General features: G+C 42.6%; 1 protein-coding gene across 4 annotated transcripts; it reads left to right on the forward strand.

Moving 5' to 3' along the window:
- The first annotated feature begins 4508 nt into the window (after window positions 1-4508).
- On the forward strand, window positions 4509-116826 carry SLC16A2 (solute carrier family 16 member 2). 4 transcript variants are annotated; one of them, XM_021080454.2, is made up of 6 exons: window positions 4509-5061; window positions 102769-102913; window positions 106308-106773; window positions 107721-107864; window positions 112454-112682; window positions 114246-116826. In XM_021080454.2, the coding sequence occupies exons 1-6, from the start codon at window positions 4632-4634 to the stop codon at window positions 114464-114466; spliced, it is 1635 nt and encodes a 544-aa protein (XP_020936113.1). In that variant the 5' UTR covers window positions 4509-4631; the 3' UTR covers window positions 114467-116826. The 4 variants fall into 4 exon arrangements, with proteins under 4 accessions (XP_020936113.1, XP_020936114.1, XP_020936112.1 ...); XM_021080455.2 differs by having other exon boundaries at window positions 106308-106758; XM_021080453.2 differs by having other exon boundaries at window positions 106590-106773.
- Window positions 116827-132707: the final 15881 nt, after the last annotated feature.

Consider the following 132707-nt stretch of genomic DNA (forward strand, 5'->3'; position numbering starts at 1 on the left):
ACTTAACAGTCAAATGGAGAATCACTGAAAAATTTTAAAGCAGAGAGGTGTCATGATTAAAACTTCATTTTAAAGCTGTAATTGACAGGGTTGTTTGGAAGGAGACAAAAAGCCACAGGTACCTTCATATTTGGCTCTTAATTTCCAGTCTTCACTAACACTACTACCATTCTTTTCTTTACTCAAGCAAGAAAAGTGAGCATCATCTTTTTCTTTTTCCCTCACTACCCAAATCTGTTCTATCAACTTTACCATAACAGTAGTTCAGTGAGCCATCCCTTTGTCTTCATCTCCAGTCAGTGACTTATTTTAGAGCATCAACTTTTTTTTTTTTACCTGGTTCACTGCTTGATTTCCTTACCTCTTTCTTACTTTTCCAAGCCACAGTATCTTTTTACACTGTCACCACAAGTTTTCTTCTTAAAATACAGATCTGATGTTATTTACTTACTCAAAAGTCTTCAGTGGCTCTCTTGATACTCAAAATAAAACCCACACTTCTTAGTATGCTATTTAATAACTCTGAAGTAGGTATTGATCCTATTTTACAGATAAAGAAACAAGTTCAGATAGGGAAAACAACTTGCTTAGGATCACACAGGTATGCAATGTTAAAACCATGATTAGAATCTAGGTCACCTGATGTCAGGGCTCTAGCCATTATAAAGTACCTTTTTAAAAGGGAGTAAATAAAACTCTTAGAGGAAAACATAGGCCAAACACTCTCTGACATAAATGACAGCAACATCTTCTCAGATCCACCTCTTAGAGTGATGACAGTAAAAACAAAAATAAACAAATGGGACCTAATCAAACTTAGTTTCTGCACAGCAAAGGAAACCCTAAACAAAATGAAAAGACAACCCACAGAATGGGAGAAAATCTTTGCAAGTGAATCGACTGACATGGGATTCATCTCCAAAATTTACAAACACCTTCTGCAGCTCCATACCAAAAAAAACAAACAACCCCATCCAAAAATGGGCAGAAGATCTAAACAGATAGTTCTCCAAAGAAGACATACAGAAGGCCAAAAACACATGAAAAGATGTTCAACGTCACTCATTATTAGAGAAATGCAAATCAAAACCACAATGAGGTACCACCTTACACCAGCCAGAATGGCCATCATCCAAAAGTCTACAAACAATAAGTGCTGGAGAGGGTGTGGAGAAAAAGGAACCCTCGTACACTGTTGGTGGGATTGTAAATTGGTGCAACCACTGTGGAAAGCAGTATGGAGATGCCTCAGAAGACTAAACATAGAACTCCCATTTGATCTAGCAATCCCACTCCTGGGCATCTATCCAGAGAAAACCATGACTCACAAAGACACATGTACTCCACTGTTCATTGCAGCACTATTTGCAATAGCCAAGACCTGGAAACAACCTAAATGTCCATTGACAGAGGAGTGGATCCAGAAGAAGTGGTACATATACACAATGGAATATTACTCAGCCATTAAAAAGAACGAAATACCAGCATTTTTTGCAACATGGATGGACCTAGAAATTATCATGCAAAGTGAAGTCAGCCATACAATGAGACACTAATATCAAATGCTTTCACTGACATGTGGAATCTGAAAAAAAGACAGACTGAACTTCTTTGCTGAACAGATACTGCCTCACAGACATTGAAAATCTTATGGTCTCTGGAGGAGACAGTTTGGGGGGTGGGGGGAATGTGCTGGGGTTGTGGGATGAAAATTCTATAAAATTGGATTATGATGATCATTGTACAACTACAAATGTAATAAATCCATTGAGTAATAAAAAAATTAAAATGGAATAAACGGTAGGTATTGCATATGTTTCTAAAATGGTGGGATAGTGGTTACATAATCCTGTCTCCTAGATGGGACAAATACTTTGAAGCTCACACAAATAAGCAAAGATTTCTGTTCTTCCTCTTGATGGCTTTGTAGACTTAAACTGCTGATTTAACCTCGCAGAGAGTGTTTCTTCACTTGTAAGATAGGGACAAATAACCGCAATCTTATAGGATTGTCATAAAAGCTTATATGAGATCCTACATGTAAAGGGCTAGCACAGTGCTAGGTTCACAAGACATTCTCAGTGAGTGTCATCTCTCTCTCTCACACACACACACACACCCATTGATCTAAAAACCATTGATCTCCAGTGATCTAAAAATACCATAGAAAAATGAGAATAGAATTTAGACAGTTAGGAGTCTGATATGGGCTGCAAGACTCTAAGGTCTATTCCCAGTTCTGGGGGTGGAATTAACCCTTTTCAGGGTCTTAATCAGGTTCCCTGCAAATGGAAGCCAAGGCTAGTGCTCTGCTAGGGCAACAGTTTGTCCTGTGTATGGTGAGACTGCTGACTAAAAAGCAAATCTGAGGCCCCAGTGTCCATAATGTCCATGATTTGTCAGTCCTCATGACTGAAGCATTGTGGCTTTTTATTAAAATGCAAATGTTTCCTGGGAGAGGCAGCATACATATTAACTTTTTGGCCTGATTAGCTTTCACTTACCTTTTTATACTGGTGGAGTCCTTCCCTCTTGGCTCTGTCCCTTTTCGGTAGGAACACCCAAACTCCACCCCTAGTCTGTTAAAATCCTTCTCAACATTCAAGGCCCATCTAGGCCACTACCTCCTCCGGAAGCCTACTATGATAACTCAGCCACATCCTGCCTTCCTTCCTCTGTCCCTCTCCCAGGGAGCACCAAGCTCCAGATGCCCGTGGTGACGCTCAGAGAGCCCAAAGCTCTGCTGTATAAAGACCTGCCTTGAATTCCATCTTGTACTTGACTAGTCCCATGACCTTAAGCTAATAAACGCCTTGACTTCGGTGAGCCTCTGGCTTCCTGCTGGGAGAAAGCGGGTGAAAAAATACTCACCTCGGAGCAATGAGGGACATGCTCTATTCCTAGAGCAATTCCTGCTTTGCCAACCACATGACCCCGGTGATTTGTGAACTTGGCTGATTCCTCTCACAGCAGGGCAAGCTACTTGGGACACTATCCTGCTTAACTCACTCCGCCCTCAGGTGGTTAATGACTATGTTCCTGAAATTCTGGCGCAGCCCAGAGCTGCATTTTCACCTGCCATGCAGTCTTTTCAGCCAATAAAAAGGTTAATGAGATGCTGGGTAGAAAGGGCTTGGCACTTGCCCGCCTGCTGGTGGGGAGCGAAGTAGCTTGGTAACCACACCACGAACTTATGATTAGTGCATTAGTCGCGTGGGCCCTTAGGGGAGGCAGAGCTTCCCTGGATCGCGGGGGCCGGCCCCGAGGGCTGAGACTGGAAACAGCCTTGCACTCCGGCAGGGAGCCCAGCTCCCTCCTCCTGGGACCCGCGCACTCTCTAGGGAGCAAACTCTCCTTCATCCTCCCAGGGTTAGGGCCTCAGTCTGGGAAGTTCGGCGGGATCTGATGTCTTTACGCTGGAGGTGGGCGGAAGGGGACGGTGTGTGCGGGAAGACATCCCTTCGCTAGGGGCACAGCGGAGTTCCCGAGCGCCCGAAAAGCCGCAGAGGAGGCCCGAGGGATCAGCCCAACGGGGATGTTGAGGGCCTGGAGGCCCTTCCTCAAACTGGCGGCTGGACCTGGCCCCGACTCTTAGTTCCCCAATATGGGACGAAGATCCGGGAGGAGCCTGAGCTGGCTCCGGCTCCCGCCCCGCCCCGCCCCGCCCCGGCCCGGCCCCCTCCGGGGCCACTGCCCCTCCCTCCCTTCCTGGCCCAGCCCCCGGCCCAGACTCGGCCCTCTACGGCTCCTCTGGGCTCCAGGTTGGCGCAAACAAAGCCCTGATTGACTGCCCGGAGGGGCGGGCCTCGTTGCCGGGCCGCCTCCTCCCATCCGCGCCCCGCCAGGGATTTGCCGGGAAGGGCGGGGGCGGAGGGGGAGAGGCTGGGGTGGGGGTGGGGGGCTGTTGCGCAGGACTATGGGGGGCTGAGCCCCCGGGCTCAAGAAGACTTTACCCACCTTCTGTCCGAAGCTTAGGCTGTTCCCTTCAAGTCCCCCTCAAGCCCAAGGTGGTCACAGGCACTACTGAGGGCGGGGGGGCTCTCTCACAGGCCATCTCTTGTCCTGGGGTCCCTGGGGCCACCCAGTTCCAGGCTGCTGGTGAGGAAGGAGAGAGTGGGAGAAAAGGACTAGCGGAGGTCTTCCCTGGGGATTCTGGGTTGATCAATGCCGGTTTGAAGCCTGCAGGGAGGAGAGGTCAGGGGATTGGGATGGTTTGCTCTCGTTTTCTACTGTAACTATCCTTCTCCTGGGCTTCTGGACAAGGAGGACGGGATTCAGTAGTTTGGAAAGGGAGTTGAAGGAGGCAGCGGCGAATAGAGTAGGTAGGCGAGTATGAGGAGGAGGAAGGGCTGGGGAGAAGAGCGAGGCTGCAGCCGCTGCCAGTTGAGGGAGGAAGAGGGGGGGGAGGAGGGGGAGGAGAGAGATGACATGGGAGAGGAGGAGGGGGGTTGAACGGGGGAGGAGGAGGAGAGGGCTCGAGGGACCGTCTGTCGCGGGACAGGCTGGCCATCTGGGGCGCGGAGCCGGGAGGAGGCGGCAGCAGCACTTGGAGCAGCAGCAGCAGCAGCAGAAACAAGTACCAGCCACACAGCGGCTCCTCCAGCCCGAGCAACCACAGTCCCCCGGCCGCGATGGCGCTGCAAAGCCTGGCGAGCGAGGAAGCTAAGGGGCCCTGGCGGGAGGCAGACCAGGAACAACAGGAGCGGGTGGGTAGCCCCGAGCCGGAGCCTGAGCCGGAGCCGGAGCCCGTGCCTGTGCCCCCACCCGAGCCTCAGCCAGAGCCCCAGCCGGAGCCCCAGCCCCTACCCGACCCTGCACCAATGCCGGAGCTGGAGTTTGAGCCGGAGCCGGTGCACGAACCCGAGTCCACGCCCACAGTGGAGACCCGCGGCACCGCTCGAGGCTTCCAGCCCCCAGAAGGTGGCTTCGGTTGGATGGTGGTCTTCGCTGCCACCTGGTGCAACGGCTCCATCTTCGGCATCCAGAACTCCTTCGGGATTCTGTACTCCATGCTGCTGCAGGAGGAAAGAGAGAAAAATCGACAAGTGGAGTTCCAAGCAGGTGAGCGGCCCCGCGGGCCCCACCTGGCATTCTAGGCAAGGGTGTCAGTTCTCGCTGCAGCGGATCCCATACCTTCTTGTCCGAGGCGCCCCTGTAGCGCGCCGCTCGGACTCCTCCCCCTTGCCCCTTGCCCATGGAGCTCCTAGGGCGCGGGTTGCCGGGCTCTGGGCAGCCTCGGCTGCGGAGACTAGGCGCAAGACGTCCCGGGGGTGGGACCTGGCACATTCGTTGATCACACGCAAGGATTGAACTTTTTTGCTCTGGGACATAACCAGACGCACCTTTCGGGTTTGTTTAAAGTACTCTGAGTGTGTGCACTGGGGAAAATATTCGCAGAATTTTTTTTGGGGGGGGGGGTAGTGCGAAGCCCCGTAGAGAGGTGAGAATTGGGAGGTTGGGAGGGCTGAGAGAAACAACGTACCGCAGATCTCCGCAACAGCCCCTGTTCCTGTACAGGGAGCGGAGGTGTTTTCTATCAAAAACACTTTAGGAACCCTGGTGACTCTGAGCGAAGAGTCAAGCACATGGGAGGCGTGTGAGTCTGCAGGAGAGAGAGGAAGGGAGGGAGTGCGAGTGGGGGTGTGTGCGAGTCTCTTTGCCCACCGTGGTTACAGCGCAACCCGGCCGGGCCATCCTTTGCCACTCTGAAGGAGTGAGCAGGTCTCCATGCCCCCTGCGCTGAACCCCAAAGCAGGCAGGGAGGCAGTCTCCGTGGTCTCCTGCCAGAGAGGCGTGAGGCAGCTGACAGGCTGGGCCCTGAGGCTCACTTCGCACGGCCCCCAACCTCAGCCATGCCCTCCCAAGCGCCCCGCGCCTCTCCGCTATTTGCGAGATGCCTCGTTCATCCTTAGCTGGAGTGCCAGCCTCCTCCACTCCCGCCTTCGTGCGATGCCGACTTGATCTTCCCTAAGACCAGCAGGGCTGGGGGCATAGCTCTTGCTCTTCAGGCCCGCAGCCGCAAGGAGCGCAGGCTTGTGCGCTTCTCCCATTGAGCCTGCCTGTGAGCTCAGAGAAGTCAGAATAGCCATCCCGCTTTCTCAGCAAGCTGCTGGCAAAGCCCTTCAGCGGTTCTGATGAGGAGTCTCCGGAGAGAGCCGAGGGGCTTGGGATGCCATTTCCTCAAGGCTCACTCCCTCTTGTGGCTCCTCAGGATAGCCCCACTTGAGACCCACCTCAAGTTCGCAAGAATAAGTGGCTTTTTAAAATGAAGCTGAGAATAAGTGTTGCCCTGGGGTTGAACGTTTTCCTCCTCTCACCACCTCCAAATAGGTATTTCTGCTGCTGTCTGAGGGGTCCTAGGGATTATTTAGTGAATAGAATCCTTGAATTCTGGAGTGTCCACCTGTGGATTCCCTAGGTCCTTGAAGAGCCTCTCTTAACGCTCTCAACCTAGGATTCATTTTGTCCCCAGTTTGCAGCTTCCCTGGGCTGCCCTTAAAGAGATTTGGGGGCTCTTAATGCCTCTGACCTTGTGACCTATTGTATGGGGCCCACTTGAAAGGTTGAATGCGCATTGATGGCTGTCAAGGGCAAGTCTCAGAACTGCCCAGGCTGTGTTGACGCCTGACTGGAGGAGGTCCCTGACTGTGTGGAACAACTTCTGAGGGGAAGGTCATTGCCACATTCACCCCCTGGGACTACATTTTCCCTGCTTTGATGCAGGTCAGGGGCTCTTGGGAAGATGGCCAGGGAAGGGCCTCTGGATGTTGCCTAGGTTACTTTGGAAGACACCTGCTGAGCATTGCCCTGTTGGTTAAAGGCAGGCTCTTGGCCTTTGGGGTCAGTGGCAAAGTCTGGATAAAATCTCATGGGAGGTAGTGGGGAATGGGCGGAAGCTAGGTCCTGGCATTCATGTGATGTGAGCAAGGCCTAGAGCTGGGGCCTTAGGAGTGTATAATAAAACTTGGAAAAACCACTATTTTACCAGGAAGAGGTTCACTGCTGGGGAACGAACTTCAAAGTGGGTGATCATAGGGGACTCAGGGGGAGGGCTGGCTGGGACTTTCCGGTCAAGACCTCCCAGTGCAGCTGGGAAGGGGTGGGGGTGGCAGTGAGCTGTACAGAGGTGTGGCTGGTGTGTACTCTGAAACAGACTAGGTCCATTGAGAGGCTAGGGTTACTGGTTTAAATTATGGCGAGTATAGGTTAGGAAAGGACAGAAAGGAATTTGCTGTGTCCCCAGGGTCTCAGAATACTTTGGCTTGGGTCCTTGCTGTGTGTGTCTTTAAGTCATGAAAGTTATTTTTGGTACTGGAAGCTCTGGGGAACACCTCAGTTTTTATTTCTAAAACGTCAGGAACCCCCCCCCCCCGCATATTTCTGAGTTCCTAGAAAATCTCATCCTCACCACTACCTTTTTTGAACCCCTCAGCTTTCCCAAGCAACCATTCAGGTCCTGAAGTTCCAAATGTGTCTCTGCCTCCACGCACTTTCTGCAGTTTACTCAAAACTTCTCAGTTACTTGTGCCACAGTCCTGGTATCTCAAAGGGATAAAAGCCAGTAGAAGCTTACTAAAATCTTAGTCAGTGTTTGCCCAATAGCTATTCTGGGGAACACAGAATATACAACCTAATGGTCAAGGAGGTCGGTGCATTATCCATTTTTATTGATGTTTTATATGCCTTACATCTCTAAAAATCTATGAATTTAATATTTTGAGGCACCCCACAGCCCATATTCTCTTTGGCTAGGCCTGATATCTTCACAGCCCCAAAGCTGTGCTGATTGGCTTAATGTGTCTAAGATTCTATAGATGATTGGGACTATTGTGAGGGAGTGCCTGAGAAAGGTTTTTTTGATGTTTGGGGGCTAACTCCACATAAGAGGGATCTCTGGGCATGGGAAAAAGCCACAGAGAGTTGAAGGGAAGAGAAATTCAGACCATTCTAGAGCATGCAGTGTCCAGTCTTTGAAAACTCTGTGGTGCATACGGTTCTGTGATGGCAATGTATCTTGTCCCTTCTTTTCACTCATTTTGAAAAGGAAGCCAACTTTCCCTGGGTCCTAGACCTGGGAGGACTGCCAGGCAAAAGGTTCTTGAGATGGAGGCAAGTGATGAAGGTCTGACTTAGGGAGAAAAAGGGGAAAAGATCAAGAGAGAAAAGAGCCTATACTTTTTGTAGAAATTATGGGAAATTTGGGAATTCCCCAATTGAGACCAAGCAGCAGACAGGACATGGGAACCAGTCAATTTGGTGGAAAGCATATTATCATGACCTCCTTGCATGGAAAGGGAGCCTTTTAGAGGAAATAAAGAGCAAGGTGGCATTGAATGCACGCCTCAGATCATTATTGGTTCCCTAAATGAATTGAAGCTGGAGCAGGGTTAAGGTTGGGGATCCAGCAGACAAGGCAGGACAAGTCGGAGTTGTTAACATTGGGTCAAAGCTTAGGTCTTTTTTTTTTTTTTTTTTTTTTTTGTCTTTTTGCCTTTTTTCTAGGGCTGCTCCTGCGGCACATGGAGGTTCCCAGGCTAGGGGTCTAATCGGAGCTGTAGCTGCCAGCCTATGTCAGAGCCACAGCAACGGGGGATCCGAGCCATGTCTGCGACCTACACCACAGCTCACGGCAATGCAGGATCCTTAACCCACTGAGCAAAGTCAGGGATCAAACCCACAACCTCATGGTTCCTAGTCAGATTTGTTAACCACCAAGCCACGACGGGAACTCCAGGTCTTTTTTGAATGTACTTCAGAGTAAACCCATTATCCTGCATTTTCCACCTCTATTGCCACTCTAGCACTGAGCCATAAAATATGATGAGAGGCATCTTTTCCTGGGAAGTCTGTAAGAATGACCCTTGTAGGCTCCCAGGTGGGGGGATGGGGCTAGGTTTTTCACCACCTGGGGAAAGGGGTAATGGTCAGGAGAGTTCATTACTGGGCACAAGATATTTCAAACTTATGGGCCACTCTGTTGGAGACAGAATTTTCTAGGCATGGGATAAATGATACAATCTGCCTTTGGGCAAAGAGTCCCAAAGATAGGTAGGATGGGGGGCAGTTTAGGCTATCTTTCTCTTTCCCATTTTATTTTATTTATTTATTTTATTTTTGCCACATGCACAGCATGCAAAAGTTCCCAAGCCAGGGATTGAACTGCATTGCAGCAGTGGCCTGAGCCACAGCAGTGACAATGCCAGATCTTTAACCTGCTGAGCCACCAGGGAACTCTCTCTCTTCCCTATTTTAGGGGCTTTCATTGCTTAGTTCAATGTCTTAGTGGGCTGACAATTAAATTTCTGACTTTGGAAATCAGGTATCTTTTGAGAAAATCTGCCAATGTCTTGCCTTTGGCTGAAAGCTTTTGCCTACTGTCCAGAGAAGGTTGGCTTAGAGCCTGCTATGGAACTTTGGGCCACAAGGCCATTGGCCAGGCATCTTTCAAGTCACTCCTCTGACTCCACTCCAACCAAACTGGGTCCCAAACTGAGACCTTGACTCATAGTGGAGGGGATGAAGAGGGGAAGTTGGGCTATTTGGAAGCCAACCCGGGTACTGCTGGTTTGAGCTGGGTAGCTGATTGAGATTGGATCTCTGGCTCATTGTCCAGTGGCCTCAAATGCTCATTCTAAGTCTAAATCTAGATCCCCAAAGGGCTGGTGGTCTCAGTAATATCAGCTAGGCAATGACTAGGAGCTAGACAACTTGTGCCCTGACTTGCTCTGTGACTTTGAGCAGGCACTTTACCTTTCTGTTCCTCAGTTTATCTATCTGTAAAGTGAAAGCATATGAGTAGATGAACTTCTTAGCTCTACTGTTCTATCCTTCTAGAATTATATGATATATTATTCTCCACTATTCACTTGGCATAAATTTTGACTCATTCAGAGAAATGGAAATATGTTAATCTGCCTTAATGAGGGTGTGGTTGGGTTGCAAGGAAATTAGGAAAGCAATGAAAAGCCATATAGATGTCCTTTCCCCCACATTGTGTGTATTAAAAGACTATGGGGCTACTCATATGTACCAATGTGGTTGAAAAGACCCACTTTTTTTTTTTTTTTTTGGCCATTGCGGTGACATGTAGAAGTTCCCAGGCCAGGGATTGAACCCATGCCACAGCAGCAACCTGAGATACAGCAGTGACGCCATATCCTTAACCTTCTGAGCCACCAGGGTACTCCCAAGACCAATTTTTTTTTTCTTTTTCAGCAACCCCCATAGCATACGGAAGTTCTGCGGCTAGGGATAGAATGAGAGCAGAGGTGCGACCTATGCCACAGCTACAGCAACGCCACTGCACCTAGCCGGGGGTCAAACCAGTGACTCCACAGAAATAAGCCAGATCATTAATCCACTGCGCCACAGCAGGAACTCCAAGACCCACTATTTTTACCCAGTAGGTAAAGGCAACTCTGGACCTACAACTGCTTCTCCCAGGATATCCTTCTCAGCATAGAACTGGGCCTCCAAGAGAATTCCCTCAACTTGGCCTGCTGTAGGCTAGCAGAGAGGTTCTGTATGCTGCTGTTTCCCAGCATTTGAGCCTGTTCATAAAAGGCATTAAACTGCAAGAATTCCTTTAAGCCTCAGTTTGGACCCCTCTCCTGAAACTTAATTTTCCACAGCTCATTCTCATTTCTCAGAAATGCATGGTTAGTATGACCTTGGGTTGCTGTTACTTCAGAATAGAAGAGTAAATCAAGATTCCTAAATGCCATATAGTGGTTTCCTTCAGGGGGGTTTAGACAGGGCATCTTTATAGCTGACTCAGGGTTGCTGCCAGGTGATGGGTGTGAGAGGGCTGTTGCTTTCCAGCCCAGGGAAGGCCATATTGAGTATCGCAGTTTCTGGTCAACTTCAGCTTCCCTCAGGGCTTAGCTGAGAATGTGACTTAGCTGAGAGTATGGCTGCTGAAGCAGCAGGCACAGAGCTCTCTCTCTTTTTATCCTAATTTATCCTTGCTTTGGAAATATTTCCTGCTATGCCATGAAGAGTAAATAAGCAGCTAGCCTGTCAACATTTGCAGAAATATATAAAATATGTCATCTGGACCTTTTGAGCAGCCCAGTTTCCCAGGAGGGTGTGACACTTTTCCCCATCAGCATCTTTTTTTGTTTTGTTGCATTTTGAAAAGCAAGAATCATTTACTCTTTTTAGATTGTGTGAAAGATGGAGTAGGATTTCCTGTTTTAAAAGGAACTATCTCACCTGGGATTGAATGAGTAAACCTTAAAGAAGATATACAACACACACACACACACACACACACACACACACACACACACACACACTATACCTCAAGCCATGGATTATGAATACTCTATCTGAAAAAAAGTCTTTTCTCATATGTTTATTGAATCAAGTTTACTATAACAAAAGCTTCTGTAAGGGTTGTGGGGGACTAGTGCAAAGGGTCCAGAATGGGAAACTTGTTAGGTAAGAGTGATGAAGAGAATATAGCCATCCTGCATTGTACCTCTTGGCACAGACCTCATTGAAATTCCCCAGCAGTGGGACTTGGAAACATTTACTGTAAGTTTCTTTCTGCTTCCATCCTCTCCTTATCCTGTATCCCTCTCAGTATTCAAAGGTTATTGGGAAGAGGGTTTAGGATACTCCAGCCCTCTTCCACTTTAGGAGTGACAGAGGACTAAGCCTTAGGGATGTTTAATCACTTGCATCGAAGTCAAGGTACTGTGATTACTAATGTGAAATCACTTGGCACCTATTTGTGGGTGGGAAATTTGGCCTGCTTGGGTGGCTTGAGGAAGTACATGTTTCTTCACCCTAGTAGTTTTGCCCTCCTCTATTCTCTTCTTTGCTTATCTCTGGGGTTGGTAGAAGAAGGGATAAAACTGGCTGTATAACCTACATATTTTCTTGGCTCCTCCTATTTTCACTGTGCATTTATGATACCTCTACTCCACATGTCACCTCTTTGCTCCCAGTATTGTTCTCTCTTCTCCTTCTTTCCCTAACTTAATTAGAGGAACAACTGGGATTTTGAATGTTGTACACACCTGACTCCAGACTAGATATCTCTTTCTTTTTCCCCTTTCTCCTCTCTCTTATGTTCCACTTTCTGAGGGAAGGATGACTTCCTATGGAGCACTTAAGAGTATAGAAGCCATCACCTCGGGATTTTTGCAGTAAAATAGAAGCTATGAAACCTTTTTTTTTGTCATTTGCATCACTTCCATTTTTCATAGCCCCAGGACTCCAGTCAAAGAGATAGTATCATAGCAAATCTTAATAATATTCAATGAATGTCCTGGTTAGTTGTACTCGTTCTCTTCAAATGCTCACTATTATTGTCTCTCAGCTCCTGAGCAAACTGAACTTCCGGGGACTTCAGGCTGGTTTTCAGTAGCTTTGGGGGTTCTGGATGGTATAGAAATCTTCATTCTATTTTGAGGCCCTGTCATCTCTCTTCTTGACAAAGAATACTACAGAATTTATTGTAGAGGAGTCAGAGGAGGAAGGAGACAGACACCCAAGTCCTAACTAGAGTTAAAAATGGCTGCAAATGGAGAGGGAGGAAGTGAAACACCCAGGTTAGTTGCTTCCCTGCTTTTATGCGGCTAAAGGGAAAAAGGGAAAGGAAATGTCACTAAACAAGCAGTTCCTACACAGTCTCTTTGTCTAACTTATCCTGTGGATCTGTCCACCCACCCTCTTACCCAGCTGGAAGGGTATGTGCATGCACCCATGTGTTCAGACCTGTGTATACGTGTGTATAGCTGAGTGTATGATGTCTGTCTGGGCCAGTTAGCACAGTTGCTTAGAACACAGTACCTATGAGACTGAGGTCACAAGTTCAGCCACTTGCTTAGGTCACTGAGCTTCTCACAAATAAAAGAGACTCTTCTGTTCACCATCCATGCAACTCATGTGGGGTTGCCACTGATTCCAAGAAGACTGGGTAGAGAAGTATGGAGATGACGCCCTATAAGCCTTCCCCATTATGGGGAGGAAATACACAGCCTAGCAATGACTACTCTTCCATGGTGTGATTTCTTTGACATTTAGCTTCTTAATTCCATAAGCACCCTAATAATAATAGTAGTAGTAATAATAATTAACAATTTATTTAGCATTTAGCAATTAATTCCGTGCTAGGCATTATATTAAGCATTTCACATGTACCAACTCATTTCAATTCTGAGCAACTCTATGAGGTAGGTACTATTATTTGCTCCATTTCACAGATAAAGAGACATACACATAGAAGTTAAGAAGCTTAATTTAGTTCATATAGCAAATAATGGCAGAGCCAAGATTTGAACTCAGAGAGTATGAGTCTAGAATTCTGACTTTTAGACATCACCTAGTACATGGTTAGGATGGGGGGCAGCTTCCAAGGAGGACTTCTGCAGAGTTTTCCATTCCTGTAGCCTCAGGGCATCCTTATGACTAAGGGATAAAAAGAGATGACCAAGTAAACAAAAGTCTGACAGTCTATGACACACTCCTCTAACTACACATCTTATTCTACCCAGAGTTATGATCCTTGGGTCTAAAAAAGGCCAGAGAAACTGTCTTTTCTTGGTTGGCTAGCCTGAACAAGTCCCATAACCTTTCAAGGCTTCAGTGTTCTCATCTTCAGGGTGAGATCGAGAATATTTACTTTTATAGGACTATGAAGGGTCACATGAGAAAGATCTTTGTAAATTGTGAAGGGGTTGGTATTATTGTTATTATTATTATTATCCAGTAGCCTTTGCCAGCTCCTAGAAATGCTATGCCTTTTTTTTCTAAATATTTCTGAAAGAGGAATTAATCCCTCCTCCCCACCTTCCACCTCCCCACTCCATTTCTTCCCATCTCCCCTCTGTATTCTTCGGCAGTTTGATCCGGGTGTCCTGTAGCTAAGGACTGGCTGTGTTTTTGTTGCTGTTGTTGTTGTTCCTCAGTTCTCTAGCAGCTCAGGGAGAGGAGCGGCTGGATCCCAGGTCATATACATTCAAGGAAACAAGGCATGTTGAAATATTTACAGCTCTTGGCAGGAGCTCACAAACCTCCCTTAGAGTCAAGGACTGAGTTTTTTCATATGAATTGCTAGGCACTGGGGGCAGAGTTAGGGTGTCACTTCCTCCCGAGGGTCTCTCACAGAGCCTCTGTTCTCCTGCAGGTAGTGAGGAAGAAGGAAAGGGATATTTAGGGTCAGAAGATCTGGGCCAGGGGACATTAAGCAAAGAAGGGGACTTGCTCCTTTGTATTCAGTTTTGGAGTGGGCCAATTTCCTTATGTTCTAAACAGGATAGCCCCAGAGAACAGAGGCCACTGAAGGCAATAGCAGTTTTGAGCAGCATTTCAGTGACCACCGAAGGCGCCTCCATTAAGACCTTTTTGTAGGCAAGTGTTTCTACCATTTCACAGTGAAACTATGTCTCTTTTCTGTGGCAAACAGCAAAAGAAAATCCTCAAACTCTTGAGATTAAGATTTCAACTATACTGGCACTTACTATCTTGATTTTCAATTATTTAAATGTCTGAGCTGGAAAGCATTTTAGAGACTACCTATTCTTATCCTGTCTGGTTCCCATTTTATAGGTAGAGAACTGAGATCTGGAAAGACATGACCTCAGTCAGCATTATGAGCAGATAATTGTAGTGAAGTTTGGTTTATAAGAGAGGATGGGGAATGGGTGCAAGGGGTGGGGCTTCTGGCACCTTGGGAGTTCCCCAGTTGAATCACTGGTGTACTGCCCCCATCAACTCTCCCTGAACTTTTCTAAAGTCAATCCCCAGGCACCACTTTGTTGAAAGAGATTGTCTTGTGTGGTAACAAATGTTATTTTATTTATTTAATATGAGGCAAAATTCAAGAGGTATGACAGTAAAGTCTTTCTCCTACACTCTCTTGCAGCTACCGTGTTACCCTTACTAGAGGCCACTAGTGTTACCTGAAGTGTCCTTCCAGAGACATTTTGTATATGTACAAGCATGTGTGTGTGTGTGTACACCCTATTTTAAAAACACAATGGTAGCCTAGAATTCACATTGTCCTCTACTTTGCCTTTTATACTTCAAAATATTTATTGGATATTATTACACATTAAGTCGATAAAGTCCTCACTCTTTTTTTAAAATAATTGCACAGTATTCCATTATATGAGTATATCATAATTTATTTATTCAGCACTTTGCTAATAGGCTTTCAAGCTCTAACTAATCTTTGAATATGGGCTCTGGAATCAAACAGCACTAGATTCAAAGACTGAATTTTCTTATGTGTGAGATACAGATAATAGTAACATCCCTCATTATTGGTGTAGAGATTAAATCAGAGGAATCATATAAAACATCTAGCATACATCCTGGCCATACTAAGCATTCAATAAATATTAGTTCTCTCCCTGCTCACAAGCCTTCCTCATATTCTCCACCTTCAATTCAATTAATGTTGGTTTAATTCAAGTCAATAGATGTTTATTATGTATTAGACTGGACCTTCGATGAGCCATAGAAGGAAAAGTTTCCCTCAAGAAGTTTGTAGTTTCTTTGAAAAGACATAACATACCAAACGACCACAGATCACTGCTAGGTAGCAAAAATACGAATATATAAAGTTGAACCCAATTTTGCTGTGGTGATATGGAAAAGGAGAGATGAGTATGAGGGCCAGAGGAAGCGAGGAAGCGAAGAAGTGTCACTGGCAGAGTTGTAACTTAAAAAGGGGATTTAGCTAAGTGGGGAAGAGCCTATGAATTGGGCAGTGGCAGGGTGAATGTTGAGAATTGGACAGTTTGGTTGTTACTCAAAGTCTGGGTCTTCACCCTCTGGGAGTCCAATTAGGCTCTGACCTAGCAGGTGGAGTGGAGTGGAAGGGAAGGAGGAGAGGAAAATAATGAGGACATTGGGAGAAAAAAGCATGGGGGAGGGGGATGTCTGGGCATTGGGCCACAGAGTGAGATGCCTGCAAATGGCTAGTGGAATAGATTACAGCTTACACCACCTGCTTTTCCATGTCAGCAGCCAGGCACTTTTTCTAAGGGGTTTGAGAAGAGGGACAAAGGGCCTGAGAACAGAAGTGGGAGAAGTGGCAGCAGCTCTTAGGTCCTCACCCCAGGTCCCAAATGAGTCCAGATGCTGTGAGCCCCAGGGGAGGAGAGGACAATTGAGTGATAATAATCCCTTCTGTGTATGGTACATTGTAGTTTACATCTTAATTGCTGTTTATACTTGCAATAGAGACAGTTATGAAATAAAGTACTCAGTGGAATGTCATTATGTGCCAACATCTTTGATCACAACAAGAGCTATGTTGAGGGGTCTGGAAAATGAAAATCAGTATGGTTCATATTAGTTAGGGAAAAGTTCACAGCAGGGAAGGGCTGTGTAGAGATTCATATTCATATTTTGTAGTTGCAGAAAATGGAGAGCAGATTGAGGGCAACTGAGTGGCCTAAGGTCACATACTTAATATTTAGCAGGGCTGAGACTAGAAAACAGGTCTCCTAATTCCATGTTTCATAGGGACAGAAATGCAAGAACTCCATGAAAACTGAAACAGTTTTCCCTAAACTTGATAACAGCCTGAAATATAAGTGTATGGATAAGAAGCAATAGTGTATGATGAAAACACAAAACCAAACAAATAATTGGGAGTTAAAAGCCAAAGAGGATGGAAATGAGGGTCATGGAAGTAAGGATCTGGGCATAGCTAAGGCCTGATGGCTGGGATCAAGAAAAAGCTCTGGACTGGGAACCAGGAGACCTGAGTTCTGCTTCTGGCTCTGCTACTGTCTTTGTGACCCTGACAAGTCCCTTCCCCTCTCTGGGCCTCAATTTCTCCATGTAAGAAATGGAAAAGCTGGACCTCCCAGACAGTTAGTGATACTTAGAAAAAATGGTTTCTATAAACCAAAGAAGCCTTGGGTATTTCCTGGCAAGGGGTCAGGGGTGATAGGGAATGGTGTGGTAGTGAGTGTAAGAGAACAACTTCTCTGATGAAAATTGAAAACAGGTCCTCCCAGATTTGAAAAAAGATGTTTTCTAAAGGGTAGCTATCCCAAGGTCTCTATCCTATTTCCTTGAAGAATTCCATCCAAGAGAGACAAAGAGAGAGCACATGTACATAAGTGAGCAAGTACCTCAATGCAAAAAATGAGATTTGGTGGGACACATTTTGGTATACTGTGTCAACATGCCTGGAAATCTCTCCTGAATATTGTCTACTTTAAGATCACTTTTCTAAGATCTTAGCTTTATTTTTTAAAGTAGAGTTTGTGCCTTATGGGCAAAGTACCATTGAGAATCCTCCTTTCATTAAGCCCTTTTGAGTGAGCACTGACCCTGGAGCCAAACTGGCTAAGTCCTGGCTCCACCATTTACCAGCTGTGTTCTTAGACAAGGCACTTAACCTCTTTGTGCTGCTATTTCCTCATGTATAAGAGAAGGATAACAAGAGTACTTACTAATAGGGTTGTTAAATGAGCTCTCATTATATAAAATGAATTATACAGTTATAGTTATATAATTATATATATATTATATATATATATATATAATGACAGTATCTCATACATGGTAAGAGCTGTATAAGCACTTGCTGTTCTTATTATCTGCCTAGTAAGCTAGTGTAACCCCAGGTGAGCCCAAGGGAGTTTAGCATTACTCAGTCAGAAATTTTGAGGGTAAAGATGCCTTCTTACGGCATCATCTGGACTGCTCTGATGTTAGTCATTCCCGGGACCAGATTAATACTCTTAGAAGCCCTAAGCACTCTTTTTCCAACTGCCAAATCATGAAACAATTCATTAAATTTATAGTTTTCTCTTTTTGGAATGCCTTTGCTTTACTGATGCTCTAAACTCATACTGAATCCACCTATTTGGTAATCCTACATTGGTTACATCAGCCTATAAGCTCCTCCGTAAATTCTGGAGGGAACCAATGACTGGGGGTAATCTAGACATCCATATAAAAACATTTTTGAACCTGAACAGAGTTTATCTTATGGGGCAGGGGTAGAGGAGGACAAGTGCCAGAAAGTTCCAACAGGGGCCCTGTACTAGAGGCTCTAAACATTAGCAAGTTAAAATTCTAGTGACCAGTTAGGATGACTGAGTATGGTCATAGTAGAGAAGGGAAATTGTGAGGAACTCTTGCCTCCAAATGACTAGGAGACCATCCACACTTTCCTGAGCCCTGACTTTTCCAAGGACTTCAAATTAGTGATCCTGAAGCTTTGGAGTCACTATCATTATCTCTATTACTCTTGACCAGGTTTTAATCATCCAAATGATGAACAACATGCAAGTTGTGGGTTTCTAGAGCCAAGTGTTTTTTTGCTTTGACCTAGATTTTGCCTATGGAAAGACTAACCAAAAGAAAGTTTTCCTTAGGTCGGCCAACTGGAGGGACCTGGTGACCAGTGTAAGGGAGGTTAGCCAAACCCCCAAACAGGTTCATTTGCTGCCTTGCCCTGGGATGGCACCGCTCATATTCAAGTCTAGCCAAGCCTGTGCTCCCTGCCCTCCTCATAGAATGTCTCAAATTTGGAAGGCTCAGTGGAACTGGTCAGACCAGATGTTAAGAGCTGGTGGCTTTTAGGAAGTGAAAGACAGCCAGGAGAGAATATGGGAGGAACAAACTTCTTGTCCCAGCTCCTAACCCAAAGAAGCTTCCCATTGGGCTCCAGGTATCACCAGTGAACATCTGCTCAAGGAAGCCATGGCTCATCTGAGTCCCATGAGTGAATTTGGCCATTTTGTCCAGGCAGGACCAGCAACCTGCAGGCCACTCTCCAGGCAATAACTCAACAGAGAATAGCACAGGCTCTGTGGCCCTCTTTCTGCTCATGGAATTTATTTAAGCACTAACAGAAAAGAAGGCCTCGGAATGGGAGGTCATAAAGAAGACCCTGAAATTCAAGGCCCCTCATTTTTCTTTTCACTGTGTGGTATAGAGTAAGACACAGGATCTGACATCATATAGACCATCATTAGAGTCCTAGCTTTGCCATTTACCTAATCTGCAAACCATGGCCAAATCACTTAGCCTCTCTAAGCCTCGCTTTCCCTATCTGTAAAATGGGGGGTGGGGTGGGTAATAATCTCTCATAGCCTTGTGATGAAGCTCAAATGGGAGGATGGATATGATAGTCCTTGGAAAGCTGACTTGAGTCTTACATATGAATTATCATCATGGCTGCCAGGTACATAAGTTTAGCTGTTAGTGGAGGCATTACCAGTGATGCACATATGTATAAGCAACGACTGCGTGTACAAAATCTGACCTTAAGCCTGAACTCATGACATAGGCAACTAAAAGCACATAATCATAGTCACACAGATACACTTTTATCTATATTGGTAACCTCTTTCTCTCACACATATATCCACACACAGGCCGATGTATATTATCTATGTATATTTGTTTTTTTCCATTTTTTATTACTCAAATGAATTTATCACATCTGTAGTTGTATAATGATCATAACAATCTGATTTCACAGGATTTCCATCCCACAGCCCAAGCACATCCCCCCACCCCCCAAACTGTCTCCTCCAGAGACCATAAGATTTTCAATGTCTTTGAGTCAGCATCTGTTCTGCAAAGAAGTTCAGTCTGTCCTTTTTTCAGATTCCACATGTCAATGAAAGCATTTGATGTTGGTGTCTCATTGTATGGCTGACTTCACTTAGCATGATAGTTTCTAGGTCCATCCATGTTGCAAAAAATGCTGGTATTTCGTTCTTTTTAATGGCTGAGTAATATTCCATTGTGTATATGTACCACTTCTTCTGGATCCACTCCTCTGTCAATGGACATTTAGGTTGTTTCCAGGTCTTGGCTATTGCAAATAGTGCTGCAATGAACAGTGGAGTACATGTGTCTTTGTGAGTCATGGTTTTCTCTGGATAGATGCCCAGGAGTGGGATTGCTAGATCAAATGGGAGTTCTATGTTTAGTATTCTGAGGAATCTCCATACTGCTTTCCACAGTGGTTGCACCAATTTACAATCCCACCAACAGTGTACGAGGGTTCCTTTTTCTCCACACCCTCTCCAGCACTTATTGTTTGTAGACTTTTGGATGATGGCCATTCTGGCTGGTGTGAGGTGGTACCTCATTGTGGTTTTGATTTGCATTTCTCTAATAATGAGTGACGTTGAACATCTTTTCATGTGTATCTTGGCCATCTGTATGTCTTCTTTGGAGAATTGTCTGTTTAGATCTTCTGCCCATTTTTTGATGGGGTTGTTTGTTTTTTTGGGGACGGAGCTGCAGAAGGTGTTTGTAAATTTTGGAGATGAATCCCTTGTCAGTCGATTCAATTGCAAAGATTTTCTCCCATTCTGTGGGTTGTCTTTTTGTGTTGTTTAGGGTTTCCTTTGCTGTGCAGAAACTTTTAAGTTTGATTAGGACCTATTTGTTTATTTTTCTTTTTATTGTCAATACTCTGATAGGTGGATCTGAGAAGATGTTGCTGTCATTTATGTCAGAGAGTGTTTGGCCTAGGTTTTCCTCTAGGAGTTTGATAGTGTCTGGTCTTATATCTAGGTCTTTGATCCATTTGGAGTTTATTTTTGTGTGTGGTGTTAGGGAGTGTTCTAATGTCATTCTTTTCCATGTGGCTGTCCAGTTTTCCCAGCACCACTTATTGAACAAGCTGTCCTTTCTCCAATGTATAGTCTTGCCTCCTTTGTCATAGGTTAGTTGGCTGTAGGTGCATGGGGTTTTGGGCTTTCTATCCTGTTCCACTGATCTATAGTTCAGTCTTTGTGCCAGTACCATGCAGTTTTGACGACTGTTGCTTTGTAGTATAGTCTGAAGTCTGGGAGCCTGATTCCTCCAGCTCCATTTTTCTTTTTCAGGAAGTCTGTGGCTATTCTGGGTCTTTGGTGCTTCCAAACAAACTTTAAAATATTTTGTTCAAGTTCTGTGAAAAATGTCCTTGGTCATTTGCTAGGGATTGCATTGAACCTGTAGATTGGCTTAGGTAGTATAGTCATTTTGGTAATATTGACTCTTCCAATCCACAAGCATGGTATGTCTTTCCATCTATTTGTGTCATCTTTGATTTCTTTCATCAGTGGCTTGTAGTTTTCAGAGTACAGGTCTTTTGTCTCTCTAGGTAGGTTTACTCCTAGGTATTTTATTCTTTTGGATGTGATGGTAAGCAGGATTGTTTCCCTAATTTCTCTTTCTGCTTTTTCATTGTTAGTATATAGAAATGGCATTGATTTCTGTGTATTGATTTTGTATCCTGCGACTTTGCCAAATTCATGGATGAGCTCTAACAGTTTTCTGGCAGAGTCTTTAGGATTCTCTAGGTATAGTATCATGTCATCTGCAAATAGTGATAGTTTTACCTCTTCCTTTCTGATTTAGATCCTTTTTATTTCTTTTATTTCTCTGATTGCTGTGGCTAGGACTTCCAGAACTATGTTGAAGAGTAGTGGCGAGAGCGGACATCCTTGTCTTATTCCTGATCTCAGTGGGAATTCTTTCAGCTTTTCACCATTGAGAATGATGTTTGCTGTGGGTTTGTCATATATGGCCTTTATGATGTTGAGGTCGGTTCCCTCTATGCCCACGTTCTGATCAGAAATGGGTGTTGGATTTTGTCAAAGGCTTTTTCTGCATCTACTGAGAGGATCAAATGGTTTTTATTCTTTGGTTTGTTAATGTGGTGTATCACACTGATGGATTTGCGGATATTGAAGAACCCTTGCATCCCTGGGATAAATCCCACTTGATCACGATGTATAATCCTTTTAAGATATTGTTGGATGTGGTTTGCTAGTATTTTGTTGAGGATTTTTGCATCGATGTTCATCAGTGAAATTGGCCTGTAGTTTCCTTTTTTTGTGGAGTCCTTGTCTGGTTTTGGTACCAGCGTGATGGTGGCCTCATGGAATGAGTTTGGGAGTATCCCTTCCTCTGCAATTCTTTGAAATAGTTTCAGAAGGATAGGTGTTAGGTCTTCTCTAAATGTTTGATAGAATTCGCCTGTGAAGCCATCTGGTCCTGGACTTTTGTTTGTTGGAAGTATTTTAATCACAGATTCAATTTCAGTTCTTGTGATGGGTCCATTCATCTTTTCTTCTTTTTTTTTTTTTTTTTTTTTTTTTTTTTTTTGCTATTTCTTGGGCTGCTCCTGCAGCATATGGAGGTTCCCAGGCTAGGGGTCGAATTGGAGCTGTAGCCACCGGCCTACGCCAGAGCCACAGCAACACGGGATCCGAGCCGCGTCTCCAACCTACACCACAGCTCACGGCAACACCGGATCGTTAACCCACTGAGCAAGGGCAGGGACCAAACCCGCAACCTCATAGTTCCTAGTCGGATTCGTTAACCACTGCGCCACGACGGGAACTCCCCATTCATCTTTTCTATTTCATCTTGGTTTAGCCCTGGAAGATTGTACTTTGCTAAGAGTTTGTCCATTTCGTCTAGGTTTTCCATTTTATTGGCATATAATTGCATACAGTAGTCTCTTATGATCCTTTGTATTTCTGTGATGTCTGTTGTTACTTCTCCTTTTTCATTTCTAATTTTATTGATTTGAGTCCTCTCTCTTGTTTTCTTGATAAGTCTGGCTAGGGGTTTATCAATTTTGTTGATCTTTTCGAAGAACCAGCTTTTCGTTTCATTGATCTTTTCTATGGTTTTATTTGTTTCTATTTCATTGATTTCTGCTCTGATCTTTATGATTTCGTTCCTTCTACTAACTTTAGCTCTTGTCTGTTCTTCTCTCTTGAGCTGCTTTAGATGTAAAGTTAGCTTGTCTAATTGAGCTTTTTCTTGCTTTCTGAGGTGGGCTTGTATTGCTATAAACTTTCCTCTTAGAACGGCTTTTGCTGCATCTCATAGGTTTTGGAGTGTCATATCTTTGTTGTCATTGCTGCTAGGTATTTTTTAATTTCCTCTTTGATTTCTTCAGTGATCCACTGGTTGTTTAGTAGCATGTTTTTTTGTCTCCACGTGTTTGTGGTTTTTGAAGGTTTTTTCTTGTTGTTGATTTCCAGTTATATAGCATTGTGGTGGGAAAAGATGCTTGTTATGATTTCAATTTTCTTAAAGTTACCGAGGTTGGATTTGTATCCCAGGATATGATCAATCTTAGAGAATATTCCATGTGCACTTGAGAAGAATGTGTATTCTGTTGCTTTTGGATGGAAGGTCCTATGAATATCTATTAATTCCATCTGGTCTAATGCTTCATTCAGGGCCTGTGTTTCCTTATTGATTTCCTCTCTGGATGATCTGTCCATTTCTGTAGGTGGGGTGTTCAAGTCTCCCACAATGATTGTGTTATTGTCGATTTGTCCTTTTAAGGTGTTAGCAGTTGCCTTATATGTTGTGGTGAACCTATGTTGGGTGCAAAGATATTTAAAATTGTTATATCATCTTCTTGGATTGATCCTTTGATCATTATGTAGTGTCCTTCCTTGTCCCTTAAAATCTTCTTCATTTTAAAGTCTATTTTGTCTGATATGAGTATTTCTACTCCAGCCTTCTTTTGATCCCCGTTTGCATGAAATATTTTCGTCCATCCTCTCCCTTTCAATTTGTATGTGTCCCTAGAAGTGAAGTGGGTCTCTCGAAGACAGCATATATATGGGTCTTGTTTTTGTATCCATTCAGCCAGTCTATGTCTTTTGGTTGGGGCGTTTAGTCCATTAAGATTTAAGGTAATTATTGATATGTATGTTCTTATTGACATTTTATTAATTGCTTTGGATTTGTTTTTGCTGCTCTTTTTCCTTTCCTTCTTCTCTTGTTCTTTTCTGCCTATAGAAGTTCCTTTAGTATTTGTTGGAAGGCTGGTTTAGTGTTGCTGAATTCTCTCAGCTTTTGCTTATCTGTGAAGGTTTTGATTTCTCCTTCAAATCTGAACGAGAGCCTTGCTGGGTAGAGTAATATTGGTTGGAGGTTTTTTCCTTTCATCACGTTCCACTCGTGCCACTCCCTTCTGGCCTGCAGAGTTTCTGTTGAAAAATCTGCCAATAGCCTTATCAGGGTTCCCTTGTATGTTATTTGTTTCTTTTCCCTAGCTGCTTTCAGGATTTTCTCTTTGTCTTTAATTTTGGTCAGTTTGATTATTATATGTCTCGGTGTATTCCTCCTTGGGTTTATTTTATATGGTACTCGTTGTGCTTCCTGGATTTGAGTGAGTGATTCCTTTCCCATGTTAGGGAAGTTTTCGGCTATTATCTCTTGGAATATTTTTTCTGTCCCCTTCTCTCTCTCTTCTCCTTCTGGCACCCCTATAATATGGATGTTGGTGCATTTCACTTTGTCCCAGAATTCTCTGAGACTCTCTTCACTTGTTTTCAATCATTTTTCTCTTTTCTGTTCTGCATCCATAATTTCCACTAATTTGTCCTCCACCTCACTTTTTCATTCTTCTGCCTCCTGTATTTTGCCGTTGGCTGCTTCTAGTGAATTTTTTATTTCAGTTTTTTATTTTGCATCTGTTCTTGTTTAAGTTTTATATCTTGTATCTCTTTGGTCAGTGTTTCCTGTAAGTTATCCCTCTTTGCCTCCAGTTTATTTCCAATGTCTTGCATCATCTTCAGGATCAACAGTCTAAAGTCTTTTTCCTGGAGGCTGAGAATCTCCTGATCACTTAGCTGTTTTTCTGGGGTTTTTCCTTTCTCCCTCATCTGAGTTATAGTTCTCTGTCTTTTCATTTTGATAGGTTTTTGGTGTGGTGACCTTTTTACAGATGATAGAGTTGTAGCCTCACTTCTGATGGCTGCCTCCCTGTGGTTGAAGTCAGTATGGGGGCTTGCTGTAGGCTTCCTGCTGGGAGGGGCTGATGCCTGCCCACTGGTAGGTGGAGCTGATTTCTATCCCTCCGGTGGGTGGGGCTTTGTCTCTGGGTGGGATTAGAGGCAGCTGTGTGCCTGGGGGGGGGGGTCTTTAGATAGTCTGTTTACTGATGGGCAAGGCTATGATCCCACCTGGATTGTTGTTTGTCCTGGGACTTCTCGGTGCTGATGGGTGGGGACTCATTTTCCCAAAATGGCCACCTCTAGAAAAGGCACACTGATGAATATTCCCACGATCTTTGCTTCCAATGCCCTTCCCCCACAACAAGCCACATTCACCCCTTGTTTTCCTGGGGGGTCCTCCATGAACTGCAGTCAGGTTTGACCCAGATTCCCATGGAGTCTTTGCTTTGCCCTGGGATCCAGTGCATGTGAAATTCTGTGTCTGCCTTTTAAGAATGGGGTTTCCATTTCCCCCATTCCCGTGGAGCTCTTGGGCACAAGCCCCACTGGCCTTCAATGCCAGATGCACCAGGGCTCTTTCTCCCAGTGCCAGATCCCCACAGGTGCGAGTTTGATGTGGGGCTCAGAATTCTCACTCCTGTAGGTGAGTCTCTGTGAACCAGTTAGTTTCCAGTTTGTGGAGCTTCCCACCCAGGAGGTATGGTGTTGTTTATATCACATAATCACCCCTCCTACCTCTTGATGTGGCCTCCTCATTTTCTTCTGGAGTAGGGTATCTTTTTTAAGGTTTCTGTTCTATTTTGGTGAAGAGTGCTCAGTCTTTAGTTGTGAATTTTGTTGTTTTTAGGAGAGAAGTTGAGCTCTAGTCCTTCTATTCTGCCATCTTAATCCCAATCTATGTATATTTGTACATGCGTATATATGTACATATACGTATGGTCCTGTAGTTGTAGGTGAGCATACCATACCCTTCAGCTTCCCCACTGCCAGAGTATTCAGTGTCTGAGAAAGGTCCTATTTGTTAATAGAACAAACTATTAACTTCATACTGATAATGTCCCTTTTGTCCTTGCTGGGGCCTTTCCCCTGTCTTTCACTTCCCTTTTGTCCTTGCTGGGGCTTCCATTTTGTTTGCAGATTAGCACAACTTCTGTAACAACTCAAGCTGCAGTATGTGGTATCCACATGTCCAGGCAACGTGGATCCTTGTCCAGTTGCTCTGTGAGTAGCACTATAACTCTATTCTGCACAATATATTGATATCCATGTTTGACTGATTTTTCAGATTTTTTTCAAAACACTGTTAATCTAGTCATGAAAATAGTCCCTGGCCCACATGCCCTGAAGCTAAAAGAAATTAGGCAGCAAGCCTAACAAAAATTAGTTACAGGGCCAACATGAGGTTGAATAAATCAATCTTTCCTCTCCTTTCTCCTTCTCTTCCTCCTCCTTCTAATTTTCTCCTTACCTTCATCTCTCTCCTTTTGCCACTCCTTTCTATTCCAAGGATCTCTGAGACTAGGGCAGGGGGGTGATGGTGGCATGGAGTGTATTGACCTCAGAGAGATTCCGAGGTCATCAGGGTCTCCTCTTTGGGAATAAGGAAGAAGAAAAGGAGAAAAAAAAGTTACGTTTTCTGGGATTATAAGCAGGAAGAACATAGCTAGGGAGTTAGATGGGGGTGCTATGAAAAGGCTAATGCCCACTTTGAGGCCGACTAGAATGGCAAAGCACCCCAGCCTCCCCTTAATCACCTAAATGTGAACTAGTAAACTGTTTTGCTTGTATGCAAGGTGGAAACACTAAAAAGGACTCCTAGTTATAGAATTGAAAAGTTAAGCTTGGTTAAAGGGCAAGATAGTTTTCCAGGAAGAGAGCAGCCCCAGGCTGGATGTGATGGATCTCATTCCAGGTGGCCTAACCATGGCCCAGGATGAGGACAGGTTTAAGAGAACTATCAGATAATTTATTTTCCAAACTGGGATATTTTTAAGAGTGAAAGGGCATAACTAGGATTGTCCCAGACAGACACAGTATTTTCATTCTGGGTTTAGGCCATACTACTCCGGCTTGCCAAGAAAGGGCGAACTATAAGGGCTCCTCACAAATGACTTGAAAAAGGTGTATAAGGGGGGCATCTGGGTAGTGGGGAACAGGCAGGGAGATTCAGCCTTAAGACTAGGGATTGTTTATTCTGAATATGAATTCCTTTTCTTATTGTCAATAAATATAATGGAATTCTTTCCCAAATATATTTATTTCCTGGTCAGCTTCAAAAGAGGAGAGGCAATATGATACATGCATGTGTGTATGTAATTTTGCATATTGTGTCTATGTATTTGCATCAAAGTTTTGAAAGTACATATCAGTATGAGTGGGAGTATGAGTACATGTAACTGTGTGTAACTTTGGGCATATATGTGTGTATGCACATGTGAGTATATGAACATGCATGTGGTGGGGATAAATCAGCGTGAGTGTATGTGTTCACATGAGTGCCTATAGGCAGAGCTAGGCCTGACCCCCTGGTTCATTATGTTGTGGACTTTTTAACTTCCAGAGAGCATTCAAATAGATCACCACCTCATTTTACATGTGAGGAAACTGAGGCATATGTAATGAGACCTACTTTTATTATTTTCTTGGCAGAAGTTAGGGGTAGACTAGCGACAGTCACAATAATCCTGATTTGGAGCCAACTGCCAATCTATGCATTGGAGTAAAAGTCTAGCTATTTCTTTGAGGTTTCTGAAAACAACAGGTGCTTGGAAACTGTGGGAAGATGCTGCTTGAGAGTAAGCTAGATGTGCCTGTAAGCTAGATTTGAGCACAAGGGGAAGATTTGATAGGTGGCCATTTCCCCTAAGTCTGCATCCCTGAAGGACCTTGTCAAGTAGTGGAAACTTTCCAGTGTTCTCAATACCACACAAAGTCTCCCACCCCCCAAAACACAGCCTACAGATGAGGTTTGCCTTGAAGACAAACCTGGATAGTAAAGACCCACTAGAGGCCTTCCTACAGGATGCAGGCTAGACATAAGCTGAAAGTGTCCCCAGAATGATCAATAAGACAGGAAATTCTCTCCTCTTCTAATCTCTGACCTTCCTGCTCCTGCCCTCATCGCTTTGGGTTTGGGGCAAAGGCTATGGCCAGAGAGGCCCCAGGAATGTTAGGGTTGGCTGTTGGAATATGAATTTGTACTTCTAGGAGAAGGGTGAGTGACTCTCTCACAAGCCCTGGCCTGTTCTGTCTGTGGCTGAGGAGTTGGCTGTGCATGTGAACAAGTGCAAGCTGTGCATGAGCCCAGTGCTGATGAAGCCAAACCCCAAACCGTGGTCTAGTCCTCACCTGGACAGATTCAGCTTGTTCAAGCCTCTGTTCAGGCTGTATACATTTGCCTGATCAGTCATCACACAAAGGTTGAAGCAAAAGAGTGTGAGGTGCTGTAGCAGGTCTCACATTGTGATATGCCAGTTCGGATCAGTCAATATTTTATTGAGCATTTTCTATGTGCCAGGCTAGATTTTTTATGTGTTAATTACCTCATTGAACCCTCACAACAGCCCTGTGAAGTAGGATTCATCTCACTAAGAAACTCCAAGAGGAAAAGTGGCTTGTTCAAAGCAAAACAGCTTGTAATAGGCGAATCAGAATTCAACCACAAATTTGCTTGTTTAATGGTACTAAAGCTATTTCCTTTTTTTTTTCTTTTTTTCTTTTTAGGGCCACATGTGAAGCATATGGAAGTTCCCAGGCTAGGGGTCAAATCACAGCTGCAGCTGCCGGCCTATGCCACAGCCAAAGCAATGCCAGATCCCAGCTGTATCTGGAATCTACACTGCAGCTCGTGGCAATGCCGGATCCCTAACCCAATGAGTGAGTCCAGGGATCGACCTGCATCCTCGTGGTTAACCTGACTAGTATCCACGAGGATGCAGGTCGATCCCTGGACTCACTCATTGGGTTAGGGATCTGGCATTGCTGCAAGCTGTGGCATAGGTCTCAGATATGGCTTGGATCTGGCATTTCTGTGGCTGCGGCATAGGCCGGTAGCTGCAGCTCCAATATGATCCCTGGCCTGGGAACTTCCATACATTGTGGGTGCAGCCCTAAAAAGAAAGAAAGAAAGAAAGAAAGAAAGAAAGAAAGAAAGAAAGAAAGAAAGAAAGAAAGAAAGAAAATAAGTTATTGAGAGTCCCAATGCACATGACACACCATGCTAACATTCTGTGAATTTTTTTTCTTACAGATAAGGGTATTGAGGAACAGAAATTCTAGGTAACTTATACAAGGTCTAGTGCTAGCATAGCACTAGTATAGTCTGTTGATTCCCAAGCCTAGGGTGTCTTCACTGATCCACCTCAGATATCAGATTCCCCATTTGGATGTTTCCTAAAGCCCCTTCAAGCTTTGACATTCTAGAGGTCAGCAACTTTATGGTAATCCTTCCCCACAAACTCAAGCAGCCTTGAGTCACTTGGCTGTGTTTCCCTGTCACACTCTCCTTCCCACTAGGGATGAGTGAGCAAGTGGTCCCCAGTTAGCTTAGTGTGAGTTGACCTGGGGCTCTGACTCAGCTCCCCCACTGCTGGCCCCAGATACAAGATGAGGTGCTTTCTCTATCAGCCTCTAGAAGCTGCTCTGGGCTCTAGGCTTGAGCCTTGTTACTCTTTCCCTCCGTGAAAAAGAGGAAATATTTCCTTAAATTGGCAAGTGAGAAAATACTGCAAAAGGGGCACAGGGAAGCTGCCTCCATGCCTTATGTGACTGTGCCTTTGTCTGTGTGTGCATTTCTCTGAATGTATGACACAACCAGGAGTTGCAGACAGAAGTCAACCTTTAAACTTTTTTTTTTGTCTTTTTTAGGGCTGCACCTGTGGCATATGGAGGTTCCCAGGCTAGGGGTCTAATCAGAGCTATAGCCACCAGCCTACACCACAGCCACAGCAACGCCAGATCTGAGCTGCGTCTGCAACCTACACCACATCTCACAGCAACGCCGGATCCTTAACCCACTGAGTGAGGCCAGGGATCAAACCTGCAACCTCATGGTTCCTAGTAGGATTCAATTCCTCTCCACCATGACGGGAACTCACTGAACTTTTTTTAAAATTGAAGTATAGTTGATGTAAAATATTATATAAATTTTGTGTGTACAGCACTGCAATTCACAATTTTAAAGGTTATACTACATTTATAGATATTATAAAATATCAGCTATATTCCCTCTGTAATACAATATATCCTTGTAGCTTATTTTTTATACATAGTAGTTTTTAAACTTTTAATTCCTTATCCCTATCTTGCCCCTCCCCTCTTCCTTCCATGCACTGGTAACAACTAGTTTGTTCTCTACATCTGTGAATCTGTTTCTTTTTTGTTATATTTACAAGTGTGTTTTATTTTTTAGATTCTGCATATAAGGGATATATATCATACAGTATTTGTCTTTCTCTGTCTGACTTAGTTCACTTAGCATAATACCCTCCAAGGCTATCCGTGATGTTGCAAATGGCAATATTTCATTCTTTTTAATGGCTTAGCAGTATTCCATTATGTGTGTGTCTGTGTGTGTGTCACATCTTCTTTATCCATTGACTTGTTGATGAACACTTGGCTTGCTTCTGTTACCTTGGCTATTGTAAATAATGCTGCAGTGAAATTAAGGTGCATGTGTATTTTTAAATTAGTGTTTTCATTTTATTCAGATACAGAGATGCAGGAGTCGAATAACTGGGTCATATGGTAGTTCTATTTTTAGGTTTTTTGAGAAACTTCCACACTCTTTTCTTCAGTGGCTGCACCAATTTATATTCCCAACAGTGTAGGAAGGTTCCCTTTTCTCCATATCCTTACTAACGTTTGTTATTTATGTTCTTTTGGTAAAATGTGTTTTATGTTTTTTCTGATCATAGTGACACCTGACAGTTGTGAGGCAGTATTTCATTGTGGTTTTAATTCACATTTCTCTAATGATTAGTGATGCTGAGAATCTTTTCATGTGCCTCTTGGCCATCTGTTTATCTTCTCTGGAGAGATGTCTATTTAGGTCTTCTGCCCATTTTTCTTTTTCTTTCTTTTTTTTGTTTTGTCTTTTGTATTTTTAGGGCTGCACCCAAAGCATATGGATATTTCCAAGCTAGGGGTCTAATCAGAACTGTTGCTACTGGCCCATGCCAGGGCTACAGCAACACCAGATCTGAGCCACATCTGCGACCTACACTGCAGCTCACGGCTTCTGCCCATTTTTCGATTGGGTTGTTTGCTTTTTGTTGTTGTTGAGTTGTATGAATTGTTCGTATATTTTGGATATTAACTCAGACAGAGATCAACCTTGAGTCTACATTGTCCACAGCCCTCTGTGGTATGCTGAGATGGATAATTCCTTCCCTGCCTTCTCCATCAGACCTTTTCCTACTGGAAGCTATGATGAATTTTCAATCCTTTTCTGAACATTGAGCAAAAAAAAAAGGCAGTTTGGCTCACAGAGTGACATTAGTCAGAGTATGATACCTGGTGTAGGTGATATTGATCTACCCTACCAGAAGACTACCCAGATGTGCCTGGTGGTCAGGGTCTGGGATGAGCAAAATTGCCAAGGGAGGCAACATCTGGGAGGGGAATTTCCTTAGGAGGGCCCTGAGCCGCAGTTGGAAAATTGCTATGAGGAGATGGTCTGTGGTTTGGATACCTTCCCATTCTCCTTCTTTCATCTTGAGGCTCTCTGTCTTCCTTCTCTATACTGCCTCCCTCTTCAAACCTTGCTTTCCTGGCACCATATCCTGCCCCTACTCCTCCACCCTTGTTATCTGGTACAGGGGAAGGAACAATGAACAAGGAATCAGAAAACATGGGTTCTACTACTATCTGCAAGTACCTGTGAAGGTACATTATTGCCCTGAACCTCAGTTCCCTCATTTGTGGAACAGGAAACAACCAGACTGTTTTTTAAGGTTTGACTCAGGATTTAAATGAACAAAAAAATATATGCTAAAATATCTAGGACATTTCAGTTGCTTGTTTTGAGGATCAGATGAGAGAACACACTGGAAATATTTGGTGAGCTCAAAAGTGCTGTTCACATACAAGGAATTGTTATTGTTAATACCCCCTATTCCCTGACTAACTTACCACATACACAATAATTCAAAGTTACCCAGCCTGGCTAATGTGCTGTCCCCCTCTGATGCTTTCTCTGAAGACTAGGTAGTTGTCTCTTCCTGGAATCTCTCTGTCTATGGCAGAGAATCACAAGGTTCCCACAGGGTCCTCTTTTTTCTCCTGGGGACAAACTTAGCTGGACTTTTCTGCACAGAAAGCCTTTCTTATCTCACCCATAAGAGCAGTGGCAATGTCAAGTTCATGAAAACCAGCAGGATAAATCTATTTGGGAGGACACAGCTTGTCTCAGGATGTTATTATTAGTCCATTATTACAGATGAGGAAACTGAAGCTCAGAGAAGTGAAGGGCACATAATAAGTAGCAGGTTCGAAGTTTGGTGTGTATATGTGTGATGTGTATGTTGAGGTGGGTAGGAAGTTCATCTGGAAGCATATTAGAGGTGAGAAGTCTGGATTAGCTATTAAGATAACCATCAGTCTCCAGGAATCAAATGAATCCAGGCAGCAAGCCTAATAAAAAGTTAGGCAATGCACCAAAAAGATACTCATTGTGCACCATCTTTTTGTGTCCTTCTCTAGTTGTAGTCTTCCTACAAGAAGACTGATTTCATTTATATAGCAAATTTGCTAAGTGCTATGGTCAAAGGGTCAAGGGGAGATAGAGAACTACGTCTCATGTTTCATCTCTATATGAACAGACATGCAAATGAGTACAGTGATTTTTGAGAATGATATAGTGATTTCAACACCTAACACAATCCACTATATATAGTAAATGTGTGGTAAATGTGTATTGAAAGTAGTGAGGGTCAAAGATAGGAGAACATGGGCATGTTTGGGGAAAGTTTAATGCACTATGGGCAAGAAGGCCCACATGTTCCATGACTCTCATTCCAGGATCCACTGCTGACTTTTTAGGCCTTATTTGCAAGGCTACTTTAAGGGTATGATTTATTTGGATTTGTTTTCCAAGTTATTGTTCTTAACATCCAGGGTTAGAGCTTTTGGCTTTTCTTTGATGGCTGACCATGCCCCTCTGCCTAAGAAATCCAACAGGAGGCCCCCCAAGCTTCACTTTGCTTCTGGACACCTGGCAAATGACGCTCCCATTTTCTTGCCCTCTCTATGGGCTCTGATTTTAGTTGTGGGGGCCAAGATCCCCCCTCCTTCTTCCCCTTGGACCAATCAAGTTTCTCAATTTCCCAGAGTAGAGATACACTCTCACTCACTCTCTGGCCGAATCTGGAATTCCCAAAGATGGTCTATCTTGTCTGCACTGCAGCTGCAGCAGGACAGGGTAAAATTTCCAGACATTTACCAAGGATCCTTCCTTTGGCATCCTGACCTCCCCACCCCCAGTTTCCAGACTCAACCTAAGTCAATTCTCTGCCTTCGTTCCCCTTTATGAGAAAAACTGGCAGGGGGGACAGGCTTTTCTCTTGTCATCTCAGTGACACCTTTGGATGGAGGAAACAGAATGCATTCTAGGTTCAATTGGATTCTGACACATAATTATCCAGGGATTGGTATTTTAGGTTTGTCTACGTCTTATACAAAGACAAGAGTACTGGTGAGGTAAACTTGCAGCAGAAAAAAAATTAATCTAGAAGAAAGAACTTCTCAACTTTGAGAATTTTATGACATTGTTACAAATGCAGTTTTTCCTAATGCCTTGGATTTAATGTCCTGCCTCCAGTCATGCCAGAGAGATGAAGGTCTCTGTCTAATTTTTTGGTGTTGGAAGTCCAAATTTTGGCTTGGGGCCCAGATAAAGATGAGGATGACAGAATGACAGAGTTACCTAACTGCAACAGAGAATGCATTCCTCCCCACCCCGTCCTGCCCCAACATGTAATTGAATACCTCTCCCTTTTCCACCCCTCAATAAGCTTTTGCCCTTCTCTTCCCAAATGAGGTTATTAAGTTACTGACTTACTTATTTAAATAAAGGTTGCAGTATGTCCTTTGGGTCTGAACACATGGTCAATTTCAATCTTTGTGAGTTTTCAGAGATGCCCTCAAACTCCCTGTGAAATGCCCAGACCTGAGTCCTGTGAAGGTAGTTGAATGATAAAGACTTTTGGATGGGGACATTGATAATGTGATAAAGTATTTGGTCCGAACTTGACTTAGATTCATAGAAGGTTGGGGCTAGAAGGTCCTCAGCAGTCATCTAATCCAGTGGTTCCTGACCCCGTTTGACCATCAAAATAATCTAGGGAATGTGTTAAAAATATAGCTTCTCAGAAGCCTGTGATAAATCTACTAAACTGGGGTTTCTGAGGTGGGGCCCAAAAGTCTATATTTATTTTAAATAATCTCATCAGGTGATTCTGATAATAGGCCTTGTTTGGGAGCTGCTTGGTTGAATCCTTCGATTTTTTGTTTTTAGATGAAGAAATTGAGGCTAAGGGGGCCAGTGGCGTGTAGCAAAGTGGCCAGACAGGAAAATAAAGGCAGAGCCATTCTGCCTTGGTTCTTATCATCCCCTTTTTGCATAGAACGCTCACATTACTCTCCTGCATCCTGGCATTACTTACCTTTCTAGGTCTTTGGAATTATGCGTACTTTGATGGGGGAACCAGGTCAGATCCATCTCTGAGGCCTCCAAGTACTTGAGTTTGATCCTTGAAGCCAGACTCCCAACTTGATACACTTTCTTAGCTTCTGTATCTTCGTTTTTCCAGGGATAAAAGGTTGAAGCAGGAGCCATAGTGCCTCCCTTCCTTCAAAAAGCAGGGCCAGCTGCAAAGTTTAAAGTATGTGTGCTGCCAGAGATCTGTCCACAGCTGTGTGGAAGTTGGGAGCCCAGTTCTTGTGCTGAGGGAGCCGGAATGCCTAGTGGCAGCAGGTTACCTAAAGCTTGGGCTGGAGCTGAGTGTCTGTTTGTTTATCTTGGGGAATTTTGGCCTTACTCCCATCACACTATAGTCGGCAGCGGCCTCAAGTGCAAGGGTAATGACATGCTTTGAAAAATGCCTCAAACATCAATTACCCAGCATTGAGACAACCCCTGGGAGTTGTTCCTTCATGTCCACATCTTAAGCTGTGCTTATCACTCTCACAACACTGTGTTTCACCCTTCCTGAGTCTGCAGGGCTACCCACAGCTTTGGCCTGCTATTCTTCAGGACCAGGGTAGGAAGTAGAATGGAAAGATGGCTGCTGGAGGGCAAGGCAGGGCTGACTCATAGTCTGCATTTTTGTGCATTGAGATGAGCTCAGTGCCAAGCTGGGTATGGGAGTATGATAGAAGGAGCACTGACTGTCATTAGACCTGGGTTCTAGCCTCACCACTGCTATGTTCACTTGCTGCGTGACTGAGGAGTAGGTTCTCACCCCTCTAAGCCTCAGTTTCCCCAACCACACAAGGAGGAGGTTGGACTCAGAGCCTTTCACTTCTGGACGAATGGTGCTAATATAAGAGCCAACCTGTAGGGTCAGGGAGAGGGCGCTTAATGGATGATGCCTATTCCCTGACCTCAGGGTGCTCTTTTCATCCTACATCTTAAGTTCATTCTGCGAGAAGATGTGTTATTATCCCAGATTCAAATTATGTCCTCCAGAACAATTTGTTCATACCCTACTGTACTAGCTTCAGTGGGCCTCATCTGAGCAATTTCTCAGTGCAGTCTGACTCCACATCACTCTGGATATTTCAGCTTCTTGAAGGCATCCAGGTGTCACAGAAAACTGCTTTTCCCATTGGATGTGAGAAGCTGAGGATATAGCTAACTCCACTTTTTAGGATCCCTTCTCCAGCTCTCTTGCCTGATCTGCAACATTTGTGGGGCTTTTTTAGCACATTGACTTCCTTAGCTACACACCCCTCTAACTAGGTCACCTGCTGGCACTGGCTCAGTGCCAGCAGCCTGTGGTTTCTCTGACTGGAAAGGCCTTGATTCATCCTGTTGTGGGGAACTCTTCTCTTTGGCAGTTTTACTCTGGGGATTTCTCCTCTGCCTAACCTTTCTCCTCCCAGTAACCCTCCCTCCTTCCTCCTTCTCCCCACCCTCTACCCTAATCCTCTAGGGATAATGAGATGGTCTTCATCTTGGAATAGGGCACTATGGTCTACCAGGAAGGCCCGCCCTTCTTCTACCACCAGTGACAGTAACAGTGGCTAGCTTGGGAAACTTTAGCATCCCCCAAAGCCATGATAATCTAAGCAAAACTCACATGCTCGCTATGCAAGCAAGCGTGGAGACAAGTCCTCTAGTCACCTCCTTCCAACCAAATTGCTTTCCTATGTCCTTTCTATTGAGAAATTATGGATGCCCTATTGTATGCCTCAGGGTCTTGCACAAGGCCTGGCTGACACATAATAGATACTCAATAAATATTTGTTGAATGAATAATGACTGAACAAATAAAAACTAAACAGACCTAAAAACAAAAAGAAATAGTGCTGGCTGAGTCAGGAGACCTGGATCAGCCACTAACCCATCTTGGGCATATTCCTTCTAATCACTGTGTCTAAGCCCCTCCCTCTATAGAATTTGATGCTTAAATCAGTGGTCTTTTAGGAATCTTCCATTTCTGGCAATTTATGACTCTGTGATATGAACTCATATACCAAATGCCTCCCTCCCCCAAGAAGTGAAAGAAACATCCATCTAGTTATCAGATAGTATTTGGCTCATGCTGATGGGAAAAAAGAAGTAAACTCTGGATTTTGGACCAAGATAATTTCAGAGAAGTCACTGCCTCCCACCCTGACAATGAGGATTGCTGACTATGTCTCACTTCTATGATAGAAAGGCACAACATTTAAGGTCCTCCACTTTTTGCCCCGTCTACCCTGTCTTCAATAGCCCATAGAAGTATGTTTCACAAATGGTGTCCACTAGTCTCTAGTTGTGGTGGTGTAGGTAAGTTCTTGGAGATCTTGATCATGACAGAACAAAATCCTTGTCTTAATTTTGAAAGTCTCATTCAGCCATAAAAATATATACAGGTCTACCTGCCTAGGATTAAAGGAAACCAGGCAGAAAACCAGAAAAGGTAGACTCTCTCTTAATTAGCTTTTCCTATCTCATCCCTCTGTATTGGGTTTCCATAGGGCTCTGTGGGGGAAGCACATGACCTATAGAGACACATTTTATTAATTATAACCTTTAAGGGAACTTCCAATCAATGAAATCTATGATTCTGATCTCAAATATGTAACCAGTAGAAAGGTGGTTTGTGTGAGTGAAATGTTTTGTGTGTCTTTTTGAGTGTTGTGAGTCAAGCTGGAGTTGGGGTTCGGCAGTGGGTATGTGGGTTATGGTGATCTTCAGGGGGAAGTTAGAGGCTGCTTTCTGAGGGAAGGCAAAACTATATTCATCAGATGAAGAATATATGTAGCCTAGAAAGCATAATCAATAAATTGAAAAGCTGGTCACTCATACCTCCCACCTTCCCTCATATATGCAGTTAGGCTCCATGATCAAACATCAAATTTAGGCTCTACAATATTTGAGGTATGTTCCAGTTCTGCTGTTCATTCTATGACTCTGTGAGATTATTTGAACTTGCCATACATTTTGCTATTGACACCTCTGTGGTTATTTTCAATGTTTTATTCCAGGCAGGGAACAAATGACCTTGGTAGGCTTGGCTATAAATTGACATGGAAGGTTTATGATTAGTGATGGGAGGATAAGCTATGAGGCAAGGAGGCCTTGGGATCCTCAGGACCCAGTAGCTCAAGAAGGGATGATAAAGGAAGTGTATGAATATGAGGGGAAATTTCTCATAGTGATATGTCCATTGGCATTGAAATTTCACCCCCGGGGTGTCCCCCATCTGTCATGGGACAAACATCCCATTGGAGAATGTGACAGTTAAATGTGCCACACTGATCAAATGCTTTTGGTGTTCTTGAGCCTCTCTAGTGTTGTCAATAGGAGGGGATGAGCCTGGATTCAAGTATGTCATGCTCTGTCAGAAAGACAAAGGATGCATTATCATTAGTAAGGGACTGGAGGGTCCTGTGGTTGGGAAAAAGGCCAAAGGAGGCCCTCTATTTGAAGAAGAGAAAAGTTCAATGTTCTTGTCCGCTGTTAGAGCACAATTTGAGCTAAATGACTAGCAGCAGGTTGGTTCTTGACCCCATTGGTTCACGGTAAGTTTACCAGAATAGAGTTGGCAAACCCCCTAGGCACCGTCCAGACTGGACATGCATTGAGGCTGGACCAACCAGTTCCCACCACCTTTCCAACTGCCAGTCAGCTCTCTTTGCTGAAGCATTTCCACCACTAGTCTCAGCAGAGTAGATTTGAGAACTAGCCTGGAGAGAGGCAGGCTTTCCCTTTTGTCCTGCTGGGGCAATCTTATCAGCTCCAGTTCTAGGAAAGAAGAGCAAGGACATGCCCATAATTCAGGTCCCATTTTGATTTAGGATGTAAGCAATGAGCAACACAGAAGGGTGAAGGCCTAGAGCATGTGGGGACCTCAAGATTTATCTAGTATAATGTTTTTCAAAATGTGCATTGCAAGGTCCCAGCATCACACTGAGAATGTAGGAGTGGCCTCACTTTGTCCATGAAGTGTATTTTGGTGATGGATCATGTAGATTTTGGCATAGTCAAATATATGTTATGCAGCCATTAAAAAATCCTCCTTAATTTTTTTCAAAAAAAATGTGCATTACAGCCTATTAGTGGGTCATGAAATTAACTTAGTGGATCACATTCTGCATTAAAAAAATTACAGTGCAGAATTCCCATCGTGGCTCAGTGGTTAACGAATCCTGCTAGGAACCATGAGGTTGTGGGTTTGATCCCTGACCTTGCTCAGTGGATTAAGGATCTAGTGTTGCTGCGAGCTGTGGTATAGGTTGCAGATGAAGCTCAGATCTGGTATTGCTGTGGCTGTGGCGTAGGCTGGCAGCTATAGCTCTGATTACATCCCTAGCCTGGAACCTCTGTATGCAACAGGTGTGGCCCTAAAGAGACAAAAAAAAAAAAAAAAAAAAAGAAAGAAAGAAAATATCAGTTTGTCACACAAGAGTAATTACTGTTTTGTGAAATTTGTTTAGGGTATATATAAATATCACATATATAGTTTTAAATATATATTAATTATGTATATACATACACATACATTTTACATCATGACACAAACGTGGTATACACATATATAGGCATGTGTAATACATATGTATTTTTTTGCATATAAATATGCATAGATATAGCCATTTGCAGCAATACGGATGCAACTAGAGATTCTCATGCTAAGTGAAGTAATTCAGAAAGAGAAAGACAAATACCCTATGACACCACTTATATGTGGAATCTAAAATATGGCACAAACGAACCTATCTACAGAACAGAAACAGACTCACAGACCTAGAGAACAGACTTGTGGTTGCCAAGGGGGAGGCAGGAGGGAGTGGGATGGTGGGAGTTTGGGGTTAATAGATACAAACCATTACATTTAGAATGGATAAGCAATGAGACCCCATGCTGTATAGCATGGGGAACTATATCCAATCTCTTGAGACAGACCATGATGGAAGATAATATAAGAAAAAGAGTGTGTTCATTTGTATGCTGCACAGAAGAAATTAGCACAACATTGTAAATCAACTATACTTTGGAGTTCCTGTCGTGGTGCAGCGGAAACAAATCTGACTAGGAACCATGAAGTTGTGGGTTCGATCACTGGCCTTGCTTAGTGGGTCGAGGATCTGGCATTGCCGTGAGCTGTGGTGTAGGTTGCAGATGCGGCTTGGATCTGGTGTAGCTGTGGCTGTGGTGTAGGCCGGTGGCTACAGCTCCGATTGGACCCCTAGCCTGGGAACCTCCATATACCTCAGGTGCGGCCCTAAAAAGATAAAAGACCAAAAAAAAAAAAACTATACTTTAATAAAATAAATATTATTAATAATAATATACACATAGATATGTTAATATACACAGGTCTTCTTTCAATAATGCTCATGTGATAAAATTTCAGTTATCCTCAGTCTGCTCTTCTCTAGACACATTCCAGTTGGTCTTTGAGTGTGGGGCTGTGGAACCACAGCATTCCTCCAGGTTTAGTCTGTCCAGAGCAGAAGAAAGCATGACCATCTCCTTTTTTAGTCTGATGAGTACATTCTGGACAACTCAGTTCAAGATTTCCAATAAGGCAGCACATCACAACTTTGATACCTATTGAACTTAGTGTTGTCTAAAACCCCTAGGAATCTCACATATATATTTCTACTAAGCCATAACTCCTTCATTCTTTAGTTGTACAGGTTTCTTTTTACTTCAAGTATATTAACTGTCATTTACCATTTGTTACAGTTTACCTTTCACCTTGACTCATCTTTTTCTAAATCTCATTCCAAGCTATGCTCATGCATATGTAAATTTGGTTTATTGGACCAAAAAGAGCTACATTTAAAACCTGGCTCTTACTCAGCAGGTTATGTTTATTTTTTTTCAGACCATTCCCTTTATCGTTCATCTATCCTTTCTCCATCTGGCTACCATGATACCCCAATTCCAGCCAACTAAATGTCCTCATTGTTTTCCTCCCTGTACTTCAGACATAATTCTGCCCCTGGGCTTTTGACTACACTAAGCCCTTGTCTTATGATATCCTCCTTGCTCTAATTTATCTTTCACAACCCGACTTAAGTCACTGCATCTTTCATAGTGCTTTATTCAACAGCTCTAGGTCATATTGATCTAGCCTCTGAATTTCTAAATTTCTATTCCATTTCCTATCTATTTTATTACACTTAATATTATATGAATATGTATTTATGCATGTGCATATATATATATGTATATATAAATTAACATCTTGTTGTCTGCTTTGGAGGTGTATTACCAGGTCGTATTAATGGATACTCCAAAGCTAGACTGCCTAGTTTCGAACTCAGTTCTACAATTTACTAGTTGTATGTCTTTGTGTAATTTACTTAATCTCTCTACATGTCTCAATTTCCTCAAAATCAGGATAATAATTGTGTGCATTGCATAGCGTTGCTTTGTGGCTTAAGTGAACTGATATATATGAAGTACTTAGAACATTGCATGGCGCATATAAGTACTCAATAAATATTAACTGTCATGATTATATACTATATGCTTTCACATATTTTATCTCATTTGCCCTGGGAGGAGGTTAGAGCAAGGATTGTCATCTTCATTTTACAGATGAGTAACTAAAGTGACAGGTTAAATGACTTGTTGAAGGTCACACAACAAGTGAGCTGTCTTAGGGTTACTGGGGGATTAATTTTAAAGTAGAAAATGCTAAAGGCCAAGATACAGGGGAGGAAAAGGCTTCGGGGAATTTAAAAGTTCTTCTGGCTGGGGGAATAGGGGAAGGCTTGCTGTTGGTGATGAGGAAGCAGTGAGGAAGGGATGGGGTAATATTGGCCTTGTTAAGAGTATATCAAGCTATTCCAGGAAGAGGGAGCCCAAGTGGGGTGGGGATAGTGGAAAAGGTGTTGTGTTTCTCCTCTAGTAATATACTTCTGATGTAGAGGACCTGGGTCAGGGGGAGAATGAACCTGAAAAGAAGACACCAGGGCATGGCAGGCTTGTGGGAAGCAGGTAGGAGTAGTTTTACAGCACGAGTAAGAGAGTACCATGTGGGAAAATGGGACAAAGAGAGCCCAAAGTGGCAAGCCAAGGCTTTGGACAAAATACATACTCACAAAATCCATGAATATCTGGCTACTGCACTAGGCTCTTACAGTCCTTGATTGATTAACCCTGACAACTTTATCAGATGAACCAACTGGCCTCTTGTGAAAAGTATGCACTGACCGCTCAGTTCTGTGGTAAGCTGCAGAGACTGAGGAGAAAAAGAACAAGCAATGTTTCTTTCTCAGGAAGCTTCCAGTCTAAGTAATTGACTTCTTTCTGAATTGTGGTTGTCGCATGGTGAAATTGTTATTGAATGGATTGTGTTCAGTAGTTCATGACTAGGGCTGTGAAGGAGAGGTGAGAAATGGATGAAGAAACTGCCAGGAGGCATGAGAGCAACTGGCTGGGAAGGGAGATGTGGAGAAGGGAGGTTATGAGTTGAATTGGAGGTAGAAGAAGACACTTTGATCTTTTCCAACTGGGCAGCAAGCCATTCTTAGAGTCCAATGTGTGGGTTGAGAATATTGTCCAGGCTTGATCTTGGAAAACAGAGACTTAAAATGTGAATTACCATGTACACTTCTATCTCAGTTCCCTGGGCCTTCATTTCTACAATGAGGAGATAATAGGAATGAAGAAGAGATTGCAGTTGAGGTGGTTTTATCTCCTTAGGATGCTACTGGATACACATTTGAGTTGTCATTATTATGAGATGGGAAATCTAGATGTCAAATTAAGATTCTTATCAGTACAACTACCAGTACTTCAGATAATAATATTAATGTGTATGATGCCATCAACGGGACCCTGCACTTGGGCACTGCCCCTACTTAGTGGGCTTACAATTGAGGAGGAACTGAGGACAGTTTCCATGCCTTCCAATTTGAGCTATGGATAGGCAGTTCCCTGGAATCAGCCCTTCTCAATGGGCTGGGTTAGCAATGCTCTTTGCATCCCATGTGGCCTAAGCCTTGACCACATACCAGGAGCAAAGCATACCTCATTCCTTTCTCCCATCTGGTAAATTCTTAGAATGTTGAAGAAGTTCAAATGACCTTAGAGGCCATGAAATCCAAATTCTTTGTTGTGCTGGTGGTAATATGGGGGCACAGAGACAGGGACTTGACCAGGGTCACACAGTAAAGCAGTGGCAGAAACAAGGTCCTAACCTAGGTCTCTTGGCTAATATTGGCCAGTGTGTGCTTTACACAGAATCTGTCTCTTGCTACTTCTTCTCTCTCTACTCCGCCAACTCCTGGTCACTTGACCTGTTAGCTGAGCTAGCATCAGACTTACACTATGAGCTTCTTCCAGAGCAGTGATTCTCAACCCCAACAGCCCATCAAAATCCCCTGTGTAACTTTAAAAATTTCTGATGGGCTGGGCCTATCCCAGACTAGTTGAATAAGTATTTCTGGGTTCGGGGGTGGGGGTTGGATGGCATTTTAATTTTAATTTTTGTCTTTCTTTCTTTCTTCTTTTAGGGCCACAGGTATGGCATATGGAAGTTTCCAGGCTAGGAGTTGAAGCAGAGCTGCCGCTGCCAGTCTATGCCACAGCCACTGCAAAGCCAGATCCAAGAAATGTCTGTGACCTACACCACAGCTAACAGCAATGCTGGATTCTTAACCCACTAAATAAAGTTGGGGATTGAACCCACATCCTCATGGATATTAATTGGGTTCATTACTATTGAGCTGCAATGGAAACTCCCCTGAAGGCATTTTTAAAAACTCTCTAGGTGATTCTAATGTGCAGTCAAGATTTTTTTTTGGGGGGGGGGGCTTCCCATCGTGGCTCAGTGGTTAACGAATCCGACTAGGAGCCATGAGGTTGTGGGTTCAATCCCTGGCCTTGCTCAGTGGGTTAGGGATCTGGAGTTGCCATGAGCTGTGGTGTAGGTCAGCGGCTACAGCTCTGATTAGACCCCTAGCCTGGGAAACTCCATATGCCGCTGGAAGTGGCACTAGAAAAGGCAAACAGACAAAAAAAAAAAAAAAAAAGAAAAAGAAAAAGAAAATGAACCTTACATCTATGAGAATTGAAGGACAGACTCCCAATGAATCAGGCTTCCCAGCCACTGCTCCATTGACTCGAGGTCACCCTGTACCTCATGGCTCTGAACCCTGGTATGTGGAAGGCCTAGGAGTCTGAAAATCTGTTTTAGGATCACTTATACTATCCTGAGCCCCAATGACCCTCTTGTCATCACCTTTCCCTTCATGCTAGATCAGAAGTATTTTAATTCCAGCCTTACTCTTTCTTTACCTATCACGAAGGCCTATGAAGAGACTGCTTGCCTTCAGTGAGAAGCCCACAACTTGGCCCAGTTTCTGACTTTCCTTGGAGGTTTCCCACACAAAGCATGTTTCTTCTCTGGCTCCCTCCAAGGGGTTCATGCTCTATAGACTATCCTTCAGCTTCCACCCCATCTACATGCAGTTCCAACACATAGAGTTCCTAATAAACATCAGAGCTTTAGGGAGCGTCAACACAGAGGAGGGAGAAGAGAGACACTGGGCACTGGGATTCCTGTATGCCTGTTCATCTCTGCCTGATTTCTTGTTTGCTCTGGGCCCATAGTTATGTATAAGCTTGACTTGCCTGGGGATGAGGGGGTAGAGATGTGTATCTTTTCCCACACCAGAGTGGCCTTTTTTTTTTTTTCAGAAAAGTCATATTTATTGAAATATTCCACTAGTAAAATGAAACATTAGTAATACTGAATAAATAGAAAACCCTCTTCAACATACTACATACACCTATCTTCAATAATTATTTGGCAACATAGGCACTTTGCTATATTATATCTTTTGATGCCCTCCCTTGATTAGATTTCTACTCCTTCCTCTACCTCCTACCTCCTACCACCTATGGCTCATTGCCCAAGAATGTGTTTGTTAAATCTCCTAGACTGATGTTCTGTGGGCTTTTTAAATGTAAAATCAAAGCTAGAGAAATAAAGAAATCCCTTTGGGCCAATGTTGTGGGAAAATAGCTTATTCTGTTCACCGCTGTAGGTGGTGGGTGGACCAGGATACCCAGAAAGCCCAGCTAAGCTCCAGTCCTTGTCTCACCAGAGCCCTGCCTGGATCCACTCAAGCCAGTTACAGACCTCTGCTTTGGCCTCTCCCTGTAACTGAGCCCTGATCCTGATCTTGATCCAGGGTATTTCCTGCCTCCTATCAAGGCCAGAAACTGAGGAGTATCCTGGGAAAGAAACACTGAGGTAGTGGCTACCCCAGTGACTGGAGCTGAGTTCAAGGCATGGCAGTTACCAGAAAGAAATGCAGATTAGTAGTGGCCTCCAGTGGAAGCAGCTTGCAGAGAGAGCTGTATCCCTGCCAATCCCTGGTGTTCTGAAAGAGGAAAAAAAATCATTGAAGGGCAAAGTTTGGTCCATTGTAAGTTTAAGGCTTCTGCCACTTAGAGTTGTACAACATTAGGCAAGTCACAGACATGTATCCTCAGTTTTCTTATCCGCTAAGCAGGTACACTAATACTTATCAGTGAAGGTGTTTGGAGTAATGCAGTAATATGGGGAGGGGGTGTCAACAAAATGTTGGCCTGCTTCCAATAGTCACACCCACTGTTGAAAAATAAACAGTTGTATGTGACACTCTCTCCAACTCTCACTCCACCTCCTTGGCCATTCTTTGTTTTGCTTTGTGTTCAACAGACCCAGGTGATTAGGAGGCTCAAGAAAGGGAAGATAAGAGTGTGCCTAGAGCAAGAAAGAGCCTGTACATTCAGGGTATCTGGGAGTGCTGCTGGAATTGAATGGCTTTGATTGACAACTAGCATGTTAGTCCATGACAGCAGGGCCGTGGAAGAAAAGAGCCATGGCTCAAGGTGGATCTGATTTCAGTGCTTCACATAGAGGCTGTCTGGTCTCTGTCCTCTTCTGTTCTTCCTCTCCAGCTGGGCTTGTGGGTATTGGGAAAACAGATGGATCTGAGCAAAGAAGGGATATAGTAAAAGCTAAAAGTGGAGTTCTATATCTCTCAAGAGAATGTGCCCTGCAGACCTCCAACTACAAGGAGCTTAAATGACCCAGGGTCTTGGCTGCTGCACTCTGAAATCCATCCCAACATTTTCACTGAGGTATAGATCCTAATGTAGGCCCATTCCTGGGAGATAGAGAACTACTCTGACTGCCTACTGACATTGGCCACCTAAATCCCTGATGGCCTTGCCAAACCTTCCTTAGAGTGTAGGGCAGACTGGGACATGTTCACCCAATCTTCCCTTCCTCTCTCTTTTGTTCAGAGTCAGACTTATATTATAGTCTCATGGCACTTTTAGCCTTCCCAGGCCACCCTCCTCATGCTCTCATTTTTCTTAGTAAATCCTCAAACTTTTAATCTCATTTTATTTTCTGATTATTGGAAGCCCCAGATTAACACAAGTTCTGAGCAATGTGAAATCAAATGAATTGGCCTAGAGTCTGGACCTATACCCAAGGTCCTATGTAATGAAAAGCTGCAGGCCACCATTAGAAAAGAGTCAGCAGGTTTTTAAACATTGGAGAAGAATGCCCAGGGTTTGGAGATACTTTATGAGTGATCCAAATTTATTGTCTTGCTTTACTCCAAATCAATATCTCATATGAATAAGTTCCTTTTCTTTTTTTCAGTGTTCCTACTCAGTGTCTTATATGCCTTCTTATGGAGGAAATTTTTTTTTTACTGAGGTATAATTGACATAAGATTATATTAGTTTCAGGTGTACAATGTATTGATGTATTGCAAAATGATCACCACAGTAAGTCCAGTTAATATCCATCACCAAACATTTTTACAGTTTTTTTTCTTATGATGAGATCTTTCAGGATCCACTCTCCTAGCTACTTTCAAAGTATGCACCAAAGTATTATTAACCATAGTCACCATGCTGTACATTACATCCCCATAACTTATTTACTTTATAATGGGAAATCTATACCTTTTGATCCCCTTCACTCACTCCCCCCCTCAACCCTCTGCCTCAGGCAACCACCAATCTGTTGTGTATCTCAATGAAATCTGGAATTTTTTGTTTGGATTTTTGTTTTTCGTTTTTGGGTTTTTTTTAGATTTTTTGAAGATTTTTTTTGTAGATTTTTTTTAGATATGTGATATCATACAATATTTATCTTTTTCCCTCTGACTTATTTTATTTAGTACAATGCCCTCAAGGTCCATCCACGTTGTCACAATGGCAAGATTTCAAAAGAAACTCTTTAGTATCACTATAGCATTGCCTTAGAAGCACTCATTTCACCTTGATCTCCATTTTCAATTGGGAGTCAGGGAAATCTAGCTCCAGGTTTGCCATTGACAAACTGTGTTATCTTGGACAAGTCTCTATACTCTTTATGCCCTTCCGTTTCTGGGCCTCAGCTTTTATTTTTTGTGACTACTACTTTTTCCTCTGTTTTTTCAGTCTTTTCTTATCCAAATCATGATGTTCAAGCACTTATAAAGGACAGCAGTGTGTTGGAAAAGGGGTATATGGGATGTGTGTGTGTGTGTGTGTGTGTGTGTGTGTGTGAGAGAGAGAGAGAGAGAGAGAGAGAGAGAGAGATTGAGGAAGAAAGAGAGGGAGAGAGTGAGCAAGTGAGACATCCCCTCTGTGTAGCCTGTTTCCAGCTTTGCTTGGCGGCTCCCTCACACGCAGTGCTAGGCAACACACATGGTGACCTACTTTTGCAAGAAGGCTCTTTTTGGAGTTACAATCTTCTTTACCTTGCTCCTTGGCCTGAGTTGGGTCTGCCCCTAAACGACAAATAAAGATATAGAGAACAGAGGTTCTGCAGCTCTGGTATCATTACCAAATTAAAGAAATTACAAGATTGAAATGCGTTCTAGCTCTTAGCTTTATGTTGCTGGAAACCACACTAGAGATTTGAAATTTAATCACTTCTAACTCCTCCTAGGAGATATTCTGACTTAATTCCATCTCCAGCCCCTTATGGAGAGGGCAGGATATTTTGTTCCAAGCCCCCAATTTCTCTAAATCTTACCCCATGCCCTGCAGTGGCCTGCATTCTCTCCTACCCTCAGTGGAGTATGTCTTCCTGAGCCCTTCAGCCCAAGCCAGGCCAGCTCCTTTCATAGCTGCCCCTCCCCCAGACTCCCTCTTCCTGTCTCTCCTTCTCCCTAGTGGCGGAAACCCCACCTCTGTTGACCCAATATCTTTGAAGAGGGTCAGGAGCTGCCCCTCTGAGTTTGGGTGGAGCCCCTTTCAGGCATCCAGAGAACGATTGGCAGTCAGGGTTATTTGTATTTTCTGGTTCCCAGGCTCCTTTGGGGCTTGAGGGTCTCCTCGTTTAAAGTGGTACTTGTTTCTCAGAGATCCTTCTGACTGCTAGTGCTTCACCCAGAGCTTTTGGTTCCAGTTTAATGTTCTTGTCCCAGCATGTCACAACTTTGTTGTCAAGCCTGCTGCAGATCCATGGAGAATGGGCTTCTCCAGAATGGAGGGGAAAGGTTCACAGATCTGGAAGACCATGACCGAAGAAAAATAGGACTGAACAGGGCACAGAGAAGTAGTTGTGCTTAGAACTATTGCAGCAGGAATTCATTAGGAGTTCAAGACACCTGTGAGGAAACTAAAAAGAAAATCCCATCAAAATAAAACCCCCTCAGAAATACCACACACAGGCTCAACACAGGGATCTGGCCTGGGACTCCTAACACTCCTGACACATGGCCACCAATTTCTGCTTCTGTCTTGTGAGACCATTTGCAGGTCCCTTCACCTCTTTGTGACTCAGGTTCCCCACCTATCAAATGGGACTGGGCTTTATCATCTTTTAGGATAGATAGTGAGATAGTAGCTAGCCTGAGAAAGAGGAGATCTGCACAACTGCAGGGATTTTTCAGAACCCCTCATCTACAGTAAAGAGAGAAGATGGATGAGGAGAAAGTAAGTGCGAAAAGATTAAGTGGAGGTTCCAATACCCTGACAAGAACTGCCATCACACTAGTGCAACCTGCTTTTATGTGATCTATACAATATGCTTCAGTGTAAGACTGCAGTTGGAAAGGAAAAGAGAATCCATGGATTTGGAAAGATTTTTAAGCTTCTAACTTTTATCTGAGAGTCTGGAAAAGTAAGCATTTAGCTTTTGTAGCTTCTGTAATGGTGACAGAAGTAGAGAAGAGGATTGAAATGGATATTGAATTAGCCCAAAAGCATCTGCTACAATTAACTTTTTTGCTTCGTATCTAGTTACTTTTTAAAAAACAGTTTATGAAGGTACAATTGATAAACTGCACATATTTAAAGTTTATAATTTGGTAAATTTTGGCAAATATATATACCCATGAAATCACTGCAACAATCTAGATCATAAACATATCACACTCAAAAGTTTCTTCATGTCCTTGTGCAGTACATCTCACCTCTACCATCATCCCCAGATAACCTCTTATCTGTTTCCTGTCACTTTAGATTAGCTGGCATTTACATAAAATACAATATGTCCTCTTTTGCCTAGAAAATCTTTCACTCAGCATAATTATTTTGAGATTCAAAATAATGCGTGTATCAATATTTTGTTCCTTTTTATTGCTAAGTAGTATTTTCATTGTATGGATATATCACAGTTATCTATTCACTTAGTGACAGATATTTTGTTTGGTTCCAGTTTTGAACTATTACTAATAAAGCTGTTATGAACATTTAGAAATGTCATTTATAAATACTTTTTAATTTAGCTAATGATTTCTATTTTCAAAATGTTTTTAGCAGAAACTGACTTGGCACATGTTGCATTTGTGTTTCTCTTTTGTCCTCGAGGCTATTTTTGGCAGTTTTTGTTGTTGTTGATATTTTACATCCTTTTGATGTTATTACACAAAGTTGACCTGCAGCAGCACTTCCCCAAGTATGGGGAATGGGTTTCTGCAAACTCATGTAGGAAGGATTTCAGCTGAAAAGCTTAAGACTTCTTGTATAAAAAATGGGGAAATGAGAGCCAAAGCTCTTGTAAATATTATATATTTACCAAAACAAAGCAATAAATGTAATACCAAAAAAGGAGATAGTTTCTTTTTAAACTCATTGGCCCAGACAGAGGCTAGGGTCTTTAGTTACAAGAGACTAGAAATACATGAGTTGGACGGGGACACAATCCTAAAATAGTCAGTTTCAGACCTATTGTTCTTCCATTGAACCAAGGAATATGGCAACATGGAGGAATCTGTCTTTCAGGGCTGAGCTGGCCCATGGCCAGCAAACATCTGTTGTTTCAGGAAAGGGGTTCAGAGAGAGATTGCATGGTGTGCATCTGTTAATAGAATGGGATATGAGATCTATCTCATGTCTTCCTTCCAGGACTCCCCAAGGAAATGGTCATGCTCTTATTTCATTCTTATTTTACTTTATTTATATTTCTTTAACAAAATTTAAATGGCCTCATGGGACTTTTTGGAAACCGAGGGTGGTTCTTAGTGCAGGATATTGTAGCTTGAGAAAATTTTGCCACAGTGTGAGAAGAGGCAGCCTGGAACGGGTAATCTAAGCTCAGAAATTTTGCCCTGAAGTCTGGAGTCCCTGCATGTGTTTGTAACAAAGAATTACTGCAGAGAAAGACAGGAGCAACCCTTCAGGAAGCACTAGCTCATCAGCTACTACAACCATTCAGGTTCTTGGCACCCTTGCCCACCCTTCAGACTCTTGCCCTGGATCTTGAGTCCACTCATACCAGATTGAATAGTATTTTTTGCTATGCTGGGCTCCAGGGAGGCTGGGGTGGTACTCAGCCCATCCTGTAGGTTGGAGACAATGTTTGTGCTCCAGGACAGTCCCCACTGGCAGGCAGGAAAGGGCTGGAGAGAGGCCTAGTGAGGAGAACACTGCAGTTTTGTTCCTCAGCCAACCCCCATACCAAAGTGACAATTCCAGGGAGGTGGGATGCATTATTCTTGGCTAGCTGCAATCTCTGGGCAATGAACAAAGCAGTCTAGAGGCTGTGTGAAGGGATAGACATGAGGAGGGGACAAAAGGGGAGGTGTTGGAGGATATCTGGACCAGGAGCCCCTGGGGCTGCCCAGGCGACTGACTGATCTGCTTACAAACATTAGAACTTCCCTCTCCGGCCCTCCCAGACCCCAGGGAATGCTGACTGCTTTGCTCTCCTAGATCAGGAAGAACATGATGTCCTTATCTGGTGGGAGAGGGCTTGTCAATACCACCTCCAAGGAGAGATGAGAAGGGAACCCGGAGAACTGCAAACCCAGCAGGCAACACCCTTGGGGGAAGCCTAAGAAGAAGGGTACAGGCTCCATCCAAGGCCCCAGGGTTCCAGGAGTCCGGATGGGCGGAGGATGCAGACTCCATACTCTCACCAATGCTTCAAAGCCTTGGTGCTTGGAGCTAGTGTGAACTTTTTGCTTTCATTGTATTTAGAGCTTATTCTAGGCCTGGCTCCTAAAAAGCTACAAAAGCCAAACAGCTGCTCAGGAGACAGCATTTTCCACCACCTTCTCTGACTCTGTACTCGCCATTCCTCTCACCTGAATGTATTTTATTTGGGATCCACTGCAAACCCATGCTTCTTCTAGGACTCTTCATTCTCTGTGACTCTCCTTGCCACAAGAAAGTTGACATATTGTACCTGGTGAAAACAAAGTTGACCTTCCCTTAGTTACTTTACTAAGCTCCAACCAAGTCACAGTCACTCTGAGCACCAATTCAGTGACATTGGGGGGCACTAAAACACTCGCCTGATAAGAGGGGCTTGGGAGTTCTGGAACTTGTGATTTGGGTTGAGACTACAATGTCTTGGGCTAAGTTAGATTTGCCATGGGTCTATCATGGTTCAGATGTCCATGAATTTGTAACAATACTCAGTACTTAGAGATGTGGCCTTAGAAAGGTTTTAGACTTTTTTGTCCAGGTTCTAGCTTTCTGGCCCAATTCTGCCAACCCAGATCACTTTATGACCATAGAACCAGTCAAGGCAGATACTTTGCTGATAAAACTGATGGGTTTTTTTTTTCAATTCAACAAAACTTTCCTGAGCATCTATTTCATTGTGGAGAAACAAGCAGTTCTAGGGTGGAGAAGAGGGAACAAGGGTTCTGGCTAGTAATTAAGAGATCTGGGCTTCAGATCTGAGAGGGCCACTCACCATGTGACTTCAGACAAGTTACTTCTCTTCCTTGAGTCTCAGTTTCCTCATGAATAAAATTAAATATTTGTATTCCATTAGCAGTTCCCAAATTTTTTACCCTTAATTTTTTTCCTCTTCTGGGCTGTATATTTATAGATAAATATATTGATTACATGATAATTATTTCTTCATCTTATTAGCCCAAGTTACAAGTGCCAATAAGAACTTCTGACCAGTAAAGATAATTACTGTTATAACCAAAAAGAAACAAACTTCACACTTTAGTGAGCTTGTGCTGCATATCACCTTATCTGGGTCAACCTAGAATTTTTTGAGGGTTTGGAATTTGTTCAAATACTTGTCTCCTTCACTCCATTCCCTCTTTACTACCTTCTACCACTCTCATTTAGAGGCTACGGGAATAGATAACCACTAAGCTCCCTGTCACCCCTTTAGGTGCCCCTGGGAATGAGTCCCTGCTCACAATTTGCTGTCTTCAAACCTGGCTCCCCAGTTCCTGTGATATAGTCATACTAGCCTTTCAAATTGTGGCAACTCTGTAGAGTTGGGTTGTTTCTCCTCAGTTGTCAGGCCTCTGTGAAATATGGGCAGGAACCCAGAAACCACTGAAAGATAGGCTAGAGGGATGAGGGCAAGGATCTTTATCACAGTTAAGCCAAGCCTAAACTCCAAGGTTTTTTTGGTCTGCCTGACATTGTTCAATGGATTATTCAGATTGTTAATGAAAGGTATGCCTCTTTTCTTTTTTCTTTTTGTTTTTCCTTTTTCGCCACAGCTATGGCATGTGGGAGTTCCCAGGCCAGATATCATTATCCCACTGCACCACAGGGGAACTTCCGGGTATGCTTCTTATAGGTTCCTATCTTATCCAAAACAATATGCTCTCCTGAGATTTGGAGACACAAGAGAGCATTAGAAAATATGAAGTACATTTTGAATTTGAAAGTGGAACACTCCCAAGGGTCAGATGCCAGGTTGAGGGGAGTATGTTTGACTTAAGGACAGTCCCAACCCTTCCCAGGCTGCACTAAGTCACCATATATTCAGGTAGTTCTCAGCCAGAGAGAGAGGTCTAAGGCCCTCTAAAGGCTTACCCTTCTCTACCTTCCTGTCTTTCCTCTTTCTCTGTGCCTCCTCTTCCCACCAGGCTTAGCTCTATTTAAAGAAAGCTGAGCTGGAAGGTAATAAAGGCCCTTAGAGAAAATGTTGTCGGAATCCTTCATAATATAGACAGAGAAACAAAGATTCAGAAGACTAAGGGACATGATTTAGGCTACACAGAAGATTAGTGGTAGAGCTGAGAACTGGAGTCTAGGGCTAAGGGTTGAAGGGAAGCTTATAAAATAAAGAGAATAGCCTAAGTTAAGTGTGTGGGGGCATGCAGAATGCAGGTCAATACCCATACCCTGACTTTGTAGCCACCTCTAAGATTGGTTTGCTGTTTATCTGTTGGGCTCCTGGCACTCATACCAAGGTATCTCTCAGAAACAGAGATGCCACCACTAAGTAATTCTTTTGGAGCTTTAAAACTATGCATATTTAATTTTTCAGAAAATAAAATCTTAGTATAGGCAAGACCCTGTGGAAACAAGATTTAGGGCAGGCCCTGAGGAAGGCAGCTCAGATAAGACAATTAAAAAAGCCCCAGTGATAGCCTTTGCAGACCACATAGTTTACAAAAAGCCTAACTTGTATTACTGTCTCCCTCGATGTATTCTACAGACCGAGCGTTGTTAGGGCATGCTCCATAAAATGGAAATCTGACTTTGTCAGTTCCCAGACCAGAAACCACTCATGAATCCGCATTGACCGGGTGAGGTTAGATCCAGACTCCTGAGCATAACTTTCAAGTTCCCAGGCTTCTTTCCCAGGTTCATATCCTTCCACCCAATACCTACCTAAACCACCCACACATACCTTCTCCATTCACACCACATTGTTCATATATCAAACCTCCAAACCATTGTTCATGCTGTTCCATCAGCTCGAAATACCTTTCTTTACTTTGTGATTATTTGATTATCCTTCAGAACTCAACTCATCTTCTGTTCACCTTCTGTTCTACTAAGCTTTTTCTTTAAATAAAAGCCTTACTGATACAAAATTTATATGCCATACAATTAATACATTTTAAGTGTACAATTCAATGATTTTTAGCATATTCACAGAATTGTGCAACCATAACCACAATTTTAGAATATTGTCATCTCCCCAAAAGAAACCTATATGCTTTGGCTATCACCCCCCAATTTCCCCATTCCCCCATCTCAGCCATAGGCAAATACTAATCTACTTTCTGCCTACATGTCTTTGCATATTCTGAACTTTTCATATGAATGGAATTATACAATATATAGTCTTTTTTTGACTGGCATCTTTCACCTAGCATAATGTCTTCAGGATTCTTCTATGTTGTAGCATATATTATTAATTTATCAATTTTTATGGCTGCATGGTTATATCACATTTTGTTTATCCATTCACTACTCATGCACATTTGGGTTGTTTCAATTTTTGGATATTATAAATAATGCTGCTATGAACATTTGTGTTCAAGTATTTTTGTAGACATATATTTTAATTTGTCTTGAGTAAATATCTAGAAGTAGAATTGTTGGATTATATGTTAACTCTAAGTGTAACATTTTAAGGAACTGCCAAAATTTTTTCTAAGTATTTCTAACAATGAATAAGGATTTCAATTTCTCCACATCTGTACCAACATTTGTTATTTTCCTTTTCAATTATTATTATTATAACTTTCCTAGTGAGTGTTTAGTGGTATCTCATTTTTATTTTGATTTGCAATTCTCTAATGATTTGGGGCATCTTTTTGTATGCTTATTGGTCATTTGTGTAACTTTCTTGGAGAAATGTCTATCCAAATGTGGGAAATTTTTTTGCCTAATTTTTTAAAAGATTATATTTTTTAGAGCAGTTTTAAGTTCACAGCAAAACAGAGTGGAAGGTACAGATGCTGCGTCCTGCGCTGCAGGTTAGGGGGAGATCCTGAAAGAGGGAAGGCGTGGCATATAAAATACACAAGACTCTTACATTTTAAAAGTGGGAGACCAGGAGGCACTCTGTTCCATTGAACAAAGGCCCCTAGGCTTTAGCCCACAAGACTTTTATTAGGGAAAGTGACATGTTTAGATTAGTGAGCAAGAGTAGGCATAGGTAGTGTCGAAGATATCTCTTAGTGATTTAGGGAGACTACTAGCAATAAAAGTCACAGGTGTATACACGTTAGGATATGGTGCAGCTGCCTAAAGAAAAACATAGTTAATGTATAAGCCCCTTATTTTATTTTGACAGGAGACCCTGCACTTTAGAACTCTGCGTCAGCAGACATGTTTATCTGGCTTTTGCCATCACAAGCATTCCTTGGCTTTTTGTGCTTTTGCATGTACCATGTTTGCTTTCTGCAGATTCAGCAGTTCAGTGGTCTCCAGCATACAGAGATTTCTCATATACTCCCTGCCTCAACACACACATAGCCTTCCCTACAATTAACATCCTAAACCAGAGTGATACATTTATTAAAATGAGTAATCCTACATTGACACATCATCAGTACCCAAAGTCCATAGTTCACATTAGGTTCACTTTTGGTATCGATATAGTCTATGAGCTTTTGTTTTTTGTTTTTCTTTTTCTTTCTTTTTTTTCTTTTCTTTTTGCTTTTTAGTGCTGTACCTGCAGCATATGGAAGTTCCCAGGCTAGGGGTCAAATCAGAGCTGCAGCTGCCACAGCAACAGCCACAGCAACCGCGTCTGTGACCTACACCACAGCTCACGGCAATGCCAGATCCTTAACCCACTGAGGGAGGCCAGGGATAGAACCTGCATCCTCATGGATATGAGTCAGGTTCTTAACCTACTGAGCCACAATGGGAACTCAAATTCTATGAGCTTTGACAAATGCCAAACTCCCCCATTATAGTATCATACAGGATAGTTTCACAACCGTAAAAATCCTCTGTGCTGTATTTATTCCTCTCTCCCTCTCCCTGAATCCCTAGCAACCACTGATCCTTTTACTGTCTCCATAGTTTTGCTTTTTCTAGACAGTCATATAGTTCAACTTATATAGCCTTTTCAGATTGGCTTCTTTCACTTAGTAATATGCATTTAAATTTCCTCTATGTCTTTTTCATGTCCTGATAGCTTGTTTCTTTTTAGCACTGAATAATATTCCATTCTCTGGCTGAACCATAGTTTGTTTATCCATTCACCTACTAAAGGACATCTTAATTGTTTCAAAGTTTAAGTAATTATAAATAAAGTTGCTATAAACAATCATGTGCAGATTTTTATGCAGACATGGGTTTTTTATTCATTTCCTTAAATACCAAGGAGCACGATTGCTTCATATGGTAAGAGTATGTTTAGTTTTGTAAACTGCCAAACTGTCTTCCAAAGTGACTATACCATTTTACATTCTCGCAAGCAATGAATGACACTTTCTGTTGCTCCACATTCCTACCAGCATTTTGTGTTGTTAGCAGTTTGGATTTTGTCCATTCTTATAGGTAATTAGTGGTATCTTATTGTTTTAATTTGCAATTCCCTGAATACACATAATGTGGAACATCTTTTCATATGGTTGTTTGCCCATCTATATATCTTCTTTGGTGAAGTGTCTGTTAAGGTCTTTTGCCCATTTTTAGTTGTTTTTCATTTTCTTGTTGAATTTTGAGTTCTTTGTATATTTTGGATAACAAACAGTCCTTTATCAGATATGTCTCTGAAAGTATTTTCTCCCAATCTGTGGCTTATTTTCTCATTCTCTTGACACTGCCTTTGGAAAGCAAAAGTTTTTAATTTTAATGAAGTACAGTTTATCAGTTTTCTTTTATGGATGATATCTAAAGAGTCATCACCATACCTGAGATCATCTAGATTTTGTCCTATATTATTTTCTAGAAGTTTTAGAGTTTTGCATTCTATACCTAGGTTTGTGATTAATTTTGAGTTAATTTTTGTGAAGAGTGTAAGTTCTGTGTCCAGATTTATTTTCTTTTTTGTATATGGATGCCTAATTGTTCTATATCATTTGTTGAAAAGACTATCTATCTTATTGCCTTTACTTCTTTGTCAAAGATCAGTCGATTATAATTATGTAGGTCTATTTCTAGGCTCCCTATTCTGGTCATGGCATGTAGCAGCTTGATGTGAGATCTTAGTTCCCAAAGGGATTGAACTCAGGCCACAGTGGTGAAAGTACCAAGTCCTAACCACTAGGCCACCAAGGAACTCCCAGTAGTGTTGCAGCAAGTCTTAAAGTCAGGTAGTGTCAGTCTTCCAACTTGGTATTCTCCATCAATATTGTTTTTAGAAGAGAAAAAAATGACTTATTATTGAATAAGCATTAAACAGACTGTGATGAGCATCATTGACCATCCACTAAGAGATGGTAAGACATAATGTAATCTCATCCTTTTATATAGCAAAGCAGATACAACCTATTATATACATGTTCTCATGATAAGCCGTAACTAGTCTTCAGGTATGAGAACTTGACAGTATCATTTGTCATACATAGTTCTTCTTAATTTACTTGGTAATTGGGACATTCTCCTTCAATAATGTGTTGGCTAATTTGGGTCTTTTTGCCTCTCCATATAAACTTCAGAATCAGTTTGTTAATGCCCATAAAATAACATGCTGTAATTTTAAGTGGAATTTCATTGATCAAGTAGGAAAAACTGACATGTTGGCAATATTGAGTCTTCCTATTCCTGAATGTGGAATATCTCTCCATGCATTTAGTTCTTTTTTTTTAAATTTATTTCATTGGAGTTTTGTAGTTTTCTTATATAGATCTTGTGCATGTTTTGTTAGACTTATACCCAGGGGTTTCATTTTGGGGGGTGCTAATGTAAATGGTATTGTGTTTTTTAATTTCAAATTCCGCTTATTCATTGTTGGTATATAAGAAAGTGATTGATTTATGTATATTAACATTGTATCCTGCAGCCTTGCTATAATCACTTAATTGTTTTGGGAATTTTTTGGTCAGTTCTTTCAGATTTTCTGCAGTGACACTCATGTCATCTGATAACAAACACAGCTCTATTTCTTCTATCACAATCAGTACGCATTACTTTTCTTGTCTTATGGCAGTACAATGTAGAAAAAGAGTGGCGAGTGGATATATCCTTCTCTTGTTACTGATCTTAATGAGAAAACTTCCAGTTTCTCATCGTTAAGTATGATTTTTTGTGTAGATGTTCTTTATCAAGTTGAGAAATTTCCCCTTTAGTCATAGTTTGCTTTTTTAAAATCAGTTTTATCAGTAATAGGTTTTGGATTTTGTCACATGCATTTTCTGCATCTATTGATATGCTCATTTGATTTGAGTTATTTAATATGTTGATGCAATTATTTGCATTAATTGATTTTTGAATGTTGAATCAAACTTGCATGCCTGCAATAAACTCTACTTGATTGTGGTGTATAAATCTTTTTATACATTGTTGAATTCTATTTGAATATTTTGTTGAGGATTTTTGCACATATATTCATGAGAGATATTGGTCTGTAGTTTTCTATTCTTGTGATGTCTGCCTAGTTCTGGTAATAGGGTAATGCTAGCCACATAGAATGAGTTAGAAATGATTCCCTCTGCTTCTATCTTTTGGAAGAGATTGCAGAGAATTGTCTTCAATTTTTGTTTTTGTTTAATTCAAAATTTAAAATTTCTCTTACTATTTTTTGACCCATATGTTATTTAGAAATGTGCCATTTAATTTCCAAGTATTTTGGCATTTTCCACTTATCTCTTTTTATTGATTTCTGGCTTAATCACATTGTGTTCGGAGGGCAGATATTGTATGATTTCAGTTCTTTTAAATTTGTTAAAGTATATTTCGTGGCCCAGAATGTAGTCTATTTTGGGGAATATTCCTTGTGAGTTGGAGAAGAATATCTACTCTGGTGTGGTTGGATAAAATAGTCTATAGATGTCAGTTAGAACCATTTGGTTGATGGTGCTCTTACTGATTTTCTGCCTACTGGATCTGTCCATTTCTGATAGAAGAGTGTTAAATTCTCCAACTAGGATAGTGGATTCATTTGTTTCTACTTGCAGTTCTATCAGTTTTTGCTATGTCTTCTTAGAGAATTGACTCTTTATCATTATGTAGTGCTCCTCTTTATCCCTGATAACATTTATTGCTCTGAAGTCTACTCTGTTGGGAATTAATATAGCTACTCTGGCTTTCTTTCTTTTTTTTTTCTGTTTTGGCGCTCCAGGGCCTATGTGTTCCCAGGCCAAGGATCAGATCTGAGCCATAGTTGCAACCTAAGCTGCAGCTGTGGCAATGCCAGATCCTTAACCCACTGTGCCAGGTCAGGGATTGAACCTGCATCCTAGTGCTCCCAAGATGCCGTCAATCCTGTTGTGCCATATTAGGACCTCCTACTCTGGCTTTCTTTTGATTAGTGTCAGCGTGGTATATTTCCATCCCTTTATTTTTAATCTGTAGGAGTGTTTATATTAAGAGTGGATTCCTTGTAGATAATACATAGTTGTGTCTTATTTTTTGATCCCCTCTGACAATGTCATTTAATTGATATATTTAGACTGTTGATACTTAAAGTGATTATTGAGAAGTTCCCACTGTAGCACAGTGGGTTAAGAATCAAACTGCAGCACCCCAGATCACTGTGGCGATACGGGTTTGATCCCTGGTCTGGTGCAGTGCGTTAAAGGATCCAGCATTGCCACAGCTGTGGTGTGGGTCACAGCTGCAGCTCAGATTCAGTCCCCGGCTCAGGAACTTCCAAATTCTGTGGTTATGGCCATAAAAATAAATAATAAATAAATAGGAGTTGCTGCTGTGGCACAGCGGAAATGAATCCGACTAGGAACCATGAGGTTGCGGGTCTGATCCCTGGTATCACTCAGTGGGTTAAGGATCTGGGGTTGCTGTGAGCTGTGGTGCAGGTTGCAGATGCCACTCAGATCCCAAGTTGCTGTGGCTGTGGCTCCAATTAGCTGTAGCTCCAATTAGACCCCTAGCCTGGGAATCTCCATATGCCACAGGAGCAGCCCTAGAAAAGACAAAAAGACAAATAAATAAATAAATAAGTAAAATGATATAGTTGGATTAATATTTTCCGTATTTGTCACTGTTTTCTATTTGTCGCTCTTCTTCTTTGTTTCAGTTTCTGTCTACCATGTTTTTCCCTCCATTTGTGGTTTTAATTGAGCTTTTTAAAAATTTATTTTATTACTCAATGAGTTTTATTATAGTTGTACAACAATCATCACAACCAAATTGTATAGCATTTCCATCCAGAGCTTTTTATATGATTTCACTTCCTCTCTTTTCATAGCATAGAGATCATACTTTTTTTACCTTTTCTAGTGGTAGTTCTAGAGCTTGCAATATACATTTACAACTAATCCAAGTCCACTTTTAAACAACATTATACTGCCTCACAAGTAGTACAAGCATTTTATAAAATGAAAATAATCCTGGGAGTTCCCTTCGTGGCTCAGCAGTTAATGAACTTGACTAGGATTCATGAGGATGCTGGTTTGATCCCTGGCCTCACTTAGTGGGTTAATGATCTGGCATTGCCATGAGCTGTGGTGTAGCTTGCAGACATGGTTCAGATCCTGCGTTTCTGTGGCTGTGGGGTAGGCCAGGGGCTGTAGCTCCGATTCGACCCCTAGCCTGGGAACTTCCATGTGCTGCAGGTATGGCCCTGAAAAGCAAAAATAAATAAATAAATAAATAAATAAATAAATAATCCTAATTCCTCCCTCTTATCCCTTCTATCATTGCTGTCATTTATTTCATTTATATGTAAGTATACATAACTGAACACGTTGCTGTTATTATTTTGAGCAAAGCTTGCTGAGCTAATTTATTTGTTTGAATAGTTCTTTTTTGGTAGATTCCTTAGGATTTTCTATCTATGAGATCATGTTATCTGCAACTAGAGATGATTTTATTTCTTCCTTTCCAATCTGAATGTCATTTTTTCTCTTGCTACTTTTAAGATTTCTCTTTGGTTTTAGTTTTCAGCATTTTGACTACAGTGTGTCTGAGATGTCTCTCCTCATGTTTATCCTATTGTTATTTGTAGAGCTCCTTAAACGTATAAATTAATGTTCTCTTCAAGTTTGAGGAGTTTTCATTATTTTTGAGTATGTTTTCTTTCTGGAATCTCACTGCATGTATATTGGTGGGCTTAATGGTGCCCCACATTTCTCTTAAGCTCTGTTCATTTTTCTCCATTCTATGTTCTCAATCCTTTTCAGTTTGCATGATATATATTGATCTACCTTCAAGTTTGCTGATTTTTTTCTCCTGCCACCTCAAGTCAACTGTTGAGCTCCTCTACTGAATCTTTAATTTCATTTATAGTACTTTTTAACTCCATAATTTCCTCTGGGTTCATTTTAAAAATTTCTGTCTCTATTGATATTCTCTTTGTGATGAGACATTGTCATCATGCATTCTTTTAATTCTTTAAACATGATTTCATTCAGTTCTTTGAAAATATTTATAATAGCTGCTTTGTCTTCAAAGTCCACCATTTGGCCCCCTCGAGACAGTTTCTATTGCTGATTGTTTTAACTGTTTATAGGTTACACTTTCCTGTTTCTTGCATGTTTCATAATTTTTGGTTAAAACTAGATATTTCAGATAATATATTGTAGCAACTCCAGCTACTGTTACTGACTTTTCTAGACTAGGTTGGTAAAGTCTCTTCCCTGTAGTATATACCCTCTATGTTGCTCCTCAAAAGTCACAGTAGTGGACATGTACATAGCATCATGACTATCAGTGATTACTGTGCTTTCAAATTGGCTCTCTGTTTCTTTCACGATGTCCCCATTTAGCTTTTGACTGATCTATCTCTAGTAGTATCACACCCAGCTATTAACCTCTACTAATTGCTTCTTAATTCCACTATTTTTAAAATGATGCCTGTGGGCATAAATTGTTCCATAATCTGATCTGATTAAAGCTGCTGGTCCATTGCAAGAACAGGGTGTTATCAGTCTTTGAGGCTTGCTCAAACCCTAGAGTAGTTCTTAGTTCTTACTGTAGTTCTCTCTATTAAACTTCTAGCTGGTCTAAATTTTACAGTTGCTACTAAAATTATGAAGCTCCCAGTCCCCTCTTAAGTGCTCACCACCAAGAGCTTCATTATTTCTGACAATACCCCTTAGGTAAGAATGTCTCCACTCTCTTTTCCAAATAAATTCATCTCTTTAGAGAGAGCTAAGGCACTCTCCAATCTTAAAAGACTGTCTTTCCTCTGGATGGAAATTCTGCTTCACTGTACTTGAACTGGAGGTGGAATGAGCACCCCATATCTCCCACAATGATATCTCTGCTCTATGAGTAGTATGCTAGGAAAAATGGTAGTAACTACTTTTCTTGATTTGTCTTTCCTAGAATGTAATGACCACTCTATGAGTGAACTGGGACAGAGTTTATCTGAGACAATATTCCCAGCCTGTCGTCCTTGAAGTAGAGCTTACATCACATAAGTAGAACTAAGCTTCTATAACACAGAGCAGAGGGAGGGATGAGAGATGCCTGTATTGTTTGCTGTATTGATACCTGTATTCTAGGAATCAGAATGTAGTCTAGTACCAGGACTTGGAGGAAGTCAGAGCCACCTGTTACTGTGCACACTCACCTAGAATGGAGCTTATATCACACTCAGCTGGAGAGGACAGGGATGGGATCAAGTCATGGCTCAAATGCCATGGACTCTTCCTGTTCTTCACAAGATTTATTAGAGTATCTTGAATAAATATTTTTAAAAATTTTAATAAATTACACTAATTATGGTTGTTTCACCAGAAAATGGGTCCACAAGGTTGATCAGTCCCCGTTAGAGAACTGGAACCCTCTGTGTTAAGTTTGTAAACACCCCCCCACACATACATGGGCTATGTGGGGCAAAGCACTTTCTAAGGGGAAGGTACAAAAAGGGCTGTCACAGGAGGAAGTGAGCTGCCTGTCACCCCAGGATTATTATTTAAGCAGAGAGCAGAGGGCAACGTGTCCAGGGGCCTCTGTCATTCAACAAGAGGTTGGACCCTAGGACCGTTGGGGGCCCATGGACCCTATAATGCTCTGATTGGCCCATCTTTGGAGGACAAACCTTGCCCAGTCCTGTCTGGCCCGGTCAGGTGGCTCAGAAACACCCCCAGGGACTGCAGGCCTTTTCTGGGGTTTCAAAAAGGAGCAGCATTAGCATTCATTAGTGCTCTAATTGGCATCTTAATTGCCAGTCTCACTCTGGTCTGTTGGTCTTTATAACGAATACCTGGTGCATAGCCCTCCCCCAGCTGCCACACCCCAACCTTCTCCCTAGGGATCAGCTCCAGGCTGCACCCTCACCTTCCCTTCACCTCTACCTGCATCCTCTAACAAAGGTTGGAGGCAGGGATAAGCTTCCCCAGGGCATCTGCATTGCACCTTCTCTCCCTCCCCCTTCCAGTGAGCTCAGGAAATTGGTTTTAATCCACCAGGCTCCAGTTGCTTAGCAACAGAAGAGCCTGCTCCTAGCAACCAGGAGCCACAAAGATGCTGCAGAGAAAGGGGGCTGTCTGGGCCCTGCTCTTACTCAGCTCCTGACTGCTGGCCTCCCTGATACTTTTTTTTTTTTTTTTTTTGTCTTTTTTAGGGCCGCACCCACAGCATATGGAAGTTCCTGGACTACGGATCGAATCAGAGTTGTAGCTGCTGGCCTATACCACAGCCACAGCCACAGCAATTCCAGATCCGAGCCATGTCTGCAACCTACACCACAGCTCACAGCAAAGCTGGATTCTTAACCCACTGAGCGAGGCCAGGGATTGAACCTGTGTCCTCATGGATACCAGTCAGATTGTTTCTGCCGAGCCACGATGGAAACTCCTCTCTCTGATGTTTTTTTGCATTGAGTTAGCCCGCCTTCCTCTCTCTGATGCTGGGTCTTGAAAGACTGATCTCGGGGGCAGCTGCCTGACCTTACCCCCTTCCTGCCTGCCTGGAGCCACTCTGAACCCCACCTCCCAGGCCAGCAAGACGTAGCTCATGATCACAGCAGAGTGGCTCTAGCGTGGGCCCTCACTCTGTCTCTCAGAGGTCACTGGCGATGCTGGTTCTTCCAATCTGGCCTGGTGGGTGGGAGTACATTGGACCAGGCTCCTTTCACCTGAGTGAGAGCAATTCCTACCCAGGGTTGGGGATGGGGGCCGCATTGTAATCCCAGCCCATCTGAGCCTGAAGGCAGATGAGATACCTTATGAGACAGCTCTCTGGGCTTCTAGAGATCAGGAAGCTGAGAATCAGAGATGGGCTCAGGCCCACACAGCGGTTCAGTGAGAGCTGGTCTGAAGCAATGCCAGCCCAGGGCTCCTCAGCACAGTCGGCATCCATGAGCCTGCCAGGCCACTGCACAGCATCAGAAGCTTCTGCCTTCCTTCCCCAAAAGACAGTGAGGACAGATTTCTCCACCCCAAAGAGGAAGCTTCCTGCCCCCCTGCCTTCTGCGATGACCCCCAACTCGGGGCGATCACTAGTGCAGAATTTCCATTTGATGAGCTGCTTTCCTAGAATTCTTTAACTCACTAAGACTTGAGGAGGGCCCCCCAGGAGTGGCCTGGCTGGAATTTTGACTCTGGGTGGGTGCTAAGTGGTATCTTACTTAATCGGAGACCTCACTGGCCTTCTCAGGGAGGTGCACATGCATGCACCCCGCCCCCACTCCTTCTGTGGGGCCTCAAGCACTGACAATAACTCTGCCCCTCAGGAATGAACCATGGAAAGTGGGGGCTGCGGGAAACCAGAGTCCAACAAGGGACCCCCACGCTCCATCACTCCCCCTGGGCCAGGCCCCTAAGCAGGGACAAGCCTGCCCCTGGGCAACTTCTTTCCACCTCCCCCATCTCGCTTCTCTCCCTGCCTTTCCCTGCTTCTCCCTCCCAAGAAAAGGGCTTCTGGCTTCTGGCTTCCATTGCCTGGCAACCGAACTGGGCTGCCACAGGCTGAGAGGAGCTGCACAGATGCTGCCTAATGAGGGGGCTGAAATGAGGGGGCGAAATCACTGTCTCTAGTCATATGTCACTGTTGCTCACAAAGCAGATACCAGGCTTTTCTTAAATTTGCGATTGTCGTTCTCTGTAATGAAAAGTCTTCCAAAGGCAGACAGCTAAGCCATATTTGTGTAAACATCTCCTTGATCCACCCTTTTCTAGTTCATATTAAAAACTTTTTGTTGTGGAAATTTTCAAGCCTATATACAAGTAGAATAGCATAATGAGCCTCCTGTGGACATCTCCCAGCAGCAGCAACAATCAACCCCTGGCCAGCTATCACATCATTGTATCTGCACTTCAGTATGTAGCTCTGAAACGTGAGAACTCTCTTCTTAACACAACTGCAGTGTCATTATAACACCTAAAGCCATTAACCATAATTCAGTAATATCATTAAATATCCAGGCAGTGTTCAAACTTCAGATGCCTCATCAGTGTCATGAAGTGTTGATCGGTTTTAGTTTTTTCAGTTATAAGAGTCAAGATATAAATAAAGACCATAGAGGGAGTTCCCGTTGTGGCTCAGTGGAAATGAATCTGACTAGTATCCACGAGGACGCAGGTACGATCCCGGGCCTCGCTCAGTGGGTTAAGGATCCAGCGTTGCCATGAGCTATGGTGCAGGTCGCAGACGCGGCTCGGTTCTGACGTTGCTGTGGCTGTGGCACAGGCCGGAAGCTACAGCTCTGATTAGACCCCTAGCCTGGGAACCTCCATATGCCACGAGTGCGGCCCTAAAAAGACAAAACAAACAAACAAACACGCAAACACCATACATTAATCTGGCGGTGCCTCCCCCACAGCCCTTTTCTGAATATTTTTGGAGAGGAAAAACTTTTCTTCTCTCTTAGGTTCAGTACCTAGGGCCTGCGAATGAAACCGATAAAAGACTAACACGAGAAAAGGAGCAGAACTTATTTACATGGGCAAGCTCTGTATACTCAGAAATGCTCAGTGATGATGATTCAAAGGAGTGGATGGAATTTGGCCCTTATATACCATCGTAATAGATGCAGCGGGGGGCGAAAGGCCCTTCCCAGGTATATAAATGACTCTCGGGAGAGATACATGGATTTTCAGAATAAACACTTGGTAAAAGAGGTTGCACTGTCTATACAGGTGTGAATGGTCTTTCTATCTTTCTCAGGACCACAAAACTCACGTGGAGAAAAGATTTGAGGTAGACTTTTTTTTTCCTCTGTCTACTTTCTGGGAATAGATCCTCCCTGACAAGGAATTTGGGGCAGGCTTATTTCCCAGAAGTTGCTGCTTTTAGTCAGATAAGGAAAGCTCCAAGAAGGTTTTTCCCCTGTTATCTGTCGAATCTCAAATGTCTTCAGCTAAAGTCCTCTTTATACCAACTCTGGGTCCCAGGTAGGTCCCTACAATATCCTGAAATAACAAGGTACTGAAATTATCCTACAAACCACTGACCCCCCCCTCCCCCCGCCCCTGGCTCTTCCTAAGACATCCTGTGAGCTCTGCCTTGAGTTAGGTGAGGCATTATTCATTCCCCAGTTTTGAGATGAGGAGACTGAGATTCAAGGAGGTGAAATGAAGAGCTCAAGGTCACCCAGCTGTGAGGCACTAGGCCAGGCCAGTAACTCACATCAGGCATCTAAACTCCTAATTGTGTGTGCCCTAACGACCACCCTCTGCCACCTCCACCTGTCCTGCCTCCAGAAAGGTAAAAGAAGGTTTTAGGAAGGAGGCAGAGAAGGCTTCCAACCCCTCTCCACTTCCTGGTCCAGGACCCACCCAGCATCTGTCAAACACCCGTGCATTCCCACCTGCTCTGACCACCCTGGCCCATTTCCTCTCTTCCCAAGTGTCCATCCATGGGTGCATGTTCCTCAGTCTCTCCCTCTCCAAGAAGCTCCTCAAATGCAGAGATCTTGGCCCCGGGTATCTGTGACCTGCCCCAGCTGAGCCTCACCTGGAGCCATTTGGAAGGTGCTCCCCAAAGGGAGGCTGAGTGGTTGATGCCTGAGTGGAGGGCCTTGTGGAGGGTGAGTAGGCTGGATGTACAGGTGAGGCTTTGAGGAGAGATCCTGGACCCTGGGCAGGAGCAGCCACCAGACACTCCAGAGTGATAGTGGTCTCTCTTGCCCTCAGAGAAGGCAAGGGGGTGTCCAGGGAGAAGTCTGGGCTGGGGCATCCTGAGCACAGGGGCCTCTGAGCCCCACCCCACCCTCCCCTGGGACATTTATACCCTCAGGAATATATCCTCAGGGAGACTTCATCTGTGCAGCAAAGATACTCCAGAGAATTGCCTGGGCTGCCCTGTGGCTGAAGGAGTCCTCTCAGCTTGGAGTAATGGAACCCACTCAGGCTGGGTCTCTGCTCTTCCATTATGCTGCTCTGTGACCCTGGGCGGGCCACTTCCTCCCTGAGGGTCTCAGTTTCCTCATTTGCACAAAGAGGGGGCCTCATGAGTGGATCTCCAAGGGCCTGTTCGCTTCCATGTTTCCATGATCTCCAGGAAAGCGAGACCCACAACATTCCCCGGTAAATGATTGCTGTTTTTAATTACCTTCACAGCCAGGAGGGCCTTCCTGCCTGTGTCCTACTGTCTCTGAGCCTCATTTCCTCTGGCCGAGGCCTGGGTCTGGATCAGCTTCTGAACTGACCCAGAAGTACCTGGGTGGGTGACAGCCATTTCACTCAAGTCACAATGTCACAATGGTGGGGGAGTGGGCTCTGGAGCCCTCGAGTCCGGGAGGGGAGGGACAGGCTGGGGGGTTGGGATGGAAATGCTGTACAATTTGGTTGTGATGGTGGTTGTACAACTCTACATAGGATAAAATTCTCTGGCACCCTCAAGTCCTGGCACCCCATCCCCGAGGGGTTCAGGAAGTAGCAGAGTTCAGACATGGAGATGAGCATTTGTGGCACTGATTGGATCCTTGTCCTCCATGTAGCCCACCATCCCCACTTTCTGGTCAAGGAAACATGGAGTTGTTCTAGGTCACACAGAGCTGGGACGGGGAGGAGCTGGGGGCAGGAAAGAGCTGGAGACCTCCTCAGGAGGGATCTTTCCCGGGCAGGCAGGTGATGGTGAGGTGAAAAGCCAGCCCCCTAAGGAGCAGAGTTGTGGCATGACCCAAAACCCACCCTCAGGGAGCTCCTGGGGGAACACAGGACACAGGCACACACATGCACCCATACAGACAAACACGCACAGTGCAGGACGAGGGGCCACAAGCACATCTGACTACCAAGTACCTGAGCTGGGACTCGAAGTTGACTACCCACCACCAGCCACTGAGTATCCTAGCTACTTCCTTTATTCAACAAACAGTGACTGAGGGGCAAAGAACCAAACAGTGAACAGGTGGGACGTGGCCCCTGCCCTCTCAGAGCTTGCAGTCTAGCGAGGCAGGCAAGTCTCTGGGTTGGAGCTACCCCCAGGCTAAAGAAAGGCAGGGTCGTGGGAACCCAGCAGAGCCCATGGAGCCCATCTCGGGGGCTCGGGGATGATCCTGTGCTGCGGGCCCTTCCCTAGCTGGCTGTGCCCATTTCTGGAGGAGTCAGTTCTGGCTGGTTGGGGAGGTGACCTTGGGGAGCAATTGGTCTCCCCTCTTCAGGTCAGGCAGGCAAGGCCAGGGGTGTGGATGATCCTCCAGAATTTTCAGCATGTCAATGAGAATTGGACAACCTCTGGGGCTTGGGGAAGAAGTGAGGCTCCCCTTCGTCAGACCATGGGGTCTCAAAGTACTGGGTTGGGACCCCAAAGCTCACTGTCGAGCCTTCGGTGACTCTACGGAGCAGAAGTCGCATATGAACCTGATGTCCTCTCTCTTGCTGGTAGTGGCGATGGGTTGTGAGGCCTCAAACAATGCCAACATCCAATTGTTCTGAAAACTAGTTTTCCTTTTTCCCTCGCTCTTGCAGGGGGTCAGGCTATTTCCTTCTTCAAACCTGTGCGTGTGTGTGCGCGCGCGCGCGTGCGTGCGTGCGCGCGTGTGATTTAGCTTCCACTGACCTTGACAATTAACATAAAGGCCCTGAGCAAGGCTGCCCCTTTCTCCATCCCTGCCATTCCTCTCCTATATGGGTGGGGGTGGAGCATGAGAGAGTGACACAGAAAGGAAGGGGGAGAAAGCATAAGAAAATGTCCTGTGGATTCTTTACTTACTCAGCTCAGAGACGCACAGAGATGTTTAAGGGGAAAGAAATGAGGAAATGCCTTATTTTAGCTGCCTGGTCATTCCCATTGTTTGGTTTCTGCGTCTTCTGGTTTCCAGGCTGTTTCATAAGTACTGAGCTATTGAAGGGCCGTCTGTTTTCTTGGAACAGAAAGGAAAGAGCCCTCTGGTCCCTTGGCCCCCCCTGCCACAGACTCTGCCCACATGGTCTCTCTTTGCCACTGGCCCTGGTGTGGAGCCTGTGCTCCTATAAATCAGTGATCCCAGTAGGCCTCCAGTCTCTTGGGGGCCACGCCTCCCTTCTCTCCGACATGCTGTGCCCTACCCCTGTCAGACTTTGGATGAGAGAGAAAGCACAGGCGTGGTGGCATCCAGCCCCTTCTTTCTCAGAAATGGGATCCAAGACCCAGAGAACACAGGGCTCTTGCCCCTGTTACAGGGATCAGAAAGCTGAAAATCACTATTTTATTCAGTTATTAATAATTATAAATATTAATTATATATTAATATAATATCTATAATATAATTATAAATATTAATATTCAGTTATTAAACTTTAAAGCAGTACTTTGAGTTTTATAATTCTGGGGTCAAATGCACAATCCTGATGACTCTCTAAGAAACAATTTTCATTATTAATGTAATTCTTAGCCTACCCCTGTTCCTTTGTTACTCTTTTTCACAGATAGACAGACTGAGTTCCAGATAAAGGAGGTCATTTGCTCAACATTCCACAGCCATCATTTGCAGAACTGAAACTCAGGTTTCTGTTTTTTGCTTTTTGCTTTTTAGGGCCGCACCCAGGGCATGTGGAGGTTCCCAGGCTAGGGGTCTAATTGGAGCTGAAGCCGCCGGCCTATGCCAGAGCCACAGCAACGCGGGATCTGAGCCGCGTCTGCGACCTACACCACAGCTCATGGCAATGCGGGATTCCTAACCCAGTGAATAAGGCCAGGGATTGAACCCCCAACCTCATGGTTCCTAGTCAGATTCGTTTCCACTGCACCATGACAGGAACTCCCAGGTTTCTTAATAATACATAAACTTTATGAATAGAATAACTGGATGTCCCAATTTATGACTGTTGTCCCATTCTAATTATTGAAATTAAAATTTCCTCTCATAACTGGCATGGTTTGGAGGATACATTAAGTGCTCCCCTTCTTTATATACCATTCATTTTACTTCATATGCATTATTTTATATAGTTCTTATAATAACTTTATAATGTGACTACTATTACCCCCATTTTACAGAGCAAGAAAATTAATTTGACAGGGTTAAGTTAATTGCCTGAAGTTATACAGGCAGTAAATTTTGAAGCTAGAGCTGGGCATTCAATTGTCAACCTCTTCTTTATTGTCTCTCACTAGAGAGACTTGGGCTGTGTACAGAACAGCTGCCTGGCTGCCACTTGTGCCCTATTGGATATGGTATTTACCTGGGCTGGGCAGACAACACAGAGCGCAAGTAACTCATTGTGGGAAGGGAAAGAGGACTACTATCCCCAGGCCTGGTGGTGAAGAGCATTTTTCATTACAGCTGATGACAACAGCACAAGTCAGTTGAGAAGAAAGGTTGGAGAGGGTGTGGCTGAAGCCCCATTAGACAAGCACGGCAAGAGGCAAGAACCCAGTGCAGCTGCTGCCATTTCTGATGGGCCCCATATCTGCTCTGGCTCCCTTTTGTTTCAGTTCCTAATAAATCCAACTTTGTAAAACTGTCTTCCCCTCTAGATAAACATTACTCCCTAGCCAGAGTAGACTGCTGAGGGGTCCTGAAGACACCCCTTCCCACCTTGCCTTCTCATGTTTCCCTGCTGCAGGCAGGCACTGCAGACTGCAAAAGTTCTTCCTGAACAGAGCCAATTCTCTCCTACCAAATGCCAAACTCCAAACCCATAATAGTCTTTTTATGTACCATATTTATTTCTGAAGGAGTTTGTGTTGGCATGGAGGCCACCCCCTCCAAAGAGCACATGTCTCAACAAATTGCTCCTGCTCCTCTTCACCTTGGTGCTTGCCAGCCTGTTTACCCTGCCCCCACCCTGGCGCTTGGGGAATGCCACACACATCGATGAGTAGAACAGGCTGCAATGGGAGCTGGGCAGCCTGGCTTTTACTGATACCTGCTACTCTATCAAAACTCACCAGGTGCGGATACTTACACTGAGCCCACACCAGCCCCAGGCCACTGCACTGAAAGAGCCGCTGGGCATAGGGCCTCAGCCACTTTCTTTGAAGTGTTCCCTGAAATCCTCTTCATCTTTCACAGGGCTGTAGCATCCTGGGTTCAAGAACTATCTGGGATGCAGGTACATACTTGAAATCTTGGACTCTTATTCAGCTCTCTCCTCCCTCCTCTCCAGAAATAATCCTGTCCTTTTCTAATAGCTTAAGTCTTTGCATACTAGAAATATATAGCATGTTACTTTAGGCTCTGTCACTAACAGATTAGTGACTTTTTTTTCCAAGTGGAAAAAAAGTTGTTTTTTAAAAAATTTTTTATTACTCAAATGAATTTATCACATTTGTAGTTGTATAATGATCATAACAATCTGATTTCACAGGATTTCCATCCCACAGCCCAGGCACACCCCCCCCCCCCCCACCAAGACTCTACCAGAAAACTGTTAGAGCTCATCCACGAATTTGGCAAAGTCACAGGATACAAAATCAATACACAGAAATCGACGGCATTTCTATATACTAACAATGAAAAAGCAGAAAAGGAAATTAGGGAAACAGATTAGTGACTTTTAACAACACATTTAATCTCTTGGAGCTATGGTTTCTCCACGCACAAAGTGAGGAGGTTAGTTTAGATGAGCACTAAGTGTTATTCCAAACACTTGTGTATGTGGTTCAGTCTTAAGTCTGTTCCCATTGGCAGGTCCCAAGTCCAGGCTCCCACCTTACCCTCCCTAAAAACTTCTGGCACTGGTCTCCTCAGTGGTGGTTTCTAATCCTGCCTCCATACCCTTTGAACACAATGATTATAGTTATCTTTTTAACATTCCACTTGAACCCTGAATGGGCTCTCCAGTATCTAAAGATCTCCATGTCCTTTTCCTGTCCCTGTCATTCAAAGCTCTCCACACTCAGAGCTGGAGAAAGGCTTAAGATACACCCATTACGTGAGGCTCTTTGGATACTTTTTAAAATATATATATAATTATTTTTATTTTTTTCCATTATAGCTGGTTTACAGTGTTCTGTCAATTTCCTACTGTACAGCATGGTGACCCAGTTACACATACATGTATACATTCTTTTTTCTCACATTATCATGGTTGTGTCTTTGGATACTTTTACTTTATTTTATTTTATTTTTATTTTTTTTTATTTTTTTAATTTTCCCACTGTACAGAAAGGGGGTGAGGTTATCCTTACATGTATACATTGCAATTACATTTTTCCCCCACCCTTTCTTCTGTTGCAACATGAGTATCTAGACATAGTTCTCAATGCTATTCAGCAGGATCTCCTTGTAAATCTATTCTAGGTTGTGTCTGATAAGCCCAAGCTCCCGATCCCTCCCACTCCCTCCCCCTCCCATCAGGCAGCCACAAGTCTCTTCTCCAAGTCCATGATTTTCTTTTCTGAGGAGGTGTTCATTTGTGCTGGATATTAGATTCCAGTTATAAGTGATATCATATGGTATTTGTCTTTGTCTTTCTGGCTCATTTCACTCAGGATGAGATTCTCTAGTTCCATCCATGTTGCTGCAAATGGCATGATGTCATCCTTTTTTATGGCTGAGTAGTATTCCATTGTGTATATATACCACATCTTCCGAATCCAATCATCTGTCGATGGACATTTGGATTGTTTCCATGTCCTGGCTATTGTGAATAGTGCTGCAATGAACATGAGGGTGCATGTATCTCTTTTAAGTAGAGCATTGTCTGGATAGATGCCCAAGAGTGGGATTGCAGGGTCATATGGAAGTTCTATGTATAGATTTCTAAGGTATCTCCAAACTGTTCTCCATAGTGGCTGTACCAGTTTACATTCCCACCAACAGTGCAACAGGGTTCCCTTTTCTCCACAGCCCCTCCAGCACTTGTTATTTGTGGATTTATTAATGATGGCCATTCTGACTGGTGTGAGGTGATATCTCATGGTAGTTTTGATTTGCATTTCTCTTATAATCAGCGATGTTGAGCATTTTTTCATGTGTTTGTTGGCCATCTGTATATCTTCTTTGGAGAAATGTCTATTCAGGTCTTTTGCCCATTTTTCCATTGATTGATTGGTTTTTTTTGCTATTGGGTTGTATAATTTGTTTATATATTCTAGAGATTAAGCCCTTGTCCGTTGCATCATTTGAAACTGTTTTCTCCATTTCTTTTTGTTTTCTTTTGGGTTTCCTTTGCTGTGCAAAAGCTTTTCAGTTTGATGAGGTCCCATGGGTTTATTTTTGCTCTAATTTCTATTGCTTTGGGAGACTGCCCTGAGAAAACATTCATGATGTTGATGTCAGAGAGTGTTTTGCCTTTGTTTTCTTCTAGGAGTTTGATGGTGTCCCGTCGTATATTTAAGTCTTTCAGCCATTTGGAGTTTCTTTTTGTGCATGGTGTGAGGGTGTGTTCTAGTTTCCTTGCTTTGCTTGCAGCTGTCTAGGTTTCCCAGCAATGCTTGCTGAATAGACTTTCCTTTTCCCATTTTATGTTCTTGCCTCCCTTGTCAAAGGTTAATTGACCATAGGTGTCAGGGTTTATTTCCGGATTCTCTATTCTGCTCCATTGGTCTGTCTGTCTGTTTTGATACCAGTACCACACTGTTTTGATGACTGTGGCTTTGTAGTATTTCTTGAAGTCTGGGAGAGTGATGCCTCCTGCTTGGTTTTTGTTTCTCAGGATTGCTTTGGCGCTTCTGGGTCTTTTGTGGTTCCATATAAATGTTTGGCTTGTTTGTTGTAGTTCTGTGAAAAATGTCATGGGTCATTTGATAGGGATTGCATTGAATCTGTAGATTGCTTTGGGTAGTATGGCCATTTTTACAATATTGATTTTCCCAATCCAGGAACATGGAATATCTTTCCATTTCTTTGCACCTTCTTTGATTTCTTTGATTAAGGTTTTATAGTTCTCAGCATATAAGTCCTTTACCTCTTTGGTCAGGTGTATTCCGAGGTATTTGATTTTGTGAGGTACAATGTTAAAAGGTATCGTATTTTTGTATTCCTTTTCTAATGTTTCATTGCTGGTATACAGAAATGCAACTGACTTCTGAATGTTAATCTTATATCCTGCCACTTTGCTGAATTTATTAATCAGTTCAAGGAGTTTTGGGGTTGAGTCCTTAGGGTTTTCTAGGTATAGTATCATGTCATCTGCATACAGTGACAGTTTGATCTCTTCTCTTCCTATATGGATGCCTTTGATTTCTTTTGTTTGTCTGATTGCTGTGGCTAGGACTTCCAAAACGATGTTGAAGAGCAGTGGTGAGAGTGGGCATCCCTGTCTTGTTCCAGATTTGAGTGAGAAGGCTTTCAGTTTTTCCCCATTGAGTATTATATTTGCTGTGGGTTTGTCATAAATGGCTTTGATGATATTCAGGAATGTTCCCTCTATACCCACTTGGGCGAGGGTCTTGATCATGAATGGATGTTGGACTTTGTCAAATGCTTTTTCTGCCTCTATTGAGATGATCATATGATTTTTGACTTTTTTTTTTTTTTGTTAACGTGGTGTATGATGCTGATTGATTTGCGTATGTTGAACCATCCTTGTGAACCTGGGATGAACCCAACCTGGTCATGGTGTATAATTTTTTGGGTATGTTGTTGGATTCGGTTGGCTAAGATTTTGTTGAGAATTTTTGCATCTATATTCATCAATGATATTGGGCGATAGTTTTCTTTTTTGGTGGTATCTCTGTCTGGTTTTGGAATGAGGGTGATGGTGGCCTCATAGAATGTCTTTGGGAGTATTCCTTCTTCTTCAACCTTTTGAAAGAGTTTCAGGAGGATGGGCACCAATTCCTCTTTATATGTTTGATAGAATTCACCTGTGAAGCCATCTGGTCCTGGACTTTTATTTGTCGGGAGTGATTTTATGACCTTTTCAATTTCATTTCTAGTGATGGGTCTGTTCAGTTGGTCAGTTTCTACTTGATTCAGTTTTGGCAGGCTGGAAAATTCTAGAAAATTGTCCATTTCTTCCAGATTGTCAAACTTGTTGCCCTATAGTTGTTCATAGTATTCTCTTATGGTTTTTTGTATTTCTGCTGTATCCGTTGTGATTTCTCCTTTTTCATTTATAATTTTGGTGATTTGGGTTCTTTCTCTCCTCTTTTTAGTGAGTCTGGCCAGGGGGTTGTCAATTCTGTTCACGTTTTCAAAGAACCAGCTCTTGGTTTTATTAATTTTCTCTATTGTTTTTTGAGTCTCTATTTTATTGATTTCTTCTTTCATCTTTATAATTTCCTTCCTTCTGCTGACTTTAGGACTTTTTTGTTCTTCTTTTTCTAATTCATTTAGGTGGAGGGTTAAGTTGTCCATTTGGGATCTTTCTTCTTTTTTGAGAAAGGCCTGTATTGCTATAAATTTCCCTCTGAGCACTGCTTTCGCAGCATCCCATAGATTTTGAGAGGTTGTGTCTTCATTATCATTTGTTTCAAGGTAGTTTTTAATTTCCTTCTTGATTTCCTCATTGACCCACTGGTTTTTTAGTAGCATGTTGTTGAGTCTCCATGTAGTAGGTTTTTTCTCTTTGCTTTTCCCATGGTTGATTTCTAATTTCATGGCATTGTGGTCAGAGAAGATACTTGAGATAATTTCTATGCTCCTAAATTTATTGAGATTCACTTTGTGTCCCAATATGTGGTCGATTCTTGAGAATGTTCCATGAGCATTTGAGAAGAATGTGTATTCTGCTTTTTTTGGATGTAGTGTCTTGAAGATATCAATTAAGTCTAACTTTTCTATTGTTTCCTTTAGGATCTCTGTTGCTTTATTGGTTTTCTGTCTAGAGGATCTGTCCATTGATGTGAGGGGGGTATTTAGGTCTCCTACTATGATTGTATTCTCATCATATCTCCCTTTATGTCTGTTAATATTTGTTGTATGTATCTGGGTGCTCCTATATTTGGGGCATATATGTTGATGATAGCCACATCCTCTCCTTGGATGGATCCCTTAATCATTAAGTAGTGTCCTTCTTTGTCTCTCTTTATGTCTTTTGTTTCAAAGTCTATTTTGTCTGATATGAGCGTTGCGACTCCTGCTTTTCTGTCATGTCTATTGGCGTGAAATATTTTTCCCCAGCCTTTCACTTTCAATCTATATGTATCTTTTGTCCTGAGGTGAGTTTCTTGTAGGCAGCATATTGAAGGTTTTTGCCTTTTTATCCACTCAGCCACTGTGTGTCTTTTGATTGGGGCATTCAGTCCACTGACATTTAAGGTGATAATTGATAGATGATTATTTATTGCCATTTGAATTTCGTGTTCCAGTTGATTCTATGGTTCTCCATTCTTCCTTTCTTTTTTTTTTTTTTTTTGTTTTTTTTTTTTTTTTTTGGTTGGATGGTCTCCTGTTATTATCTGCTTGAGTGTATTTTTTTTTCATCTTTTGCAAATGCAATATTTGGTTTTGGCTTGTGGTTGCCCTGTTTTTTAAGTATGCTAACCCCTTCCCATAATTGTGTGTTTTAGCCTGATGGTCCTGTAAGTTCAAACACTTCATTACGATATTAAAATTAAGAAGAGAGACATACATATAAACAAAAAGGGTTATTTCCTTCCTAACATCCCTTGCCCACATTTTATGGTTTTGATGACTCTTTTTTATTTTTTTCTTTTTAATTTTATTTTGTTTGAAGCATGTTCATGATTAAATATGTATGCTGGCTTATTTGAGTGACTGCTCTCTGATTGTGGTTTCCTCAGTCCTAGTTCTTCCTCTTCTTCTTCTTTTTTTTTTCTTTTCTTTTTTCTTCCCTTTCCTTCCTTTCTTTTTGGTTTAGAGAAGCCCTTTCAATATTTCCTTGAACCTGGGTTTTGTGTTGCTGTATTCTTTAAGTTTTTGTTTGTTGGGAAAAATTTTTATTTCCCCTTCTATTTTAAATGATATTCTTGCTGGATAGAGTATTCTAGGTTGCATATTTTTTCCTTTTAGCACTTTAAATATCTCTTGCCATTCCCTCCTGGCCTGTAGTGTTTCTGTAGAGAAATCAGCTGATATTCTTATGGGGGTTCCCTTGCAGGTAACATTCTGCTTTTCTCTTGCTGCCTTTAGGATCCTCTCTTTATCACTAACTTTTGCCATTTTTATTATGATGTGTCTTGGTATGGGTCTGTTTGGGTTCAGTTTGTTTGGGGCCCTCTGTGCTTCTTGTATCTTGAACCCAGTATCCTTTAGTTTTGGGAAGTTTCCAGCGATAATTTCTTCAAATATATTTTCCATTCCCTTATCTTTCTCTACTCCTTCTGGAATTCCTATTATGCATAGATTGGCCCGCTTTATATTATCCCATAGGTCTCTTATATTGCTTTCCAGTTTTTTGATTCGGTTTTCTGTCTGTTGACCGGATTGAGTGATTTCCATTATTCTATCTTCCATAGCACTGATTCGTTCTTCTGCATTATTCATTCTGGTTTTTACTGCCCCTAGTTCAGTTTGCATCTCTGCAAATGAATGTTCTAGTTTTTCTTGGCTCCTCCTTATATTTTCTAGTTCCTTTCTGAGGGTATCTGCATTACTGTTCCTATCTTCTCTTCATTCCTTCAGTATTTTCACTATTTCTCTTTTGAACTCCAGGTCTGTCTGACTGCAGAGATCTGTTTCATTGTTGACTGTTTTAGGTGAGTTCTCCTGTTGGTTTGACTGGGGTGGTTTCTCAGCTTCTTCATCTTGCTTGTTGTTTTCTTTCTCCCAAGGGAGTTGTACTCTCCTTTATCGGGCAGTGTTTCCTTGTCACTGCCGTGGAATATTTCCTGAGGGCTGGCGTTGTTGGTCAATCTTTTTTGAGGCAGTGTGGCTTTTCTGGAGTGTTGATGGGGCTAACAGTGGTTCTTTGAAGCAAAGGAGGACTTCCTGAGGGCAGACAGGACTGGGAGGTCCACACCACGATGGTAGCCGATTTCACTTGGTCATGCAGAGCTTGCTCTGGTGTTTTTAGGCTGTGGGGTTCTTGCAGGGGGTTGGCGGTGTTGGGCAGCTGCTCTTCAGGGGTGCATCACCCCCTGGGGGCTGGAGCAGCTATCTGGGTCACTGAGAACCTAAGAGGCTCTTCCCTAGGGCAGCCCAACTCAGAAGGACAGCCTGAGAATGTAGGCGGATCTTTTCACAGTCTGGCTGAGCTTGTTGCATCTTTTCTGGGCTGCAGGGGCTCTTCCAGGGGGCTGGTGGTGCTGAGCAGTTATTTCACCGGAGTGGGGCAGCCCCTGGGGGCTTTGGCGTGTAGCAGGGCCGTTGGAGACCCAAGAGGCTCCTCCCTGGGGCAGCCCGACTCAGAAAAACCGTCTGAGATCTTTTCCTGACTCGGCCAGGCTTGTTGCAGCTTTTCTGGGCTGCAGGGGGTCCTGCCTGGAGCTGGCAGTCCTATGCACCTGGTCCACTAGGGCATCCCTTGGGGGCTTGGGGGGGGGTAGCAGAGCCGTTGGAAACCCAAGAGGCTCCTCCCCAGGGCAACCGACTCAGAAAAACCGTCCGAGAATTAGGCCGATCTATTCACAGCCTGGCTAAGCTTGTTCTAGCTTTTCTGGGCTGCAGGCCTTTTCTCGGGGGCTGGTGGTGTTTGGTGCTGCTCTGCGGAAGTGTAGCCCCTCCAAAGGGCAAGCAGGCCTGTGCAGGGACAGCCCCTGCAGTGGTAGGCTTCAGGCAATTGTTGAGGCCAGCCCTCCTGGATGGCAGGCAGCCTCAGATTCGGCGAGAGCGTAGGGGGTGGTGGGGGTGGCGGGGGTGGGATGCACTGGGAAGCACAGCTTTCAGCTAGCTAGCGGGCCTGTAAGCTTGCTGTGGCGTGGGGGGTATTCTATGGGGACCCACCCCTTCTTCTCTCCCCTCCCCAGCACGGGCACAGACCAGGCTCTTCTCCCAGGTTCCCTCTGATGTGGATTTCCACTTCCCCGCTCCTAGAGTATTGCTCCCTTCCTCTGCGACAGCTTGGTTTTCTAGTCTCCCAGGCAGTCTCTGCCCCATCAAATGGTTTCTAGACCTCCCAAGCATTTTCCGCTCTGCCCCCCCCCCCCCAGCCTGTGGACTAATCTCTGGAGCCGAGGTCTCGTTGCCCAGCCCCCACCCAGGCGTCGCCCGGCCCTTTCTCGGGGATTAACCTTCTGAGGAGAGGTCTCGGTGCCCAGCCCCCACCCAGGGGGCGCCCCCTGGCCCTTTCTCGGGGACTAACCTTCTAACCTTCGGAGGCGAGGTCTCGGTGCCCAGCGCCCCCCCCCCCCCAGGCGTCCCCCGGCCCTTTCTCAGGGATTAACCTTCGGAGGCGAGGTCTCGGTGCCCAGCCCCCACACAGGCGTCCCCCGGCCCTTTCTCGGGGACTAACCTCTGGAGCCGAGGATTCGGTGCCCAGCCCCCACCCAGGCGTCTCAATTTTTGGTGACTGTGCCCGTAGTTCAGATGGTCCGTTGGGTTCTTGATAGGCTTTTCCGTACTCCAACTTACTGCTACACTCTTCTCTGCATCTGGAGATTCCTCCAGTTCGTTTGATCTTTCCCCCGGTAGGTGACTTTCCAGGGTGCGGGATCCCTTTCTCCTCCGCAGTTCCCTTTCGGGAGCGCCTGTCCCGCTCGGATTCACCTTCTCTCACTCTCCTCTTTTCTCCCATTCTGCCCAATAATGTCACGAACTTCTTGCCGTTATTGGAGTTTAGGTTCCTCTGCCAGTGACTGGTTGCTGTTCTGTGCGAGTCATTTATTCTGTAGATGTGCTTTTTTTGTTGTGTTTGTGGGAGAGGGCGAGTGTGTCCCCCTACTCCTCCGCCATCTTGTCCTCTCTCCTCTTTGGATACTTTTAAATGAGGAAATGTCCAAATGTGCTATCAGAAATTGTGGGAGTTTTGGAATATTTAACTTTAACAACTAAACATTTTAACAATGGCATGTTTACCTGATCATGTAAATACAAGCAACCAATATATGCCATTCACAAGATAATTACAAGATTAATAAGGTCTACATTGGAGAACTTTTCTGAATGAGAGCTCTAGCCACATGGTCCTTCTGACACCTTCCTGCTCTCCCTACTCCTCACAATGGTCCCTGACAATGAACAATCCTCATTGAGCCAATCCAGGGCTTCCCAAACTTATCAGTACCTTTGAGTTTCCTAGGTGATACAGATGCAGCCAGACAAGCATGGTCCCCAGTCTGGCATTTGGGATCACTGGACAAGCTCCCTTTACATGTGTGTTAGCTTCCTACTTTGACTAGTCAGACATTTGGTTTGCATTGCTCTATAGTCACATCAGTTTCTGGTACCAGCCCTAAATCCAAGCAAGTTCTTAGTGTTGGTTTCATGGCTGAGGACTAGGGTAGAAATGTGTTTACAACTCTGCCTGTGTTCCCGCCCTTTCCTCATCCTCTTCAGGGACACCACAGAGCTTCTACCAAAAATACTCTTGAGACTTCAAGAGGAGTTCCTGTCATGGCGCAGAGAAAACGCATCCAACTAGGAACAATGAGGTTGCAGGTTTGAACCCTGGCCTCGCTCAGTGGGTTAAGGATCCGGCATTGCTGTGGGCTGTGGTGTATGTTGCAGACATGGCTCGGATTCTGTGTTGCTATGGCTGTGGCGTAGGCTGGCAGCTGCAGCTCCTATTCAACCCCTAGCCTTGGAACCTCCACGTGCAGCGGGTGGGGCCCTAAAAAGCAAAAAAAAAAAAAAAAGAGAGAGAGAGAGAGAGACTTCGAGAGCCTAAAATTACCTTCCCTCTACCCCAATTATATGATTTTTCAAATTGCTTTTGTTCTATTTCTGCAGACCCCTAACATTCTCTTCAGCCACTTCACTTCTGTGTCAGCTCCTTGTCCCAGTCCTGAGGACTCCACAGATCCAATTAAAAGGAGACAGGGAGTATACTGGGTTTCTTTTTTCTGATTTTCTTTTGACCCACACTGCTTTCTTTGCTGCCTTGTGGGCATACACATAGGTATTCAAGTGAAACAAGCCCTTACTTGAGAGTTAAGAACTTCGAGGTATTTCCCTGATACAGCAGGAAACCTGGGGTAAGTTGTTTGCCTTCTTTGCACCTTGGTTACTTCATCTATAGAGCAGGTATCATAAAATAATGAAAGATTAAACTCTGACCTTGCTGGCAAATGGCATGTTTATCTGATCTCTGGCATTCCAAGTGCATGGTGACCCTAGGGCACCTGGAGCATAGTACCAATGGCTGGGAAGTGAAAAAGGGAGTGAGCAATAGATTGAGAGTCAGAAGTCCCAACATTAGACCTCCTTCTGGTGCTAGCTTGCTTTGTGACCTTGGGCAAGCCATGTAAGCTTTCTGGCTCCATTTTCTTCCTTTGCAAAGTAGGGTTGTATACCTTAGCCTAGTAGCTAAGGACCAAACCTTTAAGGTCAGACAGACCTGGATTGGTGTCCCAACTCTACCACTTTAAAGCCATGTGACCTAGTCTAATCAACAAATCCCTCTTGGCCTGTCTACTTACCTGAGGGAAAGTAAATGGGGGCATTAACAATATCTACTTTATGAGGTTGTTATAAGGATTAAATGAGATGACATAGCTGATATACATAAGGAATTTAACACCGTGCCTGCCACATAGTAAGTACTGTACATGTGACAGCTATTACCGCTATTACTACTATGAAGAAAAGGGAAGACTTGGGAGAGGACATTTGCTGACCTATCTATGTTACACAGTTGCTATGAGGATGGAATGAGATAAGTGCTAGAAAAGGGTTTAGAAGATAAAAGGACTTTTCAAAGGTGCAGTGGTATTGAAATTCAAACTCAAAGGTGTTGTGACCTTCCCCCTTGATGCCATGAGGTTTATCTTGAGTCTATGAGCTCTGGCTTGCTCAGTGCTGGCATGAGTGGCTATTTCCTTCCCTTCCTACCTACCTATCATTGTCATTATGATGGTTTACTCCTCCTGGAAGACTGAATTGGAAGAGAGGATTTGAAACCTTGACCTCCATCCCTCCCCCAACTACCACTTACACCCTTACTGCAGAGTTACCTCTCAGATAAGTAGCCAGTGCCCAGTTCAGGCCCAGACTGCACTTGGCATCTCACTAAGAGCTGAGGGTCTGGCTCTTAGTTGCCAGTAGTCAGGCTTCTTGCTGCTGCATCAAAGTTTTGGGGTATGCTGGAGCCCATGGGGTGCCATGAAGACACACTGCTCTGAGCAATCAACTTCCGCACGCAAAGACACAGTTACCTGATGACCATTCAACAAACCTGACCTAGCTAAAGAAGAGGTATGTGTGTCTGAGTGTGTGAGTCCCTTTAGTAGCAGCTCGAGAGGAATGATTGTCGTCATTTCTCTCCAGGCATTATTTAATTTCTACATGCCACGTCTCTTATATTACCTCACTTAATCCACAAAACAAATATTTAGCTGACACTTTTATAGTACCCATTTTCCAGATGAGGAAACTGAGGCTTAGAGATATGGTAAGTTACTCAAGGTTAAATAGCAAGTAAGTAGATCTTGTTCTTAAACCCATGTCTTCTTGACTTCAGAGCCTGTGCTGTTAACCTATATATTATAGAAAGACTAATCCATCCCAGAACCTTCCTCAGAACAGGACCCAGCCTGGTTCCAGGATGGCCAAGCAGAGGCTTAAGGACATTTCTCAGTTAGGAAGCAGGTTGCCAAGCACTGTAATATCCTCTGGCCTGTGAGGACTTGATTTTCTTCCTTTGCTCTTTTCCTCATTTCCCCCATCTCTCTCAAAAGATACTTAACAGAAAGGGTCAGTTTCCCTGGAAAGAGCATTTTACATTGAAAAATGGGTTCTACCCATGTTTTCTCAGTCCCTCCCTCTGCCATCTTTTCCCTACCTCCATCCCTCTCCTCTAACAAGGAATCCGAGGGTGGTAGGAATTTTTAGCAGATTCTTGCTAAGAAGCAGGAACATGGCCTAATATCGAGTGAGATTTCCTCTGGCTTTGATACTGTGTGAAGCCATAGCATGAGGTCACTAACTAGACCTAACACTAGTGTTTATCTCAGCTCTGAGGATCAAAGCCCTATTGATTCTGGAAGCCAGTCTTCCCTGTATTGATTACCTTGTCATCTGTCTTAGGCTGACTGTCCAAGGTTTCCTTCCTAATTGCTGGACTGCAAGTGTGGGGAAAGCTGCTTCTGGAGACAGAGAACCTGCCTACTCAAAGGAACTACCCAAACTGGTTACCTCCTTAACACAGAAGTATTCTCAAAACTGAGGGCAGGGCCCTATCCAGTTTCAGACTCAAGGCAGGAAAGGGCTCATGGTTTTGGCTCTGCAAAGGCGCCGAAGCTTCCTGAGAGCAGAACTTAGAAAATTAGCCATCTGACCCTTGCTGCTCTTCTCTGCTGGTTGGACTGATCACTGGAGGCCTGTCACATATTGTACAGTGGAAAGAACACTAGATTAGGAGTCCAAAGATGGGGGTTTTAGTCCTGGCTCAGCAATGGACCTGCTGTGTCTCCTTGAGTAATTTGTGTCCCCTCTGAGCTTTGATGTCCCCATCTACTTTTAAAGCTTTGTTGAGGAAATATTAACACACAATAAACTGTCTGTATTTCAAGTATACAATTTGAGAAGTTTTGACATAGGTACATACTCATGAAACCATCATTGTGATCAAAGTAATGGACATAGACATCACTCCTGAAAATTTTCTCATGTTCTTTATGATTTCTCTCTCCCACCCACTCCTTGCCCCTCCCCACCCCTAGACAACCACTAATACGTTTTCTCTCACTATAGATTAGTCTGTATTTTTCTAGAGGTTTACATAGCTGGAGTCATACAGTATGTATTTTTTTGTCAGGCTCTGGCTTCTTTCACTCAACACAATTTTTGAGATTCATCCATGTTGTTGCATGTATCAATTGCTTACTTGTTCTTCTCTCTTCCTACCTTCCTTCCTTCCATACTTTCTTTTGGGAAGGAGTATTTAATTTTATTAAAATGAAAAGGACTCTAAAACATGAGTAAAATCTTAAAATATGTACTATATACACTGTCTTTGAAAGAACTATATAGATATATATGTATAGAAAAATCTGGAGGAACACTTATCAAGGTAAGAATACTTATCTGCAAGTGATTGGAATTGTGGAGAGTTTTTTTCTTGCTTCTTTGTTTTCTAATTTTTCAATTGTGAAACTATATAGCTCTTTTTAAAATTAGGAAAAATTGGAGTTCCCATCATGGCTCAGTGGTTAATAAATCCGACTAGTATCCATGAGGATGAAAGAGAAAGAAAGAAAGAAAGAAAGAAAGAAAGAAAGAAAGAAAGAAAGAAAGAAAGAAAGAAAGAAAGAAAGGAAGGAAGAAAGAAAGAAAGAAAGAGAAAACTAGGGAAAAAATTTACTTTATTTTTAAATAGCTTTATTGAGCTATATTTAACATACAATAAACAGCTCATATTTAAAGTGCACAGTATAAGAAGTATTAATTATGTATACATTATTAAGCCATTACCATATTCAATATAATGAGCATATCTATCATCCTCCAAAGTTCTCTTCCTATCCATAGGCAACAGTTGCTCTTCTTTCTGTCACTACAGATTAGTTTGCATTTTCTGGACTCTTTTATATAAATAGAATAAAAACTGGGTTTTTATAAAATATGACTTCTTTTACTCACTACAGTTGTTTTGAGATTCATCCAAGTGGTTGCACTTTATCAATAGTTCATTCCTTTGTATTGCTAGGTACAATTTCTTGGTATGGATATACTATAATGTGTTTGTCCATTTATATATTGATGGACACTTGGTTTTTTTCTAGTTTTTTTTTTTTTTTTTTACTTTTACAAATATAGTTGCTACAAATATCCATGTGCAAATCTTGATGTGGACATATGCTTTCATGTTGGGGGGTTGCTGGGTCATTGTAACTCTATATTTAACCAGTTGAGGAACTTCCAAACTGTTTTCCAAAGTGATTGCACCATTTTACTGTCCCAGCTAACCAGTTGAGGAATTTCCAAACTTTTCCAAAGTGATTGCACCATTTTACTGTCCCAGCAACTATGCAACTGTAACTCAGAATTCCAGTTCCTCCAAATACTCACTAACCCTTTGTACGGTCAGTTTAAAAAATATTACATGTTTTAATGGTGTGTGTTTGCATCCCACTGGGTTTTATCTTGCATCATTTCCCTAATGGCTAATGATGTTGAGAATTTTTTCACGTTGTTTACCACTCATATATCTTTTTTGGTAAAGTGTCAGTTCAAATCTTTTGCCTGTTTTCATTTGGGCTCTTTGTTTTCTTATATTTGAAAATAAGAAATTATTCTCAGAGTTCCCGTTGTGGCTCAGTGGTTAATGAACTGTACTAGTATCCATGAGGACGCGGGTTCGATCCCTGGCCTTGCTCAGTGGGTTAAGGATCTGGGGGTGCTGTGGCTGTGGTGTAGGCTGGCAGCTCTAGCTCCGATTTGACCCCTAGCCTGGGAACCTCCATATGCTGCAGGTGTGGCTCTAAAAAGACCGAAAAAAAAAAAAGAAAGAAATTATTCTCATACGCTATGGATATGAGTCCTCCTTTATCAAATATTTTCTCCCACTCTGTACCTTGCGTTTAATTCTCTCTCTCTCTCTCTTTTTTTTTTCTTTTTAGGGCCACATCTGTGACAAACGGAAGTTCCCAGGCTGGGGGTGGAATCAGAGCTGCCGGCCTACACCACAGCCATAGCAACTCCAGATCTGAGCTACATCCGCAACCTATACCACAGCTCATGGCAATGCAGGACCCTTAAACCCACTGAGAGAGGCCAGGGATTGAACCCACATCCTCATGGATACTAACTGAGTTTGTTACCACTGAACCACAATGGGAATTTCTTTAATTTTCTTAAACGTGTATTTGAAGAATAATTTTTAAAATTTTGATGAAGTCAAAATTTAAAAAATTTTATGTATTTTTATACTTTGTGCTGTATTTAAGAATCTTAGCCTAACCCAAGTTAACTATGATTTTATCCTATGTTATTTAGAAGTTTTATAGTTTTAGTTCCTACCTTTAGGTCTATAATTCATTTTGAGTTAATTTTAGAATATAGTGTGAGAGAGTAGTTCAACTTCATTCTTTTCTATGTAGATACCCAGTTGACCCAGCACCATTTGTTGAAAATTATTATCCTTTCCTTAATAAATTATTTTGACATTTTAAAATTGAAAATCAACTAACTATATATGTGTGGGCTCACTTCTGGACTCTCTATTCTGTTCCATTGATCTGTATGTCTATCTTTATGCCAATACCACAATGTCTAGATTGCTGTAATTGTATAGTAAGTCTTGAAATCAAGTCATTATAAGCCCTCCAATTTTGTTCTTCAATGTAAAAATATTATTTTTGCGATTCTCTTTATATTTAACATAAATTTGAGAATCAGCTTACCAAATTCTATAAAAAAATCTCACTGAGATTTTGATTGGGATTCTATTGTATCTGTAAAACAATTTGGAGAACAATTGATATATTAACAATATTGAGTCTTCTGACCCAACCTGGGAATAAGATATATTCATTAATTTATTTAGTCTTCTTTAATTTCTCCCATCAACATTTTGTAATTTTTCGAGTAGAGGTCTTGCACATATTTTTTATCAAATTTATCCATAAATATTTCAAATTTCTGATGGCATTGTAAATTGGGCTTTTTTGTGTTTCTTTCTTATGATTTTTATTTATTTTTGTTTGTTTTTTTGTGAAGACCTCTTTTTATTTTTTAATTTTTTATTTTTTTGGTTTGTATAATGATTTTTATTTTTTTCCATTATAGCTGGTTTACAGTGTTCTGTCAATTTTCTGCTGTACAGCATGGTGACCCAATTAGTTACACATACATGTATACATTCTTTTTTCTCACATTATCATGCTCCATCATAAGTGACTAGACTTAGTTCCCAGGGCTACACAGCAGGATCTCATTGCTAATCCATTATTTTATATTTCAATTTTAAATTATTCATTGCTAGTATATAGAAATACAATTGGCTTTTGTATGTTGTTGACTTGTACCTTGTGAGCTTGTTTAACTCACTTATTAGTTCTAGTAACTTTTTTGTAGTCTTTGGAATTTTCTAGATAGGCAAGTATGTTGTCTATAAATAGAGATAGTTGTAAAACTGTAAGTAAGTCTTATTTATAATCTGTATGTTTTCTATTTCTTCTTGTTGTCTTAATGCACTGGCGAGAACCTCCAAAGCAATATGAAATAGAAATAGCAAGAGAAGACATCCTTGTAGTTCCCAAAGTAACTCAGCAGAAACAAGTCTGACTAGTATCCATGAGGACACAGATTCAATCCCTGGTATCTCTCAGTGTGTTAAGTATCCAGCATTGCAGTGAGCTGTGGTTTAGGTCACAGAGGCGGCTCAGATCTGGCATTGCTGTGGCTGTGGTGTAGGCCAGCCGCTACAGCTCCAATTTGACCCCTAGCCTGGAAACCTCCATATGCTGTGGGTGCAGCCCTAAAAAGACAAAACAAACAAACAAACAAACAAGACCAAAAAAAAAAAAAAAAAAAAGAGCAGCCATCCTTGCCTTCTTCTTAATCTTAAGGTGAAAAATTTTAGTCTTAAGTATGCTGTTAGCTATAGGTTTTCAATAATTGCCCTTTATCAGGTTAAGAAAGTTCCCATCTATTATTGGTTTGCTGTGAGTTTTTATCTTGAAAGGATATTGAATTTTGTCAAATATTTTTCTATATCTATTGAGATAATTATATGGGATTTAAAATTTTCATAGTCATTATAATAATATACTGCATTATTTGATTTTGGGATGTTGAACTAACGTTCTATTTCTGGGATGAATACTACTTGGTCATGATGTTTTATCCTTTTTATATATTGTTGGATTCAATTTGCTAAAATGTTAAGGGTTTTGCAAATGCTTTTATGAGGGACATTCATCTGTAGTTTTCTTGTGATTTCTCTATCTGGTTTTGGTATTAGGGTAACATTGGACTTCATAATGTAACAAATTACATTTGTTATGTAAGGTAACACTTTCCAATGAGCTGGAAAGCACTGCTTCATGTTCAATTTTTTACAAAAGTTTTTGTATATTTGTTATTATTACTTCCTTAAATGTTTGTCATTCATTAGTGATGCTGTCTTGGTTACCATCTTTTTTTTTTTTTTTTTTTTTTTAGGGCCGCACCCAAGGCATATGGAAATTCCCAGGCTAGGGGATGAATCAGAGCTGCAGCTGCCAGCCTACACCACAACCACAGCAACACCAGATCTGAGCTGTGTCTGATCTACACCACAGCTCACAGCAATGCCGGATCCTTAACCCACTGAGCAAGGCCAGGGATCAAACCTGCATCCTTGTGGATACTAGTCAGGTTCATTACTGATGAGCCACAATGGGAACTCCAACCATCTCTATGATTCTTGAGGATCCTTTCATTTTTAACACTTTGCACTTCTAATAAGATGCTTATCATCAACCTTTCCATTTTCATTGTGTGTATCTCTCCTTCTGCCTTTAAATTTATTTTCAGTCTCTGCCTTTTGCCTCTGTCCCATAGTCTCTATCAGGTGAGTGCCTGACTATCAGATTCTTTAGGTGCTGGCCAACCCTTTCAGAAAAAGCTAAGGAAATTGTTTCAATTCACAGTTCCTCCAAGAACCACCTATAATATACCTTAACCACAAGAGTAGATAACTGACCTTTATCCTAAACCAAATGGTTGCCAAATCAGTGGCCATAAGCCATTAAGTAAAGCCCAGTCATCCATGAATGACTGAAGTGGGAGTTAGAAGGACCGAGTTTCCAGATTTGATGTGGGTCCCTCTACGTGTAAATCTCTCTGGGCTTCAGTCTGACTATCTATAAAATTAGAAACTGGATTTCTAGATCTTCCAATTCCAAAAAAAGGAAGTAAAAAAACAAATAGCAGCACAGAGAAGGAGGCCAAATATGTAACAAGGGGTTAACAAGTCAACTTATGCTTTCAGTGATTATTTGGCTTTACAAGTTGTGACACTCAAAAGTAGGTAGCCCATTAAAGTTGGCATGTTTTGAGACAAAGTGTAGAAGGTTAAAAATGGGATTTGTTTAGATGTTGAATGCTTGGGGGAAAAAAGTTTTCCAGTATTGCTGTGCCAACCCAGAAAAATACCACCACATTCTAATGAAGAGAAAAAATAAAACATTGGCAGGATCAAATGCCAGGACAAATATGAAAACACTTTTGGAATTTTTAAATAAAGGCTTACTTACAAATCTGAGTGAAGTTCTAGACACAATGGATGGTAAGTTGCTACCAAATCAAATAGAATTAGAGAGGCTGAGAACTGGAAGAAAGAGCTTCTCAACATAGTGTTTATTAGAAAATGGAAAAAAGTTTGGAATCAGCTTCCCTGAACAAGAGCATTTCATTTATTCACTGGAAAAATAAATACCTACCACTTAACTATAGGCCCTGCACAAGACTAGAGAAAGAGCTAATAAATGAAGCTCAGCTGGAGGTTACTCTCTGTCACTCAGGGAGACTGAATGGCAGGGCTCCTGTTGTCTCAGTCCTCAAGGAAGACCAGGGTGTTGCATCTCTCTCCTCTGGAGCTCACCAGCTGACCCCTGAAGTGACTTTACTTGCCTCCTTTTAAATGCATTCCACCAGTGCTTTCAGTCCTCTTACTAATGTGCATTGACCTCATGGCCAGATGTGCCAGTATACCTGTCACCAGCCCCACATGGTCCCCATGCTTTACCTATGCCTTTCTGACCACACTCACTTATCCTAACTAGGTTTAGTCTCTTTACTATGTTCTAGGGACTCTGAAAAGGGTGAAGATGGAGCAGAAACAGGGGAATATTTTTGGCAACAGAGACTCCAATTCATAGTGGCATTTTCTCCACTTAGCACTGGGTACAATTGGATAGCAAGCCTCAGGACTTGGCCTCCTAATCCTATTTGCTAGTTTTTCATAATACTGTTCACCTTGTCAGGAAGCAAGCATTCTTGAATAGACCCATCTCTGCTCCTGTGTCACCCCCCGCCCCTTACCTCTCTCTCATCTACCCCTTCCCCAGCTTTGCTTGCCCTTTCTTTGGCTTTCCTCCATCATTCCTTCATTTGAGCTTTTGTTAGTTCCCTGCAACAACAGGAATGTGTGAAAGCCTGTAATTTATTTGTAGAGTTTGGCTTTTAGAATAACCTCTCCCCCCACCTTTCCAACTCAGAGAACTCAGAGAAGTTGGCTTTTGGCAGCCAAGGAATGAGGAATCTGGTCTTGCATTTGAGTTCTTTTCTGAGAAGTCTCCCCGTAGTTCAAAGACATTAGCTTATGAGCCTGGGTAAGGAGCCAGGGCACTAATTGGGCACTTGAGTGAAAAGGCTTTGAATGTTAGGAAACTTGAGAGCCAATAGGTCCATGATGGAGCTTGAGAGGCCATGGTTCTGCTTTTGTACTTCCCAGGTACAGAGGCACAGCTGGCTATGGGTACTTAGAGGAGGAAAGGAGGGTGCCTGGTGAATACAGGCATTGTGTTCATTTCAGGTACTGGCCTTTTGGGGGCAACTCTTTGGGAGTACTTAAGTCACCTGAAGACAGTGGTTGAGGCTGAAGAGAACTCTAGGAGTCACAGGATGAAAGCTGTGGATGGCGGGTTTATACATAGTTAATCCTTAAAGTCCTAAGGCTATGTTGGACACAAAGTTAACTAGTTAGAAATTAGACACATACTTAGCACTTAGCACAGCTGTGCATTGAAAACAATGTTCCCTGACTGATGGAAAGTTGTGGGGTATCATCTCTGATTTTTGCCAAGTCTATTTATAAAAATGGCCCTCTATATCTCCTGTTAAAACCTACTTTTCACCCTTTCCAACTCTCTCCCATATCTCAGCTGCTTCATAAAAATCTCTTTGTCTACCTCATATGAGATCAAGGGTGATGAGGGAGCAACAAAAACTCCCTAGCTTTGAGTCCAGTGACTGTCAAGAGTTCTAGAAAAATACTCATGCCTTGTATTTTCCAAAAAAGGAAACTTAGTGCAAGAAAGATAAAGGGTAACCTATAGCACTCATTTATCAACATGATTAAAATTATCATCATTATCACTATTGATTATTCTTTTTTAACATAGTCATTCTTTGATTATTTTCTTTGCTTTTTGTGGCTGCACCTGCAGCATATGGAATTTCCTGGGCTAGGGGACAAATCAGCTGCAGCTGAGGCCTACATCACAGCCACAGCAATACCGGATCCAGGCTGCATTTGTGAACTATGCCACAGCTCATGGCAACATGGATCCTTAACCCACTGAGAGGCTGGGGATTGAAAACACAACCTCGCAGACACTATTTCAGGTTCTTAACTTGCTGAGTCACAATAGGAACTCCTCCTTTGATTATTTTTCTCTCACCAAATTTCCTCTGATAACCTTTCCTGTTAACAATTCTTTAAATACCTCTTTATATCAAGTTATTCTTCATTAGTCATTAACCTAGCCATTAAATTACCTTTCTTTTCCTAACATAACAAATTTCTTTCACTTGGAATGTCTGTCTCCTCTGAAAATCTTTAAATATAAATGTTTACTTGAACCTTGGGATTTATACATTTTATTACCCTATTTTTTTAGTGTTCCCTATTCTACTGTGAGATCCTTGAAGGCAAGGACCATATGTCACTCATTAACATCCTCAATGCCTGTGGGATAGCCATGTATTGGGACCAGAGAGGATGTTAAATAATTGCTGAACAAATTAATATCATATATGGATGGTTTTATTTTTTAATGTATGTTTAGCATTAAAAACTAAAAGTATTTTTCCCTATTCCTCCCATGAAGTATGGCTAAAAACACTGGTCATTATATATAAAACAAATATAAGAAGGCTGAAAAGTAGAGAAAAGGAAGCTGATGGACAAGGTGCCTCAGGACCCAAGGAATGACACAATGGTGAATTGCCTGGGTTTTCTTTTGCCTCATATATATTAGACCAGGAGTTGAAGAAGCTAACAACCCAGAAGTGTCAACAGGAACAGACAAAATGAGCACTAAGAAAATCCTGATTTCTCTTTCCAAAAGACCAAGAAAGGGGCAGCCTAGCAAGACAGAAACATTTTAGACAATAACCACTCTACTCCAGCCAAACACCATAGGAGAAAAATGTGTCCCGTCTGACCTTTACCAACAAAGCGTTAGTAAGTAACTTTGACTTCTAAACTTATCCAGTTGTAACAAGGTGTCCCAATCTGTCACCTTACTATTCCAAGGAAGTATCAGAGAAAACTGATTAGGGAGCCAGGAATGTCTTCCTTTATTAGTGGTAACTAGGCCTATTCCTCTGTGGTGTCACTGGAGACCATGCAAGAAGCCTGGACTTTTATCATTGCCAGACTGTAACCTCCAGTTCTCCTCCCATTCCTGAAGAGATGCCAAGGTGATGTCAGTGAAGGCCAAGCAGGAAACTAGGACTTTCAGGATCACTATCATATCAGTTGAAGCAACATGGGAAATAGTAATGAGAGACTCTTACCTCTCCTAGTCATCTAAGTATCAGTGGAAGACCAGTGGGGATCTTGAACACCAACCCCTGCTCAGGAGGGTGTCAATGAAGGCTAAGCAAGGAACCTGGACTTCCATCCCCATTTTTTCCACTCCATGTATAAATAATGAGGTGGTAACTTGCACAGTGTCATAGTAGGCCTACTAAAACACAAGAGTTGAATAAAGATACAAAGTCTAGTAACATAATTTCCCAAATGTCCAAGGTACAAAAGAAAACCACTTGTCACATGAAAGACTAGGAAAATCTCAACTTCAATGAGAAAAGACAATTAACTGCCATGAACACCAAGATGACACAGATACTGAAATTATTTGACAAGGATTTTAAAAAAGCCACTATAAAAATGCTTCAGTGAGCAATTACAGTCATAATTGAGACAGATGAAAAATACCAACTCTCAGCAAATAAATAGAAAATATAAAGAAACGAGTGGAAATTTTAGAAAATACAACTGAAGTAATAATAATTTTAAAAACCTCACTGTATGGGCTCCATTAAATATGGAGAGGGCAGAATTGGTAAACTTGAAGTTAGAACAATAGAAATTATGCAATCTGAAAGACAGAGGAAAATAAATTTTTTTAAATAAACAGAGACTCAGGGAACTATGGAGCTATAACAAAAGATTTAATATTCCTGTCATCAGAAGAGTCCTGGATTGAGAGGAGAAAGAAGGTGGGACTGAAAAAGCACTCAAAGAAATAATGGCTGAAAAATTCCCAAAGTTTGCGGAAGATAAACCTATAGTATCAAGAAGATGAATGAATCCTAAAGAGGTTGAACTCAAAGACATCTATGCCAAAACATATCACAATCAAAATTCTGAAATATAAACACACACACACACTAATCCTGAAAACATTGAGAGAGTAATGACACCTTAATTAAGGGGCAAACACTCAAATGATAGTGGTTTTCTCATCAGAAACCATGGAGGGCAGAAGGTAGAAGTGGCAAAATATTTTTCAAGTGCCGAAAGGAAAAAACTGTCAACCCGGAATTGTATATCCAGTGAAAATATCCTTCAGGAATGAAGGGGGAAATCAAGACATTTTCAGATGAAGGAAACTAAGAGAATTTGTCACAGCAGACCTACCCTAAAAAATGGCCAAAGGAAATTCTCTAAACAGAAAGGAAACAATAAAAGAAGGAATCTTGGATCATTAAGAAGGAAGAAAGAACAATGAAAAGAGTAAAATTATGGGTAAATACAATAGACTTTCCTTCTCCTCTTGGATTTTCTAAATTATGTTTAACAGTTAAAGCAAAAATTATGATTCCTGATGTGTTTTCAGTGTTTTATAGAAGAAATATTTAAGAAATTTATATTGTAAAAGGAAGATAGTGAAGAGACATAAGGGAGGTTAGGTTTTTTTTTTTTTTTTCTTCTTTGTGTGGCCACACCTGCAGCATAAGGAAGTTCCTTGGGTAGGGGCTGAATTGGAGCTGCAGCTGCTGGCCTATACCACAGCCACAGCAAAACCAGATCCGAGCCACATCTGTGACCTATGATACAGTTTTCAGCAACACCACATCCTTAACCCACTGAGCAAGGCCAGGGATCAAACCCACATCCTCATGGACACTATGTCAGGTTCTTAACCTGCTGAGCCACAACAGGAACTCCAGGGGAGGTTAGCTTTTTACACTTCACTCAAACTAGTGAAATGTCAACATCAGTAAACTATGATGTCATATATATGTAATGTAATAGCTAGAGCAAGCATGAAGAAAGTTATACAAAGGGATATACTCAAAGCACTATAAATAAATCAAAATGGAATTCTAAATAGTGTTAAAGGAACCTATAGGCAAGCAGGGAAAAAGAAAAGTAGAGGAAGGAAAAACAGAGGTAACAAAGAGAAAACAAAAATAAAATAATCTTAATGTATCAATGATTATGTCTTTGCAAATGGTCTAAATACATTGATTAAATGACAAAGATTGACAGGAAGGAAAAAAAAATGCCCCAACTGTAAGCTGTCTACAAGACACCTACTTCAAATATATGTATATCTCTCCAAGGAATTATACTAGATTTTAAAAAAATCCAATTTTGGAGTTCCTTTTGTGGTGCAGTGGTTAACAAATCCAACTAGGAACCATGAGGTTGTGGGTTCAATCCCTGGCCTTGCTCAGTGGGTTAAGGATCTGGCGTTGCCATGAGCTGTGATATAGAGATCCTACTTATAGCACAAGGAACTATATCCAATTCTTGTGATACACCATGATGGAAGATAATATAAGAAAAGGAATGTATCTATATGTGTGTAATTGGGTCACTTTTTTGTACAGCATAAATTGGCACAATGTGGCAAGTCAACTACATTTTTAAAAAGAACTATACATACATTTTGTATCAATGTCAATTTCCTAGTTTTGATATTATAGTATAGTTACATAGGATATAGCCATTAGGGGAAACTGGGTTGAGGGTTCATGGGACCTCTCTGGATTATCTTGGCTATTTCCTGTGAATCTATGATTATTTCAAAATGCAAAAGGTAAAAAAAAAAACTCAGATAAATTTTTAAAAATCTGTATTTAAAATCCTACTGATAATATCATATTTAATGGTAAAAAAATTGCAGCTTTCCCACTAACATCAGGTGCAAGACAAGGCTGTCCCCTCTTACCACTCCTTTTCAACATCATAATGGAAGTTCTATCTAATATAATAATACAAGAAAAAGAAATAACAATTATTCAAGCTAGGAAGGAAGACAGAGAACTTTGTTCTCAGATGACATGATCATCTATCTATATAGACAACCTGAAGGAATTGACAAAAATACTCTGGAACTTAAAAGCAATTATAGCAAGTTTGTAGGATACAGGTTAATATACAAAAGTCGGTCGCTTTCCTCTATAGGTGCAACGAACAATTGGAATTTGAAATTTTAAAAATGAGTGCCGGGAATCACCACAGTGGCTAAGCAGTATTGAAACTGACTAGTATTCATGAGGATGTGGGTTTGATCCCTGGCCTCACTCAGTGGGTTATGGATCCAGCATTGCTGAGAACTGTGCTGTAGGTCACAGACCCAGCTCAGATCTTATGTTGCTGTGGCTGTAGAGTAGGCTGGCAGCTGCAGCTCTGATTAGACACTTAGCCTGGGAACTTCCATATGCCACAGGTGTGGCACTTAAAAAACTGAATGCCATTTACATTAGCACCCTCAAAAATGAAGCACTTAGATATAAATCTAACAAAATATGTACAAATCTATATGAGTAATACTATAAAATTCTGATGAATTAAAATTCAAAGAACTAACTAAGTAGAGAAAAATTCAGAGAACTAAGTAAAGGGGGAGTTTCCTTCTTCATGCATAGGAAGACAATAGTGTCTGGATGTCAGTTTTTCAGTTTGATATTTAGATTTAATGTAATCCCAATCAAAATCTGGGCAAGTTATTTTGTAGATATTGACAGACTGATTCTAAGGTTACACAAAGAAGACAAATATCCCAAATAGCCAATACAGTGTTGGAAGAGATGAACAAAGTCAGAGAACTGTCACCACCTGACCTCAAGTTTTCCTATAAAGGTAGTCTTCCTATAAAGATAGTCAAGACAGTTGACATTGGTGAACGAATAAATAGATAAGTGGACCAGAATAGACAGCCCAGAAATAGATCCACATAAATATAACCAACTGATATCTGACAAAGAAGCAAAGAAATACAATGGAGTAAAAACAGTCTTTTCAACAAGTGGTGCTGGAACAACTGGACATCCACATGCAAAAAAAAAAAAATGTATCTAGACACAGACTTTACATCCTTCTCAAAAATTAATTTAGAATGGATCCCGGCCCTAAACTGAAAATACAAAACTCTAAAACTCCTAGAAAATAACAGGAAAAACCCAGAGGACCTTGGTATTATGACAACTTTTAAAATTTTTTTAAATTTTTTTTTTGTCTGTCTTTTTAGGGCTGCACCTATGGCATATGGAGGTTCCCAGGCTAGGGGTCTAATTGGAGCTGTTGCTGCTGGCCTACACCACAGCCATGGCAATGCCAGATCCCAGAGGCTTCTGCAACCTACACCACAGCTCAAGGTAATGCCAGATCCTTAACCCACTGAGCAAGGCCAGGGATTAAACCTGCAACCTCATGTTTCCTAGTCAGATTCATTTCCGCTATGCCACGACAGGAAATCCTTATGACAACTTTTTAGATACAAGAAGGAAGTCATGATCCATGAAAGAGTATTTGATAAATTGGACTTTATTAAAATAAAAAACTTCCATAGTACTGTGGTGCAGGAGGTTAGGTATCCATGGTTTTCTCTGTAGTGGCACAGATTCAATCCCCAGCCCAGCTCAGCAGGTTAAGTATCCAGCATTGCTGCAGCTGTGATGCAGCTCGCAACTGTGATACAGCTTGAAATTCTGGCTTGGATTCCATCCCCGGCCCAGGAACTTCCATATGCCACAGATGCACCCTAAATTAAATTAAAAACTTCTCCTCTGAAGAATACACTGTCAAGAGAATAAGATAAACCACAGACTGGGAGAAAATATTTGCAAAAGACATACATGATAAAGGATGGTTATACAAAATCTACAAAAAACACTTAAAGCTCAATGACATGGAAATGAACAACCCAGTTAAAAAATGGGTCAAAGACCTTAACAGATAATCCATCAAATAAAATATATAGTTGGAAAATAAGCCTATATATACTCAACACCATATGCCATCAGTGAAATACAAATAAAAACAACAGTGAGATACCACTATATGCCTATTTGAATGGCCAAAATCCAGAACACCAACACTACCAAATACTGGCAAGGATGTGAAGCAACAAGAACTCTCACTCATTGCTGTTGAGAATGCAAAAAGGTACAGCCACTTGGGAAGAAAGTTTGGCAGTGGCAGTTTCTTACAAAACTAAACATACAGTTTAGCAAGCATGCTCCCCAATATTTAACCAAATGAGTCAAGAACTTACATCTACACAAAAAATTCACACACAGATATTTATAGCAGCTTTATTCATAATTGCCAAAATGTGGAAGCAATCAAGATGTCTTTCAGTATAAATAACTGTGATACATTCAGACAATGGAATATTATTTAGTGCTTTTAAAGAGCTATCAAGTCATGAAAAGACATGGGAGAGGCTTAAATGCATATTACTAAGTGAAAGAAGCCTATCTGAAAAGGCTACATACTGTTTCATTCCAATTATATAACATTCTGGAAAAGGCAAAACTATGGAGACAGTAAAAAGTCAGCGGTTGTCAGAGGTTGGGAGGGGAGGAAGGGATGAACAGGCAGAGCATGGTATTTTTAGGCCATTGAAAATATTCTGTGTGATACCATAATGATGAGTACATGTCATTAACATAAAAGGCTATATAAAACGTAATTTAAACTTTCTTTTACTGTACAAAAGATACTTTCAAGCCCAATCAACAGTTTTAATTGTATTGTAGATATTTGGAAGGGCCAAATAATGGCAAGTTACAGTTGATAAAATTTCAGTAAGATAATTTACTGAATTTAAGTATTTTTTTTTTCCTTTTTGATAATACACGGGAACTAATCTTTTGAAAATCCAGCCAGATCACCATAAATGAGATCTCCCACAGGCACGTCTTGCTTCCCTGACACCTCTCCTTTTTTATAACAGATAAAAAATAATTTACATATGGTAATATTCACCCTTTTTATATGCTCAGTTCTATGAATTTTGACTAAAGAATATCACCACTAGAGTCAAGATATATAACATTTCATTACTCCAAAATATTCCTTCATGCTTCTCTGTAATGAGTTCTCCCCTCACCCTTCCTCCTGGCATCCCCTGATATGTTTAACCCATAGTTTTGCCTTTTCAGAATTACATATAAATGAAATAATTTGTGTCCAGCTTCTTTTCACTTAGCATAACGCCTTTGAGAATTGTCCAGATTGTTGCATGTATTGGTAGTTAATTACTGTTTATTACAGGGTTGTGTTCCACTGTATTAATGTATATCCACTTGTTTATCCATATACCAGTTGAAGTACACCTTGAGTTATTGCCAGGATTTGCCAATTATAAAAAATCAGCAGAAACATTTAGGTATAGATTTTTGTGAGTCATATGGTAGTTCTATGTTTAGTTTGCTAAGGTACCTCCATACTGTTCTCCATAGTGGTTTTACCAGCTTACATTCCCACCAACAGTGCAACAGGGTTCCCTTTTCTCCACAGCCCCTCCAGCACTTGTTATTTGTGGACTTATTAACGATGGCCATTCTGACTGGTGTGAGGTGGTATCTCATGGTAGTTTTGATTTGCATTTCTCTTATAATCAGTGATGTTGAGCATTTTTTCATGTGCTTGCCACCATATGACCCAGCAATCCCACTCTTGGGCATATATCCAGAAAAACTTTCCTTGAAAAAGACATATGCACCTGCATGTTCATTGCAGCACTATTCACAATAGCCAAGACATGGAAACAACCCAAATGTCCATCGACAGACAATTGGATTAGGAAGATGTGGTATATATACACAACGGAATACTACTCAGCCATAAAAAAGAACAACATAATGACATTTGCAGCAACATGGATGGAACTAGAGACTCTCATCCTGAGTGAAGTTAGTCAGAAAGAGAAATACCATATGATATCACTTATATCTGGAATCTAATATATGGCACATAAACAAATGAATGTTTCCACAGGAAAGAAAATCATAGACTTGGAGAATAGACTTGTGGTTGCCAAGGGGAGGGAGTGGGATGGATTGGGAGCTTGGGGTTAATAGATGCAGACTATTGCCTTTGGAATGGATTAGCAAAGAGATCCTGCTGTGTAGCACTGGGAACTATGTCTGGTCACTTATGATGGAGCATGATAATGTGAGAAAAAAGAATGTTTACATGTATGTGTACCTGGGTCACCATGCTGTACAGTAGGAGAAAATTCAGAAATTGAAGAAACATCATAAATCAACTCCACTTTAATAAAAATTAAATTAAATTTAAAAAGACTACTTGATAAAAAAAGTAAAAAAAATTTTTTTAATTAAAAAAAAGATTTTTGTTTGAACATAAGTTTTCATTTGTCTTGAGTAAATACCCAGGAGTGTGATTTCAGGATCATATGGTAATGGTATATTTAACTTTTAAGAAGCTGCCAAGTGGTTTTCCATAGCAGGTGTACCATTTTGCATTCCCACCAGCAGTGTATGAGATTTCTAGCTCCTCTACATCCTCACTAGCACTAGATATTGTCATTTTTAAAAAGCCTCTTTAGTGGTTCTAGGAGTTCCCGTCATGGCTCAGTGGTTAACGAATCTGATTAGGAACCATGAGGTTGCAGGTTTGATCGCTGGCCTTGCTCAGTGGGTTAAGGATCTGGCGTTGCTGTGAGCTGTGGTGTAGACTGCAGATGCAGCTTGGATCCCACGTTGCTGTGGCTCTGGTGTAGGCTGGTGGCTACAGCTCCGATTAGACCCCTAACCTGGGGACCTCCATGTGCTGCAGGAGGGGCCCTACAAAAGCCAAAGAGACAAAAAAAAAGCCTCTTTAGTGGTTCTATAAGAGTATCTCATTGTGGATTTTTTCTTACATATTTTTAAATTAAGTTGATTTACAATGCATTTCTTTTTTTTTGGTTAAGTACTATTTTTATTTATTTATTTATAATAATGATTTTTATTTTTTCCATTATAGCTGGTTTACAGTGTTCTGTCAATTTTCTACTGTACAGCAAGGTGACACAGTTATACATACATGTATACATTCTTTTTTCTCACATTATCATGTTCCATCATAAGTGACTAGACATATATATACACAGTGGAATACTACTCAGCTGTAAAAAGAACAAAATAATGCCATTGGCAACAACATGGATGGAACTAGAGACTCTCATACTAAGTGAAGCAAGTCAGAAAGAGAAAGACAAATACCATGTGATATCACATATCTGCAATCTAATATACCATGCATTTCTTGAATGATTAATGATAATGAGCATCTTTTCAAGTGCTTAATTTCCATTCATATCGTGTGTTAGTGTGTTTGAAATGTCTGTTCAAATCTTTGCCCATATTTTAAATTAGATTGTTTGCTGTCTTCTTATTGAATTGCGAGACACACTTGTACTCTGGATACCAGTCTTCTTTTTTTTTTTTTTTTTTTTTTTTTGTCTTTTTGCCATTTCTTGGGCCGCTCCTGTGGCATATGGAGGTTCCTAAGCTAGGGGTCAAATTGGAGCTGTAGCCACTGGCCTACACCAGGGCCACAGCAACGTGGGATCCGAGCTGCATCTGCAACCTACACCACAGCTCACAGCAATGCCAGATCGTTAACCCACTGAGCAAGGCCATGGATCGAACCCGCAACCTCATGGTTCCTAGTCAGATTCGTTAACCACTGCGCCATGACAAGAACTCCTGGATACCAGTCTTTAATCAGATGTGTGTGTTGTAAATACTTTTCCCAGTCTGTGGCTTGCCCTTTCATTTTCATAACAGTATTTTTCAAAGAGCAGAATTTTTACATTTTGATGAAGTCTAATGGATCGGTATTTCAATGGATCATACATTTGGCAAATATCTATGAAACTTTTAATTGACAAAAGACAATAGTTGCATAAAAAAAACTTTGAGGATGGCATGTGGAAAACTTTAGTTCCCATTTTACAGGTGAGAAGACCGAGGATTAGAGAAGTGTTCATCACTTGCTTTAGGTCCATAGCTGATAAGAGGTGAAATTGCAAAGTATAAGGTAAAATTGTGATGATAGTTGAGGTATCCTGCTGTCTCAGGCCAGTACTTTTGGAGCCAGCCAACTAGGACTCAAGATGGCCCCCAGCAAAGCAAAGATTTCCAGTGGAGATCTGAGCAAACTAGTAGGCACTTAGGTAAGAGACACAGGCAATGGACTAGTCTAACCTAGAACTGTATTCCCCTGGTCCATTTGGGGCTCCACAACTGAAGACAGCCAGAAGCTGGCCTGACCCTGCTTAGGTGACACTCAGTGAATACTTCTGGATGATGATGATAAATACTTGGAACATGTTCAAAAGAGAGCTCTCAAAGTAATTACAGAGTTAGAAATTAAAGCTAAGAAGAAAAGGTAAGGAAAGTACAATTGTTTAGCCTAGAAAAGAGAGGCCCATGATGAAACTTGATAACAAGCTTGAAACAGAAAACCTTGGGTTTTCTTTCTGAGTCTGAGCAAGGGGAAATGGGCTGGAAGAATCTAAGTAAAAGGGCAAATTTCTTCCTCCCTGTTGAGGATTGGTAGAGCCTTCATAATGGAGAATAAATTCCTATTTGAGTTCGAAGTCAGTGATTTGCCAAACATGGGCTCTGTTGACCACACAGTGTCCTTATAAATATTTGGGTAGATCCTGAACCTGCTGTGTCCTCATACAATTCCAGGAGGCCTTTGTCTATGGCCTTCCCTACTCCTTAGTCGTAGCATCTTCATAGGACTGTTCCAATGATCCAGACAGGCCTTACCTTAGCTCCTGAAGGATTAACTTCTGGGCTCCTTGGCCCTGTAGCCAAGTAGCCTAATGCAAGGTTAATTCATCCCTGTAAGAGATATAATACAATGAGCACTGGGTTAGAAATAAGGAGAGATAAGGAGAGTTGGGTTTGAGTCCCAGCTCTGCCACTTGCAGTGTGATATTTGCTAAGTTCCTTCACATTTGTGGACCTGTTTATTTATCAGTAAAGTAGAGGAATCTCTTTGTTTTAGCTTGTGTTGGTTTAACAGCTGTAACAAATTGCCTTTAAATATTTAGTAGATTAAAGGACAAGAAGTTTCTTTACTTCTTACATAACATTCAGGGAAGGGGTTTCAGATTAGAGTGGGAGGGGGAAATTTGCACCACTCAGGAACTCAGAACTGATAGTAGTTCTGCCAGTCTTAATACATGGTTTTCAAGGTTACAGCCCACAAGAAAGCAGAAACATCATAGGAGTCATTTTATTGTCCAGACCTGGAAGTGATGTGTATCTTTTTTACCCACATTCTATTAGTTAGAATTCAGTCACATGGTCATACCAAACAGCCAAACAGGCTAAGAAATGTAGCGCAGCTCTGTGGTAGCACAGACTTGATCTCTAAAGGCTCTGTGCCCTAGCTTTAAAATTCTGGATGCATTTATGAACTAGACTCCTGGCTCTCACATTGCCTTGTTACAGGCACTATGAAAATTGCCTAAACTCTTTGGCCTTTAGGTACTAGTAGGCTGGCAGTACAGGCCAATGCAATGCCCCCTATGAAAGGCCAGAGAAGAACTGAGATACAAGGCACACCACCGGGTACCATGTTAAACTAAGGTATATCTTTGTGCTTCTTTTCTCTGCAGCATGGGTAGGAGCCCTCTCAATGGGCATGATCTTCTTCTGTTCTCCCATTGTGAGTATATTCACTGATCGTTTGGGCTGCCGAATCACAGCAACTGCGGGGGCTGCTGTCGCTTTCATTGGCCTCCATGCCAGCTCCTTCACCAGGTAAGGCTAGGAGTCCTGACCATTTGCCCAAGGAGGAGGGTTGGCTTCTTTCTGGGCTTCAACTAGAGATACTCTTCTCATTGAAGACTCCACTGTGGTCCTTCCTGTATAGGGTCTTCAAAGATCCTGCTCTCAGGAATCATTATCCGATGGGACTCATCTAAGTATGGTCCCCAGGACACATTAGGAAGGGAATATACCCAAAGAGGCCCCTACAATTCCAAAGTGATTGGGGACCCTAAGCTTTGGAGTTCATACAGCTGGGCCCAAGTCCAGTTTTTGCAACAAAATGGCAATGGAACAATTGATGGGTACCATTCCCCTCTCTAGGCTTCAATTTCTGTATCTATAACATGAGTCAATTAGAGCAGGTCTTTTTAAGTGTTTTCCAGCTCTGCCATCCTATTTCCCTTCAGTATATCATGTTATCTCATGACCTCAACCGCCCTCCTGGGAATGAACATTTGGAGCAAGCCCATGTGAACACCTACCATTACACGATTCCTAAAGGAATCTTAGACTACAAAACAGGTCAGATGAGGCCAAGGATGTTTAGCATTTCCGGTCTTTTTCTAGGTATTTCAAGATGCCAATATATGGACAATTTGAGACAGATAAGATTCATGTCTTGGGAGTGAGAAGGGATGTTTAGCAGCATCCCTCACTGAGGTACAGACCCAGTACCCAGCTATTCAGCTAGGCCTAACCTGGATAAACTCAAACTCTGGTCCCACTGATCCCACTGGTCCCACTAGTGGAACTTGGTAGTATCAGACAAGGAGCAGGCTACAAGTTCATTTTCTGCTTTCTTTTTTCTTTCTTTTTTTGCCATGCCCATGGCACGTGGAAGTTCCCAGGCCATGGATCAAACCAGCACCACCGCAGCTACCCAGGCCACTGCAGTGACAATGCCAGATCCTTAACTTGCTGTTACACAAGGGGACTCCTATTTTCTGCTTTCTTTATGCCATCTTTGCAGAACCATGTCTATAGGAGGGGAGGAAGAAGTAAAAACCGTCCATTGCAGCCTGAGGAATATGGGATTCCTAAAGAACTCCATTGACTTTCTGCCGCAGACGTTTTGGAAGTAAAATGGTACTTCCTACTTCCAGTCTGCCTGGGCTGGTGTAGGAGAATGCTGGCCTGGAGAGACAGCTAACATGTCAGAGATTTGCTTTATGAACTTGGCTCCCCAGAGAAGGACCATGGTTATGCTCTCTAGACCTACCACTCAGAGCAAAGAATGATAATTGTATTCTGCCACAACTGAGCCATGTGAGGTTGAGCTAGCTTTCCTCTATGACTTGAGCATTTCCTGCTTCCCAGCCTACCCTCCAGCAGAGCTTGGATCTGGCCTACAATGGTTTCTTGGCTTGGTCCCATCCAACTGGGACAGAGGCAGGGAAAATCATGTCCTGCCTGTAATCTGCTCAGCTCTCCCAGGGCAGCAGCTCCAAACCCTTTCAGGACCCCTCTGGTGGTCGGCCTCATTTGCCCTCAGCAAGCTGGTGCTTGGCTCCTTGCAGGGAGGAGCTAGGCCTCATAAGCGGCTCCAGTCTCAGCACTACACAGCAAAGGCCTGTTTTTTAAGGTCAAGCAGAGCAAAGTGTAAACAAATTAGCAACATACGGATCTCATTTTCCTTCCAATCCACATGAGCTCAGTTACAGGAGGGGAAAGAGCTCAGATGTGCTTTCTCCTGGAATTCTTCTTTAGGCACATTGGAGTAGGCGTACTATTCTCCAGCACCTAAGCTCCTTCCCCACCCCCTTTGCCCTTTCTGTAAGAACATCTTCAGAGCCAAGAAACTTTCTGGATGGCTTAACATCCCATGGAAAAATGGTTCTGCTTGAGGCTAGAACTCCAAGTCATTATTCCTGTTGTCTGAATCAGGGCTCTGAGTTCCTTTGGATGGTGTGATGTGGGGCAAAGTTCAGCCAGGGCAGGGAGGCCTTGGCAATCCTACTCAGGGGCCTCTTGCCTTGGGGCCCAGCTAGAAATAGATCCACCACACAGCTCCTTGAACTGAATCGCATGCTTTGCTCCTATTGGCCCCCTCCTTGAGGGTCTCCCTCAGACCTTCTTAATTCCTCTCCCTTAGACAAGGTCCCCAGCCCAGGTCAATCCCAAAGGGTATCTAGATTCTAATGGGATGAAGCCCTAAGGAATCTGATAGAAGAGGAGTGGCTGGCTAAGCTATGTGTTCTGAGTAGAGGCAACCCTTTTGAAACCAAAGCCCTTGCTCATATCCAATGAATGCAAGCAGATGGAAAGAAATAATGATGATAGCTGTCTTAAAATCATGAATACTGGTACTACTTCATCTCCACAGCATAGGTCCATTCCTTTAGTATGAGGACTGGGTCTGTATATGGGGATGAACTGCCTGACTATGGAGAATATTAGGTTATTAAGTAGTCAGATAAGAACATTTGCAAAAGATATGGAGGCATCTAAATAAAACAAAATTCTTCATTAGGTTGTGCCAATATCGTCTGAAGGCCGATGGCCAGCCAAGCTAACCTTCCCATGGCCTTTCCCCTTCTGACACTTGGCCTTCTGTTATAGAAGTCTATAGCCAAAGCAGGGCCTAAGAGTTTTAAGGTAGAACCTGTATTACTTGGCCAGGCCCACAACTTCTTTGAGGCTCTACTTCTTATCAAGCAGCCAAACTCCTCTGGGAAGCTAGCTTTATATCACTTCCCGCAACAGAAGCCAGGCTGAAAATTATAAGGACTCCTTACCTTAGGATTCCTATCGAGATTATCTATGGCATGGAGTAAAGGATCTTGGGACATCAAGACCTTGGGCATGTTTGGGGAGGGGTGTCTCTCAGGATATAAGCAACTATTCTTTGAAATAATAAGAGCCCAGAGCATGGAGAAAGACACTGAAGAATCCTGAGGAGGGTCTTAACCTTCTAGGATGTTGAATCCTTGCTGAACTTTTTTTTAACTTGGGATAAAGCTTTGGTTACCAGCCTACGCGTGGTGTCTAGGTGAGCAGTAGGTGAAACTGTTCTCTCTAAAGCACTGACTTACTCCTTGTAGCCCCTCATCTAGACTTTGCATAGGCTAGCTGTGGCTTTCTTTTGAACAGTCCTCTCTAATGGGGGTGCTATGATTCAAACTAGAGTCACACAGATCTTGAGTAAAGGCCAACCTTTGCCGATCCCCAGTTATGCTACCTTGGGTAAATTACTTCTCTGAGCCTCTGTTTCCCAATCTACAAAATGGAGATCAAAAGGTCCTGTTCCTTTTCTATTCTGAGGGTCAGCAGTAACCACGGCTATGGTTTAAGGTTGGGGGGATGCAGATCTCAGGAGGGTGGGGGAGAAGGGCAGATAGATGACTGGTCCGCCCTCTGAGGATAGCTCTTGGTGTCTCTCCCACAGCTCCCTAAGCCTGCGTTACTTCACCTACGGGATTCTCTTTGGTTGTGGCTGTTCCTTCGCCTTTCAGCCATCTCTCGTCATCCTGGGACACTACTTTCAACGCCGCCTGGGTCTGGCCAATGGTGTGGTGTCTGCTGGGAGTAGCATCTTTTCCATATCCTTCCCCCTCCTCATCAAAACACTGGGGGCTAAGATCAAGCTCGCCCAAACCTTCCAGGTGCTGAGTACCTTTATGTTTGTTCTTACACTGCTTTCACTCACCTACCGGCCCCTCCTGCCCAGCTCCCAGGACACCCCAAGCAAGAGAGGTGTCCATACCCTGTGCCAACGCTTTCTGGCTCAGCTCAGGAAGTACTTCAACATGAGAGTGTTCCGCCAACGTACCTACCGCATCTGGGCCTTCGGGATTGCTGCTGCTGCCCTTGGCTACTTCGTTCCCTATGTACACCTGGTGAGGAAGACAAGGGTGGGTCTACCCTATCTGTCCCCAAGAAGCTGCTCTTAACCTGACTAAAAGTCCAGAGGGTAGGAACAGAGGATATGGAAAGGGCAGAGTTGGGGTCTTTGGAAAAGACAAAATAGTGGTTGGAGAAACCCAGAATGGGAAAGAGCACAGGCTGAGGGAAGACCTCAGTAGGAAATGGGGGACGTTCCTTAGGGGAAGGCCTATGCCTATGGTTTCCTCTGCTGATAAATATAGATTTTCAGGATAAGCATCGCCTGGATACAGGAGACTGTTCCAGATGACCCAAGGATAGGGTCTTCTAAGAGTGTTTTAGGAATGCTAGTCTTTTTGGCCAAGTGCTTTTTGTTTAGGAAATAACACATGCTAGATCCCTCTAGCTTTAAAATGTGTAGCAATATTTTAAAGATAGCAAAAAATCCTACAGTAAAGAAATCAATTCAGCTTTGTTTAACCAGCATCCACCCAACTTGGCCACAGAACCATTGGTTGTAGTCCTGCTATTATCTTCCATAGATTTTGTGTTCCTTAAAACACACTTTTGGAATGTTTCCTGGAAGTTGGTGGATCCTTCTCCCCTGGTGACCTGCTATTACCCCAGGCTGTCAGTTCTGGGTCTAGGAATTGGGAGGCTATGGGGGAACCCTTACACTGTTGTAGTTGTTAAGGCTGTACTCTATCCTACCAGGGCTTGGAGACACCCACTGCCCTCAGCTCTTGCTTAGAAGCCTAGAATCCACAGAACCAAGGGATATGCAGCCTTTTAAGCTGTTAGAAACACCTAGATAGCTTGTTCTTGAGCTAAGGCTACAGGGGCAGGGGCTATAGGAAAAGACATTCTTTCCATGGTCCAGGGAAGTAAGCAGTAGAGGGTTCTGGGTATGACAATCACTAACCAGTCAGCTCCTTTTCTTCCTTTTATTCCGGGGGCCTGGTGCTATGCTCTTCAGATGAAGTATGTGGAAGAGGAATTCTTGGAAATCAAGCAGACCTGGGTGCTCTTGGTGTGTATTGGGGCTACCTCAGGCCTTGGGCGCCTTGTGTCAGGCCGTGTCAGTGACTCCATTCCTGGACTTAAGAAGATCTACTTGCAGGTGAGTGTGACCACCTTGTCTACTGTGAGGAGAACATCTTAACACAGAGGCTAAGTTATCCCAAGCCTTTGAGATAGAATGATGGGGCGTGTAACTGCTGTGCCCTGGGCCCTAGCTCTGACACTAGCTTGTTGTGCGACATGGGAAACACAATCAAATTATCTAAGCTTCACTTTCCCTTGCTTTCAAGTGAAGATCATCATCCTTTTTATGCCTCCTTCATCAAGATAGGGTGAGACTCTAGTGAGAGTAGTCAGTGTAAATGGAACCTCTAAGAACAATTTCAAAGAATATATTTATTAATAAAAGCTCTCCCATCTGAAAGAGGAAACTGAAGTCAGCAGTTAGATGCTGCTCCCACTGAGCACTGATTTCATTGCTACTTTATACTCTCTTGGAGGGTCTTGGGTGTCGGTAGTACTCTGTGGCCCTGTATATCACTATTCTAGGCCCAGGCCCATTACTTCTTATATCTCTAGAGCTACTTGGAACCAAACATGGCTCTCAAATGCAGCCGTCTTTTTTTTTTTTTTTTTTTGTCTTTTGTCCGCACCTGTGGCATATGGAGGTTCCCAGGCTAGGGGTCGAATCAAAGCTGTAGCCACCAGCCATGGCCACAGCCACAGCAACACCAGATCTGAGCTGCGTCTGTGACCTACACCACAGGTCACGGCAATGCTGGATCCTTAATCCACTGAGCAAGGCCAGGGATTGAACCTGCTTCCTCATGGATCCTAGTTGGGTTCCTTAACCACTGAGCCATGACAGGAACTCCTCAAATGCAACCATCTTGATGGACACAAAAAGAGTACCAGAAAAAGCCAGACCTCACTTCCCCTTTTTAGGCCTCACGTTCCTTTTTTGTGCAGTAAGAATAATTCTTGCCTTTCCCATCTCACCTCACAGGTGACGATCAAAATATATATATATATATAGGTGTGACCAGACTTTGAGAAGTAAAAATGCTATAGCCATGCAGAGTTTTAATCCTTCTCACAATGACACAGATAGCCACATATAGTGGGCAGTACCCACTATGGATGCTCAAGAGACTACTTTCTGTGTGAACTGGGATCTGGTCTGGTTTGAATACAGTCTACTGCTTAAGCTGAGACTACCTGGCAACAATATTGCCCTTCCGACCTGGCTCAGGCCTTTTGCTTCTCTACCTGGATTTACCAGAAGGTTCCCCAGTGTGGAACCCTGGGGAGGGGCAATGGAAGCCCAGAAACCATATGGTCACAAATAACCCATCAGGGAGGTGGCTGAATTCTGACTCTCCTGGAAAAGCCCTGAAAGCCCTTCCGAGGGGCCCTAACTATATTCACATCAGGGATTTCTCTGTCTTCTGATAGCCCCAAGTGTTTTCCTAAACACACTAATAGGTCTTAGATGAGGATATGACTCAGGTTTCCTGTTGTGTTCAACTTTGTGTTAGATTTGCAAGAGTTGGTAAATCTGCTTTGTCAGAGCTAGGAGTGCCATTGTGGTCTATCCAGTCCATCCTCTCATTACACTGATAGAGAAAGTGAGGGGAATGCTCAGACATCCATGGGCAGAGCTCAACTCCTATGTAGCACTCTTTTCATATTGCACTTTACCCTAAGTGATGGATGGCAGAGCCAAGTCCCAGACATGATAAGTGACTTGACCAAGGTCAAACCAAAAGCCTGTATTGAGGTAAACCAGTTATGAAAATGTTAATTCCTGAGCAAATATCATCAAGTGCTTTATTCTGGGTGGCTTTTTGTGTAGGACTATGTGTGGCTTTTCCAGCCTCTTCCACATGACACCTCTGTGGGTCTTCCCTGTCACTATCAGCAGCTCCAAGAGGCCAAAAGGTGCTGGAAATCAAGATAAACTAGCATTGGGCCAGGGCTTAATTTTGAGGACAGGCAGCAGACCTTGCCTAGCCATATAGCCCAGTTCTCACCACATCCCCTAGGAGAAAGGTAGGGCCCAAGCAGTTTTTGTTTCTATTTTGCAGAGGGACTTCCAAGAGAGGCATAGGCATTAGCTAGTCAGAAACAGAACTAGGCTCAGGGCCCAGTGCTTCTGCTGAATACTTCCTCTACCCATCCACCATTCTCTCCCCTTTTCCACTCTTACTTGACCCAGTTTTACCACTTAGAATAATATAAAATAATCTCATAACTTTATAGCTGAGGCATATCTTCATCAACTTGTAGTCCAACTCCCTCATTTTACAGACTGAGGAACTGAGGCTCAGAGAGGGAAAGTGATTTGTTCAGACTTATTATGCTGGTAAGTTTCTCAGGCTGAGAGCACCAGGCAATGAACTTCTTTCCCTTGAGCTACTCAAGATATTCCATCACAAGAGTTTGCCTCTCTTTCTCCCTGGATCACATGCAGGAATACAGGTCTGGGAGAGAAAAGGAGTGTACACAGCTTCAGGTTCTGGAGAGCCATCCACTAGACTCTGTGGTTTCTACTAGTGACAAACACAGGCACATGTGTCTGATGTCAAGCCCCTGGAAAGTCCGTTGGAAAGGAAATGGTGATGACCTGCAGGACAGCCTCACTTTGGGCCAGTTCTTGAGGACTGATTATTAGTTCCAAGAGGGATTTTTAATTTCCAGACCTTGGCAAGGCCCCATGGAGGATGTTAAGAGGCAGCCAGATACAATGGGTAGTAATTAGAACCAATCGAATTTAGTGGGGTCCTTTGTATTATATAATGGTATTAACTCTTAATTGCCATACTATTATGGCTTGGTTGATAGGTGGGTCTGGTTTTATATTACAGTTGTGCATAAATCTCCTAGAGGAGAAACTAGAATATCTTAGTTCCTATTCCTAGCTGTCACAAAACAGTCTGAGCAAAGTTCAAAAGTCCCTCAACAAAGAGATTTTCTCAGATGTCATGACCAGGACATTTCCTGTCCTCTCTAAAAACCAACCAGTCAGTCTAGCAAACCCACTTCCTGCAATAGCATAGAAAATCTTTAGGGCCTGAAACAGACTTGACCCTCCCACCTTCCTTGCATGTGGTGATGTGGTGATGTACCCTTACCATGTGGTGAGTTATACTTCCTGGTTAAGCCAGCCTGCCTGTGTGAACTATTAGAAAACTCCAGGTCCTATCAAGGCCTTAGTTAACAGATCAGGTCTTATCCTTGACCCTGGGACAACCTGGCTCTTCTGGCTACAGTGGGTGGAGAGAGGGGGTTCCTTTCTCTGCCTGCAGCCCAGGTCTTCAGTCTGGCTCACTGACACAGGTTGCAGATGACCTTAATCAAAAGGCCAGCTGTGGGAGTTCCTTGGTGGTTCAGTGAGGTTAAGGATCTGGTGCTGTCACTACTGTGGCTCTGATCGCTGCTGTTGTGCAGCTTTGATCCCTGGCCTGGGAACTTCTGCATGCTACAGGTGTGGCCAAAAGGGAAAAAAGGGGAGAGGGGGAGACCAGTTGTGTCTCCAATGGCCCTTCTCTCTATTGAGAAGGGAAAACCAACCTCTGGAAAGGCAGATTATTTACTTCAGAGTCATTTCGCTCAGCCACTAATCACTGCCCCTGGGCTGGCTTCTGGTTCCCTAAACCTCCTCCTAGTGTTTTTGTTCTCCTTAAAGCCCCCATTGTTGCCTTCACAGGGTGCCCAGACAAGCTGAGAAGCCCCCAGAGCCACACTGTCGGAGATGTCTGACATGGGTGGTATGTCCCATGTCCTAAAGCCTAAGGAACCTGGGTGAACCTCCCCATGGTCTCCTTCACACCAAGATGTTTTCTACAAAAATGGGCACTGGTTCCATCCCCATTTCAGGAAGCTATATCTTCCATTCATGCCCCCACCAGTCATTATCAAGTCATCCTCACTTCTTCCCATTCCTCTTCCCATAACTAACCTAGATCTGAAAACATCGGCATGGTCTGATCCCAGACCCTGATAAATAAGGGAGATAAACACTGGATCAGAAAGCAGAAATAGGAGTTCCTGTCGTGGCGCAGTGGTTAATGAATCCGACTAGGAACCATGAGGTTGCGGGTTCCATCCCTGGCTTTGCTCAGTGGGTTAAGGATCTGGCGTTGCCGCGAGCTGTGGTGTAGGTTGCAGACGTGGCTCAGATCCCGCGTTGCTGTGGCTCTGGTGTAGGCCAGTGGCTACAGCTCTGATTCAACCCCTAGCCTGGGAACCTCCATATGCCGCTGGAGTGGCCCTAGACAAAGGCAAAAAGACAAACAAACAAACAAACAAACGAAACAACAACAACAACAAAAAAAGCAAAAAACCAACAAAAAAAAAGAAAGAAAGCAGAAATAGCAATTCCTTTTATCTCAGAGTCCAGTGAAAATACAACTTCTTGAGGACAGGAGCCATGCCCCCTTCCCCTTTAAAAAATCTTGACAGAATCAAAGTTAAATAGGAGCTCTCTTCAAAATTTTGAATCCCAAGTCCTTCTAAGCAGAACTTAGAAGGGGTCTAATCAACTATTTAGTACAGCTGGTTTCTCTGTTGACATCCCCTTGCCCCATTTTACAAATTGTAGAAATGAGGCCTTGAGAGAGAAGATGTGATTTTCTTTGTGGTCTTGGTGGGCAAGCAATATATGACCTCAGGCTTTTGCTCCTTTAGGTCATCTCCTTCCTGCTCCTGGGCCTGATGTCCATGATGATTCCTCTCTGCCGGGGCTTTGGGGGCCTCATCGTTGTCTGCCTCTTCCTGGGCCTGTGTGATGGCTTCTTCATCACCATCATGGCCCCAATTGCATTTGAGCTGGTGGGCCCAATGCAGGCCTCACAGGCCATTGGCTACCTCCTGGGCATGATGGCCCTGCCAATGATTGCTGGGCCCCCCATTGCAGGTGAGTTTAAAATTGCAGGGAGGGCATGAGTGGGAAAGTCCTGTCTTCCCTGGGACCTAGCCCTCCTAAGCACCTCTGCTTGAAGTCCCTTTTTTTCCTTTTCTCTATTTAGGCAGCCTTGTCAGAGTGCATGAATCCCCTTACTACTGTTGGTGAAAGACTAAGCACAGTATATGTGCATGGATTCATTTTGGGGAATGGACTTTTCCTGACTGTATATCTATTGCTGTGGGGTTTTCTTGTAGATAGCATGGATGATTTCAGGAAGGTAGAGAGAAAAATGCATTTGGCCTTCTTGAACATTCTAATGATCCAGAATCTTCTCTCTCTCCACAGGCAAGTAAGTATTTGCAAAATAGAGTAGAAAGAGAAGAAAAAGTGGGCCTTGGTTTTATTAAGACTTAGAGACACCCTTCCTCCTGTACCATCTTCTAAACTGAGCCTGTAGAAAATACTTTATTAAAAGCACAACCCAGGACTAGACCAATGATGCTTACTTCCAACAGGCCGCAGGCAGTGTTGCCTTGCAATCTTTCAGCACTCCCAGTTTCTCCCCCCATTTCCAAGGAGGGCCTTGTTGGTATACCAGGACACAGCGAACAAAGAAAACTAGGAAGAGAACATGATTTCCTTTCCTTAGGATTTGTTGCAAATACTGGGTTAATTCAACAAGTGTTCCTTGAACACTAATTCTGTGGAAGGAGTTGTCAGGGTACAGGTCATGATGTGTTATGGTGACAAAAGCTTCTACTAAGGCCTTTTTTACAACAGCCACACCACCCGTTGGATGAGGGGAGCCTCTTCCCACCCCCTAATCCCAAAGGTGGATCCCAGAATCCATATTTCTTTCCATTTTGCTTACCTCCTAAGCAGCCCCAAAGCCTGTTGCCTTTCCTCAGTACTGCTTCTGGGCTCATCCTCCATATGAGGTGTCCCACAGTAGCTTCTGGAGGTGAGCAGGGAAGGCCCTGAATCCCATGCCAAATGCATTTTCAGTATTGGTAACCTAGAGAAACCCAGAGGGGCTGACCCTATCTGTAACTGGAAGGAAGGATACACATACAGCCTCCTATTAGGGCATATGGGCAGTTCAGAGAAAGGGAAATAGGAATCTAACTGAATCATTCCACAAGAACACACTAGCCCAAGTTGGGTGTGGGAGGGCATATCACTGTTAACTATGACAAGGCTTGGGCACCTTCTGTGGAGTTCTTTTAAACTAGCTTGCCTCCTAACTCCATACCTAAGGGTGACCAGAAGTTAGCTATAGCTTTATTAAAGTCAAAAATAGAGGACTTTGAGAAGCTTCATTTGTTTCACAATGAGCATTATCCTCAAGAGCCTGCATCCCCAGTGCCTCAGGGAGGAGCTGCTTATCTTTGTAATAAAGGTTTTGTTTCTTCCATGTAGGAATGTTTAAATTGAGGGGGCTGCTCCTGGGTCAAGGCAGTACAGGCCAATATTCTCTACATAGGCATTGTGATGGCTCCTAGAAGAGGCAGAGATCACCTTTGTGCGGTAAGGCAAAGCTGAGCTTGACTTGTCTCTGCTGACTTGTTTCAGGCCTCCTCCGCAACTGTTTTGGGGACTACCATGTGGCCTTCTACTTTGCCGGTGTGCCCCCCATCATCGGAGCTGTAATCCTCTTGTTCGTCCCTCTGATGCATCAAAGGATGTTCAAGAAAGAGCAAAGGGATTCCAGCAAGGATAAGATGTTGGCCCCTGAGACAGACCCCAATGGGGAGCTGCTGCCAGGCTCCCCAACCCCTGAGGAACCAATCTAAAGCCTCTTATTTGCCATTGTGTGCTCCTCCCCAAACCTTTCCCTTCACCCTGCCCGGCTCAGCATTTACATTTTTGCCACCAGCACACTTGTTCCCAAACCTGCACACACAGCATTTCAGTCACCTGACCATCCCCTTGGAGCCAAAGCTCCAGGCGTTCCAAACTCATTAACCAAATTATCCCCATGAATGCCTTTAAACTTGCCAGGGTTCTCCCCTCCCAGGATCTAGGAAAGCTTGGGCTCACCTCCTGGCCTTTGGAACCTCTCCATATAGTTTCCAACTCTTGGGGAAGGAAAGAGATGGGAACTCCTGGCCCAGCTTGTCAGTCACCCACTAAAAGCAATTGCCAAAGGTGCTATTGTATCCCCAGGAGCCTGGTGGGAAGACCCAAGCCTCTGTGTGCTGAGGAGTTCCTTGCCATCTGTCCATAGGAATGGTTGGGTAGGTGGCGTGGGGGGAAGGGCATAGAGGAAAAATGAGACAAGGAACCTTGTTTAGCCACAGAGTCTCTGAAGGCTGTGGCTTCCCAAGAGGTGTGGGTGACATCATTTTACAAGTGAATAGATAGTCTCCTCATCTTGTGGTTGGTTAACACTCCGCTTCCTTCTTCCCTTCCTCCTTTTTTCCTCTACTGCTTCCTCTCCCTTCTCATCCCCCTCTATTTCTTTTTATGATTGTCATAGTCTCATGGGTGCTTGAAGAAAGGAGGAACCAAAAACTTGGGCCAATCACCCTCACCTTGGCCTAGCTCACCCCTAATACTAGCATCAAGTCCACTCATCTCAGGCTGAGCCACATCTCACTTTTTGGCTCAAGTTACTGTAATCCTAGACTGGAAGAGTAGAATATCACATAGGGAAGGGACCTTAAACATCATAAAATTCCTCTCGCTGATTTTTTTTTTTACAGATTTTCCATGTCAATGCATTAACCTGCAGGCTGTTTCAGCCTCCCATCCTTGTATCCACCTGTCAAAATGTGAAGAAATGCCTTTCATCTCAACAGGCAAAGGAAAACTGATGACAGGGGGAATGGCCTGGTTGGGAAAAGGCAATAGTTATTGACCCCATGAAGGATCAATTCCCCCATCTCTCATTATTCATCATAGGTCAACATTTCCACTTGGGCCATGCCAGGAAAGGAACTGTTTTAGGGAAAATCTCACTTCCAAATTGGATCTCCAAAAAGCAGAGGCAGCAGCTGCACACAGGGTTGGACAATTTCTTCTAGTAAGGAAAAAACATTTTAGCCTTTACCACTTAATGTGTGCTCCATGAGGGGCATCCTGGGCCACTCTACTTAGTGGGCATTAAAGGTGCCAAGAAAGGTAGACTCTGGACTACCTTCATCCCTCTGAAGTAGGTGCCAGATACTTCCCTATGCCTAGGCCCTGGGCAGCACTCTTGCTGAAGAGCATTTCCAGCCAGGCTGTGTCTAGCTAGCAAAACTCACCCTCATTAGGAGCTGAGCCTCTCTCCTCACTTGGCCTCTGTGTGACTCTCCCTATTCTGGGTCTTTTTCTGTCGTGTTCCTGTTACCCTAACCTTTTATCATCTTCTTGCCAGGCATCTTTGATTGTCACTTAGAGCTAACAGTGACTTTCCACCCCAAACCAGGGCCATCCCAGGGCCAGAAGGATGAGGTTGCCCCTGAGGGGCTCCAAAGAAGACAGTGGTCCCCACCCATTAGTTTTTCCATTACAAACAGGCAGCTGGGGCATGGTTGGCCTCTGATGGTTTCATTCAAGGCCAAAATCCTCAGCCCTCTCCATTGGTCCCAGTCCAGCTCTTATCAACTCCCCATAGGAAAACCCACTCGTTCTTGGCTCTGTGATCAGGAAGGGGCCTGCCTAAAAACTATTTTATTATCTCAAACAGCAGTGGAACCAGAAGAGCTAGGCTCTAGGACCCTTTGTGACTCCCAGGAGAGACCATTGAAAAGGTTGGAGCAACAAAGCTCCTGCTTCCATTCCTCCCTGCCCACCTCCACCAAATCATCTGAGGTTCTGCAAGACCTTCTTTGTTGCTTATGGCATGGATAGCTCTTAAGAATCAGGCTGCCACCCACTTCTCTCCAGATGAAGGGAGGACATTGACAGGTTCCAAATCTGCCCTATCAGGTGTCACATAACATGGCGAGGTATCAGTTTACTTCTTCCACACGTGTATGTCCATGTGTATGCTTGTGCGCTTTTGGAGAGAATGTTCGTTGGCAAAAGTAGTATTAATATTTAGGGTAAGATGCAGCCTCTTATGTACCACAGTTAAATCTACGAACGAACAAAACTTGTGAGCTTGAGATCTGGGACATTTAAATCCTCAAAAGGTTTGGAACAAAATAAACAAATCTAAAATCTAGCTCTGGTGTGTATGTTGCCTACAAGGGTGAAATAATCTTAACCTGGTTAACAGCAGGAAGTTTCACTTCAGAACAGTAAATCTCATTTCAAATTACATTTATGCCAGATTTTGTACTTTCTGTGAGAGTAGAAGTTGGAGAATGGGGTATATAGGGGTTGGAGTTGGGGTAGACTATTCAGGATTGGATTTTTAGGGAGCTCTGAAGTAGAAATGTGGTTATTTCACAAAATGAGAACATGGTTAGTGGCTGAGTTGGAGTGGGGCCCCAACAAGGCCACCACCTTTTTACAAGGTGGTATCATGTTGAAAATTGGCAAAGACCTTAGCAATAATCCAATTCAAGCCACTTTTCTTCTTTCTTGTATATTGATGGAGGAACTTAAAGGGACTAGTATAGCTAGGTTATATAGACAGGCAGCAGCGTGAAATTGAAGTTGATATAAAAGGAAGACCTATAATAATGACAAAGCTGGTAGCAACCTTAGAATCTCCCTTGTTCATACTCTGTATTGAATTTAAGTGGGGACACTGAGCCCTATATATAAGAAGGAATTGCAACAGGTTCGCATAGTTCTTCAGCAACAGAACAGGCTGAAACCTTGAACTCGGGTCATTGACTTCCAGTCCAGTACAAACCCCTTATTTTACAGATGAGGAAACTAACACGAGGAAGGGGAAATGACTTGCCCACTTCTTTCAATAACCATATAGTGAACTCATTTCCAAAAGGGTGTCAGCAGGACCAGCTCTGAGCAAAAATAAAATCTGAGCGAAGTCTTAACTTTTAGCATAGCCCATCTCACGATTACTCTTATTCCCAGTTAACATATACTTTTGGTATTCTCTCTTCCCAAGCACTCTAGACCTTCATGCAGCCTTGGCCTTGGAGAGCTGGTCCTACCTACTGCCCTTCCATCCCCAGCCACCCAAGAGGTACAAAACAGTCCATCTCCCTGTGGCTGCACACTAGATGGGAGGGGTGGAGGGGACGATTTTCCTTCGCAAGAGGGTGATTTACCACACAGCTCTTGGCAATTGTTATTTCTCCCCTGACTTAGTACAGACACCCTCAAGCTGCCAGCCTTCTCATCTCTTCCCACTGAAACTAATTACTCTGTCCTGATGCCTGGCCCCAGGCTCTCCCATCCAAGGTCTATTTCCCCCAGTACCTCTTGTAGTAGCCCCAAGGCCCTAATCTGTGTTTGATTACTCAAGATCATCAGATTTCAAAGCTGTAGAATCCCATAATTTTTATGAGCGTATGCTTTCCTCCAGGGCCTTTTCATGTCTGAAGAGGCAGCTAGCAGTCCCCTGCTACTTTGCAGCAACAGAGTAAGCCAACTGACAAAAGTTACAGGTGCCTTCAGCAGAACTGACAGCTGCCACTTAGATAGGGTGAGTGCTGGTTTAAACCAGAGACTTTGAAGTATGTTCTGAATTCTAATAAGCTGAAATGTAGAAGAGGCTCCAGAGGCACAAGGAAAGGAATTAGATACCCAATCCTGCAGGGGTTGAGAAGGCTTTACTTTATTTTTATTTATTTATTTTCCTGGCCACACCCATGGCATATGGATGTTCCTGGGCCAGGGATTGAATGCAAGCCACAGCTCAGCTGAGACCTGATCTGTTGCAGAGACAACATGGGATCCTTAACCCAACATGGGATCTTTAAACACCACAGTGGTAATTCCGAGGAGGTTTTACTTGAGAAGGCCTTTCAAATCCTGCCTTTCAGCTCTCTCTAGTGGTCACCAGTAGCAGAGCTCCATGCCTGGTTTTCAAGTCATTTCGGTAATATTTTCTAGGGACCTGCTTTGTATCAGGCACTTTGCTAGAAATCAGGAATTTCAGGACTGAAAGAGACAGAGGTGGAGAAAACAGAGAAGAAACAGAAGAAGGAATGTAAATGACCTTATTTCCAAGATACCTTTCCTTCTTCTGTATCCCAGGGACCCATAGCTTAAGGACCTTAGAGCCTTTGGGGCAGAACAGGGGCCACTATGGCCCTTCCAGGATGGAGGTCTCAGCATTTCCCCCTCCCCAACATGCTGAGATTGTACTCCTCAGGCCTGAGACACCTGGGAGAACTATGAGCTCCTCAGCATTGGTTTCCTGCTAAGCTGGACCAAGATAAAATGAGCCCATTACTCACGATTAACAAGTATCAACTCATGTCCAGCTGTGGGGAGGGGAGGGCAGAGCTGATCCATGGGAGCTCCTGCTGGGCCATTCCACAGTGGGACTGACAGCATCTGTCTGGTGCCCTGCTCTCCTGACACCCTACCCGGGGCGTCCTACCTCCTCTGTATATCAACCCAAGGGAGTGGGGGCTAGAAAGCGACAGGGCAACAGCTACCCTCCTTTCTCACTGCACATCTACCCTATGCTACCCTCACAACAACTGGGCCCTGCAAACTGGGTATAGGGGTGCTAACCAGCACCATTTTCCATGCCCACCCCACACTCAAGGAATGCCTGGGGATAGAGATGGGGCCGGGGACCCCAGAGACCTTGGCTGCTCTCCTGGTTCTGCTGCTGGCCTCTAGTCACCTTAAATAGGGTGGTGGGTGGTTCCTGCTCTTCCTTGGCCTTCAATCCATTTCTGTCTGGGAGGGGTAAGAACCTGGGAGAAGAGCCAAAAGAGATGCATCTGCCCCTGCTACTCAGGCGGAAATCAGGTTGCCCAGGACAACCAAACCTTCATCCCAGTGGAAGGGGGAGGGAAGGAAGGGGGGAAGGCCCAGCTTCAGGCCCTGCCAACTGTATAAGGAGCCAGACGGATAGACAGCAGCTGCAAATGTCCTGAACTTAGCTCCTTCTCTATCCAGCAGTCTCACTGCCCAGCCCAACCTACCACCACGCGGAATTACAGCACCCCCTGCCCCTAGGTCCAGAGCCCTGGAGGTGATTCGGTCTGGGCCACCCAACAGTCCCTTCCCACTGGATGCTCCTCCTCTCTTTCCCTTACCAGATCTGTCCCTGAGGCTCCAAGGGCAGGGTCGACCTGCAACTAGCAAGACCTAAGTGATTGCAGGCAGGGGGCCTGCCAGGATGAGGGGGCTAGGGAGAGAACCACCTCAAGGAAATGTTCTGCTATGTTCCAGAGCAGCCATCCTCCTCGCCATCCTCTCCAACCTCCAACCCTGGGTCTGCAGTCCCCATAAGAGCTGCCCAGAACTCCCAGCAGCAACCTCACTCCCTGGTGAGAGCTCAGAGCTCAGGCCATCTCTTCCACCACACAGCCCCCAGATCCTACCCAAGGTGAAGATGAGCCCCTGCCGGCTGCCCTAGCTTCACACACCTGAACTAGCAGGATTCCCCAGGCTTGAGAACCCTCCTCCAAACCTGGACAGAGCCCCAGGAATGGACTAGATTAACTCTAAGATCTATCCTCCTCAATCTGCTTCCCATCCAACACTCCTCCACCCTACTCTCCATCAACCTGCTTCCTTCAGCCACTTGCCTAAGTGGGGGTGAAGGAGGGGGGGCAGGGTAACCACCTCCACTCCCCTCCCACACACACCCACATAATCCTTCCTCCCCCAAGGGCCCAAGCTGGAGTCTTCTGAAGATCCCAGCCTTGCAGATCCTTCTGCCTTAAAGCCTGCAAAGGCCAGGGTTTCTTCCCACCAGTCCGAGTTCTTCTAGCTACCTTGCCTCTTCATTCGCCTCCCCTCCCTCATACACGTGCACAGACACCCTCCCTTCAGCTCCAAGAACACAAGGGTCTTCCACTAGCATATTTGGACACAGAGAGCCCCTTCACTTTCAAGGAAAACAGGGTACCCACAACTGCCCAGGCTGTTGAGGGAGGAGCGATTGACAATTCACAAGTGTTCCCACATCCCCCATCATGCTCAACCCTCCCCTCAACCCTGGAAGGCAGCTGCTCATGTATGTTTCAGAGATGGAGGAAGTAAGCCCCAGAGGGGAGCTGAATGCCATTTTTCAAACTCCTTCTCCAAGGCTCTTTCCACCCCACCTCACATAAAGTAGCCATAAGGAAATCTCTCTTTTCCCTTGACTTCCCAGAAAGTCGTTTCCTGCTCCTGGATTTAGTGCCTGCTGTCCCCAAGCCCACCCTGCTCCTCAAGGGAAGCTCTGGGCAGTGACTGGCACAACAGCCTCAAGATGGAGGCATGGAAGGGAACAAAAGCTGAGCCAGGGCCCGTGTGCAGACCCTACCCACCCACCACACCCTCTCCTATGGAGGGAAAGGGACGGGGAGAAGAATGTGGAAGAGGAATTAGGAATCTCTGATCTGCCTTTCCCTGGGAGCACACAGCACTGTCTTCTGGGTTCCTCTCTGCCTCAAAATGGGTATAAAACTCCAAACTGAGCTCTCCTGTGCCTTACTCCCTCACTTCTTCTCTCATTATTCTATAAATTATCATCACTAAAGGCCAATTTTATAAATGATGGAGGGTGAAAGGACAAAACAGGAGGTAAGATTTCTATACTTCACTGAAACTGGTAAAATATCAACAGCAATAGACTGTGATAAGTTATGTACATATAATGTAATACTTAGATCAACCACTAAGAAGCTATACAAACAGATAGATACCCTCAAAAATCAAATAGAAGCCCAACCCACAGGAAGGCAGGGATAAAAGAAATAAGTGGAAAACGGAACAAACAGAAAACAGAAAATAAAATATCAGACCTAGGACCTAGCACATCAATAATTACATTAAATGTCAATGGTGTAAATACATCAACTACAAAGATTAGTGGGACTTTTAAAAACCCACACTATCTACAGGAAATTCACGTCAAATATATAATGATAGGTAGGGTGAAAGTAAAAAATGGGAAACGATATGCCAGTAGATATCAGAGCAAATAAAATCACCAAAAGAGAAAAAGACAAATCATAATGATAAAAGGGCTAGCCAACCAAGAAAATCTACAAATCTTAAACTGTGCTGCAAAACACCTGAAGCAAAAACTGAGAAAATGAAAGAGAAATAGACGATGTAGTTGGAAAATTCAACACTATATCTCAAAAATTGATAGAAAAACTTGACAGAGAAATCCGTAAGAACATAGAAAAAAACTAAAAATACCATCACCTAGAAAGATCTAATAAATTTTAAGAAGCACTCTACCTCACAACAGAATATGTATTCTTTTCAAGAGCCCATGGGACATATACCAAAATAGACCATATCCTGAGCCATAAAACCAACTTTAACAAATTTACAATAATTGAAACCATACATAATATGTTTTCTAAGTATAATGGAATCAAAGTAGTAATCAAAACCAGAAAGACAACAGGAAAATCTGTAAATGAGTTGGACATAAACAACTTACTTCTTAACAATGCATAGACCAAAGAGGAAGTCTCAAAGGAAAATTTTAAAAATACAGAAAACTGAATGAAAATTAAAATATAATATATTAAAATGTGTGGGACAGAGCTAAAGCTTTACTGAAAGGGAAATTTATAGCACTGATTGCTTACATTATAAAATAGTAATGGTCTCAAATCAATAAAAAAATTTCCTACCTCAAGAAACTAGGAAAAGAAGTTCAAAATAAACTCACAGCAGACGTAAGGAAGGAAATAAAAGGCAGAAATTGATAAAATTGAAAATAGAGAAAATCAGTAAATCAAAACATTAGCTTTTGGAGTTCCCATTGTGGCTCAGTGGAAACGAATCTGACTAGGATCCATGAGGATGTAGGTTCGATCCCTGGCCTGGCTCAGTGGGTTAAGGATCTGGCATTGCTGTGAGCTGTGGTGTAGGTCCCAGACACAGACTGGATCTGGCGTTGCTGTAGCTGTGGTATAGGCCAGAAGCTACAGCTCTGATCCAACCCCTAGTCTGGGAACCTCCACTGTGGTATGACTCTAAAAAGAAAAAAAAAGTTAGCTTTTGAAAAAAAATCAATAATATTTATAAACTTCTAGTAAGACTGAATAAAAAGAGAGAGGATCCAATTCACCAATATCTGGAATGAAACAGGATAATATTACAGATTCTGTAGCCATTAAAAGGATAATAAGAGAATATTATGAACAAATTTCCACTCATGGCTTTAATAACTAGAATAACTGAACAAATTACTCAAAATCCACAAACTACAAGAACTCAATCAAGAGGAAATAGTTTACCTGAATAGTGGTATAAGCACTACAAGGAAATTGAATTTGTAATTTAAATATTTCCCTAAAAGAAGTTTGTATGGATTCACTGGAAAATTTTACCAAACATCCAAAGAAGAATTAACAGAAAATTTTCACACTCTCTTCCTGAAAACTTAAGATGAAAAAACTCTCCAACTGATTTTTATGAGACCAGTGTTATACTGATATTAAATCCAAAGACAATACCAAAAAATGAAAACTATAAACCAATATCCCTATGAATATAGATGAAAATTCCTCAACAAAATATTAGCAAGTAAAATCCAATAATATAAAGAATTATGTACCATGACCAAATGGGATTTATTCTATGTATATAACACTGTTTCCATGTTTGAAATTCAATCAATATAATGTGCCATATCAACAACCTAAAGATGAAAATTTATATGATACTATCAATTGGTGCAGAAGAAGAATTTAACAAAATCCAGCACCAATTTATGATTACAAGCTCTAAGAAAGTTAGTTACAATTAGGTGAAGAGCATCTACAACTAACATAATATTTATGGGGAAATATTCTATGCTTTCCTGCTAGTATCAGGAACAAGGCAAAAATGCCCATCTCACAGTACTGGAAATTCTAGACACTGCAATAAGACAAAGGAAAAAATATATATATACAGATTTGAAAAGAAGAAATAAGACCGTATTTGCAGATATGAGGATTATTTACATAGAAAATCCCCAGGAATCTACAAAAACCTTACAGAACTAATAAGTTCAGCAACATCACAATAGACAAAATCAACACACAAAAATCAATCACATTTCTATATACTAATCAATGAACATGTAAATATTGAAGTTGAAATCACAGTACTATTTACAATCATTACAGAGAAAATTAAATACTTAGGTATACACTTAACACGTACTGGATATGAAAGCTGAAAAATTCAAAACGCTGATGAAAAGAAATCAAGGAAGCTAAATAAATCAAAAAACATACTGCATACTGTGTTCATGAATTGGCAGACTCAACATAGTAAGGATGTCTATTTTCCCCAAACCAATAATAGGTTTTTAAAATTATTATTTATTTATTTATGCTTTTTAGGGCCGCACCCACAGCATATGGAGGTTCCCAGGCTAGCAGTCGAATCAGAGCTACAGCTGCCGGCCTACACCACAGCCACAGCAATGCAGGATCCGAGCTGCGTCTGCAACCTACACCACAGCTCATGGCAATGCCAGGTCTTTAACCCACTGAGCAAGGCCAGGGATTGAACCCACAATCTTGTGGTTCCTAGTTTGATTCATATCTGCTACGCCATGATGGGAACTCCTGATAATAGTTTTAATTCAATTTCTATCAAAATCATAACAAGATTTTTTACTAAAAAAATGGACGAGATTATTCTGAAATTTATGTGGAAAGGCAAAAGAATAAGATAACTTCTTTGAAAAGAATAATAAAGTGAGAAGAATCATGTCATCTGATCTCAAGACTTAGTATATAGCTGTAGTAATCATGACTGCATGGTATTTGTATTGGTAGAGGGCTAGATATATAGAACAATGGGACAGAATAGAAAACCTTCGCATAGTCCCACACAAGTGTGATCAACTGATTTTTGGCAAAGGTACAAAAGCAATTTATAATCTTTTTAACAAATGGTGCTGGAGCAATTGAATATCCATAGGCAAAAAAAGAAGAGCATTTCAACCTACTAAATATCATGCCTTATAAAAAAAAAAAACTTAAAGTAGATCATAGACCTAAATATAAAATGCAAAGCTATAATGCTTTTAAAAGTAAACCTAGGCGAAAATCTTTATGACCTAGGTCTTGGAGAGGAGTTAGACATGACATTAGAAGCACAATCCATAGAGAAAAATTGATAAGTTGGACATCATCAAAAGCAAAAAATTTGCTCTGCAGAAGACTCTGTTAAGACAATGAAAAGACAAGCTACACACAGGGAGAAAATATCTACAAACCGCATAGCTAACAAAGGACTCATGTCAAGAATATGTAAGTAAAACCCAACAGAAAAAAAACCAAACAGTTCAATTAGAATATAGGCACAATTTTAAAAGGTATTGTATTCTTATATTCCTTTTCTAATATTTCATTGTTAGTATACAGAAATGCAATGGATTTCTAAATGTTAATCTGTATCCTGCTGCTTTACTGAATTCACTGATCAGTTCGAGCAGTTTTTGTATGGAGTCCTTAGGGTTTTTTAGATACAGCATCATGTCATCTGCATAGAGTGACAATTTTGCCTCCTCTCTTCCAATCTGAATAGCTTTTATTTATTTTGTTGTCTGATTGCTGTGGCTAGGACTGACAATACTATGTTGAATATAAGTGGTGAGAGTGGGCATGCTTGTCTTGTTCCAGATTTTAGCAGGAACGCTTTCAGCTTTTCTCCCTTGAGAAAACCCATTGGCTGTGGGTTTGTCGTAAATGGCTTTTATTACGTTAAGGTATGTTCCCTCTATACCCACTTTGGTAAGAATTTGTTTTTGTTTTTGTTTTTTTCTATCATGAATGGATGTTGGATTTTGTACAATACCTTTTAAAATCACACCCCAAAAATTAAATACCTAGGAATAAACCTGACCAAAGAGGTGAAAGACATATTATACACTGGAAACTATAAAATGTTAATCAAAGAAATTAAAGAGGATTCAAAGAAATGGAAAGATATTCCATGCTCCTGGATTGGAAGAATTAATATTGTTACAATGGCCATACTACCCAAAGAAATCTACAAATTCAATGAAATCCCTATCAAATTACCCATGACATTTTTCACAGAACTGGAACAAAAAATTCAAAAATTTATATGGGGAGTTCCCGTCATGGCGCAGTGGTTAACGAATTCGACTAGGAACCATGAGGTTGCAGGTTCGGTCCCTGCCCTTGCTCAGTGGGTTAACGATCCGGCATTGCCGTGAGCTGTGGTGTAGGTTGCAGACGCGGCTCGGATCCCGCGTTGCTGTGGCTCTGGCGTAGGCTGGTGGCTACAGCTCCGATTCGACCCCTAGCCTGGGAACCTCCATATGCTGCAGGAGCGGCCCAAGAAATAGCAAAAAGACAAAAAAAAAAAAATTTATATGGAACCACAAAAGATCCATTGGTTTTTAGTATCATGTTATTTAGTCCCAGGTAGTTGTTTTTTTCTCATTTCTTTTCCTGTGGTTGATTTCTAGTTTTATGCCATTGTGGTCAGAGAATATGCTTGAAATTATTTATATAGTCTTAAATTTGTTAAAGTTAGTTTTATGTCCTGGTATGTGCTCAATCCTAGAGAATGTTCACGTGCACTTGAAAAGAATGTATATTCTGGGTTTTTTTTGTTTGGTTGGTTTTTTTTTTATCTTTTGTCTTTTGTCTTTTGTTGTTGTTGCTATTTCTTGGGCCGCTCCCCGTGGCATATGGAGGTTCCCAGGCTAGGGGTTGAATCGGAGCCGTAGCCACCAGCCTACGCCAGAGCCACAGCAACGCGGGATCCGAGCCGCGTCTGCAACCTACACCACAGCTCACGGCAACGCCGGATCGTTAACCCACCGAGCAAGGGCAGGGACCGAACCCGCAACCTCATGGTTCCTAGTCGGATTCGTTAACCACTGCGCCACGACGGGAACTCCTGTTTTTTTTTTTAATGTAATTTCATGAAAATATAAATTAAGTCTGGGAGTTCCCATCGTGGCTCAGCGGAAATGAGTCTGACTAGTATCCATGAGGATGCAGGTTTGATCCCTGGCCTTGCTCGGTGAGTTATGGATCCAGCATTGCTGTGAGCTGTGGTGTAGATTGCAGACATGGCTCTGATCTGACATTGCTGTGGCTGTGGCATAGGCCAGCAGCTACAGCTCTGACTGGACTCCAGGCCTGGGAACATGCGTATGCCGTGGGTACAGCTCTAAAAAGACAAAAATAAAAAAAAAAATCTAATTCTTCTATTGTGTCATTTAGGATCTCTGCTGCCTTGTTGATTTTCTATCTAGAAGATCTGTCCATTGCTGTGAGTTTGGTGTCAAAGGCTCCTACTATTATTGTATTCCCATCAATTTATCCCTTTATGTCTCTTAGTATTTGTTTTATGTATTTGGGTGCACCTGTATAGGTGCATACATGCTGATTAATGTAATATCCTCTTATTGAATTGATTCTTATATCATTAAATAGTGTCCTTTGACTTTCTTTATGGGCTCTGTTTTAAAGTCTATTTTGTCTGGGAGCACAGCTGGGCAGAGCAGTGCCCCCACCATCAGGCATGCAGCTCTGCAGTACAGCAAATGCTTTGGTGCCCGCAGCCCCAGGAGCCCAGCGGCCCTGCATTGACCCTGGCCCTGTGGCTGAGATCCAGAATGAGAGTCGCTGATATGAAGGCATCACTGTGAGTGGAGCAAATGTTGGGTAGCAGAGTCCAGTATGGGAAGGTCAAAGAAGATCCAAAAATTATTGCAAGGAGACTGGCGAAGATGGCAGAAGAGAAGGACTAGAGCGCAACTTCTCTCCTAAAAACAACAAAATTCACAACTAAAGGCTGAACTGTCTTCAACCAAATGGACCAGAAACCCTAAAAAAGATATCCTACTCCAGAAGACAAAGAGGAAGCCACATCAAGAGGTAGGAGGGGCGATTTCGTGATATAAACAACCCGGTACCTCCAGGGTGGGAAGCCCCACAGACTGGAGACTAACTGGTTCACAGAGACTCACCTATAGGAGTGAGAGTTCTGAGCCCACACGTGTTTGATGTGGGGCTCAGAACTGGGAGAAAGAGCTCCTGGAGCATCTGGCATTGAAGGCCAGTGGGGCTTGTGTGCAGGAGCTCCACAGGACTGGGGGAAATGGAGACCACATTCTTAAAAGGCACACACAGACGTTCACCTGCACTGGGTCCCAGAACAAAGCAAAGTTTCCATAAGAACCTGGGTAAAACCTGACTGCAGTTCTTGGAGGACCTCCTGGAAAAACAGGGGTGAATGTGGCTTGTTGTGAGGGAAGGACATTGAAAGCAAAGCTCTTGGGAATATTCAGCAGCATGCCTTTCTCTGGAGGTGGCCATTTTGGGAAAATCTGGCCCCACCCGTCAGTCAGCCCTGAGAAGCCTAGGGCAAACACCAATCCAGGTGGGATCACAGCCCCGCCCCTCAGTAAACAGGCTACCTAAAGACTCCTCAGGAACACAGCTGCTTCTAATCCCATCCAGAGACTAAGCCACATCCACCAGAGGGATTAGAATCAGTTTCACCTACCAGTGGGCAGGCATCAGCCCCTCCCATCAGGAAGCCTACAGCAAGCCCCCCATACAGACTTCAGCCACAAGGGGGGCAGACACCAGAAGTAAGAGAGGCTACAGCTCTATTATCTATAAAAAGGTCACCACACCAAAAACCTATAAAAATGAAAAGACAGAGAACTATAACTCAGATGATGGAGAAAGGAAAAACCCCAGAAAAACAGCTAAGTGATCAGGAGATTCTCAGCCTCCAGGAAAAAGGCTCTAGACTGTTGGTGCTGAAGATGATGCAAGACATTGGAAATAAACTGGAGGCAAAGATGGATAACTTACAGGAAACACTGACCAAAGAGATACAAGATATAAAACTTAAACAAGAACAGATGCAAAATACAATAACTGAAATAAAAAATTCACTAGAAGCAGCTAACAGCAGAATACAGAAGGCAGAAAAACAAATAAGTGAGGTGGAGGACAGATTAGTGGAAATTACGGATGCAGAACAGAAAAGAGAAAAAAGATTGAAAACAAATGAAGAGAGTCTCAGGGAACTCTGGGACAACGTGAAATGCACCAACATCCATATTATAGGGGTGCCAGAAAGAGAAGAGAGAGAGAAGGGGACAGAAAAAATATTCCAAGAGATAATAGCTGAAAACTTCCCTAACATGGGAAAGGAACCACTCACTCATATCCAGGAAGCACAATGAGTTCCATATAAAATAAACCCAAGGAGGAACAACCCGAGACACATGTTAATCCAACTGACCAAAATTAAAGGCAAAAAAAAAAAAATATTGAGAGCAGCTATGGAAAAGACACAAAAACATACAAGGGAACCCTGATAAGGCTATCGACAGATTTTTCAGCAGACACTCTGCAGGCCAGAAGGGAGTGGCATGATATATTTAACGTGAGGAAAGGAAAAACCCTCCAACCAAGATTACTTTACTCAGTGAGGCTCTCCTTCAGATTTGAAGGAGAAATCAAAACCTTCTCAGATAAGCAAAAGCTGAGAGAACTCAGCAACACTAAACCAGCCTTACAACAAATACTAAAGGAACTTCTCTAGGCAGAAAAGACAAGACAGCAGCAGGAAACAAAAATACCACAAATGACAAGGCTCACCAGTAAAGGTATATATACAGTAAAGATACAAAATCGTCCATGCACAATTATACCACCAAAATCAGAAATCATGAGAAGAGGTGGGTACAAATGCAGGACACTGGAGATGCACTTGCAATTAAGAGACCAAGAACTTAAAACAATCTCATATACATATAGACTCTTATATCAAACTTCAGGGCAACTGCAAACCAAAACTCTACTATTGGAACACAAACAAATAAGAAAAATCAACTCAAATACAACACTAAAGATAGTATTAAGCCAGAAGAGGAGAGAACAAGAGAAGAAGGGAAGAAAAAAGAGCAACAAAAACAAATCCAAAGCAATTAATAAAATATCAATAAGAACATACGTATCAATAATTACCTTAAATGTGAATGGACTAAACGCCCCAACCAAAAGACAGAGACTGGCTGAATGGATACAAAAACAAGACCCATATATATGCTGTCTTCGAGAGACCCACTTCACTTCTAGGGACACATACAAATTGAAAGCGAGAGGATGGAAGAAAATATTCCATGCAAACATGAATCAAAAGAAGGCTGGAGTAGCAATACTCATATCAGACAAAATAGACCTTACAATGAAGAATATTTTAAGGGACAAAGAAGGTCACTACCTAATGATCAAAGGATCAGTTCAAGAAGATGATATAACAATTTCAAATATCTTCACACCCAGCATAGGTTCACCACAATATATAAGACAACTGCTAACAACCTGGAAAGGACAAATCGACAATAACACAATCATAGTGGGGGACTTGAACACCCCACCTACAGAAATGGACAGATCATCCAGAGAGGAAATCAATAAGGAAACACAGGCCCTGAATGAAGCATTAGACCAGATGGACTTAATAGATATTCATAGGACCTTCCATCCAAAAGCAACAGAATACACATTCTTCTCAAGTGCACATGGAACATTCTCTAAGATTGATCATATCCTGGGCTACAAATCCAACCTCGGTAACTTTAAGAAAATTGAAATCATATCAAGCATCTTTTCCCACCACAATGCTATACGACTGGAAATCAACAACAACAAAAAAACTGCAAAAACTACAAACACATGGAGACGAAGCAACATGCTACTAAACAACCAATGGATCACTGAAGAAATCAAAGAGGAAATTAAAAAATACCTAGTGGCAAATGACAACAAAGATACGACACTCCAAAACCTATGGGATGCAGCAAAAGCCGTTCTAAGAGGAAAGTTTATAGCAATACAAGCCCACCTCAGGAAGCAAGAAAAAGCTCAATTAAACAAGCTAACTTTACATCTAAAGCAGCTTGAGAGAGAAGAACAGACAAGAGCTAAAGTTAGTAGAAGGAACGAAATCATAAAGATCAGAGCAGAAATCAATGAAATAGAAACAAATAAAACCATAGAAAAGATCAATGAAACGAAAAGCTGGTTCTTTGAAAAGATCAACAAAATTGATAAACCCCTAGCCAGACTTATCAAGAAAACAAGAGAGAGGACTCAAATCAATAAAATTAGAAATGAAAAAGGAGAAGTAACAACAGACATCACAGAAATACAAAGGATCATAAGAGACTACTGTATGCAATTATATGCCAATAAAATGGAAAACCTAGACGAAATGGACAAACTCTTAGCAAAGTACAATCTTCCAGGGCTAAACCAAGATGAAATAGAAAAGATGAATGGACCCATCACAAGAACTGAAATTGAAACTGTGATTAAAAAACTTCCAACAAACAAAAGTCCAGGACCAGATGGCTTCACAGGCGAATTCTATCAAACATTTAGAGAAAAGCTAACACCTCTCCTGAAACTATTTCAAGGAACTGCAGATGAAGGGACACTCTCAAACTCATTCTATGAGGCCACCGTCACCCTGGTACCAAAACCAGACAAAGACTCCACAAAAAAAGAAAACTACAGGCCAATTTCACTGATGAACATCGATGCAAAAATCCTCAACAAAATACTAGCAAACCACATCCAACAATACATTAAAAGGATTGTACATCGTGATCAAGTGGGACTTATCCCAGGGATGCAAGGGTTCTTCAATATCCACAAATCCATCAGTGTGAAACACCACATTAACAAACCGAAGAATAAAAACCATTTGATCCTCTCAGTAGATGCAGAAAAAGCCTTTGACAAAATCCAACACCCATTTCTGATCAAAACCCTTCAGAACGTGGGCATAGAGGGAACCTACCTCAACATCATGAAGGCCATATATGACAAACCCACAGCAAACATCATTCTCAATGGTGAAAAGCTGAAAGGATTCCCACTGAGATCAGGAGTAAGACAAGGATGTCTGCTCTCGCCACTACTCTTCAACATAGTTCTGGAAGTCCTAGCCACAGCAATCCGAAAAGTAAAAGAAATAAAAGGAATCCAAATTGGAAAGGAAGAAGTAAAACTATCACTATTTGCAGATGCCATGATGCTATACCTAGAGAATCCTAAAGACTCTACCAGAAAACTGTTAGAGCTCATCCATGAATTTGGCAAAGTTGCAGGATACAAAATTAAGTACACAGAAATCAACAGCGTTTCTATATACTAACAATGAAAGATCAGAAAGAGAAATTAGGGAAACAATCCTGCTTACCATCACATCCAAAAGAATAAAATACCTAGGAGTAAACCTACCTAAAGAAACAAAAGACCTGTACTCTGAAAACTACAAGCCACTGATGAAAGAAATCAAAGATGACACAAATAGATGGAAAGATATACCATGCTCGTGGATTAGAAGAGTTAATATTATCAAAATGACTATACTACCTAAGGCAATCTACAGATTCAATGCAATACCTATCAATTTACCAAGGACATTTTTCACAGAACTTGAACAAAATATTTTAAAGTTTGTTTGGAAGCACAAAAGACCCAGAATAGACAAAGGCATTCTGAAAAAGAAAAATGGAGCTGGAGGAATCAGGCTCCTGGACTTTGTACTATACTACAAAGCAACAATCATCAAAACCATATGGTACTGGCACAAAGACAGAAATATAGATCAGTGGAACAGGATAGAAAGCCCAGAATTAACCCCACACACCTACAGCCAACTAATCTATGACAAAGGAGGCATGAATATACAATGGACAAAAGACAGCCTGTTCAATAAGTGGGAAAACTGGACAGCCACATGGAAAAGAATGAAAGTAGAACACTCCCTCACACCATACACAAAAATAAACTCCAAATGGATGAAAGTCCTAGATATAAGACCACACACTATCAAACTCTTAGAGGAAAACATAGGCCAAACACTTTCTGACAGAAACGACAGCAACATCTTCTCAGATCCACCTCTTAGAGTGATGACAGTAAAAACAAAAATAAACAAATGGGACCTAATCAACTTAAACGTTTCTGCACA

Source organism: Sus scrofa, chromosome X, assembly GCF_054392235.1.
Source record: "Sus scrofa isolate SSC_HxYL_T2T_F1_AM1 chromosome X, Sscrofa_HxYL_maternal_Yorkshire_Landrace_v2.0, whole genome shotgun sequence".
NCBI lineage: Eukaryota > Metazoa > Chordata > Mammalia > Artiodactyla > Suidae > Sus > Sus scrofa.

What these genes read in the sequence shown, in the direction of transcription:
- SLC16A2 (XM_021080454.2), top strand. Translation starts at nt 4,632, where the DNA reads ATGGCGCTGCAAAGCCTGGCGAGCGAGGAAGCTAAGGGGCCCTGGCGG. An exon ending in ACAAGTGGAGTTCCAAGCAG is followed by an intron (nt 5,062 to 102,768) that starts GTGAGCGGCCCC and finishes TTTTCTCTGCAG; the next exon opens with CATGGGTAGGAGCCCTCTCA. An exon ending in ACCTGGTGAGGAAGACAAGG is followed by an intron (nt 106,774 to 107,720) that starts GTGGGTCTACCC and finishes TATGCTCTTCAG; the next exon opens with ATGAAGTATGTGGAAGAGGA.